General features: G+C 39.8%; 2 protein-coding genes and 1 long non-coding RNA gene across 3 annotated transcripts; 2 read left to right on the forward strand and 1 right to left on the reverse strand.

The window, feature by feature from the left end:
- The first annotated feature begins 5,983 nt into the window (after positions 1 to 5,983).
- On the forward strand, positions 5,984 to 70,683 carry xylt1 (xylosyltransferase I). The gene is made up of 11 exons (XM_081385245.1): positions 5,984 to 6,292; positions 37,860 to 38,382; positions 43,076 to 43,248; positions 46,072 to 46,274; positions 52,710 to 52,790; positions 52,909 to 53,125; positions 53,981 to 54,157; positions 56,461 to 56,726; positions 59,304 to 59,499; positions 62,285 to 62,618; positions 66,597 to 70,683. Exons 1-11 carry the CDS (start codon positions 6,026 to 6,028, stop codon positions 66,917 to 66,919), a joined length of 2,760 nt encoding a protein of 919 aa, XP_081241371.1. The 5' UTR covers positions 5,984 to 6,025; the 3' UTR covers positions 66,920 to 70,683.
- Positions 60,260 to 79,600, reverse strand: LOC308702429. The gene is made up of 4 exons (XR_014031599.1): positions 78,911 to 79,600; positions 73,774 to 73,845; positions 72,537 to 72,575; positions 60,260 to 61,435 (listed from the first exon to the last, which is right to left on the reverse strand). It is a non-coding gene; the product is annotated as an uncharacterized lncRNA (long non-coding RNA).
- Positions 79,601 to 100,289: 20,689 nt separating this feature from the next.
- Positions 100,290 to 105,983, forward strand: LOC308688667 (uncharacterized protein). Its single transcript, XM_081361884.1, has 6 exons — positions 100,290 to 100,798; positions 100,890 to 100,994; positions 101,162 to 101,230; positions 101,396 to 102,497; positions 103,379 to 104,571; positions 104,669 to 105,983. The coding sequence occupies exons 2-6, from the start codon at positions 100,976 to 100,978 to the stop codon at positions 105,706 to 105,708; spliced, it is 3,423 nt and encodes a 1,140-aa protein (XP_081218010.1). The 5' UTR covers positions 100,290 to 100,798; positions 100,890 to 100,975; the 3' UTR covers positions 105,709 to 105,983.
- The last annotated feature ends 8,991 nt before the right edge of the window (positions 105,984 to 114,974 follow it).

Genomic DNA, 114,974 nt, shown 5'->3' on the forward strand with positions numbered 1-114,974 from the left:
ACAACATTATCAAACAGCTAATAATGTGTTGCTAATGTTACACAAACCATGTTCCCGTTCTCCATCTCAGAGTCAATCAGTCTGCCTTCTAACAATCAGCATCCATAGAAACACTGAACAACTCAGAACTTCAGTGGAGAAAGGCATGTTCCTCATCATAACATCATAATACACATCATGTATATAATTCACCTGCTATATTGCTATATGTACACGATTTTTCATATCAGCAGAAACATATAGGGTAAAGTGGGGTTTTGCCCAAAATTACCACTAGATAATATCAAGATACATTTTCATTGTTGATATGGACTATACTGACAAGAGTGATGTAGAAGTATTTACTGTTAAGCTTACACTTACAACACTTACAATTTTCAACAGTAAGTGTTTTGCAGAACATCAGTTATATAGGCCTATGATATGAGAATAGTAGCGCTTGTAGTTAGGGTGTACATGTTATTTAAGGAAAATATAAAAAAAAAACAAAAAAAATTTTAGAATGACAATTTTTTTTCAAACAAAACACCCCCTAGCCACTTGGAGCGCTTCCCACTATCATCATTTTTTATTATTTTCCCCCACTCTACCCTACGCGATAACCTGTTAATGATATAAAGCCCGCCCGCACGTTGACGTGAATGGTTACAGGGTAGTTTGTGACGTAAGAAACACTGGCGACCGTCTTTTTTTCTCTGCAGTTTTAAGGACAAAACACTCAGCAATGGTGATGACTTATTAATTTACACATGGTTTGTCTTAAAACATATTAAAAACACCAGATAGACATGAACAACATTAAAAGCTTGATTTTCACCACAGGGGGACTTTAAGTATTTGTTATAAATAGTAAGTCAGCTTTTTTGCAAATGCTGTGGATACGTTCAAATGTACTTTCAGTATGATTGTTTTAAACACGTAAAACTGCGCTGCGTTACCATTTAATTCGACAAATAAAGTGACATGTATGATTAGTAATTTAGCGTTTAACGTTACATTATTTGCGGCTAATTCATTAGAATTAAATTAAATGATGTGATAAATATTTATTTCACTACCTCATCCATAAACATAATTTGTGAGTCGGATTGATTTCCATTGGCAGTGGGGGTGAAGACGACAACTCCCATCATTCCATAGTGTCATCAAGCTTGGCCTTTGTCATTATTTTGAATATGTGGCATCTAGCAGTGAAAATTACATACTGTGCCTTTAACTAAAAATTTTTGTTACTTGAAAAAAAAAAAAAAAAAAACCTTACACTTATTTTATTTCACCAGTACAGCTCACTCGTAGGTTAATTTGAAGTTGTGACAACTGCACTTTGATGTTCGACGTTGAGACTATTAAAACTGTTTTTTTTTAAATAAGCCAAAGCGATTGAGAAAAACTGTAATACAAAAGCATCTCTCCAGGTGCCAAAAGAATCACTACCTCATAACCCACAATGTCAGACTGAACGCAAACAAAAACAGAATGAACGAGTCGTCACAGGAAACGTGAGCAAGAGAGGAAACAATTTGTCAGGGAAAATTAACAATGATAAATTATTCAGCGAATCGATAAATGGGGACAAAAAAAGAGCCCTGTCTGTAAGCACAGGATCCGTATCAGCAGCCTGGATACTGACGGATGCGAGCGCTCTGACAGATGAGAGCCCGGCGGTGTCTGAGGTCAAGGTCAGTGGCGGGGTCCTGATGAGAAGCGCTCTATGACTTCAATCTCCCGCTTTCAATGAGCGATGCCATAAATCACGGCTTGCATTAGAGGAAAGTACGAAAACAACGGGCCGAACGGGCTGCAATAGGCCTTTTCCCACAAGACTCTTAATTTCCTCTCGCATCCACATAATACAGCAATTTAACTCCAGTCTTGAGTAAATGTCGTGCCTGGGAATGCTTGAGTGTTTCATGGTTGACTGTGATGAGTGTGTCACTGTTTCTTTCTCTCGGGACTGTGCAGAGGGTCAGAGGTTCAACCTGATAATGCGTCATTTGCCTCGGCTCGGCCTGATGTGGCTCAGCGGTGGATCTGATGTATGGAATTACAACTGTGAATGAGTCAGCTGAGGCTAAACCATAGTGGGAGGATTCAAAGATGCCATACTTGAAATGACGAAGAGTTAGAAACAAGAAAACAGTGAGAAAGAAGAACCAGTATAGTGCTCGCTTGGAGATTTCCATTATCTAGTTGCTCTTGAATCTTTTTGATAAGGATGGTGAAAATTAAATGATTTTGCATGCATACTGATGTCCTTTTCAGGGAGGGATTCACTGATCCATGTATTTATTCACAGCTGCGCTCTTATCGCCATGACCGATTCGAATGCTCTCCACGGTCTTAAGAGAGTGAATGAAGTGGAGGTCTGAGGATGTGAGCTAACTGTCTACGGACTGCAGCCCTCAAAATACAGAGAATTTAGGAGATGTTTCGGTAACCGCTGGTGAAACTGAAACAGATGTGCTTTACAACGCAACAGGCTCAGCGGATCAGCCTGTCAATACAAGGAGGACTTGTTTGTCACCATCGACAGAAAGGCGGACAAAGAGAAAGAGGCAGGATTCCTACACTGTAAAAAAGGTTCTTAGATCAAGTAAATATGGAAAAATAATCACACATACTTGATTATTGTATTTTTGTGTGTATACGTTCTAATAATGTATACTTTCAGGAACACAAGTACAGCATCTAAATGCTGCTTTTCTATTAAGATATACTCCAATTTTTTGCTCCAAGTCAAACCAAAATGAATAGCAGATGAGTTTAATTAATCTTTTATATATATATATATATATATATATACTACTGTACACTGAAAAGAACATTCAATCCCGGTAGGAATAATTCATATGGTGCATTGTTTAACAGTTTGCTGGTTTCATTTACTATGTTTTTGATCTTGCTGTCAAATTTTGTAACTTGTCTTGTGTCAAAATGAGTTTGTTATTCTACTCAAAATGATCAAGTAACTGGTATTCGTTTCATGTAGCCTGTATTAAATCTTGATGTCTGTGTGTCATTTCAAAGTATTTCAGTTTTGTCTTGTAACAAATATTCTTGTGGTGTTGTCAGTTCTCCATGATATTTAATGAAACATGCTTTTTTTTATAACAGTTTAAAGCCATGTAAATAAAGGGAATGTAAATAAATTTCCTTTTAAATTGATCCTTAATAAATCTTTTTAAATTGTTGGTAGAATTTAAGTCATGGCAACTTGATATTTTAAGTTTATTCAAGATATTTACTTAAATGTCTTTTTATTTACTTGAAATGAAAAAGTTAATGAAAAAAACCCTTTGCAAACTGTTGACATCATCACGTGCACCTTATTTTTGAAACATGGAGTGGAGAAAATTGGTGTTTTAAGGCCTGTGTGAGTGTCATTTTAAGGTATTTCATGCTTATATTTTTATCTTATATGATGAATATTCATATGTTTTTGTCAGTACAGTTAGATAGCTCAAAATTTCCTTGCCATGACGTGCATTTCCCATAGAAAAATTTACGATATGCATAGAACTTTAAGTTGATAAAACGTAGGAAATTTTAAAGATACAATACTGTTTAAAAGTTAGGACAAGTTTCTATTTCAAATAAATTATGTGCTTTTAAACTTTTTACTCATCAAATAATCCTGAAAAAAAGTATTATGGTTTCCCCAAAAATATTAAGCACCACAAATGTTTTCAACATTGATTATAATAAGAAATATGTTTCTTAAACATCAAATCAGCATATCAGAAGGATTTCAGAAGAATCAGGTGACACTGATCGAGTGTCTTTAAACTGAAATAATATTTCACAATATTACTGTTCTGACTGTAATTTTGATCAAATAAATGCAGCCTTGGTGAGCATAAGATACTTATTAATATATATTAAAAAAATAAAAATCTTATACCGACCCCAAACTTTTGAAAGGTACTGTACTTCATCTAAATAGCTAAATGTTACAATGATGGCAGATTTTAGCCATGTCAACTTAATGATATTTAATGAAAAAAAGCCATGCAAACTGTTACCATCTCATTCTGTACAGGCATGAACCCTGGAGCAGAGAAGATTGGTTTGGAGACCATGAGGAGTTCTTGCAGAGGAGGCATATGGAGAGAACGTCTGCCCAAGGGCAAGAGTTCCCTGGCATCTTACTCCTATTCCCCTTCTGCTAGATCTAACGACCCACTCGCACATATACTGACAGTGAATGTCGCCGTGCGTAGCCCCTCGTAACTGCACACCTCAGCATCTGCTGCCCGGGGGACTTTCTGCAGGTTCCACAGCCATTCTGCGAGGGGAATGAAGTGTGTCTGTGCCCTGTGCTTTCTTTCAAATTCATCAAAGCCTTGTGATCTCCATCTCAATGAGAGAGCTGTGAATTATAGAGCAGCCACATCGGGGTAGCTGATTCAACTTTAATGATGTCAAGAATGCTGTGAACAAACAGCAGTGCTCACGTTGCTCTGAAATGTCTAAGCAGAATCGCATTCTCAGATATCTCTCTCTCCCAAACTTCTAGAGGAAAGGAAGAGGGACACTGAGGGTATTCCCATGGAAACCGAGTCTCGTTGTCGTGCGAGCCAGTGCCGTGCTGTGCGGGATGAAAGATGGCCTCAGTCTTGATTAAAAAACTGTTGGTGATGCTTCACCTCACCTGGGTCCATTGTATTGGAAATCATCTTGATGGTTCTCCAGGGTTATCTCTCTTTTTCTAAATCTGACAGGTTAACACTATCAATTAGCAGCCATTGATCGGCTGAACAATAATAAAGGCTGGTTGAAAGATGATGTTGCCATTCACCTTCACCCATGAGGCTATTCTCGCTCATACAGCTGCACACACAACAATGTGAAATGACTGACCAAAAAGGGGAACCTAACAGTTTTGAAACTGATTTTTTTACACAGACACTTGCAGTATTTTGTGGTTTGGGTATTTTCATAGATATATTTCTATTTACATTTTAAGAAGTCTCGCAAAAGATTTATTCTTGAGACAGCAAGGTTTTTCTGATCCCTTCAAAAAACGTCACATGGGTCATTCCACAAATATCCCCTTGTGCTTTTTTAAGCAGTTTCCTTAACACATCTACAAAAATCCAGTAAATGTATTTTAATTTCTTCTTTCTTCATGAGGATGCCTGCCACTCATGTCTTTGCTATATTAACAATGTAGCAAATGAAACAAAAATGCAAATAGAAGCATTTTTATTTCCTCTATTTAGTTTTTTGTAGACATATTTTATTAAAAACACTTCAAGTGGCACAAATTTAAATATATGTAATGTGTCATGTCATAATAACCGTCCGGATATTTGTAGAAATATCCGCATTCAATTTTTTACATTTTTTTTTTTTCAACACAACATGACATCAATTATATGTAGTGAGAAGAACATTGCAGAACATTAAAAAATACTTAAACTGGAAAGAAAACAGTAAACATATACTGTACATGACAAACAGTTTCACAGCCTTTTGATATATTTGAAAAACACAAGTATTGTGGATAGGGTCTTGTTTTGTCTGGCATTTCCTGTGATTCACCTGGGTGAGAAGAAAAACATATATATATACATAAAGGAATAAATGTATAAATTCTCTTTTAAATAAACACTTTGTAGAGTCATGACCTTGCCTTGAGCACATGGATGGTAGCCTAATGAACTGCAAAACTGTCAACCCTCTTCCCGTCAAACCTGTTGCTTTTTTAAAAGCACAGATATATCCCAAAATAAATTCAAATGTTTAGATTAACTAACAAAACAATTTAGACATAGTTTCTCTGATAAAACGTTTATTGAAACTGATAAGAACATGGAATGGCCCCCGTGTAGTTTACATGTGTCACCGCGAGGGGACGTGTTTCAACCGCGCGCGCGCTCTCTCTCTCCTCCAGCGGAGCCCTTGCCAACCGCCCCCTCTCTCCCTTTCTCCCTCTCTCCCTCTCCACGCTCCTTTCGCGACGCTGAGCCACAAAGCGGACTGTCGGCGCACGGCAGTGGCACCTCGCCGCTTCAGGGTGAAGATGTTCGGCAGTCTGTGCGCCCGTAAGCTGGCTCGCCGATCGCGGTCCGCGTTAATAGCCGCGCTGACAGTGCTGCTGGTCCAAACGCTCATCGTGTGGAACTTCAGCAGTCTGGACACGGGAGAAGACCGAAAAGACAACGCCAGAGAGAAGAGGGACCGATTCGGCATCAACAAAGCCTACAGCGAGAACCCGAAGAGCGGCTTCCAGAGGAGGCATCACCAGCCGCCGCTTGGGAAAGCCTCCATTCGACAAAAACAGCAGCCGGTAAGGCGGAATTTCCCCGTTCACCGCGCACCATTCATTCCTCACGGTCCGCCGTCATAAAGGGCCCGTTCTCTGTTCGGAAATGATCCCCAGACCCAACGTTTCTGGGTGTTTATGTTTACACGAACGGTGGCTGGATGATTTGTTAGTGATGTGCTGAAATGTAGCCCTTTGTTGTCATGACTATATACACCGCAGCTGAGAATGTGACCGTCGCGCGCGGCGCGTAAGATGCAGTTGTGTTGGACACTTTAGCATCTCGTGTGACGGATCGCTGTCCGTTAAAACTCACATTAAGTTGTTGCTGTTGTAATTGTGTATGTGGGAGGAATAGGCAGATCAGCTCTCATGCGTTTCCTTCAGATCATCTTCATGTCATATTGTTGGTGATATGTGCTGGGAGTGATGACCTGTATGAAGATTTAAATGATTTATGATATAAATAATCCGGTTCCATCGGCTATGGATATAGTGCAAATAGCCTACTTCGATTTTGTTATTAAATGCCCTCTATTTCTTATCCCCATATCATTCACTCTTACAATAAAAACTATAGAAATGTTTTGTCAGGTAAATTAAAATGTGTTTCATGAGGTAACATAAATTAACTCTGTGATAACATAAATTATATAACCTGATTCAACATGTCTTAAAAATATGTAATTTTTTACCTTGAACCCCTTTGCGTTTAGGCTCATTTGGTTTTATTTACTAAATATTACTAATTAAAAATTATAATAATAATAATAAATACTATTATCTATTCTTAAATTGTAATATATATGTCTAATATATATATGTATATATTAAGCATCAACATTGTTGTCCTCACTGACACCTCAAAAAAAGATCACTTGCGGCAGTTTTAAAATCCACATATTTTACTATTGATTTTGTGGATTCGTAACATCCTCCACTCAGTTTGTGCCTTGAAATGTTGGCTGATCTGTCTGGACATGATGCTCCTGCTCTGAGTCGTTGCCTGCAGCTTTGCTGACAGACCCTCCATGCCTTGCGTTGAGGACAGTGACCCGACTACATTAGGGAACATCAGTGAGAGTATGGTCAGATCAGTTAAAAATAGCTCTTTAGTTCAAACCAGAAATGTTTTTCATTGCAAATTTGCACAGCACTTTAGAGCAAAACCGGACTATATGTATCCATCTCTATGACTGTCTTAAAACCTAGTTGGCTATATACCAGAAAGCATTTTTGGGAATTGATGCATGTTAAGTTCTACAAAATGCATGATGCACATGCCTAGGAATGCCTCCTAGGTAGGCAGCTTGCTCAGTTTTGAGACACAGCCAAGCCGGTGTATAAAACATTAAAGTGTTTGTAATGCATTCGCACAGAATACATTAAACGCCGCACCTCAGTAAAAGCGCTACACTCCCTCATCAGTCCGCATCATTTTTTACAATTAATTGATGCTAATTATCATGTAGCATCACATTAACATAATGCTCCCAGACATAGGTTTGCCTAATCTAATTAGAAATCTTTCTGTCATCAATAGCTGTGTTTGAACAGCTTTTTCCTCATTGAAGAAATATCATCCTAATTATGTTCATGTAAATCTGAATAATGTAAAAATGTGAAGGCTGGAACAGATTGTCACTGCGGGCTAACACTACCATCACCATTTGGCAACAATGTTTTAATTGCAGAGGTGTTCATTTAGCTTTCTAATCCAGGTGTAATGTAAACTACAGCGAGCCTGGAGCGACGTTCCATCTCATTTAGTCTCTCGCTAATATCCCCACAGACTTGTTGCTCTATCTGTGTCTAATGTGATAATTCTATTCTTCTGTGGTCGTATTTAATCCTGCAGTCTAAAGTGCACGTTATAATCCCTCCAGCACTAATCGACGGCACCTTCGGATGCCGAATTCTCAGCAGGACTTGCTTCTCAGACAGTTTTGCCTTCAAGATGTCGCAGTTTGGCAGGAGCGTTAATGTCCAGTAAATGTGTGCATGTCAGCAGAGTGGCTCGGTGCCATCCTGCCTCGGCGGTGTGAAGTGTGTCCGTCTTTCGGTGTCGTCTGCTCTGAAATGCTCCCTGTAGAGCCATCATCCTGCTTGGATCTGACTCTGCTGCATGAGGCGCCCTATACCACTCGATTCCTTCGTGCAATAATAATAGAGTGCGGCGTGACCCCAGCGGCGGTCACCTTTTCGCCCGTGCTCTTGTGTGCACGCTCAGCTCTTCCATATCTGTTCTGCTCTCGGATTTGTTTGTGGCCTCGGTGGGCTGTTTATTCTGGCAAACAGGATTGGCAGAGGATTAAAGTGGGAGCCGGTAACCGTGCGATTGTTTCGGCTGTTTATCTCGATCCTCGTCCTGAGACGGCATGGAATCAGCGAGGTGGGAAGTCTAGAGCGAGTGTTAGAAACCCGAGAGCGTTTCAGAAGATGCATCCGAACCCCCTGAAGGCTCTCAGTCCCACAGACAAGAAATAGATACCTATCAGTCTGCTTTTGTCCGATATTAATCTTCATCGTGAAGTCACATAATTATTGGATTTCCTCGTGGCTAATTTGTTGTTTCGAGTGATTTCAGGTAATCTGTCTGTTCTGGCTTTGCCGGTACATATGATTAGAGTTTAGTTTTCTATTCACATTAATTTGTATAGCTCTTTTCTCAATTCACGTTTCAAAGCAGCTTTACAGAAAATGCATGTGTCTACATTACAGTTTAGAGTGATCTGTTATCAGAGGTGATTGTGTCAAGTAATGTATTTCAGAAATGTATAATCATGCAGTTAGCTTAGCTAACAATGTATTCATTTCGACAATGTAGATATACAAGGCAGAAACAGTGAGCTCATTGAAGTAATGAGTAGTCTACATTAACAAATGATTAGGATATAGAAAATTTGCATTGTGCATGTTGAGTTTGCATCATCATGTAATGTGTTTGTGTCTGTCTAAAAAGCAGCATGAGTCTTTGTTGTCCGGGTGTTTCGGTGTACTAGTGCTACACTCTACCTGGCCTCTGTTGACTCAAAGAGAGCAGAATAGACAGGGGAGTGACTATCCCTTTTTGTTCTGCACTTTATGCCGACTGCTCTTTAATACCACAGTCACAACTCTGCCGGCACAAATTGTCTGCTCTTCAGCCTTTTTGATTAAAGAGGTGTGAGAACAGATGACCTCTCACCTTTTGTGGGTCACTGTGCTGCCTTCTTAAACATGACATTAACCCAATCCCACACACAATCTGCGCCCATCAAAAACGCTGCTGAATTGCAGAAAAAATGGGATCATCTCGCTTTCCTTTTTTTTTTTTGCAAGTTCTTATTTTGACTCCTTCGACTCTGATTAACATTTTTGACTGTTTAAATCTATCCTGCACAATTTCCACAGACTTTGTCTGGTCCTACATTGACCTCACCATTTGCATGTTATTTGGGTATTCAGCACTGGATTTCTTGTATGGTTTGTGCACTGTGTGTGAATTCCTTCCTGAAACCAAAACTGGAAGTTCCATTGCTTGTGGAAATGGGGATGTTGGCCGTGCACAATGGGAAGTTGATTAAACCTCAGATAAATGTGGGATTTTTTGTAAATGGCAAAATTGGCTCATTTGGTCCATTTTAGGTGCAACTTTTTGGGGATACTTTACATGTTTTTGTACTACCTAAGCAAAGGATTTCCAAGCCCAAATGGAACTTAAGATGTGGCTAGATTAAAATGAATTTAACTATTAGCCTAATTGATTTGCTAAACTAGATACTTTCATATCTAGATATTTTCAACCCTAGTCAGAGGGTTGGCTCAATGATAAATTGATTAATCTGTCTTGAGGAAACCTTATTATTGTATATGTATTTTTATATTTTAATTTGTAATCCATGTTTTATGTATATAGTTTATTCCTCTTTCTCTATTAAAAGAAAAAATTCTAGATAAATTAGTCAACCTCACTAACTGAAACATTTCTGAAGGCAGATTTAGTGCTGAGGAAAACATGCCCTGGTGATTAAGTTAATTCCACTGACGATTAAGTTAATTCCACGTGTGTTTGGCGTGTTTTGGGGCCTGTGTTAATGCAGCAATAAACGGTACTTCCTTCATTTGCTTTTAACATGCTCTCATTAGCCAGTTGCCGCTGCGCACCAGGTGAGCTGAACGCCACATTTGTCTTGTTACTGCATGTTCTGATTCTCCTCAGGTCAGCCGGTCCCACATGCTCAAACACTGCTTGGGTTCCTGATGTGAGGGGCGTCTGGTTTGATGGTGATCAATCTCATATGTCGTGCTCAGCATGTGTGCTGAATGTTAATGTGCTCGTCGCTCGCCACCTGAATTAGTGGTGGGATCCCAGAGGGAGGGGCTCTGGGGACCAAGCGTGAAATAATTGCCCACACAAACACACACACACACACACAAACACCTATGTGGCTCTTTCTCACTCACTGTAGCATTTTGAGGGATATTTCCTTTAGCAGGGATCCAGAGAGTGTTGACTAGGCAGACAAAGCTTTGGAATAATAAAACCTAGTCCTCATAGTCGTCCTCACTTGTACAAACAACATACCATACGTGTTAACCTGCTACCTTGAGTTAAATTGTAACTGTTAATTATTGAAAAGATTCATTGAATATTGGCCATTAGTTGATTTCACATGCACACGCTCAAATCAGGGGAATTTGGGAAATTAAAACAAACATGATGGATTAAAAATAGTCAGTGACAGAAATGTTACAACCACTGATCTATATAATGACATTACATATCATTCTATATAGATCAGTGGTTACAACTCAATCCATCAGAAAGACAGATAATGATTGTTTGTTACACAACCTCTGCTGCACAGTCCATTGTGTAACCACACAAAATAAACATTTACAAAAATTCTGCTTTTGTCCGGCCAACTGTGTCATTCCCAGTCACGCAACTAATTTTCTTAGCAGAAACTGTTGTAGATACATTGTCTTTCTCTCAGTCTTTTCCTGTTATTGAGTTGTTCCATCCTCTCCTCGCCGTGCAGTGCTGACTCACACTCCGTCAGTATGCCTGAGTGCTTACAGGCCATCTCTCTGTCTCTGTTGCCTCTCTCTCTCTCTCTCTCTCTCTCTCTCTCTCTCTCTCATACTCAACATTTGATCCAGGCTGGTCGTTGTTTTGCTTGATCATCAAAAGTTGCCCCAGGGTGCTCGTTTGCCCCAGCTTCAGTTGGACAGCTGCCCTGTTAGCATTTCCTCCTCTCCATTAGCTCTTAAACAGAGAGGGGAGTATATCTCAGACCTTGTAAAGATTGATGACGGCGAATCAGTAACATTGGGCCAGGTTGTTTTTGCATGGCTTTCAAAGGCCAGAGGCGAACTCAGATTTGTTTTCATGAGGTTACCTTCGTTCCAGAAGTGCAGAAAAGCCCAAACAGAGCACTTTCATCTCTTTCTGACTGTTACGTAATGAACCGAGCCAACACCTATTGATTTGTTTCTCTGTGTTAAGCTGATGGTTATCAGAAACAATTCCATGATGTGCTCTCTTAACGAGCGGGCTCGGTCCCATTGCCTCGCCAATGACTTCATCTACTAAAAAGAAAGCAAGCGCTCAAGCTGATTTTATAGTTTACACTGAGCGCCGTGATAAAGACTCACTTTTCCTGGCGCAGCCATCGTCGTGAAAATGCTTTCAAGTGGCTGAATGTCTATTGTGTTAGGGTAGAATATTTTGCTAGGAGTGCTTTATGTCCTTTGTAAACATGTCCATAAAAAGTGAGTTAATTGTTATGTAAGCTTGACAGCACAATGGTGGCCTGTCACAGATATTGGAAAAACAGCAAATTGGTGCACCGTAATGCTACCATTAACATAACTGTGGTCGGGCGCTATTCATACTTGGCTAAGTACGCTGCTACAGGCCCTTAATTCCATCTCACCCCTGTCATTGTTGGCACTTTGTTATCACTCTTTTGTGTGGAAATAAGAGGGGGCGGGGCCTAAGGACACTTGCGAGTAGTGGGCGGGGTTATGGAGTGTCGTTTGTGTGAGGTCTTTTATGAGACATGTGCGGTCTTGATTAGATGCATTATATGCAGAATATTTGGGATGAACCAATATTAGAATCCTTTCTGAAGCCAATAATTATTTTCATGCTATGGCCGATATTAAAATTCTGTACATTTTTGTCTAAATTAAAAATAAAACACTGAAAACTAAAATCAATCATGATATACTAATATTTAGGCATCACAACATTATAATGTACAGTATGAAATATGGGTATTCATTTGGAGATGTGCTAAAGATTACATTTAATAGTGTTAAGGAACGGTCACACTGCACTTTTCGTTCCATTGACTTCAATTCATACGCATGAATGAGACGGGAAGCGCAAGCACAAGCGGAAAAGTTATGCATTTCGCTGCGTTACTGACCTGCGAATTCATGTCACGTGAAGACGTGTGACCAATAGAAGATTTATTCTCCACAGCGTGACCTTTTAGCTGAAAACGCAAACTTTAAATCTGTATGTTTGCAGCATTGCTGTACAGTGGAGAAGATTGCATATTTTTAGATTTTAGATTTTTGGATTATGTTTAAAAAAAAGATGCCGTAGAGTGTGATGCCATTTTCTAACCGTTGCAGTGTCTGTAAAACATTTGATGTGCTCAAAAGACCATGGCTTTATTAAATTATTACTGTAAAATTGTTTTTTAAAGATTAACTTTAGATGATAGATTAGTATCATATGATCCAGGTGATCTGAATGTAAATGTAAGGGAAATGACCATGCACAAATATGCAACATCGACTGATACTAATACATTTTAAAAATCTATAATATTGGCCAATAACCAATATGGAACTGAGATATTGTGCATCATGAATACTGCTTAACTGCTTAAATACACCGACATACAAAAACATCAGTAAGCGCACTAATGCTGTACGTGTTAGAGTTTAATATGTTCGTGTTAAATTGACGATTGGAGAAGACTGGTTAAGCAGGAGTCGTCAGGGCGAGCGGTTGGCGCTGTAGATGAAAAGAGGGATTGTGTATTCATGTGAATACGTTCCCTGTGAGCAGTGGAAAGCGTTGGTCAGGGTGTGTAACTGTGAGTGTGAAGGTGTGTCAGTATGACTATGTAACCGTGTGTTGGTCACATGAATGAGGCTTGTGTTACAGCTCAGTCAGTGACTGCCGAAAGAAAACAAGCTCTGGCGTTCACTGGCTGCTTTACCTCCACCATCCAGACTCTTGTGTCTCTCTCTCTGTCTGTGTGCTTTATTGGCACAATAAATAATGGACTCTCTACTCACGCTCGCTTTCACATTTAGTCTCAGTTGCCACATTAACTTCCAGTGCATGTATTATTTTGCTTTATCAACAATTCATCTTTTGTATTATTCTTATTTTACTATATTCTAACATTTTACTGTTTTGTGTTAGTTTTATTGATTGATTGATTGATTGATTGAAAACAGCAATTTCCTCCATTTTTACATTAATGTAACACTCACTTAAAGTTAATTTAATAACATCTCAAATTGAATAAAAATTTTATACTGCCTAAATTTACATGTTGTGATTTTAGTTTATCATATATATATCAACTATATCACACACACACACACACACACACACACACACACACATATATATATATATATATATATATATATATATATATATATATATATATATATATAAAAATGTTTTAAGTATGCAAAATATTATAGAATTTTAATATTGGCCATTTATCAGGATCAGCTATACTTCTGACTTATTGGTATCGACCAAAATCTATGCATCCCTTCTTTGTCTTTCTGTCTTTTACAGTTCAATTCAGCTTCATTTTCAGTAACGTACGTATGATGTGGAGATCAAATTCAAATTTATCGTGGTCATGTTTTATTTGTCAATTTCTTTAAGAATGATTTTAGATTTATAACCAGTCAATATCACCGGTCACAATGTTTTGTAATGTGAGGAATTACTCTGAATATCTCTCTCTCTCTTTGTGTCTGTTTCTCTCTCATTGTCTCTCTCTCTCTCTCTTTCCCATTTCTCTCAGCCTGTCTCTATTTCCCCCACACTCCCTCCGTAACACTCCCACTCGTCCAACAATATTCACACACATGGCATTGAAACATATGACACACACACACTCAAATAGAGTAGATCTTCTTTAGCTAAACAGGTTGAAGGGACTCAGTACATAAGGTCTCTGAGTCTGTTATGTCTGTGATGTCTGTCCGTCTCTCTCTTTCCTGTCTACTCTCTGAGTTGGTCTCACAGTCTGTTTCTCTTCGCTGTGTATATTGTGTCCTCTGCATTCCTGCGCTGAATGTGGGCCAAACCAGCTCGTCCGTGTATCCGTCGGCATCAAGCAGCCACCATAATCCACCCAGCATCAGATAATCACGCTACTCTACAACATCCTCATTACACACGGTCTAATATCTAATATCAGCCACGGATTTTAGCAGATGCAATAACAAATACTTAAAATCCATAATCCCAAATGGAGAGACAAAAATCCCATTGGTAAGCATCTTAAACTAGTTTTTGTGTTTGTTTGTTTTTGTCTTATGCAGATAGCGAGAGGCATCCTGGGAATAAGGCCTGGTGTTGTTTTATGCTTGCGTGTGAAATTCAGGGAATTTAAATCACGATGTGAATTTTCAAGGCCCCGGTTGACTGTGGTTTCCAAGACCTCTCATATCTCATTTTGGTTTTGTAGATGCCATAGACGCCAAAGCTAATGATCCTCTAGTCATTTCTGTATTCAACAGAGAATCATTTGTTGGACGTCTGTGAATGTCAGTGATGATTTTATTGTGGTAAACGAGGAGAATATCACAAATAGCTTTGTCTACAAGACATTGGGTGCTCCCAAATCTCCACCTTTTTCAAGCCACAAATGCCATTTCACCCATTCCATTATACAATATGCGTCCCGCAACAGAGACCTAATTAAAGTGCGCTGGAAGGGCATAATTCTAGGCAATGCCTGCTGGGGCTTGTGAATCATGTCGGCTGCATGTGACCAAGACGCAGGCTCTTTCAAAGCCCCGATCATGTGACTCTTCTGCTCTCTTTTTTAGCGGCAAGCGAGAGAATGCGAGTATATCACACGCTGGTGTGAATTCCCACTGAGCCTCTGAATGCTAATAAACTCCCTCCGCCACCCACGGTTAGATCCCCCCGACTCATCCTGGCAGAACAGAGGGTCCTGTTCGCTCTCTTTTAGACGGTACCCCCTGTGAATCCCTCTGAACAGCTGGTCTGGACATCTCTGATCGTTGTTTGTGCAAGCAGCAGGGGTAAACGCAAAGTTCGCAATTGATTTCTGACAGGGAACTAGAGCCCCCCAAGCCCACTGTTGGAAGATGCGGTCGCAGGCTAACCAGAGAAGCGTCTTGAGCATCCAGGCTTAGTCTCTGGGAGTGATTAAGTGCAGGCTCCATGTTCAAAGAGAAAACTGCAATTTATGTGTATTTTCTCCTTTTAAAAAAATAAATAAAAAATCCCTTAATCCGGCATCTACTCAAATCCCTGGCGTAATCCTCAGCAATCCCAGAGGGTTTGACAATACTTTGTGTTGCTAGAGTATCTTTATTAAACTCATTGTTTGTCCAGACCACTGATACCACCGGACTGCTCGCAGTCCTTTTTCAGACTATCCTATGCATGTTGCAGACAAACCTGGAAAGCACTTTCTTAGCCTGGCAAGAAGTAATCTGATTGTATAAAATTTTATGAATGTATCTTTTACTAATCAAATAAATGCAACCTTGCTGTGTGTGCATAAGAAACTTCTTTCATAAACATAAAAATGTACTTAGCCCAAACTTTTTTTTAACCAATTTAGACAAAATAGAATAGAATATAACTTATCCTTTCTAAGTGGGCGGTTCTTAGTGGGTGGAAATGTAGACCAGACCTTTTGCCATTTAGTCAAAGGTCTGGCTGTGAGTAGTATAACGTGTTTGGTAGCCTGGTAAGGTGTCCGCCTCTTGGGAGACAGTTTTTTTTTTTTTTTTTTTAGTGTGATTCGGTGGACAGGTGAATCATCTGATTATGAATCACCCTACCACACGGTCTGTGCTTTTTCGCTTTAAGCTGGAGAGAAAGAATCACTTAATGCTAAATGTCTGGTGTACATGGACGGACCAGTCACTAAAGCACAGCTCTCAGTTCGACTTTTTCACTTTGGGGTGCCCTTTCAGAAACTCTAAAGAAGAGAAATGGGGTATCCATTTAAGGCCAAATCCACAACCTGAAAAGGTTGAATAGCCGAATGAAAAGAATACTAATGAAGTGAGGGAATTGGCTTATTCTGACTTTGCTTGTGTCCTCTTTCTCCATAGTTTAGAGCGGATGGATGATGCCTCTGAACTGAGAGGTGTCAGTTAATGGTCAATTACAATTTTAAGCTAGAGTTTTAGTGTTGTTCACCCATGTGTCGCTTGCTGTGAGTGGTTGCCAGGGCCTTTTTTTTAAGGACGTTTCTTTGTGGATGCTAGGTGGTTGCTTGCTAGCCAAAAGAGTCTTTTCTGAGATGTGGCTTAGGTCTCTCCATCAGTTTAAGTCTCTAGGACATTTTTTTCATAGTTTCATCGTCCATTAAACAAAAAGCATTAGGCTAGTCTAATTGCTAAATTACTTTTCATTTACAGTACATTTATTCATTTTGCAGGCACTTTTATTCAGCAACTTGCATTCAGTGTTATTTTAGTACAATTTATAGTTAAATTTATATATATATATATCTTTAATTTAATTTATTTTAATTTTGGTAATTTTAGTACTTCAACTTAATTTTATTTTCAGTTAATTATAAAGGCAAAATTTCTAATTTCAACATTTCTAACATTTTTCTTCAAGTTTTCATGTTATATTTATATTTTTTGTTTTATTTCAGCTTGACTTCGAAGAATGGAAAATATTTTTCATAGTTTTAGAGCTTTTATTTAACAATAGCGTTGAATTATGCATATAACCACTGTTTCCCGAAAGAGGGAAATGAGATATAACTAGGGATGGGCATTTTTCAAAAAATATTGTATTAGAATTAGATTGGGCTCATAAATTTGAATATTCGTTTACTTAAATGATGTTTAATGAGAGATTTATTTATTTATTTTTTAGTTTTTGTCATTTGAGTAAATTATTCAACGACTCACTCAAAGACTCACAATTACTTCATTACTGGATGAGTCAGCCTTTTTGAATGAATCTCTTGAATGAATGATTCAATGACAAATACATTAAAGGGGTGGTTCGGGATTTTTGACATCGGACCTCATTTTTAAGTCAGCCTGGTTGTTATTCATCAGTGGAGACATTTTTTAAAAAAAAATTATCCAGTCCTTATATTTGGATAGTTAGCCGATGCTAGGCTAGCGCGAGTCAAGGGTAGATGTTAGCCAGCCATTAAAAACCGTTTTACCCACTCCACAGTGCACCAAACGCAAATCAATTATAACACTAGACTATCGATGCAAATGTCCGTTGAGAGAATAATGTTAGAAATCAAACTTACCTTTCATCACATTGCATTAGTTATAATTTGTTCCCTGTAATCATAAGCCTTGTCTACAGCAGCAGCGGAGTGATATTGATTACCTAGGCAACCGAGTGAGCCGGTACACACATGTACTGCACACACTGTAGTGCGCTTCTTTTCTGTGTTTACTTTTTGCCGCATTACTAACTGGAGCAAAGTAAAATTCCGCAGCTGCTGAGAAACTAGTTCCTTTGGGATCATTGAGATGAAAGGTAAGTTTGATTTCTAACATTATTCTCTCAACGGACATATACATCGATAGTCTAGTGTTATAATTGATTTGCGTTTGGTGCACTGTGGAGTGGGTAAAACGTTTTTTAATGGCTGGCTAACATCTACCCTTGACTCGTGCTAGCCTAGCATCGGCTAACTATCCAAATATAAGGACTGGATCATTTTTTTTTTAAATGTCTCCACTGATGAATAACAACCAGGCTGACTTAAAAATGAGGTCCGATGTCAAAAATCCCGAACCACCCCTTTAAGTCACTTGTCGCCACCTACTGGTGTAACAATGTATTTGATACAATCTTTATTTGAAGCATCAAGTTACTTTTCAAAAAGTGATTTTGACATTTTGATTGCTACCATAGACATTATAGTGTTTATATCTGAAATATAAACTTTTATCACAGTATATGATTATATATTACATCCAATAATTTGAATATTTCTAAGACAGAAATAACTATACTTTGTGGTAAAAAACAAACAATTTGTGAAGCTGTTTCATACCTGTACACAACAACTGCTGTCTCTGGATCAGATTTGAATGTTCCAGTGTGGTTGTACTTGTCAAAGGTTTATTAGACGGCTGAATCATTGTCAATTAGGAATGAGATCGCATGGGTGTTTGAATCGAGATCGCGATCGTTAATCTTTTAACGATTGATTAAGTACCACCAAGAAACATCATGCACATGCTGATATGCATGTTATATACTACATGAGTGAGTGCAAGTGCCTCCCAGATGATTTTGAACTCGCTGAAAAGATCCAAATGAGACACACCACTGAGTAATGGTGACTGAAAGGCTGCCAAAGCACTGGCTCAAAGAGTCAAGCTTTGCGTCTGTAATCCACCCTTGAGCCAATAGGAGGGGGCAAATAAATGACCATAATTATCCTGAGAGCTGGTATTTGCATATCTTTGCGTCCTTTTTCTCTGACATTAGTTTTCAGTCGCTTTGCCATTTAAGTTTCTATTTAGGTTGATTTAGTGTAAGTGTTAGTTACAGCCTCCATGACATTAAGGCAGCGTTGCTCATAAAAGACGTCACCGAGTGTGTAAGTCTTGCTGCTAATCTACCTCAGCCCGCTGTTATTGCTCTTCAACACACAGGAAATGTGGAAGGATTGTGCTAGCCTGCCACTGTGCCCGCAGTCTGTGTCAGAACGGTCTGCGACGCATTTTAGGGCAGTTTATGGAGGTATTAAAACACTTCCCCTCCAAACACCATAGTTAGTGTAATTAAAGTCTATGGCTGCCTTAAAGTTCCCTAATCATTCTTTTCCCCCCTGGTTCTCATTCTCTTCTCTCTATCACACACACTCTAATTCTGTCTCTGCCTATATTGCTCATCCTATTTCTCTCTCTAATTTTGTAATGGGAAGGATTTAGTTGTCTGATGAATAGCACTGCGCTGGCTAACTGATTCCATAGGGTCTGAAGGGATGCTGATTCTGGCCAAGAGAAAAGGCCACAGCCCTAGAGATAATCTGATGACGGCGGTCACACACTCCTCCAGCTGCACCACTTAAAGTTTCTTACGCCTATCGCAGACCAGTTTTGCCCAAGAGAGGGAGTCTCTTTGTCTATTACAGGTCCTCTGTCCTGCCTGTTAATGCGCCAGTCAACCGCCCATAAATCGGAGCCTAACGTTTCTTGCTTCAAACGCACAATCGGCAACCAGATTTATTTTGGCCGGTCTCTATTCCGGACTTGCACACAAACTGCATTGCAATCATTTCCCAAAATGTCATTTATGTGGAAATATGACGTCTGTAAACAGGACGTTAACAGGGGAAGAGAGGGGTACACGTTAAAAATGGACGCAAAGGAGAAAACATAGACACACCAGCAGAACAAATACTCTCCCAGGCGCAGCAAGTTCATTGTTAGCGATGCTCAATATATTGGAAGAAAAATATAAATATTGAATTGGGGGTGGGGGTTTATATTAATGTATTTCTGAAGGGAAATGTCTGTCTTCAGAAAGTTTCCTCTTACCTCCATATAAAATAGTGTTTATAAGCGCAGCTGCTTTGTGTACAGCAGTACCGAAAGAAACCGCTGCTGTTCCAGAAGTGCCACCTACTGTCAGAAAGTGAAAATCTAAAGTCAGACAGTTCTGTATTTGCTTTAAATCTTGATATTATACAATCTAGCCTAATCTAGCCTATATATACAGTATATATATATATATATATATATATATATATATATATATATATATATATATATATATATAATCTTTTTTGTTTTTTGGCCAGATTTCCTGTTATAGAGCAAATAAAAAACAAATAATTTTGCTTAAAGGAACACTCCGACTTTTTGGGACTTTAGCTTATTCACAGTATCCCCCAGAGTTAGATAAGTCCATACATACCTTTTTCATTTCTGTGCGTTCTGTAAGTGTTATTTGACTCACCCACCACTAGCCTAGCTTAGCACAAAGACTGGATGTAAATGGATAATGGTAGCATACTAATCCTAATAAGTGACAAAATAATGCAAACATTTTCCTATTTACATGTTGTGATCTGTATAGTCACAGCGTGTACAAATAACAAGGCTATATGAGACAGAGACCATTTTTAAGCGTATAAATACTGGGAACTATATTCTCACTAGGCGTAGGAGCACAGCTACTTGGGCGGAGTGGCTACTTGGGCGGAGTGATTAGCGCTGCACACGAGACGCCCTGACTGTTGATGGTTCCGTAAACAAAACAAACGTGACAGACTAGCTAGTAGCGAACGCGACTCGTGATCATGGCTGACTTTGAGGAATTGTCAGAGGAATTTTACTGTGTATCAAACCAAGATCCAGAACCATATAGTTTTGAGCCAGAATACACAGACGAGGAGTTATAAACTTTGGAAGCTGTAAGACAAGATGCCGAACAGATTGATGTCGAAGGGAGAATCAGAACGAACACGGACTGGTGGTGTAACGTTAAATGTGGAACATGCCAACCTATGCCGACTGAAACCGAGTGCCTTTGTTGTAATGAATGGGACCGGGTATTGCCATCAATGTCAAGGCTTAATGAGTGATGACAATCAAAATATTTGCGTCACTACCACGGAAGATCAACTGGAAGAAACGCCCCATGCCGAGTGAACCTAATGGTCAGCTGTCCACCAAGTAAGTGATTTTGTTATAATGATCATTCATAGTACAGTGATAATATAACAATAAAGGGGATACACGGAGCCTCTATTCACGTAATAGTGTCACTACTAAGGCTACATTACATTAGCATGGCACTGATACAGTATGGCTAATGTCAGTCATCTCAAAACATAACGGAACACTTACCGCAGCAACAGGTGATTCAATTTGTCCTGTCTTTATTATCGATGGGATGGCTGTATCCTTTAGCACACGTTTCATGGTCCGTGTGGCAACTTGCATTTTTTCAAAATAGTCGTCTATAGGAAAATGTTCAGAGCAAACGAAATACTTATTGATGCTGTTTACATGTGTGTTTGGATCTATAGGCTACCCAGAACAAGTAGCCATCGATTCATCAGGTCAGCGTTTTTGGTTGGAATTCTATGAATCATCATAGTATTACCTGGTCTCCCCTGTTTATTGTCGCAGCTCTTTACAATACAGCAAACACCCATGATTGTAAACTATAAATTTACTATCTAGTAATTGCTGACTCTATTACTCCAACTCTGAGCGAACTCTCTGCTCCTCACCACAGGGCGTCTTGTGTGCTGCGCTAATCACTCCGCCCAAGTAGCTGTGCTCCTACGCCTAGTGAGAATATAGTTCCCAGTATTTATACGATTAAAAATGGTCTGTGTCTCATATAGCCTTGTTATTTGTACACGCTGTAACTATACAGATCACAACATGTAAATAGGAAAATGTTTGCATTATTTTGTCACTTATTGGGATTAGTATGCTACCATTATCCATTTACATCCAGTCTTTGTGCTAAGCTAGGCTAGCGGTGGGTGCGTCAAATAACACTTACAGAACGCACAGAAATGAAAAAGGTATGTATGGACTTATCTAACTCTGGGGGATACTGTGAATAAGCTAAAGTCCCAAAAAGTCGGAGTGTTCCTTTAAGAAAAAAATCAGCAACCTGTAAAAAAATAATCATGGATCTTGTCATTTTCATTAAAAAAAAGGTGATAATTAAAAATAGTGTGTATGTTTTAAGGAAATTGTGGTTTAGTGTTGTATAGAAAATACTGAGAACATTTCACTAATAAAACAAAGAGATACATTTTCCTATTTTTTAAGGAAACTTCAGCAGTTTTGAGTCTTGAATGGAGGAACCTATTACGCTGATAAAATGAAGGAAAGAAGGCTACATATTTATTTTAAGAGAATTAGTTCAATTATTATATTACGGACACCATTTGGCGGTGATTGTTAGTTCCCAGCATGCTTTGCATATGGCTGGAAATGAAGAGTAAATATTGAAATTCAGTTATTTTGTTATTTTATTTACATTTAATTTTATATATATATATATACATATATATATATATATATATATATATATATATATATATATATATATATATATAATATAACATAATATAATATAATATAATATATTATTTTACAAAATAGCATTTTGTCTAGAATATTATAGACATTTTATATTATTAAGAATAGTACAACTGAGCAAAATGCATTTGAACTGTAAAAAAATACAAATCTACAAATAATTTTATGAATAATTTTATAAATGTTAGGAAATCTGTTTATTTATGTCTATCTAGAATATTATAGACATTTTAAAATCAAATTTATTTTACAGCATATAAAATAGTCCTATACAACTAGTGAGGAAAATGCTTTTTGTAGTTACTTTTTATTTTCTCTTGAATTGTAAAATATATATAGAGAGAGCTATATAATATATAGAATATAATATATATATATTATTATTATTATTGTTACTATTTTTTTATTTTATTTTACAGTAAGAATGAAAATAAATAATTAAATCTACGTATATTTTGGTGAATAATTTTATATTTTTATTTCTAATTGTTCATGCCTCCTTTCTTGCAACAAATGCATGTTATATGCATGTTTCTTCCTTCTAGGGAGTTTTGCATTCAATGTGATTAAATAGTATTTTTCCCACCACTGTTCTGTATTATCATTTCTCTATTAGAAACAACATAATGGTACGGAACAATTACCATATTTATATGCCATCCAAGGTACTTCACTCATACCATGGTATTTCCATGGTACATGTCCACCTTGCGACAAATTTTTGTGACAAATCCCTTGTGCCAGGAGAAAAGTGCATTGTGGGATTGCATCTGTAGTCACAGTGTCAAACTCATCCATAAACCTCAGTGTTCTTTTTTATTTTCTCCCACAAGCACAGTGATGTACAATGCAACCACATTCAGTACTTAGCCCTGACCACAGCCACATACTGTAAAGGAAATCAATACTTCATAACAGCTCCCAGGCAGGCAGGGAATCCTACATCTGTGTCTACAAGTTGTAGGGAGAGACAGAACTTCAGATGTAACAGGATCAATGGTAGGAACCATCACACACAAACAAACACACACACACATAATGAAAAACCTCCTGATATGATGCTGACGTGACGCTGGCCTGTGTTAGGATGGAAGTAGACTGGCAGCATGTGGAAGAGCTGTCAAAAGAGCTCAGGAAAAGCCAGATTTTTAGGCCAAGGGGTTAGGCTCAGCCCCAATCTGAGAATCCATTTTCTGCTCAAATTCTTCAGTCATTCGTCACCTCTGCATTCAGAGCTCTCTCTCTCTCTCTCTCTCTCTCTCTCTCTCTCTCTCTCTCTCTCTCTCTCTCTCTCTCTCTCTCTCTCACTCTCTCACTCTCTCACTCTCTCACTCTCTCACTCTCTCACTCTCTCACTCACTCACTCTGAGAAATAAATGTGGCTTTCCCCCCTCATAGCCTGGCAGTCCCTCTGACTGTGTCATGTGAAGAGTTGTTCTAATCTCTTCTTCCAATTTTTGTGAGGCTTTTCCCTCCTTTTATTAGATTCTTTTCATGTTTTAATAGGCACATGAGTCTTTGAAGTGGGGTTCTCCACTCCATGTCCCATCATTGTTTCAAATTAAGGGCTTAAAGATAGCGCAGTTCCCTACAGTACATCTCAGCGTTTTTGCACAGCCTCTCCTCTCATTTTACTGCTCAGTCAAATTGAAGAGCTCTGTGTAAACAGTTCTTAAATAAAAATGTCTGAAGGGACTATGGATGAACTCATATTAATATTCTGGCGATAATTATTTTCATGTTATAAGTGATAACTGATAAAGGGCGATATTAAGATACTAAAATGAATTAACAAATAAAATTAATACATTTTATATTTTTAAAAAGTATAACATACATTGCCCTAAAAATATACTCTGAAAATCACTTAAGATTTTTTATAAAGTCTTGCTAGTTAAGATGCCAGGTGGGGATCAGGGCCGTGCACAGACCTTTTGAGGGGCATGTGCTGAAACTGAAAAAGGGCACCCCCCTCCCTTTTTTATATCAAGATTATTTAGTAAGCCTACATAAAAGGAAGAAATGGTCACATCTTCCTGACAAATTCAATAACACAAAATTATAGTCTCAAAAGCTTTAGATTTATTCACGATTAATAACAACCATAATTCAGCTTTGATCACAGAAATAAATTACATTTTAAAATATATTTAAATAGAGAACAGTTATTTTAAATTGTTAAAATATTTCACAATATTACTGTTTTTGCTGTATTTTGGATCAAATAAATGAAGCCTTGGAATTAATTAAATCATGAATTACATTCTGCATGATAAAATATAAAGATTTCAGTGATCTTCAGTTTTTAGTTACTACTACAACATTACTGTAGTAAAACTATGTTTACTACATTTTATACATGTGAGGACGAGCGGAGAGTATAGAATACTATAGATTAAAAAAAATAGCTAAGTTCCAGTACGAAACAGCGCGGGGGCGCACCTGTTATGATTTTCCGATGGTAAAAACAAATTATATGTTGTCGTATTACTTAGCAATATATAGTTTTTGACCAGCGAATGTGTGCAAATGTGCTTTTTTTTGTCCGTCATTAAAACGGCGCCGGCGACTGCCGGCATCACATTACATTTTCATCAACAGGTTACAAACTAGTTTGTTGTAGCTATATAGGCGGGGCGCTCAGTTTTTCCTGTTGTAAAATACATTTGGCCAAAATCGCATTTTATAAAAGATGAAATGCTAAGTGTAGGCTATGTATTGCCTATGAGATGGCAAATGCTAGCCTAGACCTCTCTCAGGCGACGTCCCACATGTCTCAGTCAGTGAGTCAGACATCAAATAAATAAAATATGAGCCTTTATAGACATAGTGTTTAGTAGTACTTATTCAAACAACAAGATATTTATTTACCCTTCGCAAAACTTCGTTTAGCTGCTGTCTTCTGTGCGGCTGCTGTGGAACTTCAGTTGATTCGGTGAATATAGAGGGGGCGGAGTTATCAGCTTACTGACAGCTTGAGGATCGAATAAGATTTACACAAGCTAATTTTAAGAACTTTCATTGCCTAGATATTTGTATAACAGACAGACGTAAAGGGTGACCAATAGCATTGAGCAAAAAAAAAAAAAAAAAAAAACACCACCAAAAAAAGGGCACTTCGGAGTGTATGGGCAAAAAGGGCATGTGCTCTGCACAGGTTGAGCCCTACCTGTGCACGTGCCTGGTGGGGATACTAGCTTGCAAAACATTTGCATATGCATATAACAGTGCATGGTTAAGCCGGTCTCAGGCCGAAGGTGTTAGAGATCAGGGTTAGCTGTACTTGTAGAGTGTTGGAAAGTTGGTTGTGCGTGGGCAAGTGGTGGGTAGGTTTATATCGGAGCCTGCAGCTACCTTCTACTATTATACATCTCTGACTGGGCAGAACAGATTGGCCTATGTAAAGAGTAGTGAAGTCAGAACGAACAAAACTTGGGTACCAGGTTGGGCCATGTTTTTGAAACGGTGCGTAAATTACAGGTCATACATTGGGTACTGTTCAATTAGATCACTTTTTGTTTGTATAAGTTGTTGTATCCACTTCAAATGAATGACACTCATTCGCAAAGAATGCACACTTTAGTGGACAATAATGCAGATGTGATTGTTTTTTTTTTTTTTAGAAATTAATTTTTCTTTTCAGCAAGGGTGCATTCAAAATTTACAGTAACAATGGTACAAAAGATTTATATAAACAATGCTGTTCTTTTAAACTTTCTATTCCTTACAATCCTGAAAAAAAATGATCACGGTTTCCACAAAAATTTTGAGCAGCACAACTGTTTTCAACATTGATAATAATAAAAAATGTTTTCTGAGCATCAAATATCATATTAGAATGATTTCTGAAGGATCATGTGGCATTGAAGACAGGAGTAACGATGCTGAAAATTCAGCTTTGCCATCACAGAAATTGTTTTTTTAAATATATTAAAATAGAAAATAGTTATTATAAACTGTAATAATATTGCACAGTCAGTTTTTTTTTATTTTATTTTTATTTTTTTATCAAACAAAAATAGTCTTAATGAGCATAAGAGACTTCTTTAACTTTTTTTTTTTTTTTAAATCAGGTAGGGGTCACAAGAACATATTCTTACTTACAAGGAGGCAGTTGGCTTCATGAGGGAATACTGAGAATTAAACTGCTGAGACCTGAAAGAGATAAATTAAGCAAATGCCAGGCTGAGCTTGGATTAAATGCAGATCTGGGACGTCAGATGTGGATAATATTGTTATTTGGTTTCCAATCTGAGGGGCACATTAATGCATGGACAACAGACATGGGTTATTATCAGAATTGGATATGAGATGTTGGAATTGCGCCGTGATGGATGGATGTAAATGAGATCTCTTAATGGAGATGGAGAGGAGAGGTGATCAGTACAGGGCTTTTTTTTTTTTTTTCAGATTTATTGTGCTCTGTAACCAAAAAAGAAAAATGTCTTTGTTTGAGACAAACAACAGACCTCAGAACTCTCAATCGGATTGAAAGGTGTGTGGAGAAATGATGTGTGAATATTCAAACAGCATGTTTTGTTTTGCAGTAGCAGCAGAGCAGAGAGAGCCGCAAAAGTACTGAGTCATGAACAGAAGGAAAGCGTTTTTTCGAGCGTCTGCTGGCATTGAATGCAGTTGCATTGTTCTGCTGTCCGTGAAAGGGCACCCCGATTCTGAACCGGACTGTTGCATCACTGTTCTTGCCATTGATTTTCTCGTACTGGCATCCGCCCTGCATTACACTCAGATAAATGATGAATCGCGTGTTCTGCCAATGTTGTTCTAAATTGGTTTCCTCCTCACATCTAGTCTATAATTGTCATTAAATATTTTTAGATATAGGCCTACAGTGACTTGTAGCAGAGAAATTTGGATGTACCTTCTGTTCCCTTTTGCATCACTGCAAAAGATTCTAATTATAATATGGCTTTCAGTTTGGTTATTTTTTACTGTTTGTTTGCTTGTTTTGTATCATTGCACGGTTTTATAAAGTAACTCTTAATGGGGGATAATTAGGAAATGGTTTGTTTGAATGAATTGTATAGAAACATACTTTTTATGTAATCAACACAATGACTGCAATTGTTGTGTAATTAGATTTTACAAGGTACTGTAGTTTCCCACATGCTGGCTTTCTACAGATTAGTTACTATTAAAGAAAATTGCTGTTACCAACTAATATATATATTATTCATTTGCTAACTATGTAAATTAATGAAGTCTGATTGTTGTTTTCAGACAAAAGTGCCCTTTCATTGTGGATCCGGGTGCTAATGCATTACCAAAAAGTCAAATTGAGACCTGCTGAGTTGTGCCGTTGGCCAGAGCCTTTGAAATCGGGATGGCAAGGATGGAGTGGTGTGCCAATTAACGGTCCAATGCTTCTCGGGTTTTCTATTACAGATGGTGTATTGATACTCTGTATGCTTGTGCACGACTGGACCGTACAGGCAGAGAAGCCATCCGTCAAGTCCCATGTGTGTATAACCTAATCGAGCCAAACTCTACATCTGCAGAGTTTAGGGGTGTTAGCATGGCACCGGCATGTGCTGTAAAAGCAAAGCAGGGGTAGACTGACTCAAGACGAGTTCTGCCGGTCCACTTTTGCGAGTCTGTTTGATTCTTATTCCTTCACATGGACCACAGATAGCAGCCTGGATGTTTTAGTTCTCTGTTGGTTGATGCCTCCCAAATAACAGGCCTGTAAAACCACCTTTTGCACTGACCTTGCTGCTGTCATTATGTCCAAATCTGGGTTGTTCCATTCATATAACTTAGTATTAGCAATCAGAGAAGAGATTAGCCCAAAATAAACCTCGTTTCAGTGTGCTGTTGGTGGTGCGTGTGGCTGAGAGAACCGAAGGAACCGAGCCAGGGTGGGGCTGTTCTCGGTCCTGGTTCGTGGAAAGGTATTTCTGAGCACGGTGGGTTTTAGCCTGTTTACACAAGCGGAATGAACGAGCAGTGGGTCTTCCTACACAGACCTGCTTTTTACATGTACGCCCCGCGGTCCTGTCGCCCACACAAAGCTGTAGTTCTCCCACGCTTCCTGGCTGAAAGGGGTGGTTATGTAAAGGCATTGGGGCCCAAGTTCCAGACCACTTCTTATGCGAGGAGGCCACATGTCGAGCAATCTGTCTCACAAGCAGCACCTTGAGCATTCATTAAGAAATCCTTAGCCGAGAGTGGCCGCATCCATTGTGGATTCTGTCTAATTGCTACGCTGCCTCATTTGTATGCCTCTTTAAACACTCTGCCTATAAGGCTTTACCCCCCTTATTAACGAAGGTTTCCTGTTGACCGAAAGGTGGTTGTTTGTTTTGATGCAACGGGTTTTAATTAAAGAACATGCGTGTAATGTGATGTTGTTCTTTGAAATGGATCAGGAGAAAAAAAATATTTGTAAACTTCTTAAAGGGATAGTTAACCCAAAAATGAAAATTAGACCATGATTTAATCACCCTGGAGTCATCCTAGGTGTATAGGACATTCTTCTTTCAGACGAATACAATCTGAATTTTAAAAAAAAAATGTCCTGGCTCTTCCAAGCTTTATAATGGCAGTGAATGGCCGTTTCTGTTTTAAAAGTCCATAAAAGTGCATCTATCCATCATAAAAGAGCTCCAAACGGCTCTGAGGGGTTAATAAAGGCCTTCAGAAGCGAAGCGATATGTTTGTGTAAGAAAAATATCCATATTTAAAACTTTATAAAGTAAAATAACTAGTTTCTGGCATAACGAACATACGGATTCCACTTAAGTCTAAAGCGCAACTTATGCAAATATTGCGACGTACTGCTGATATTTACGCTACGCCATGACCAGTGGCGGCTGCTGGTCTTTCAAAGAGGGGAAGCTCATTTTCGGCCTACATCATAAAAAAATATCCATTTATTTATAAGTAAATTCTGCCCTACGTTCATTTTCAAGAAAATGCTCTGTGACCCTGTCGTACAAACTAGGCTTCTTTTCCAGTGACTTGATCAGTGTCCTCTCAATGGCCAGCAGAGCTAGGCTGCTTAAACGGCCTTGGCCCATTGTGATACAGTGTAGGACTTGAGCCGCTTTAAACAGGAGAAGCTCCTTTCTACACCTGCAGATGTAGCTCCAATTGTTGCCACTAATGAGAACAGTTTATAAAGCTGAGTCATTAATGAATGAATGAACAAACGATCTAATAAAAAGATATTAAAACTCGACGGAGGAAATGTGGGAATTAGGTTAAACTGAAACAAGGAATGTAGTGTTTAATTGTGTGAAATGTATGATGAAAATTGGCTAGCAATTTCGCCAAGCAAATACCAAGAAATAGGTTGCAGCAGTTTGTCTTTTGACTACACTTGCAAAATCTGCGATGGGATTGAGCTTGAATAGCTTCAGCGTCAGCGACTTTTTATAGTACAAAATCGCTGTCAATCAAAATGAGATGCAGTCTTTCGACAGACCCTCCAATCATCACACAGAAGCCCGGAGTCCAGGCCAGCCCACTCCTCCATACGCCCCCAGAGACTCCTTTTTTCCTTTTTTAAAGACAAAAATAACAGTTTTGGGAAATATAAAATATTGTGAACTTTATCCTTAGGTTAGAAAATAAGAAGAGAAAAGCAGTTAAGAAGAATATTATTCTTAAGAATGTTTCATGTAACTGGCCCTAGGGTTGTGCGCCATTCAGAACTGAATTGAGAACGACTTAAATTCGAATTCAATTCCTAGTTATGTCACTGCCCTTATGTCACCTGTATAACTTTCTTTCTTTCAAAAGATATTTTGAAATATGTCTTATTGTTTTTTGTCCATACGTTGTCATCAGTGCGCTTCTTCAGAACATGTTCTTCTGTGTTACGCAAAAGAAAGAAAGAAAAGCATTCAGGTTTGCAATGACACGAGGGTGAGTAAATTATTTTTGAGTGAACCATCCCAACTTCCTGTGAGATGTGCCAGTTCCATTCAGTTCAAATGGAGCCATTTCTTTACTTTTGAATTTTGCCCAACCCTGATACAGAAAAACTGAATGTGAAAGACTGATGAGACGTGGTGCTGGCAACTGGAAACCTTCTTAAAATGGCCAGCTTTCACTAGTTGAGCTGCATGACTCTGTATCCCTCAGACTTGGGAAAGCATTTACTGAGACAGTGCCAGAAATCCCTACCATAATGGATTACTGTTGACCACTTGATACAAAAGCCTCGGCCTTAAACCTTAAAGCAGCAGGCTAAGCCTGGCTTAATGTTTGCTCATTTGCACTGGTGAGAGCTGTGGGCCCTGCACTTCAGCGGGAAGAGGATGATGCCAATCAGGCCTCATGCCAACAGGTGCTCAGCAAGCTTGGGGCTGTGTTCAATAGGAAAAACACCACAAAGCGCCTCAAGCAGAGGCTTTAGGATGAATCTCAGCACTTTTCACAGAGAATCCAAAACTGATGATTCTGAGCTTAGTCCAGCACAGCTTACCAGCTTAGTGCACAAATCACAGACCAGATAGAGGTTCAAATGAAATCGTCATGCTTGAGGCACTGTCATTAATGCTTGAACAATTAGAGCTTGTGCCCTTGTATTAGTTCTGTTAAGTCTGTTAGTATGTATCAAAGCTAAAAGCAGATGCAATGCGTTTGAATAAAGTTATTATGGTTTTATTAAAACCATAAACTAAACATATTAGGCTAATGTCTGTAATAAAGCACCACACATAATTTCTCTATCTCAAAATGAGCCATTTCTAGCGCTTTATCATAATAAACCATCAAATAAGGTTAATTTTTAGCAATTAGTGGAGTAAATACAGCATGCATAGTAAGAAGTAGGTCAGGGTGCTTTTCTGTGATTTTTCGTTATAGTTAGGTAGATTTGTGTTATGTCTGTGTACAAACCATCAGTCATGTTGTGGCAGGCCGTGATCAAGGACTGATGATGGCCTCTATCCTTACGTGCTGGAAAAGAAAGCTGTGTGCTTTCAAGTTCAGAAGCTTCATAAACATTGAAGTTGCCATGCAGAGGAGTCATCTTTTGAAGTCCCCGTGATCATGTTGCGTAGTGAGTTATCAAAGACCGTTTGAGCCGGTTACATTTCCCATCCATCATGAATGTTTGTCAGGATTCTAAATGGGTTTATCTCAGTTTTTTGGGTGTGCATAGTGGAAAGTAACTAAGTGATTCTAAATTACAGACTTTAATTTGTGGAAATGCGATGGAAACTGTCATGGAGTGTTCCAGGTCATATTGTGATCGTTTCATCGTGCACATTTTTCCAAATAGCAACGTTTTGTCCTTTAATTCAACTGTAATAACTTGCTCTTCCTTTGAAATATGGGTAATTGAATAATGTTAACAAATCGAGAAAAATATAGATGGGCACTATTTTAACAAACTCAGTTTGATCTGGCCTTAATCTAGTATGTTACGGCCTCTGTTCACGATTCAAACAATCACGATGAATTGTTGTTCTTGAAACTTTTTCCACACTGGATCTCACAGTGCTGTATAGATCAGTGAGTAAAGATAGTAGAGCAGATACATGGTCTGCTTGGTTTTGCTGTTTCACTCTAAAAAATGTCAGATTGTGGAAGTTAAAAATTTTTAAACATAGTTTTTTTTTTTTGCCTGCACATGTTTCTTTAAGTCTTAATTAACCATGAACCACAGATGAAGTTCTCTTCCTCTTATGGCCATTTCCCACCTTCGCTATCTTTTGCCTTGACTCTATCTTTTTCTCTTCTTCTAAACATTTTCTTTCTGTCTTGTCTGCTTGGTCTCCAAGATAAACAGTCTTCTCTAATGTAATATATCTTTGTACTGGTTTTGCAGCATCTCTTTGACTCATGTTGGCCTTGTAGAAGAAGGTGTTGTAGCACTGACAGTCCGCTGAGTGTCTCATGCAGACCTGCTCTTCTCCGCCTGGGGGGCTGAGCTGGGCTTATTTGTCATCTCTAGTGGAAGCGCTTTTCACTATTTTTCCCAGTAGCCCACTCAGAGCAAGAATGGCTACGGGAACAGCCCCTTCATTAGACTGAATCACACAGGACAGGAACACTGCTCAGAGCAAAACAGTGTGTGAGAGAAAGAAGGCAGAGCGATGTCTCTAGGTATTAGAATACTGTACTGTACTGGTTATGTTTTCGTATGTGTGGGTGCATGCATGTTTGGCTTGACAAACAATGAAAGACTTCCTCTGTGGTTTTTGCTGTTTGAAAGAAAGACCAGGTTATGCATCAAGTTGTTTCTCTCTGCCTGTCCTCTGTGTCTGCTTCATTGTTAGGAACAACTGTTCTGTTTGCAGAGGTGATGAAAGCCCACAGGCAATTCTCAGTCAATCTGCCTAATATTCGAATCAATTTTAATTCAGTTCGGTTTAGCTCGGCCTCCATCTCCAGGATGAAAGCACAAGGTGATGGCAGCAAGATATAAACACCCTGAGAGTACGGTAGACATTTTGGATGATGCCATTGACCAACATCTTGTGCTTAGCTTTCTTTGGAAATAGAATTATAGATTCTGTGGTAAATAGCTTGAATACTGTGCACAATATGCAGATTTGGGCAAAAAAAATAGCTCCTTGAATTGGAATCTGAATATGAAGTGGAATTTAAGGAAGCTAAATTTATTGAATTACATTTTTTAAAATCATAAATTATATTTAAAATTCAACAAGTAATGGCATTCTTGGAATAGAAGTGTTCTTCCAACCTGTTCTACTTTTTATTAAATATAAAGTATATATAAAATGAGTAAACATCAAGGCCTATACAACTTTTGGAAAAAAAATGTTAGATAAGTGTTCATTCGAGATATCATTCAAAGGTTTTCTTGACAAACCTTTCTTATCTTTCAAATGCATTAATTGTAGTTATATGATTTATTTTTATTTTTTTTTGTGAATTTTTATTCTTCCTCCTTAAATTCAAATTGCAATTCTGCATCCTATTTGCTACCTTAAATCAAATTAATTAAACATTTTGGAAGTTAAATGTTTTCCAAATCAGTTCTGAATGGCTCACTACCCTCATAATGACCTTCTGTATTTCATGTGCCAGATTTGAACCTCCATTTCCGTGTGACTAATTTCAGCCCTGATTTTTTTTTTTTCTTCTCTTTCTTGACTCATTATTTGATAATACTGCCAACAACAGATAACTCCTACTAGTCTTAAGTATATAATGTGCAGTATGCAGTACGCCAAACATAGCCCTAGTGTTCTTTTGTACTTGTCCACAGTTTGACCTTTACGAGCAGGTTGACTGTGGCTGTTTTTATTAAGATTCAGACACACACTCTGTGAATGAGGATTCGATGTGGATCGCTGCCATCGGTTCAGTTTGATTGAGTAGCTTGTAGACAGTCACCGTGATTGATGGAGCTGCTCACTGTGGTGTAGGAAAGGTCAGAGTTGGGTTTCAGCGCCCGTCCCGCGTGCTATAACTGGCTCGCAAGCTCACCTTCTGTGTCTAGTCTGCACATGTGACTGTCTCTCCCCCCCCACCCCACTCCCCCCTATCCTGCCTCCAGCAGCAGCTTTCTGTGACTCATCCTGCACTGACCCTGCGCAGCCACCCAGGAAGGGAGGTCAGGGAGAGGGCAGCCTCTAGGAAGGTGACCCCTACAGCCCTGGGGCACAGGGTGAGGCAAACTTTGCTGACCTTCTGCTGGGAGAAGCAAACTGTAAGGTGTTAGATATGGTCAGAAATAGCATGAGTAGTGATTGGAAGTGACTTTCGGATTTGCGGCCTGCGTTTCCCTATACAAAAGCCTTATCATCTAAGCAAGTTTACTGCATTAGCAAATTAGCAAATATAGGTGAGATGTTATGTAAGGTCAGAGGCTATGAGATTATTCATGAACAGTGATGCTTTAGTTCCTGGCCCATTGTCTTGAGTCATAGTCGCATACTCGCATAGTTTCATTGCATTTCATGTCTACGTCCACACATCCGTTCCCCTTGCATTTTTCCTCTTCTGTAAGCCTTAAGCTGAATCATGTAATGTTTCCTGATGTCCTTTTGCTTCAGCTTCACAGAGGACTGAAGTATTTATGACTCTCCTAATAGTTGACTAACAGTGTTTCCATTCAGTCCCATTGCTGTTAGTCCAACAAGCTCCTGCTGAGATGCGATTCACCCGTATGTATCTAGGCGACTCATCTCCTGCACTTGGGTGCTAGTGCTACTGCCACGTGACTTGTAGGAGTTATGGACGACCATTATGTGCATCTTTTTTATAATTGAATTTGAGTACATCTTTGATTATTAGTCAGGCCATACAGATTTGTTCAAAGCAGCTTTAAAGTGATAACAGGAAAATTATGCATTTCGGCTGTTGTTCAGTTCAGTGTTGAGTGGTGGTGCATGCTAAAAGAAGAGCATCAATATTATTGTTCATACTTGAGGTTAGAGCTGTGGTTCTCAATCTTTTTGACTCCAGGATGCCTCATTGTCCACAACAATATTCAAAGGCCCTATGGCTTTTCCAATTTATATTAAAAAAATGAATGCATTTATTGTTTAAATTCTACTGTATCTTAAATAAAAAGTGACAGGTTTAATGACCCTTGAAGTCATATTATTTTTTCTGTTTATTAGTGTGAAGCTGCTTTGAAACCATCTGTATTGTATAAAGCACTATGTAAATAAAGGTGACTTGAGATGTATCTCTCACAAACATGTCCAGGTCAAATATCTAGCCAGCAATTGTATAAATGTCATTGAAATTGTCATGATTGTCATGAAAATATTGTAAAGAGGTTATTATTTTTTCTTTATATCATTAATTCGTTCTTTAATATTCTTTAAGAAATTAAGTTCCGGATAGGATTCATGTGATTCACCCCATAGGACTCAAGAGATGGAGTCAGCCTGGATCAGTGCGTTTTTCATAAATAATATTTTATTATTCCCACCATATCCATGTGTTAGCTGCTGGCCTGTGAAGTCAGAAGACAATCAGGACAGATTAAGGGAGTGTTGTTTGGTTTAAAGTTTCATGTGTGCACTCTCCCTCAAACCTTATTCATTCATTTGAACCATTAAGGTGTACAGTTACATTATAACTATAGTTGTCAAACAGTCTCTGATGTGAGGCATTGAGAGAACAGGCATAGCAACATTCCATTCTTGCAGCGTTCCTCACTGCTATGCCAATGACTGCAGGGATGCCTTCTCTCTTATATTTAATGTAATTTATATCAGCATTCATACATATCCACAGTTACACCAGAAACTAAAACGAAATTGCTCTTATCGTCATCAATCCAGCTGTGTACACAAAATGTGCTCATCTGTGGCACAGTTACAGTAGACTGTACTTTTCGGTTTTCTTCTTAGATTTTTTTAATCGTGCGTCAGTTTTGACGATATAGCGAATCTCTTCCGGTTGACACATATCTACGGTATACACCGCCCAGTTCTAGTGTTTGTGTGTGTGTGTGGCCCGTGATGTTCTTCGCCATCAGAGAGGCAGAAAAAGAGCCAGATAAAAGTGTGCTTGATAAACGAGTGTTAGACTCACACCCTTCCTCTGATGGATGATGCAAGAGAGAGAGGGGAGCCTCCTCCCCTTGAGAGAGAATACAGAAGGTCTGCGACTGCCAAGGTGCTCAGCGGTGCAGAGCAGGGCTCCCAGAGCACCTTGGGAAATGACAGATTTTTGCAAGCGATCGATAGTCTTCTCTCCAGCAGCCTAACTTACCTCCTGTGGTTGCTCAGGCTATTAATCCGGGGCACTGTAATTTCCTCCTGAAAGCTCCTGAAAGAGGAGGAGGAGTAGCAGACAGGAGTGGAGTCGGCTCTAAACGGCAGCCTTTAGAGGGCCAAAGTGTGGGTGACGCGACAGGGATTTGTCTTCGAAAGTTTTCCCTCGCAAATAATACACTCTCCGAGTTCACCAACAAGCATTAATAAATGTTCTGTAGACAAATTGCACCATAACAGTAAGGAAATGAGAGTTGCAGCAGTGCCTAGTCTTACTTCCTGTCCACATCTCCACGTTTGTTTGTCTCCATTTCCTCCTATTAATGTTTTTTGCGGTCTACTGTTCCTGTATTCTTTAAGACCGGCGCTGTAATCGGTGAACAAAATGAGTCAAAGAGGAAAAGTAAGAGCAGTTGACAGGGACATAGGAACGGTTTGAGAAGTTGGGAGACGCGATGCGTGGGGAAGTTCGTGAGAGAATGTTATAAGTGGTTGTAATGTCGAAATGGTTGTTGTCACAAGTTATATAAGGCTGAGATATCCAAACACTCAATATGATGTTTTGACCGTTATGTAATTCCACCTTGGAGTTAAAAGAATTAGGCCTAATCACATGTTTGATCAGTTTAATGCATGCTTGCAGAGTAAAAATCAGAATTCTGACCAGAAACTTTTCAATGGTAGTGTATTGTGTTTATGTATAGGCGTTGTTGTGTGAACTTTAATATGAATTAATAATCAACATCTTTATTTTCAGTATAAGACTGAGTTGGTTAACTTGTATGTTCGAGCTGAAATGGGCAAATGGATTGCTAATATGATCACCAAATTATATAAAGAGATAAAGTGAGAAAGAAAATAGTGCATTTATTTGCAAAACACCATGTAGGTAGATAGATAGTCATCCTGTCATGTCAGAGATCATATCCTCTCCTAAAGCTTTCACAGCTACTGAGACGTCTCCTGCAATCAGATCAGCACTCAGGGCATAGCTGTAACCTCCTTCCTGTTGCACACACCGTTGGTGAAATATTTCATCAACAGTGACATTTGCAGGAAACTGCAAAATATCAAATATTACCCATTCGAAGTCATGCTCCCTTTGAATTACTGTGTGGTTAAAGGCAGATAAGGTTACATGCTCTTCTGAATATATTTACTGTTGCCAAATAACTCCTCATATACCCTTACACATGTAAATACACAGGCTTTTACAGCACACAAGGAAATAAATGCTTTCTGAAATGTAAAACTGAGTGGTGCTGTGGGCGGTTGCCAGGTCATTGGTATGCTGTTGCTAAGGTGCTCGAGAGGCTGTTAGCATGTTGATAAGAAGTTGCTAAGGTGTACTGTGTAGTTGATATGTGGTAGTGATCCTGTCTCTAGGTCTCCATGATATTTTGTGTGCCTGTTTTAATGTAACAGTTGTATTTTTATTTGCCCGTTATAGTGTTTAACCAAAAAAAACTAATTATATAGGCTACCTGATGACTTATGAAAGTAAATAAAGTATAAAACCTGTTGGTTTAATCTGGCATGACAATGATGTTCTGTTGGTAGCAGTAACTGATTTCAGCTGTTTTGTCTTCATTTTTCAGGAAGGCTACTACTCGCACCGGCCCAAGGAGAAAGTCCGCGTGGACAGCAACAACGAGAACTCCGTTCCCAAAGACTTTGAGAACATAGACAACAGTAATTTCGGGGCACGTTCGCAGACACAGAGACATGCGCCTGGCAAGCACAAACAAGGCCTTCTGGAGAAGGCGCATGCGCAGCAAAGCCTGAGCAAGAACTCCAATGAGGTCATTCAGTATGCACAGAACAAAGGGGGCTACAATCAGACGCGCACCGAGCTTCACCGGAGGGCCAATCCCACCCTTCGTCCTCAGCAAACCCAGCAGCACCGGCACCACCTCCAGCAGGCCAAGCGATCGGCCACACCCACTGCAGACCTCAAATACGACCAGCCGCCCAAATGCGAGATCAGCGGCAAAGAGGCAATCTCCGCCCTTTCTCGCGCCAAGACCAAGGAGTGCCGGCAGCAGATAGTGGAGGTTTACTGCCGCCACAAAGAACGCCAGCTGATGCCCGAGAAGGTCACCCGTTATTGCCCCTTAGAGGGTGAGTTGACTCTTTACACTTCATACTCCATGTTAAAGACCTCAAAAAATCTAAATAGGAATTTTGAGGCTTTTAATCCATGTTTATTAGGTTTTTTTTTTTTTTTTTTTTTTACCTTGTAACGTTTAATCAAAATGTCTTAACTCTTACGATAAAAATAACAGACTTCTCTCTGGTGACGAATGCCGGACTTTTCCAGTCCTTTAGTCCTTTCCGCCCACATCTCAAAATCCAATCAACAACAGATAGATGCAAGTTCCCGCCCTACTTTTTAAAATCCGTTACACTCTGTAGGTCTGTCGCTACTTCCATTTCATCGCGACTTTCAGATATATTTAAAAGTCTTTCTTTTCCAGGAAAATGGACCAAAATATTGATTACTCATTCTATACAACATCCTACACTACATACTGTAGTTTCAGATGCAACTGACCAGCAATAGCAAATGGTTCATTGCTGTGATGTTACTAAAGCCTTTTTTTAAGGGGATGAGCCATTTGATATTTACTGTCCAAACTTCCTGTTTAAAAAGGAAATACATCACCACAGGACAGACAACTGTGCGTATATACTCTTTAACTCAATGTCATGACGTTTTCTTTTGGGATGAGGACTAATTAAAATCATCAACCTGCACTCGCATGAAGTGAAACATTAGCTGGAGTTAATGGGAATTTAAGATAAATAATGCTCAAAATAATGATGGTTTTCCTGAATGAATTGCCATCCTGTCTTTGGAGGTTTATGGAAGTAGTGTATTAAGAGTCACAGGGCTGGTAACAGACATTCACGGCACTTGTAATTACAATCAGAGACAGGCTGGAAATGAGATTCTGGATTTCCGCACGAGGTTAGACGGATGTAATTGCTGCACGGTGTCTTTTTTCCCTCTCCATCTCCCATAGCTGACTACAGAAAACATATTCATGCAATTATGCAGTGCTCAGTCTTCTGCACACAAATCAGGGCTATGGATGCGTTCAAATAGAACAGTGACAGATCTTCTCAGGGCTCAGAGCCTCTGCCTAAAGAAACTTCCGGAAGCCAGAATGGGTTTTGACAGATATGACAGGGACATCACCACAGAGACATGAGAGTCTGGGACATGCGGAGGTTTTTAGGGGGTGTGGCAGGGCAGGAGCGTTTCTATTTCCAGCAAGTACAGTAGACCGACCAAGCCACACGGATGGTGTTTTAATGTATTTATAAACAGTAATTGCATTATGCGGTAAAAGACGAATGAGTGAGCGAACAAGTGAGTGGTTTGCCTCAGTTGTTGGCAATTAGCACAGAAGCAACTTAAGTTTGAAACTAACGGCAGGTTTTTAATAGATATCGTCAGATGAATGAGTTTCAAATGTGGTCCAGGCTGTCGGTCATGAGGGCCCACAAGGAATCTGTGCATTTTTAACATTTTCTCTTGTTAACTGTTGAGAGAAATCTGAAGAATAGATTTACTGAACTGAGAATACTACCAAAGTTTCTAAACTCAGTGGCCCTTTTTGGCTGCTTTTTACTTGAATGGAGAAATATAGAAATTTCCAAAGCTCTTTGTGAAGATTACTTTTCTAAAATCTGACAGTGGTATTATGAAATTAGTCTCTGTAGAAAACTATATGATTGTACAAAACTTAAGTAGCACATCCATTCTATTATTTTTTCTTTAGGGTCCCATCTACTCTTTATACTCTTTGTACTGTATATTTGTTCTGCTCCACTGTACTCTGAGATTTATATCCTTAGCTTATGCAAAAAAAAAAAAATCTTCTAAAAAAAGCACTACTGTTCAAAAGTTTAGGGTCAGTAAAACATTTTTTTATTTAAATGAATACATTTATTCAGCAAGGATGCATTGGACTGATCAAATTACATTAAAGACATTTATAACATTACAAAAGATTTCTATTTGTTAATGCTGTTCTTTTAAAATTTCTATTAATCAAAGAATTCTGTAAAAAAAGGTTCACTGTTTCCACAAATACATTAGGCAGCACTGTTTTTAAATTAAATTATAAGAAATGTTTCTTGAGCAGCAAATCAGCATATTAGAATTATTTATGAAGGATCATGACACTGAACACAAATAAAATACAAATTTTCAATATAGTAAATTAGAAAACATTTATTTTAAATTGTAGTAATTTTACAATATTAGCCTGCTGTTTTTACTGTATTTTGATCAAATAAATGCAAGCTTGAGAGACTTCTTTCAAAAAAGTAAAAACTCTGACCAAACCCAAACTTTTGGTATTGGTAAGTGTTTGGCTCTGTTAAATCTATTAACACTGTTTTTAACTTGCAACAAATTCTTGCATTCTGGGCCGTTATTGTGTCGTGCTCGTGATGGAGCGGTATCGGAAAGATCTTGGAGCGAGAAGCAACACAGATGCTCCGACTTTTAAAAATGCTCACCGCTTCAGGCGAAATCACACAACTCCACTTCTATTCCTAGACGTTCACATACTCTGATAGAAGGGCCAGTGTTTCTCTGAGAACAAGTAGGAAACGAAATTAAGCACAGGGACAGATAATGAACAGGCCAGTCCACACCCCATAAAGACAGAGGACACTGAGGAGTTAAGATGGTGTAATTGCCTTTAATAAAGGACATTCATGCCTTTCCCAGCCTCCACCCATCCAGGGTCAGCCAGGTCCTCCCTGAGGGCCAGGAGCGGTGCCTTCTCCTGCTCCCTCACAGGGTCTGGGAGCCCGGTGCCGTTTGGGACAGTAACGACAGGCTCAGATCTCAGATTATAGTCATTACCCCCTCATGGCCGATGTCTTCTGTCAGCATGGCCTTATGCCAAAACATAGTGCCTTCAGTGTAATTTCATATGAGCTTTTAAAATTAACCTCGTGGTAATGAGTAATTCAGCTTGCCCTTCTTTAGAAGTGGCAGGCTATACCATGACATGGAGAGAGAAGTCCGCCATGTATTTATTCTGTGTGCATTTTTAGAAAGCCACAAATGACCGAGGCTCAGCCCTTGTGGTCTGTGCCAAGCTATTTGTGAGCACTGAATATATGTCTGAAGGAAGGCGGGGATGGTGTCTTATATCTGCTATTGTGGAGATTGTATCAGTGAAACACTTATAGGCCAATAGGTGATCATGTGGTGGATTGCTGCGGTTCTGGAGTCCGGCGCTATAGCAGTGTTCTCGGATGGATTGAGGTGCCCTCAATTCGGTTTAAGTGTTACAGAGGCTCATCTGTTTCATCTGGGACCATTGAGGTGAAACTCTCATTGACTGCATCACACAGTCAGTTTTTGAGAGTGACATCTGTATACTAACAGGATTGTCTCCTGAATTGTCCTGTTCTTATATTAAACAAAGCCCCTTTTCTATTCCCACAATATTCATGAATAATAACTGTAACCATATTGGTGAAAGTAAATATCAAAGATGGTGACTTCCAGAATGAGTTGTCAGCTAAAATGTTTTTTTAGCTTTATTTTTGCTCCCTTTAACCTCTAAAATTTGTGATCACATTGAAATCAAATGACAATGTTGACAAAAACCAATGAAAACTACTGTTTATGACAGCCATGATTGTTCAAAGAAAAATGTACACTACCATCCGAACATTTGGGTCGGTAAGATTTTTTTTAAAGGTTCACTATGTAACACTTTGGCACTCTTGCAGTTAAAAAACAAAACTGCATGCATTCTGCAGAAGAACATTGTTTTGGGTGTGCTTTGGCTCTGCGTGGATGAATATGGTTATCCTACTGCTCATAAAAACATTAACTACTAGGCTTAAGAGAAATAACCAGTTTAGATGGAAAGGATCTTAAGCTGCAGACATTACTGTAGCTATAAACATTAATAGACACTGTAATTCATTGAAAATAAATTCCAGCAAAGCGCTACGACAACCATAGTGAAATGACCCTTCACAGTAGATTATGCTTTACAACGAACTCTGTTAGAGGGCTATATATGGCAGTTAATAGTTAACTCACCTGTTGAGTAATAAAAATGCCGTCTGCACATCGCCTTTACAACATTTCCAATCCCTCAGTTCTCGCCATTTCTGAAAATCCGAGCCAATGTTGATTCTTGTTTTATTACAAGCACTGTTGCGTTCTCTTTTTGCCAGCAGACTCTCCTCTGTTCAGTTTTTTTTTTAACTAGTGATTCCCAGAGGTTCGAGATTTAGCTGCTCCATGTCAACCTTTATTGCTCATTGTGACAACTAACCTATGTCACTCACACATGTGTCAAAGTAAAAAAGAGCAACTTTTCTCTATTTACAGAAATGACACGACACGCACGGGCAAGTGATGTGTGTACAGTATGCAAATTTAAAAGAAAAGCAATTATTTGAAATTTGTAACATTATGAATATCTTTACTGTCACTTTTGATGAATTTAATGTATCCTTGACAAATAAAAGTATTAATTTCTATAAAGAACATTAGTGTACATCAATAAAATTAATAAATTACAGTTTTTGCCAAACTAATCAGATTTTTATTAGTATTCGTGAATAGTTAGAAAACATCATGTCCTCATAAAAGTGAAAACGCCCCTGAAAATCAAATACCGGGTGCAATTATTGCCCTTAAATTAATTTCTGACAAATGACAGCCTAAATATGCGTTATGTCTAGACACGGCTAATTTAGTCTAGAGTCCGTTTTGGCTAATGTGTGTGTGTGTGTGTGTGTGTGTGTGTGTGTGCTTGCGCAGGCAAAGTGAATGTGAATGTGCAATGGGAGGAGGACTCGATGGAGACTGTGCCTGTGGTACCGGTGCGGATAGCCTTCATGTTGGTGGTCCATGGACGTGCCTCTCGCCAGGTGCAGCGTCTCTTCAAGGCCATATACCACACATCTCACTTCTACTACATTCATGTGGACCAGGTATGTCTTCAACACGCATCCAATTTTTATATTTATATAATGGTGAGAATATTCTGAAAAGATTGAACAGCATGTTCAGTGGAGTTGTAAAGGTGTTAACAAATATATATATATTTTTATATATATATAAAATGTATATATAATATATAAATAAACTATTTAAACTCCCTAATTAACTAGTTGGTTTTAGGGTGAATTGTTGATCGTCTCTGAGATTAATAGTGGGGGATAGGAAGAGAGGAGGATGCTGGGTAAACAGTGGGCTCCAAACCACTCCATTCATTCAGTACGCTGTTTCAAAAGTGTGATGGAGGATTATTAAAGAGCCATACTTCAGTGTCTTTCACACCATTTACTCTTTCAGCTTGGCAAGTGATAGAGTGTGAACATGAAAGGCTGTTTGTTCACACTCACACATAATGCTGCAACTCCCTCCCTTAATTACACATACAAAAATACACTTAATAAGCTACTTGAATTTATGGCAGGAATGCGTAGGGTGAGTACGCTGTCTTGTAATTTCGAAAGAGCAGGATAAAGAGCTGCTTTTCAATCAGTCCATCATCATGGAGACAAGCTTTATGGCTCCATAAAACGAGCAGAGGAAAAGAGGAGTTAAAGGTGGGGTGATGTAACATGGAAACCACAGGGAATCAAAGACTGTGATGTGTATATCTCAAGACCAACGCAGTGCGTCACACTCACAAGTTTGCCACAAGTACTATACTACAAAAAAATCACTTGTTTAGGATTGTTGTCTAGTAAAATATCTAAACATCCTTAAAACAAGATATGTGTACTTGAGAAGTAAAATTGTGTTAGATTAGATAAATACTTATTTTCAGCATAATCTTCACTAAAAGTTTAGGGATACACAATATTGGGTATATATTAGAGAATTTTTAAAAATGTATTATTCAATATTGGATACATCGATATTTAATTGTACATTAATTGTTTAGGTTTCCTTTGCTGTCATCTAACTCTTATTTAAGAGTAATATTTAAAAACACTAATAATTTAATAACACTGTTCAGTGTAATCTTTAGCAAATCTCAAAATGATTATTCATTTTTCATATTGTACATTTATATTCTTGTGATGCCTAAATTCACTTGTAGCATTTAAAATGGCTGATTTGAGTTTTTAGTGTTTTATTTTTAATTTACTTAGACATTTACATTTATGCATTTGGCAGATGCTTTTATCCAAAGCAACTTACATTGCAGGGCACACATTTTACATTCATACATTCTTATCAGTTCTTGCTTTCCCAGGGAAACAAACCCATGACCTTGGCATTGCAAGTGCCAATGCTCTACTGTTTGAACTACAGGAAAGCTTAGACAAAGTAGTATTGCATCAGTTATTGGCCATAAATGAAAATAATAGCTTGGCTATTGGACAGAATTTTAATATTGGTGCATCCCTGATAATTTTTCTTAATTTATGCTTGACTTTTTGTCAATAAGGTAAGAAAAGTACATTTAATTCAATTGAATTCTTTGAAAACAATATCTAATATATTGTGCAATTTTTGTTTCTCAAGAAAATGTATCTTTTTTTAGGATGTTTAGATATTAAAGAGGGACCTATTATGCAAATTTTACTTTTGCATGGTGTTTGGACATAAATGTGTGTTGGCAGTGTGTGTACACAACCACCCTATAGTGATAAAAGACACCCTACAGTGTCTCCCAACGACCTGTTTTCAGCCATGGGGCTGGTGTGACATCACAACAGCCACAGGCCCCGCCCACGAATGTTGACAGACACTGCGGTTTTAACGTGGACCCGCCCTGATCGAGTTCACAGCGAGTTGTGCACATCCGCCAATTCTGCACTGACGAGAATGTCTCCCAAGCGTTGAAGGTGTTGTGTGGCTGGATGTATTAATCCACATAGCTCTCTCTGTTTACTACCGAAATCTGAGCCAGCCGCTGAAGACGAGGTGGATTCATTTTGTTTTCGAAGAAAATGCTCCCTCAGCTCTACCGAAATTCGTTTATGTACTTGCGCACTTCTTATACTGCGTTTACTCTGCTCTTACTTTATTTTCTGGAGTAAAACTGATGCTTCATCTTTTGCGTGATGTACAATAAACTTTATTAAGCTCATCAATATATTTTTGGCCATCATTCGGACGGGGTCCGCCCGCTACAGCAGGCTTGTGTTAATAGTGGATACAAGCAATGGCAAATACGTTATAACCGTAATTAAACTATACCTGTTCCGTCTCCATACAGCATATATTCTCTGACTCTGTAGGCATTATTGTCCGACTCCGAGTCGAAATGAACACCGTTACTGAGAGTTTCTGTTTCGATAATATAATCATTCCATGAGTTGATATTGTTCTGACACTGAGCGCGAGCTCGTGAGGCTCCGCCCCCTGTGCCGTGCAGCAGCAGCTCATTTGCATTTAAAGGGCACACATTAAAACTGTGCGTTTTTCTGAGCCCCATAAAAGTGACAATTTAAACATGCTGTAAAAAATGTATTTATTATTTTGAGCTAAAACATCACATACACACTCAGACATCAGACACTTATTTTAATTCTTGTTAAGAGGGGCATAATAGGTCCCCTTTAACATGAACAGGACAAATATATTAAGAAAATGTGTAGGTGTACACAAGGTACATGAAACTCTGTGCCACCTGACTGTTTGAAAAGCCTTCATTCACTTTATTTAATCAGTTTTTCCCCACAAGGTCAGACTTTGTTTATCTCATGATAACTCTGGTCACGTTTGACTGACTGATCCCAGATAAAGTTCTCAGGCTCCAAATTACCCAGAGCCTGTCTTTTTTCACCCTGCAGCGATCTAACTACCTGCACAGGCAGATGGTGGCTCTGGCTCACCAGTATCCCAACGTCCGGGTCACATCGTGGCGCATGTCTACGATATGGGGCGGTGCCAGCCTGCTCACCATGTATCTGAAGAGCATGAAGGACCTGCTGGCCATGCGAGATTGGTCCTGGGATTTCTTCATCAACCTGAGCGCTGCTGATTACCCAATCAGGTGAGTAATCATTCTCTCTCATTACTCTACTTTTTACTGATTATTCTGTTGATATCACTTGCTTTGCTTGGTTTGTCATTGTTTTCTCTCAGGAACGATTCGAGTTTATTGGTTGCCACAGAACAATTGAATTAACACCTGACTAGCGTCTAGCTGTGGGCTGTTGGGAGATTAGTTCCAAGCAATGTCACAATTTAGTTTAGCAGGGGATTATGGGTAATTGAGATCACCATTAGCTGTTTGATCTGGTGTCAACAAGCTTGATGGTTCATAGAACTGTTCAGGGATTACATTGCAGCGTATTTTGGAGATTGTACTTTTTTATTCAGAATTAGCTCAATTTAATGACGGAGCCACAACACCAAAGCAAACCAAGGGACTTTAAGTCTACCCCAAATATTTCAGGAAGAGTAAAATAAAAGACTCCAGTATTTCAGGATCTCATCACATTACCTGTAACTCAATGTGGCATTTCTGTCTGTAAGCCGAACTGTGTCTGAAGATTTGAATTATCACCATGATAAATGACATTAGTGTGCATAACTCTTCAGTCCATAATGAGAGCAAGATGAGAGGTTGAGTAACCCAGCTACTCCCCCGGCTACAATCAATACTACAGCCATGTCATTTTCTGCAGCCCTCAGAAATCAGGGTGTTAGAGATCGATACGGCCGTGTGATGAATTCTGGCCTGTCCCGCATAGCCGTTCAAGGTTAATCCTGCCTCTCTATCACTCCGTCGCATGCCACACCTCCAGACCGGAGAGGGAAGTTAGCTGTGAGCCAAAGCCCCTTTAAAAAGCGGAACATCAAAGAAAAATAAAATGATTCTTTTCATCTCCAACGCTGAGTCGGGATCAGGTGCATGCTATAAGTAGCCTGTCAGTGTGTGTGTGTGTGTGTGTAGTTCAGTGATGTAGTTGCTATCATTTGTATTATACTGTGCAGAAACACCATTTCTCTAAAACATGAGGACAAATCGGTCCATTAAGGAGTCCGATCCGGCTCCTCCGGTTGTGGTGATGGAGAGTTATTTCTCAGTCCAATAACATAACAGAAACAGGGGTCAGCAGAGAGGAAGCTGTGAGGAAAATAACTTCAACAAAAGATAAGAAGTGCACTAAGAAGAGTCGCAATATATATATACAATGTATATATATACAACATTACAAAACTTTAATTTGAAGCAAGAAAGCATTTGAAAATCGAACAAAATGGCAAAGGTACAAGACTTTGTACTTAACTGCTTTAATGAGAGAAGGAACTGCAATCCCATCAAGCCTGGCAAATTACATAATAGAAATAAAAATGATGGTAAATATAAAACTATAGTTAGAAAACATCATGCCTTTTTTTTATTTACATTATTAGACATTATAATTTTATGATACCTAAAATAATTACTAAAAAAATTTAGTTTTTGGAGATTACATTGATTGATTTGAGTTTTTAGTGTTTTACTTTTTAGTATATTAGAAAAGATGAACAGAATTTTAGCATTCCTGCTGAATTCTTAGATTTCTGCTTAACTTTTTTTAATTATTTGAAAACAAGTCCTATTTTCTTACGCAATTTTTCCTCCCAAGTTGGCTTCATTGATCTTATTTTAAGGATGTTTAGATATTTATATCAAACTATATTTTGTTTATTGCAAAATATGAATATTATGCATACAAATATTTAGGTAGTTTAAGAGCATAGGGAAACTGACTCTACATCACTTGCAGCGTTTTATGGGAGAAGACGGGCACTAAATGTACGGGTGTGATTTACATGTCGCGATTCTATGATTGGTGAAGATTACTCTGTAGGTTTTCACCAGGAATTCTGCTGTTGAACACGATTATTTGAAAAAGAAGTTGAAATCATGCAATACCATCGATTAACAACCTCGAAGCTTACAGTAGGTCTGTCTTTAAAGGTTTATAATGAATTGGATTTTTACTTCTGGTACCCAACTGTTTCATCCTATTGCTGTTGGTTAAAGATCACCTCTGAGTGGACAGGACTGAGCACAGACTGACAGATCAAGAGGACGAAGCCTGTTTGGAGTCCATTAGACTTCATCTCAGTTTGGCCATAGAGACGTGAAGGGTTATCATCCAGACATTCAATGTTTTTTTTTTCTCATTCTTGCCACAATGGCTTTAACAGAGAAAGCGAGTGTGAGACAGGAAGTAAGGTGAGAGACAGAGACAAAGCCACAGACAATGTTCGAATACACGCTTGACTTCCAGTCTAGAGCCACAGTGTGTTTGCTGACACTGCAGACTTCGCTCGGCTTCATAGCGGCTGCTCCCATTACCGACTAATTGCGTATGACAACGCGTGTTAGAGGTCCTGGGGGGACATCTTCAGTGCTGGCCTTCCTAAAGACCTGTGCACAGCCCTTTCGCAGAACGTTTTGTCCACATGTCGTGACTGCTGTGCCGAGGGACATGTGGTACCTGTGTCTGGTGACTTAGCAACTTATTTTCCCCTCTAATTCCCTCCTGATGTCCATCCTTCTGCATGGATGCCTGTGAAAGGGGCTGACAAAAAGCTTTCTCCTCTATAGGCGAGGCTGGACGCCAGAGGCGGCGGGCTCTGTTACACCGAGCCTTTGTTGGGAGCGCTGGGCTCTTTTCTTCCATTTATCCGCACCATCTTGCTCTTTTCCTCCGGCCCTGTTTTTAAGTCAGCGCAGCTGTATTTATAGCCTTTTCATGAAGAGAGAAAAGGAGAAAACAATGAGTCTGGATTGTGTTGTTCTCCTCTTCCCATGTAGTGACATGGGCTCCATGATGCCCTCTTCTGGAACGGAGCAGCTCTGCAGACTGTTCGGAATGGATAACTAGCTTACTAAATACTATACAATATATACTGGATTTAAATAAAAAGTTAAACATTTGGTATTATTCCATTATAAATGCTTCAAAGTGTAGGATTCTTCTTTTTTTATCCAGTTTTATTTAAAAATGATTAACATTTTTCAGTTCAATTAAATAATTAGACAAGAAAAAGCTAAACTAAAAATATTGATATTGATATTACCTCTGGTTCATTCATCACACTAGAAATGAAATGCTGAGCATCACATTGTGGTATCCCATGCATATATACTGCAGCAATAGTAAGATTAGTATGATAGTATGCTATAGGGCTGGGTGATATGGCCAAAAAATCATGTCTCGGTGTGTACATATATATATATATATATATATATATATATATATATATATATATATATATATATATATATATTCTACTTTTTCTATTTAGATGAAAATTAAGTATTTATTTAAAAAAAAAATATTTCACATCTTGCCCAATACAAACAATGTTTATCACATTACATTCTAGCATTGTAACAATAACATTACAGTCTAAAAACAAAAATAAAGCTTTTTAAAGCAGAAGTTAAATTAGCTAAAAAATGAAAATAAATAAAAACAAAAGCATAGACTAATTATATTAGGTCTACATTATAGTCACTTTACAGGTACTGCTGTCATAAAAATAGACTTCACATTTAATGTCCAACAACAAATATTTTAGCAAAATGTAAATTTTAGTCAGAATTCTTGCACTCATATTCTATTGCGCTCTGTCTGTTTGGCGCGCATGTGCACAGCGGGGCTTGTTCACTGAAGTCTGTGAAGTTTAGCAGAGACTCACTGACAGCAAAATTAACATTTTTGCTTGTCTTTCTAACAATTACAAATGGAGAATATACCTGTGAAATGGAAGTTCTGCACTGTGGAAAACACATCTCAAACGCATTAAACAGAACAAGTATCTGTCAGAGCACCTGACAGGGTAAGCCGCGTTAACCATATCTGTTATTTTGAAGCTCTAAATATAAAGCATGTCTCATGTTTAGGACTAATTGTTTTTATGCACTTTCTCTGCAGCAGCTCACTCAGTGTCCTCTATTTTTCAAATGCGCCGTAATATCAAACTACTGTATATCCATATAAACGGTATTGCCTCATTCTATATCATTTATAAAAATATATCGATATATGGTACAAATTCAATATACTTCCCAGCCCTAGTATGCTTTTTTGAATATAGCCTTCAGTCCCAGCCTGCATGTCTCTGACAATGTTCAGAATGGAATACTACTGCTTACTCCATACTGCACCATATATACTGTGTACAGGCTACTATATCAAAAAATAGTATACTTTATGCAATAAACTATCAAACTGTACAGTGCAACATTGTTGCCACATGAACTCATTATGTTGCATGTTTAATTCAGAATTCAGTTGTTGAAAATGAATGAAGTGAAATGATGTGTAGCAAAGTATGGTGTCCCATACTCGGAATTTATGCTCTGCGTTTCACCCATCCAAGTGCACACTCACAGCAAGTGAGTAGTGAACACACACACACCCGGAGCAGTGGGCAGCCATTTTATGCTGTGGCGCCCGGAGAGCGATTGGGGGTTAGATGCCTTGCTCAAGGGCACCTCAGTTGTGGGAATGAGTGGAAGAGAGCGCTGTTCATTCACCCCCTCATCCTACATTTCAAGCCGGTGCTGAGAATGAACTCTTTAACCATTTGGCCACAACTGAACATGTAAATACAAATGTTAAAGGGGTCATCGGATGCAAAATTCACTTATATATGGTGTTTTAATATGATGTCATATTGCTCATGCTCCGCCCACGACCACTGACGGACTGTCCCGTATTAGCATATTTAGTCCCACGTAGTAGCACTTACGTGTCTCCATGGAAGAGAGGGGTGGGGTGAGCAGTTGCTCATTATCATTTAAAGAGACATGCACCAAAACGGGTCGCTGTAAACAGAGCTGTTTTTGACCAGGTAAAAAGGGTGTTGTTTTACCATTGAGGAATTTTAACCAAAGTATGTTACAAACTTTACACAAAGACCCTAAAGAATCATACTAACTTGTGGAAAATGGGCATCCATGCGATTCTTATGTGATTCTTATCTTATGTGATTGGTCATATTATATTATTATGCATATGCAGCATGCAAATTCAAATTGTTCTAAGCTACATTGGTGCCACATGGCATCTGCTTTGTGCAAAAATATCCTTATTTTTGGTAGTCTGATTTGAAAAAGGATTCAAAAAAGATATTTCAGTTCATTCATCGCTATTAAGATTTAGTTGGGCTCCTCATGGTCTGATCTGGTTGCATACTGCACAGTTGTAGAAGGTCATCGGAGTATTCCATGCCTACAGAAAATTTGCATACCGTGAAGAGACCTCAAAAATAAAGCGTAAACATCCTCTCCGTCTCTCTCTTTCTCCTGCTCTCTCCCACTTGAACTGATGCTCATTATTATTGCACCGTTTTGAAGGTACTGCAGTCAGATTTCAAATCGGTTACAGAATACAGCACTCTAATAACCTGAGTGACTGTCAGCTGTAAATGCAATAAACACTGGAGCAAGGTTTCGTTTCAAATGCCACCCTTTTTCAAACAGTCAAGCAACAGGAAAGACAATGCAGGTCAGGGTGCATTTGTGCATGTTCATCTTTTTACCAGATAAACATTTAATGTGGTCCTATAAACGAACGGTGGATGATATATCGCCTTAAGCTATTGAAATGAAACTTGTGAGATAAAGTCGTATATGATTGACGTGTGCAGCTGTAGGCATGTTGACGACATCATGCAAGTGATGATAGAATGGCAGAGTGTTTACTGAGCTAAAATTCACTTGCAGACATCAACAAATTCACCTCAGCTATTTATTACTGTTTGGTTGTGAAGAAATGTTTGTTACCTTTTTTTGAACAATGCTCTTCACCTATTTTCGCAATTAATTCAGATCCATCCACTTAAAGTAACTTTTCGATCATTTCAACCTGAGGTCTGCTGTCTGTTTTTAGTATTTCTAAGCTTTTTAAGAAATGAATCATAAGATTTATAAGAATTTTAAAACAAGATGTAATGGTTTGGCACCTTTAACATTTTCATATTTGCATGCTGATATAGGATTGTTGATTCTTGTTCACAGCCGAGGATAGTAACCAAAAAGTTGCTGGTTTGATCCCCAAAAATGAGAGCCAAGAGCCGCTGTTCCTTCGAGCAAGGCATTTTACATATACCACTGTCCCTAGTATTGTAGCAATAAATAAAGTTTTCATTATTCTTTTTATCTTCAGTGTGAAGTCATTTCCCCTCTACCAGAAGCCTGCAGTGAAAAAACAAACAAGAGAGAGCGGTGTGTATGGGGAAAAATGACTACAAACGTTCAGGCAATGCATTGTGACAGGCAGTGAAACGGGGCAGCTGGCATTTGGGGCTGAAACTGGCTCTGTATGTGAGCTTGGACTCGCCCAGAATCCCTCATGCTCCACGCTCATTTACACTGTGGCTCATTAGCCTGATTAGCAGACTCTCTGTTACTTTTTCTCTCTTTCACTAGTTTTCGGTTTTCCCTTCCAACACTATTTCGATCTCTCCTCAGGACCAACGATCAGCTGGTGGCCTTCCTGTCTAAATACAGAGATATGAATTTCATCAAGTCTCACGGGAGAGATAACGCTCGGTGAGTGCTGATGTGTGATACTGCTGATGGCTTACGGTGCCCGAGGCTCAGAAGGGTGCCCTTTATAACCGATAAAAATAAATATTTAATTTGCATTGTTGATAATCATCGCCAACAGATTCATCAGAAAACAAGGTTTGGACCGGCTTTTCTTCGAGTGTGACACCCATATGTGGCGGCTTGGAGACAGGAAAATTCCAGAAGGCATATCCGTGGATGGAGGCTCTGACTGGTTTCTGCTCAACCGAATGTTCGTGGAGTACGTCATCAACTCTCAAGACGACCTCGTGACCAACATGAAGCGTTTCTACGCATACACGCTACTACCTGCGGAGGTGAGATACCAAATTACGCTCCAAAATCATGTTAAAGAAGTAAAAACTATTGTTTTTCCAAAAAAAAAAAAAAAAAAAAAAAAAAACTTTCTTAAAACAGCGTCAATTTACTTGAATAACGATAATATATATTGGATTGTTTATTCTTGTTGTTTCTTGTTTTAAACATAAATCGAAATAAATGTATGGGTTAGGTTTAATATTGCTATATATTCATGATATAATACTATATATTCTCTGAAAACAAGTCTTATCTTTATTGTAAATTAAATGTATTTGTTTTAAGGCTGTTTAGATATTTTTAATAAAAAAATAGACTAATAATGATCAAGAAAATGACTTTTGCATTGCACAATATTACAAAGATTCTTCTACATTAATTCACTAGATTGGCATTCCATTAATTTTTCTCACTTATTCGCCAAAGTTGAAGTTTACGATGATAAACTGTGTAAATTTCCATAAAGCGAGAATGAATTTGCATAGTTTTATTTGCTCATTTGCATTGTGTATTTGCTCATTTAAAATGACTGTCAGTGTGTTAGTTTTAATGAAGGGCTTTTTGCTGTGCCATGGTGAAATTGGATTCTTCACTCTGTCTAGGTCTAGTTATTCACCACTGAGATATTGGATATTGTGGCTTGAGAAGGCAATTGGCCCTTTTTTACTGATGTAGACATTTAACACACTAGACCTCCTGACAGGGCTATTCTGTTAGACATCCATCTTCATTTTATCAGATGTCATTATTCTGTTTCAACCTCTTAGTCATCTGTTTTCTTCTCTTTCTCTTCACCTCTTACCATCCCTTCCTATTTATCATCCTCCTCCCCTATTCCCATTCTGTCTTCGCAGTCGTTCTTCCACACAGTCCTGGAGAACAGTCCGCACTGCGAGAGCATGGTGGACAACAACCTTCGCATCACTAACTGGAATCGAAAGCTGGGCTGCAAGTGTCAATACAAGCACATCGTTGACTGGTGCGGCTGCTCGCCGAACGACTTCAAGCCCTCCGACCTGCCCCGTTTCCAGGTGAGCACCTTGTATCCTTCCCACGATACTCTCAGTCCTCTCGTTGTCCAACTGTATCAGTGCAGCTGGCGCTAACAGGAACAGTTCAATGAACCTGATCATTAGTTAAACTCTTTTAAAGCCTTTTCAGTGACAGCGCTGACCTCACGCCTGAAGGAGACCTACGCCGCGTCCTATTTAGTCTGAATAAGCACAATAGGCCTTTAATTTACCTTAAACAAACACCTAATAGTGTGAGACAAGCTCTCCAGTCAGGAGCGATTTCAATTGTGATTAGAAATCCAATGAGACTCAACTAAAGGAAAGCCTTGCTAACTCGTGCCTACACAGGGGATCTGTAATTAACTCTGCCCGGCAGAAAAGGACGAGGAGGGATCAATTGCAAGGCGGTCTCTCATCAAAAGGATTCTGGTAGTGAGTCTAGTATGTGGAATGAGGCCGTGGAGCTTGACCGCAGCAGCCAATTCCCTTCTCTCCCCCCTACCTTTGGTCTGGAAGTCTCTCATTAGCCTCCAGTACAGAGTCAATCCTAACATAGTCATGCCCGACCTTGGTGACTCGCTCTCCCTACTGTAACTGGAGCTACAGGCCCAGTTGAAATGAGTTTTAAACATGTCATTCCCAGCCTGGTGATTTTCACATAGCTGGCTGTGCTTTATTTTTTCCATTCTGCTGCAATAGAATTGCAACTGTGCATTTTCTCCCCTTTTTAGTTTTCTCTCTCTTGCATGTTATGGTTTCACATTAAACGATGCAGCGGTCTATTCGGCAGGCCGTTTCCTCATAAACTCCCTACTGTGCACTCGTGTGCCAAACCATGACATCATCACCATGTGCCTCACCAGGCAGCTTTTGCCACTTTTGCGCACTTTTTTTTTTTTTTTTTTTTCAAAACAGCCCAGCTGAAGAAGCCACATTTTTTTTGGGAAAGTCAACATCCATAATGGTGAATCTTGATGTTCATATGTTCTAATTTAAGTACCATTTTATTTGAACATTATTTTGGTTTTATTTATAAATAGTGTTTCCTGTTGTGAATGAGGGCTGAAAACCCAGCACCATCAGCGCAGTATTTCGAGCGTTGCTAAATGTTTGCAGCCACAACTCCTCTATATAATGGAGTCTTTCACAGAGTGTGCGGTTAACTCATTCAGGCCTGTGCTGGGGGAAGGGCCTGTGAGCGTTTAGCGGGTCATTATTACTGAAGGCATACCCATAGTGAGTGTTGAGTAATTATCCTGTGACAATACCCCCTTTCTCACAGACAGCTCTGAAGAAAAAGGACAATGGGAGAAGAAGGGAGGCTTGAAATGTGTCATGACAGTTCAGTTTTTTATCCAAGCAATTTCTCACCCCTCACCCTCAAAAGGCCCAAACCATATGAAAGAGCTTCCCAAACTTGCCTCTTCAAATCACTTTTATTAAATTTCCTCACATTTTTGCCTTCTTTAACTGTTTAAAAAGAACAAAATTACTGAATACTATTTAACGGGATAGTTCACCCCAAAATGAAAATTCATCAAAAAAAGTCTTTCTTTTGTGGAACACAGAAGTAACGATCACTACAATGCAATTTAAAAAAAAAAGTTGCGATGAATGAATTGTTTATGCATCATTCTTTTGAATCGGCTCTTTCCAATAAATCAGTTGGTATACAATTACCAGTCTGAATGATTAGTTCGCGACTCATACTGATCCGATACTTGTGAATTTTTCCTTTAGTTTTGCATGGATTAAAGAAAGTCATACAGGTTTGAAACAACATGGAAATGAGTAAATGATGACAGAATCTTACATTTTGGGGAATTTTCATTCCTTTCGAGGTTTGTGTTTTGATTTTTCCATCTTCTACAGGTAGGTTGGTCTCTTGAAAGATGTCTGACAGGGGTCTGCTGTCACCTGAAAGCTATTTCAAGCATGAAGATTTTTGATCTCTTTGGTTCTTCTCAGATGTTGTCCCTCTTCTTATCTGTCTAAGTTACACATGTTAGTCTGCGGGGAGCCAAGTTGGAGATGAATAATAAGCAACACCACCGTCTCATACCAGACACATGCCACTTTGATTTTTATTTTTGGTGTCAATTATCTCTGGAGAATTTGTCTCTGATTCTTTTAGCTTTTTCCCCCTTCTAGCACATCATACTGAATGGTGTGCCACACTTTTCATTTTTCAGTCTCTTCGCTCCATCACTAACTCTCTTTCTCTTCCTGTTTCTAAAGTCTCAGCAGGCTGTCTTGTCTATCAGCGTCTCTTTGTCTTCTCACTCACGCTCTCTTTCTCTCTCTGTCTTTGTCTCCATCAGCAAACCACCAGGCCCACATTCTTTGCAAGGAAGTTTGAAGCCAGTGTAAATCAAGAGATAGTAAACCAGCTGGATGTCTTCCTGTTCGGAAGTGTGCCGCAAGGCATGCCGGGTCTCAAGGCCTACTGGGAGAATGTTTTTGATGAAGAGGATGGTATTCACAGCCTGTCCGACGCACATCTCACTTACTATCACGCTTTCGCCCGATTGGGTCTGGCACGAACTGGCAACTCGTTACAGGGCGACACCAATGACAACAGCTGCAGGTCAGTACTCAGTACATTGTTTTTTGTTTGTTTGTTTTTTAACTGTAGCACAAAATTAGTTAACTAAATTGTCTGGATTCTCTGTAAAAAATAACAACAGAGCTATAATCTGAATGTACTGTTTTTAGAAGATTTAACCACATTAAAGTTGTTTTAACCTTTTTTTTTTTTTTAAGCTTGAAAATTTCGGGATGCCATTGACTTTTGTTGTATGGCAACGAGCAGCACGTTTTCGTAAATCAGTGGGTTTGCTTCTGAACCCACATTTTACTTTGGAAATCATGAGTTGACCAAACACATCCAAAATTGGTTATCAAACAATAATGAATGTTGATGATTTTGTGCCTGGCAACCAATAATTCATTGCACAAATTATAGTCGACATAAACCGTTTATCCTCATTTCAAGTGAACCTGTTTTTAATGTGGTTTGGGTTGTAATTTATTTTACCTTCAGTAGTTTATTCATGGTTTTCAAAGATTTCAAGAGGCTCATTTGGCTGGCCTGACAGCACCAAATTTACACCAAAATTAGAGTTTCATTAGATGCACAGCCTAAAAAAAAAAAAAGAGTCAATTCAAGATTTTTTTAAATTGTAGTCATTTAAAATTATATCGATAATATTAATACTGCAAAATACCAGTGGAGGATTCCAAATACCATGTGCACAGCCTACATTTGATTTATATTTAAATAAATATATTTAATTTTCAATAAATGAACTGTTTTGATACATTTTGACTATGAATTTAGTGTTCATTTTATTTGAACAGAAAATGCATTAGTTGATCTTCATTGATTTTATTTATTACTGTTTTACTGCATTAAAAGCCACTAAAATTTCCATTCATAATTCCACAGTTTATGGATTGTGAAATATTTCAGACATTAGCTTAGATTTTTGGTTTAAATCGAGTAATGATTTCTTTCCCCTTTTGTGACTGCGACCGTAGATTAACCTTTCTAGGTGGCGTCCCACCAATCTGCTCTAAATAACTTAGACTTATAACTTGGTTATATATAATAACATGGTATATGTTGCTAATGATGACATCATTTTCAAGTGAATTGTTCTGAACATTTGTGTGTCTGTGTTTTTGTTGGTGTACGTTTTTCATTGTAATTATGTTTTGTTTGAAACCGAATGTATATTGGCATTTTGGATATTCTGAAAGCTGAATAAGTGCACACTCATTTGTGCTGTCTGCCGAGGGAAGCGCAGAATGTTTGATCTCACTTGCAGCAGATCTGAAGTTCCTCAGCTGTCCAAACATCTGTCATTACTGAGATAGAGAAGAGAGAGAGTCGAGAGAGGATAAGGGGCCGTGTTTGTCAGCCTGGCTGCTGTGTTTATGTGTTTATCAGTGCAGTAATGCCTGGCGTCGCTGCTGGTGCATTCTGACAAGAGAGCCACAGTATTTGGACCCTGCAGAGGGACTCATCAGGCACAAGGAGGAGGTTGTTGCTGGTCGTGGGGGTTGGGGTGGTGGCGTTTAGGATCCGTGAGTGAGGGAGAGCTCTGTTTTTTTGCAGCCCTCTGTGACATCAGCGTTGAGAGGCTGAGGTGGGCCGCTTGAATAGCTGCTCTGTTAGTCCCTGCGTGCTGCCCACCTCCTGCGGTGACAGCGGACGGAGGAGGAGGGGGAGGGCAGCCGCACCGGTGTAAATATTTGCTGTTCTGCTTGTCAGGCAAGCGATGCTGGGATGGAGCACCTCCAGCCTGTGCTGGAATACTGATGAGAGCACGGCGACGGAGCTCAGGGTGGAGATCACTGCGAGAGCAGCCATCCGCTCCGCGTGAACGCCTGCGTCTCTATCAGCTCCTGCTGCTCCTCCTTCTGTCTGTCTGTCTCAGTGTCTCTCAGCCCAGCACTTCACTCGCCTCTCTACAACCCAAATAAACTTTGCTCAGAATACAACATTATTGGTTCTGTTGCTCAGAAGTTTTCTCAGGGTTTTAAAAGGCTTTAGGTGTTAACGAAGCCCTAAGAAACTTGAATTTAAATCAAAGACAATTACTAGTCAAATTATTGGTCTTAATAAAGTCCTGTATTGCAAAAAGAACGGCATTTATTTGAAATAGAAATCTTTTGTAACATTGTAAAAGTCTTTACTGTCACTTTTGATCAGCGTATTGTGTCCTTGCTGAATAAAATAATTTCTTTCATTAAAAAAACATCAGCATATGGCTAGAATTTGCTTTCTGTTGGTTTGGAGTGGCTAGTTCCTTCTCAGCTAACATTATAAATCTCTTTGCTGTTACTTTTGATCAATTTAATGCATTCTTGCTGTCAAAAATATTTTTTTATGGTACATTAATTTATGTGGGAATATATAATGTGGAACATTCTTCATGTTAAGCCACCAAAACAAATACATTAGGGACAAAAATATATATTTTCAAATAATTATTATGTAAAATAGTCAAAATATCATGATCAGTAATAAATATTATTGAAAAAATCCCCAATGAAGATGCCTTGGCAGGTGTGGCAAAAAGTCCATTTTGAACCCTACATGTAAGGATTGCGAATTATTATTATTATTATTTCATAATGACATCTTTTCTGCCTGTAGGTATTATGCCATGGGACATCCTGTGTCTGTCCACATCTACTTCCTGTCTGATGAGTTCCAGGGATACCTGGTCAGGCATCACGCCACCAACCTGGCAACAAGCAAACTGGAAACCCTGGAGACCTGGCTCATGCCCAAACAGTTCTTCAAGTTCACCAATCCACCCAATACCTTCAACCGACTGCAGTTTGCAGAGGTTAGTAAACTCACAGCCTTACACAATACACACACACACTGGAGATGAAGCATTTTTGTATACTATAATAGCTAACGGCTGTTGGGTAGCACGTTTATGTGTCCTCTGTTGGTCATTTTTATTTATGAACTAACTGTCGTCATGCTGTTGTTCATGAATAAAAGTTTTAAGACAATGCTTATTTCGTTCTGGCTCACTGCAGTAAAAATGTCCTGGCAGTCTATAGGTGCAGAACCCCCACACTACCCTCAGAATGTATGCATTGCTAAGAATATTGACCTCCGAATATTATTGGCAATCTTACACTGCTGCACATTGCGCTTGACATACTCCGTTAAACAACCAATAATTCAGACGTTTTTCATTGATTTAGCTGTCAGGCAGCGCCATACCTGTCATCTTGCCCTTTGGCGTAATCAGTGATTTGTCTGCCACGAGTATGGGGATAAAATAATGACTTCACGCTGAACTGCCCTCAGTTTATCTGTTGGAAGCCAAGGGTACATGTTCAGCCCCAGACACTAGAGTTAGATGCATATAGATGACTTAAAACAGGATATGAAGATCTATTACTAGCTGATATGGTTTTTTAAATATACGGTTGAAATGAAAAAATCATACTCTTCCTTTCGCTGATGAAACTGGCATAAATGATTTAAATCAAAGGTGTACATTCAATTTACTATATGTTAAATTCAAATATATTTAAGTTATAATATTGTGAATAATAATCAATATAAGAAATATTATTTGTTTTGTTATGCATGCAATTTCTCAGATATGTTTTTATTTATTTTAAAGACACGAGTTATGGCTGTTATTCCAGACAAATTAATGACATTTTAAAATATATTGGATTAGACAACTGTTATTTTAAGTTGGAATATTATTTCACAATATTAATGTTTTTACAGTATGTTTGATCAAATAAATGCAGCCTTGATGAGCATAAGAGACTTCTTTCAAAAACAATAAAATAAATCTTTTCAACCCCAAAATATATATCATATGTATTATATATACACATTTATGGCTAGAAACTTTCTAAATTAATCTGTGTAGCCAAAAGATACTGTTGGAGTCTGCCTGGACATCACTTCCTAAAAACATTATTGTACCCATCATCCATCCTTTGGGGGGACACCCATAGACAAGACAGCAGAGCTGTAAAGTGCTTAAACCAAGTCCAGCTGGGTCTCAGGCGTCTTCCAAACAGAATGATCAAATTGATTTGCCATGTTTTACTGAGGTACGGGCACGGCCGGGGAGGGATATGGGGCTGGTCAACCGTAAAGAGACTCCTGCTGTCGGTCACGTCCTCGGTAGTGATGTAGTTTCTGAGAGTGGCTGGAGGCAGCTAGCGTTTAATGGCTTTAAGCCACCACCTCCCCCCCATCCCACAAGTCAAATTACCTCACAGTGGGAGAAACATTAAACTGGGCACTGCTGATCGTTTGATGCAATTATGCTCATCTCAGCTGGTACTGGCGGTCCCAATTGGTGCCATCTGTTTACTTACGATGGGATCTTGTGCAATTCATTTGGCTGTATATCCGTCTGTGCGCCTCTCTTAGGGAGCCACTGGTACCGTGCTCAGGCATCCCGTTACTCTGGTTTCTTAGGGGACTGAATTTCAAGGAAACAGAAAGTTTGTTCAGTTTCCATACCAATGAAGGCCTGTGCAGTGTCTGGAGGGGGTGAACTGACACATCTCTGCATCAAGAGCGACACACACTGTCTCAGAGCCCCGGGACTCTGTTCTCACCCTCTCTCACTTGCCTTCTTTCTCATTCTCTTACTCATTCGTCTTCTCTTTTAGTGTGTCTGCCTCTCCAACTTTGCTCTAGATCGGTGATTCCCAACCAGGGGTATATGGACCCCAAGGGGTAGTATGCTGGCAGGTTCCAGGGGGTCCTTGGAAAGATTTAGCTTAAACCTATGAATACATGTTGAAAACAGTTTTAAACCATAACATTTTATGATAAATATAATAAAACAATATAATAAATAATATACAATAATATCAAATCAATTGTAATTTATATAAGAATATAATATATTTTTTCAATTAAAGATGATTTTTCAGTTCCTTATTAAACAAAACAAAACTTTTTAAATTAAATGTATAATTTGTTTAGCAAACGCATAAAAGTAAGTGACTTTTAAAGACATGTTTTATGTTACAAAAGATTTCTCTTTTAAATAAATGCTGTTCTTTTGAACTTTTCTTGGATAAACTCTTTTCGACATTGAGAATAAGAAATGTTTCTTGAGCAGCAAATCAGCATATTGATTTCTGAAGGACATCAGAAGACTGGAGTAATGATGCTGAAAATTCAGCTTTGCATCACAGGAATAAATTACACTTTAAATATATATAAACAACAGTTATTTTAAATCAATAATACTTCACACTATTTTTACTGTATTTTTGATCAAAATAATGCAGCCTTGGTGAGCATAAGAGACTTCTTCCAAAAATATAAAAAATAATAATAATCTTGCTGACCCCAAACATTTAAACAGTAGTGTATGGGATTATATATATATATACTTGATCACCCACCGTATAAATTGTTTGATTAATTATTTAAAAGTGACTTTATTAGCATTCATTTTGATGAGATTTTTTGAGAGAATGGGAACACATATATGGCTTGTGTCAGTAAAGGGGTACTTGAGTCTAACTGATGGGCCTGTTGGGGTATGTTAGGCTACTTCTCTTGACTTTCTTATCAGTCTAAATGTCATATATCTGTTCTTTGTCTTTTCTCTCATACATCAGATTGGAACAGACTGGGATGCTAAGGAAAGGATATTTCGGAACTTTGGGAAATTGATGGGACCCATGGACGAGCCTGTGGGAATGCAGAAATGGGGGAAAGGGTCAAATGTGACTGTGACTGTGGTGTGGATTGACCCCACCAATGTCATCGCTGCCACCTACGATATCCTGATCGACGCCAGTGCTGAATTCACACACTACAGGCCTCCGCTGAACCTGCCCCTGCGGCCCGGCATGTGGACCGTACGTGTGCTGCATCACTGGAGTCCCGTGGCAGAGACACGCTTTCTCATCACTCCCCTTACCCACCACAAACACCTGCCTATACGCCAAGGTGAGAGTTACACTGTATACATTGATTCACAAAGTAAGAGCTTTTCTTTTGTTAGGTAGAAGATATTTCGGAATTATAAACCGTACAGCATTTGATGGAATTTATATAGCTGAATTGAAAGCATGGTGATAAACAACATTTAACATTTTACAAAAAAAAGAAGACAACCTTTTTTTAACCATTTGAAACCATTTGAACCACTTCAAAAATTAAAACAACAATTGAAAATATTACCTTGGAAACTTAATTTGAACTAAAATGAAGCTAAATAAAATAAAAAATAAAATGAACTAATAAAAATTGAAAAAGAACATTACAAAAATGCTGAAACTTAAACTGAAACTCCATTTACACTTGACCACATAAATGTCTCCCCAAAACAATTATACACCTGATCTTCAATTCCTGTGCTATATGCAAATTCAATGGAGTTCACTTCAGTGAAGGCAACAGATATGCACTGGATTTTGTTTATCATCAGCTAATTTCAAAGATTTCAGTAAGAGAAAAAAAGCAGCATCAACACTGGTAAGATAATTTGGTGTCACTTTCAGTTTCATTGGCAGCAGTTTGCACGTCGGCTTGTGAAGAGATACTCAGCTACTCCTCTGCGGCTGGCCATACCTGTGGCAATGTGTGTTGCAGTAGTGTTGTCATATCTGGCTACTTGGAGCCGGTATACCACGCTCTCACACCTTTTTTTTTTCCTTTTTGCATTTTAGGAGAAGTAAAATTTACATATGTGGCTTCAAGAATCAGATGCATCTGTAATTGTTCAGTTTCATACCACCTCCAGAAGTGGTTTGAGTGATCGGATTTAAATAAGTCTCGAAAGCATTTCAGAGGGCATTTACACTTGGTCTTTTCATGATCCGATAGCAATCCGATCAGAGAAAATGCATAAAGTGACCAGGTGTAATCAGCCCCTAAGCTAATGTGGATGTTAAAATACTTTCTCCTTTTTTTTTTCTCCTGACAACTCAAAGCTGAAAAAATGTGAAGTACTTAACATTTTCCAATGTGCAAACCATATCACTTGAGAAAATGCAGTTCAAAATACTCTACATTTGAAGCTTTGATTTATGCGTTCTCGCAAGCTCGTATATATTTAAAACAGAATGAAAAAAACGCTCCTTTCTCCAGATGTAATGACTAATCCTCTGGCGTTTTGCATGCTCTTTTTGAAGACCATAGTCTGACACTATGGTACACTGTATATTAAACTGCCTCAACCTTTCAGGTCATCCCACCCCCTGCTTTCAAAGGCACTTTCTATCCTTCACATCTAGCTATGTGCCTGGGCTGCTTGGTTGCCTATAAATAGTCCCAGCTCACAGTCACGAATGAGTAATACACCACACCGGGTCACCTTTCATTGGAATAAACTCAAAAAGATTACTGTGCAGGGGCCACGATTGGTATCTCTAGCCCATTAGGGGACATTTTGAAATACTAAGCATGGTGTGCGGTCATCAGCAGATCTGTCCTCAAAACGCTCCTAATGAGGGAGAGGTTGTGATTGCGGCTCGACGTGCGCGTGTCGTGGGAATGGGCGGGTTATAAACGCACATGATTTACCAGACTGTCCTATGATTAATGTCTACGGCAGGCACAGAGTCTTTTCGCTTGCCGTGCTTCTGCACCCTCAGCTAATAAAAGTTTATGGAGTGTGTTTATGCGGCCAAGTTTGGTCGGCACGTTGTAAGCAACGACGCTTGCCTGTCCACACACTTCCTGGCGAGCGTGAAATGGAATGTTATAGAAGGGAGGAGAGGGACTGGGAAGGGAGAGGTGGGCGAACCTGGAGAGAGGGGTCAGGAAGAGACACAGAGGGCGATCTGTGAAGGGCGGCTGGAGAGAGAAGTGTGAGGAGCCTGAGGAATTTGCAGCTTTACCTCCAGGGCCGATGTGTCCTTCCTCACAGCTAAATGAGCCGTAGCTGATATACCGCAAGCTTGTGGTCTAGTTTATATGTGAAGATGTATAGTATTTAATATTTAAATAAAAATGATAGATTTTTGTATGCAATTTTGATAGAGATTTTGTAAAATCCCAGCTGTGTTACAGTGTTATTTCATCCCTCAAAAAGAGACTGAATATATTAAAACTGAAACTGCTCTTTTATACTAAGCCATAGATGTTAAGTTACAACATAAGGCATCGTGTGTCTGGAGAGTCCTTAAGTTATCTTTTTCATCTTTCTTAGAAATAGTCTGCAAAATTCAATTTTGATGAATTTAATGAATCTTCTCTGAACATTTAAAATTTAAGTGAACTTAAAACAATCCTCACATAAACCCATAATTCATGTCATATTTACCTGTGCTCTGTGAAATATTCATAAATTGAATAAAGTTATCAAACAGTACACTGCATACATTATAAATTAAATATGGATTTATCCTTATTAAAGCTACAAAAGTTCTTTATTCAAGAGCAGTGAGTGATTTTCTCTGTTACCTTTGTTCTTCGATTAACTTTAATAATGAAGAGGATTAGGCCTCATTTACACTGCAGGTCTTGATGCCCAATTCTGATTTGTTACCTTTATCCGATTTCTTTGACCGTCCGTTTACACGTTCTTTCAACTCTGACCCATATCCGATTCATGTGTTTACACTTGCCATACTATCTGAAACATTGCGCATGCTTAAAGGGTTAAATTCTCTTGCACAGATGGGCGGACGCGAAATATGCTTGATGTTCTGCGATATATGCGAAGTTCGCCAAACATCACCATGATTTTGAGGCGAAGGAGGACGAAAAGTGACATCATTGCACATATGCTTCAGTTATTGTGTGTGAGAGAGATCTCAAGACTGGTGGGAGCATATTGTGTTTAAATATTGGCTTTAAGGAGGAGCAGTGGGTCTGAAATTTAGTTGTGTACGACAATGTTATGTCAACGTTTTTTCACATTCCTCTCCTACGACGACACAACGTTTCGTCAGGCCGTCCGTCCCTTTGCAGATGCACGTCGGGGGTTGCTCTCATCATTAAACCGCGGAGACGTTGCCTAACGCCTCAGAAAATCCGATCTGCCTGTTTACATGACAGTCGCATTGGCACATATCCGATTTATTTCCACTTATGAATGAGGCCTGAAACAGATCTCGAAATATCCAAATGCATGCGTTTTTTTCCTGTTTACACTGTCATAGAACACAACCGATCTGTGTCACATGAGCAAAAAATCGGAATTGGGTCACATTTCACTGACAGTGTAAACGAGGCCTTAGTGGCTACTGTCACTTTAAGACCTGGCGCTGCAGCACAAGTCGCAGATTTGACATGCGTCCCATTTTCTCACAACTCTTTACGTTTATTTATTTAACTAATTTAAGACTGCTCTTATGAGGATACTCGACAAAACCGACAGACAGCGCATTCTCTTTTGTTTTGTCGCGCTTGAATGGTTTAAAAGCCTTTGCATGAATAAGAGCATGATCATATAATGTAATGCAAGCCAAAGGATGACAGGCAAAATGGATGCTGCTTTAATCGCGTTAAACATTTTTAACACGTTAAACTTGAAAAAATGAATCCCATGCGTTAACGTTGACTGCACTAAAATAATTCTAAAATAACACTGGTTTTATTAGTATTTAGTAGATTTTTACCCTCACAAAAACAAGCTCGTCCACACATGACAGATAATTCTAAGCACAAACAAAACAAAGCTAATGTGGATGTTAAAATACTTTCTCCTATCCAAGTTAACAAACATCAACTTTAAAGTTCATTGCTCCCATGATAAACAGCATTGTTTATTCCTGAACACTCTCATAGCTAAAGAAAATGTTCTTGAGTCATCACCTTTTTTCCCCAAAAAAAGTGAAATCAGGAAGACTGTACTTTATTTTTAATGTCTAAAAATGTAAAAGGTTCCAGCAAATTCAGTCATAATCCCAGTTTTGCTTCGCTTGCATTAAGTGCTTGTGTGACTCATGGAAAAAAACTTTTTCTTCTCTCTCACAGAGGATGCTTTAAAAACGCACAACGGGCCGGCCAAGAACAGCTATATGGAGCAGAGTTTCCACGGCCTGAACCCCATCCTCAACATCCCGGTCCACTTGGGTCAGGTAGAGGCAGCCGAGCACAACGCAGAGCTTACGGGCTCTGAGCTGGAGCACTGGGTGGACAGTCTGCTGGGCGACGTGTGGTCAGCTGTGGACGTGTGTTCAACAGGCCCCAGTGGCTGTCCAGTCATGCAGACTTGCAGGGAAACGGTGTGGAGCTCTCTCAGCCCGGACCCAAAGTCCCAGCTGGGCCCACCTAAAACCAATGGACGAATCAGGTAGCAGCATTCACTGCCCTGAAGACTCGCCTTCTTTCATTTCTTAGGCCATTTTGTTTCTATTATTTATTTTCCAGCATCGCTTGTGTGAATATGAGCAGAACGGACCTCTCTCAAACGCAAGACGCGGCCCAAGAAAGTGTACGCTGGGAAGTTTTTAAAGATTATTTTAAAAATGTGCACCCTCTGGCTATCTCAAACTCTGAGTGCTCTAGTGATGTGAGTGCTGTCAGGCTTCTCTATATTTTATTTATTTTAATTACTGTGATTGAATCTTTGTCAACTGGACACAGCAGGTGATGCCTGTGTGTAGGCGTTACGGCTGAATGCTGGGATTGGGATATTAAGCGCAGAAAGGACCTAAGACCAAAAGGGATGTTTGTATAGTAAGCCTCTATATTTCAAATCAAACAAACTTGCACTTACCGTGAATGATGGAATGTGTTTTTCATCCTATACCTTATTAAAACCAGTTTTTCAGGTCATGTATAATTGTTTAGCACAACATTGCTGGTTTCTTTTCGTTTTCAGAAAAATACGTCCCTTTTTATAAGCTTTTCACTGGATCAAATGCAGTGAAACAGGCATTTAAAGCCTTCAAACTCCCTTAATAAGGTCTCCTATTTAGTTTTAATAAGTTATTGGTTGAAAAACATCTGTTGAGAACAAAAATTGAGCTTTTGACAAGAAGAGGTGATCCAGTGCCGTGCTAGATGCCAAACTCCACAGAATCCTATTGCCTTTGAAGGCGGAGAGGTAGCAGATTGTAATGCCTGTTCAAAAGTGTATTGCATTTTCCTCTTCCGTATAATCAAAATGGTCTTTTTTTTTTGTTATACTGGTAGCCCAAAGTGGTAGCTACAAATATGAAATAGTACAAATAATTGGTGGTTGCATGTTTGCTAGGCTAGCAGGCTAATCAGTCAGAAGTATGCTAGAAGGCTTCTAGGCCAGAGATATGCAGAGCTAGCATGCTGGAGAGTTTGCAAGCTAACTAATTTGAGCATTTGCAGCTTTGGTTATATAATGTGTTACGCAATATACTCTACCATTCAAAAGTTTGGGGTTGATTTAGTGTTACTTTTTTTATGTTTTCGAAAGAAGTCTCTTTTGCAACAACAACAAAAAACACAAAGGAAATATTGTGAAATATTATTATTCCTGTGATGTCAAAGCTGGATTTTCACTCCAGTGTTCAGTGTCACATGATCCTTCAGAAATCATTCTAATATGATGATTTTCTGTTCAAGACACATTTCTGATATTTTTGTGGAAAACTTGAATCGAAAGATCAAAAGAACAGCATTTATTTGTAAATGAAATCTTTACAAGCATTAGAATTGTCTTTACTCTCACTTTTAATCAATTTAATGTGTCTTTGCTGAATAAAAGTATTAATTTATTTCGAAAACAAAATAATTACCCCAAACTTATCAACGGTAGTGTAAATGAAAAGACATTAGTTGCCGTCTAGCCAACAGAACATACATCATGAAGCAATTGTGTTTCTGTCTGTATACTAATATTTCTAATCAGGCATCAAATAGAGTACTCACTGAAGGTTCTTTCAGTTGGTCGAATCACTTTGGGATAGGATTCTGCGGAGCGGTAGAAACTTGCATGATACCGGGCCACAATTTTTGAAGTGAGAGAGTCTAGAGTAGCTTGCGAAGCGTCTGAAGCGTCGTTCTGTCTGTATGCTGTTTCCCCTTCAGGCTCTTGAAACTTGAAATGGAAGGTGCCAGCTGTGCTGGCTCACCACGAAAAAATATGTAATTTCTTCATCTTTTTATTGTTTTATAATTGTTTTTTTCCTTTCCCCTGAACAAAGGTACTGGTTAGCTGAGGGTTGTAAGTTGGCTATTTATTCATGTTTATATAAATGAAATAGATATTTTTTTAGTCAATGACTAATGTCTATATGCTGTTTTTGCAGCTCATTCAATACCTTTTGTAAACAAGCTGCCTTTATTTACAAAGGCTATCATCCCAACCACATTACAACTATAAACACAAGATGCGGTACTAGTACGGGCGTTGGTAAAGACCTTTCCGCCCCTCCACCTGAGGTCCATCTGTTCATCTGTGTCATAAACTTTGAGCAGGAAACTAACTGGATTGACCTCAAGAACTGAGATTCCAGTCATTCTGCTTCTCATTTTCTTTATTCTAGTATTCTAGTCTTTTTATATGAGCCAGTGTTTGGTATTTTGCCATATATTGCTCAAACGAACAAAAACGGACGTCGGTTGGACTGGCTGGTATAGCATCAGAGCAGTTTCGACAAAGTTCCTGGGCTCAGTAGCTTGGAGGATGCCTCAACCGCTTTCTTCTGCACGTACGCCATTTGGATGTCACATTTTCCAGATCGGGCCGTCCGGATTACTCGCATCCATAATAATGATAGGGTGGCCTCTCAGATCTGACTGAGATGTATTTTTAGTGAGGAAGATTGCAAGCTTGCTGGACTCTACAGTTTGCATTGGACCAACATTTTCTCAGTTTTTACAAACCTTTTATGTTTCTACATTGCAAATGTGCGACTCCATATTTAAACTGGGCTATTGTGGCTTGTTGCGCTCTCTCATTTGAGGAACGCGTCTCCTCTGGGACTCTGGGACCCTGGCCTAGCCATCACTTTGTATGCAATCTGATTGTTATCTGGTCCTCAGAGAGGTGGCGTCCCGCCCAGGCTGCGCAAACAGTGAAATGTCATTGCTGTCATGTGATCCAAAGGTGGATGCGACCTTAAATTTTCAATAAAGCACTCTTGTCATTCATATGTTCCCAGCGGGGTGCGAAATTGGAATGCATTGTTATTTAAATTTTTTAATAGAGCGTCTAATGCTTGTCTAAGTGGTGTTACATCCGTACTGTACGTGTGAAAGTGCAAATAATTTGATATACTTAAAAGAGAAATTAAATGAAATGATCTATTCACATACATCTCATTGACTTCTGACTTAGAATCTTGGCTTGTTGATACGTGAGGATTCAGCCACTGGATAGTTGAATATTAATGTTAAGAACCATTTAAAGGTGAAGTGTTTTATTTTATTCCAATTTTAAAATACTTTCTACTATTCCAGTTTAGTGTGCAAATGCTTCCCAATGAGTGCAAACACGGGCTTTTCTAGAACTGCTCTGGGCTGCGTTTCCCAAAAGCATCGTAAGCCGAAGTTGATCGTAGAGACCATTGATGAATTTAGACTTACGATACCTTTGGGAAACGCAGCCCTGTTTGTTTGAGCAGTTCAACATGTCTGCTTCTGGCTCAAGCAGTAGTGAGAGTTTGGGGCTGGGCTACTTGTTTCAGAACATTGCGAGATGGGACATGGCCTTAGACAATAGGTTGTGTTCGACTTTAACCGTCAAACGAGAGTTGCCGCTTGCAGTGGAGGAGTTAAAAACGGAGGCATGCCGTCAGATTACATAATTTTTTTTTTGCTGTTATAAAAATGAGCATAAGTGTAACCGAAGGTGTCAGAATAAACATGAAACGCGTCATCGGAGAAGCTGCGCAGATTAAGCCAGCCGATTGCTCTCGAATCGCTCTTACACTGATCGGTCAGCACCGCATGAAGTCAAACACGCAAAAGCAGCTGTTTGTTGCTACATAAATTAGACACTTCACCTTTTAAAGGCCAAAAAATGTAATCCTGTCATGATTTACTCACCCTCATGTCATACTATGGAGCATTTTCTCCATGCAACGGAAGTCAATGGGGTTAGAAACAACATTGGACCCCATTGACTTCCATTGTACGGACAAAAAAAAAGGCAAAATATCTGTAAATAATGACAGAAGTTTCATTTTTATCCCGTTAATATCACTGTAATGGATGGATCTAACCTCACAAATACAGCAACATACCTCTTTCTTTCACATTACTTACAATTTGAAATGTACATTCTAACATTCACATTAAAATGATATTTATTACTACATCACTCAGACATCTCTTCTGTACTATATCTATTTTGGTAGGAATGACAATGTAAAGTATTTTATATTGGAACGATGTTCATAAAGTATTGTAAATAACGTTGTTTTAAAAAGAAGCGTCAAAGTGGGTCGGGTGTTGGTGTGTTGAGTGGCGCTGCAGACCATCAAAACGTTCATGTGAAAGGGTTTGTGAAGGGCTGTACTAGTCTGAGTGTGTGGTTCGGCTCTTAATGAACATTTTTGCCTTTCAGAGAATCTCATGCCAGATTGCCGTTCTCCGTGCTGGAATGTTTTGTTGAGCAACTGTTGCACAATTTATTTAAACTCTTCAGTCGGAGGGGACCTCTGTGCCTTAGCTGTTGTTCCCAACCTTTGTTTCTGTAAGCATTGAACATGTCGTCTCTGTATCTTTCATTTCTCCACAAAACCAAAAAACTGCTGTTGTAAATGCCTTCTGTATCAGTGTTCTTTCGGTTTTGCTGTTCTTTTCTTCATTCTGAATTTTCGAATAAAAAAAAAAAACCCTCCTCTGTCATCTTATTTCTCCTCATCAGATGTGATGCTTGAATATCACACCAATAACACACAGCAGGAGAACCATCTGTGTGAGGCTCCTACTTCTAAAGACAGTCACATTAGCAGTAGATAAAGCAGCTGACATGCCGAGCGCTGCTCTTTTACGCCGTTACAAGACACGAGGGTGGAGATGAGAATCTGGTGCGCTCTCGCTCTCTCTGTCCCTAAAGATGTGTGTGGTCCCCCGGGGCTGATTTCAGGACTCCCTGCATCCCTCTATCCAGGATCAAAGAGCCACTTTTAGCGCATCGATCTTGTGCTACTTCCACCGACTTACTGAATAGGAAAAGGAGGTCTAATTAGCGACTACATACGGCACACACCTGTCTCACCTGCAGCGTGGAAACACAGCTGCCCCTTTTTAGTCTGTCGGTCACTGATTTGACAGTGTAGACTGATGTAATCCTGCAGGGCTAAATAGATACTGATATTAGCACTTAATTGTTGCTACCCCCACCCTACATCTGCATCCTGCCAGTCGCGCTTTAGGACTCGCAAAAGCTTTCTTAAACAATCGTGTCATTTTTAATGTAAGGGATGATGTACAATCAGCTGATATTATCATAAATGAACTGCTAACAGGGTTATCAGGACCTTGGCAAGAAGCGCAAAGTTATCATCCTCAAGTGGTTTATTTTGCAATATTTGCCAGGATGTACATTATCCCCCCCTTATTACATGACTACTTGTGAAATAAAAGAAAACATACTGTTTGTTTATAACAACACTTAATATTATTAACATCATTAGTTATTAATATTTATTTAAATCAATGCTTTTAATTAGCATGGATGCATAAAATTGATCAAAAGTGACATTAAAGATTTATAATGTTACGAAAGATTTCTATTTCAAATAAATGTTCTTTTGTCATTTCTATTCATAAAAGTATATCAGCACTGCTGTTTTCAACATTGATAATAACAATGTTTCTTTAGCATCAAATCATCATATTAGACTGATTTCTGAAGGATCATGTGACACTGAAGACTGGAGTAATGATCCTGAAAATTCAGCTTTGATCACAGGAATAAATTACATTTTACATTGAATATTTGAAATTTTAATAATATGTTTAATATTTATTTTTTAATCTTACCTGTAGATTATCTTCTGCTTCCACAAAGAAATACTGCAACTGCGATATTAATTGAAAAATGTATTAATAATATTAAATATTGATATTATAAATAATAATAATTATATATACATATAAATTATAGCTACATATAGTTAATATTATATATAATTAATATAATATATAATCATAATAATATATATAATTATATAATATATTAATTATATGGCTTCCTGAACTATTGAACATGTAAGAAATATAGAGCTGTAACTGTTCAATAGTTCAGCAAGTACACTTGGGCTACATTAAACTCACTAAATTGATTTTTCTCAGAAAGCAAACAAGCATCTATATAACTTCCTAGGATCCGAGATGATGTTATCCTCTCTTGTACACAGTGGAGGCAGAGGACACGGGCACTTAGCACATCAGATTGTCAGCGTGTCCCTCACAAGCCCCCTTTCCAAGCCCTTCTCTCTCGCTGCGCTGATGTGTGCTAAGCTGGACGTGTCTCTAGACACCCTGTCGTAGCGTGTGCCGCCGTGGTCCCAGGCTTCCATTAGGTCTTGGTCATCTGAGTGCAGCACCAACACGGCACACTAATGCACGGCCTCTCAGGGCTCCGCTTCTACAGAGAGCCCATTGCTTTCAGCCTGAAACAAGGGAGCAGACACCACTTTACACTGCACATGTCCCTGTGTGCAAGGACCACTTGCTAAATTTACTTGACCTGATACACAAAGCTAATGGATTGTTTTTAGGAGCATCTGGAGCAGCTCTTGTTTGTGAAGCCTGGAAGGGTCTTAATCATCTCTTATAGTAATAGTAGCTTCTCTGTCGCACAGTTTCAAATTTGGCAGAAGATGTTTTAATAAAGACGACTTTATTACACAGATGCTCTGGAGCTTTGAAGTGCTGACATCTCTGATCACCTTGTAGTCTGTTGACTTTGAAGTGAAGTTCAGAGGCTCTACCACAGCCAAATCCACAATCAAGGTGCTTCTAAATGAGAGACTGTTTAGTTTGTTTTAGTTTGAATCTCTTTCAGGACAAGTTTGAGCGTGTTTGGTGTCTGTACCCAAATGGAGTCTAAAAGTTTTTGCAGCTCAGGAGGCCTAGTTAGTAAAATAAAATATGAACACTTGCTTTCTAGGGGAAGTAGGGTTTCTGCCTGTGACCTAACGTTTGTCCCTACATAATGCACAATGACATGGGAGTCCTAACAAGGTGTACACATGCCCAGAGGGAGGTCACTCACTCGTGCCGGCTGATATCCTTCCTTTCGTCCTTTCGTGGCTGGTGATGTTGGGTGACGATTGCGTCAACTCTACTTCAGTGGTGTATTTGTAGTGGAGGGGAAAACAGACAAAGACGTTCATTCACATTAGCAAGGGGTTTGCACATTGAGGCCCATATGAAACAAATAAAAATTATTGTGAAATACATTAATGCATTGAAATGAATATTTTCCAGATAATAATTTAATAATTTGTACAGTAAGAATATAAAACTTCATTACAGTATAATGCTTAAATACCATCTAAAAGCCAATTATTTAATTTTAGGAGAAGAAAAATGTTTTCACGTCGGATCCATGGACAATTGAAGAGGGGAAAAAAGATTTTGCTGTAAAAAGCACAATACAGATGATTTGCAATGCTTTATACACATTCCATATTTTCCTGATTATATTTTAATAATTTGTTTTGGCTTTAAAATATAAAATCCAATTGTTTCATTTTAGAGAAAATATTTTGTATTTATAATATCATACTTTGACATCCCAGAATCCATGGGATTGAACCACGTATGGTCTTAAAAATGAAGACTCCAAAAGAAAAGTTTGTTTTAGAGTAAATACTTTTAGAGTTAAAGGCATGCAAACTTTGGAAAAAGAATGTGTATGGCAGGTATATTAAATGCAATTGCATTGATAGAAAAAAAAAACAAGATACATTTATAGTTTCAACATTATTTGTGGTCCAGATATTCCTCCTTAAAAGTAAAAAGTATCAGCTGTATGCAAAGTGACCCACATTTGTTTTTTGACGACTAAAAATGTGTGCAATTGATAAATTTACTCATGAAGCCACATTAGGATCTCCATTTCCCTGGGATTGAAGAAATGTTTGTTAAGAACCCGAATCTATATAAGGATATTAGGCCGGGTATCTTTAAAGGGGTCATATAATGGTACATGCACTTTTACAAGTTGATTGTACTGAAATGTGTGTTGGCAGTGCTTGTACACAACCATCATAAAATGATAAAAATCCATCCAGTGTTTTTTTTTTAATCTTCTTATATGTTTCCCCCCGTCTCAAATCAAGCCCCTCCCACAATGGTTGATTGACAGCAGCGTTTCAACACAGACCCGCCCTCGTGAGCGAGCTGTCAATCATAGTCTGCGCGGACCGGCGCGGTCATTGTTGATACGCTGGAGCACTGAGTAGAATGGCGTCTAAGCGATTGTGGTGTTCTTGGGTGTAATAACGAACACAGCAGTCATTTTGATGTTCCTAAATCCGAACCGCTGAAGACGCAGTGGCTGAGTTTTGTTTTCGAAGGGAATATTCCCCACGATCAACGTCAATGCTTTCATGTTTGCGCAAATCATTTCACACACCAGACTGCTTTACAAACGAGGGTCAGTATAAAGCTGTTTATTTGCTAAGAAGCTGCTCCTGAAAAAAGGATCGGTACCAACTACTCGTGTTCCTGCTGTACCTCCAGAAGAACTGAAGTGAGTGTAACGTTTTCTTAACCTTTATATTAATATTTATATTAATCTTTGCAAATCGCTTTCACGATGAATGCGGCTATTTTTATGCTCAGGGTACATTGGCATGTTATCTATGTATGACATTCTCAATATAATTCAAATCCCATGTTTATAATAAACAACGCGTTATGGTTATTGTGTTATTGTGTTACAAACGGTGTACGCACAGAACAGAGGGGCGGGGTGAGCAAAGCTCATTATCATTTAAAGACACATGCACTCAAACGGCGTGCTGAAAACAGAGCTGTTTTTGACCAGGTAAAATGAGTGTTTTCTTACAATACTAATGAGAATTTTTAATTAAAGTATATTACAAACTTTTAATTTAGACCCTAAAGAATCATATTAGCTTGTGCAAAAATGACATTATATGACCCCTTTAATACTTCTTGAGTTACAGGTATTCAAACTTGAGGCAAAAAAACACAAGTGCTTTTCCCCATTTTGAAGTATCAAGTTTGGCATATAATGCAATAAAGATTGCTAAAGGAAACCGATTTAACCAACCGATATCTGTGTAAAAACAAAAAAATGGTGCTGCCATCTTTCTAAAGTCATTTTTTCCCCCTGTAATTTGGCTCCAAATCTCAGGTGAAAATTGTCATTTTGATCCTCCCTCTACAAAACAGTGAATTACTCAGTAAATCTGATGACATTTAATATTTTTGCTTTCTTCTTCATTTATGTATTTCTTTCACCAGAAAAAAAAAAGATCAAAATCAAAAATTTTAGCCAATAATAAACCAATTAATTTTATCACACATTTTCTCACAGAAGATAAATAGGTCTTTATGCATACAAATATTTATCCGCCTTTATATTTTAGGTACGAGCAAGGATATTCATATCCCTTTCGTATTTGTGAGTCGTTTGAAAATCTCTGATTTAAGTGGCCAACAAAAAAGCCACAGGTTATAGTTCATTGTTCAATACCTGATCATGTGACTAACCTACCATCCTAACAAAGTGCACAGACACTGAGAGAGCTGGAAGATAAATTGGGCTCACTTCATTCAGGGACCAACAGGAAAGCAGGGCAACCCCATAATCCCCTTCTCTGAGCCAACACTTAAGGGAAGCACAATGAGGCTCTTTCCACCTCAACCAAAAAACCAAGTGCATTGAGACTGCATCCACCACGATGGAGATGGAGTACTCCGTGTTCAGCGTCTCCATCGCCTGCTCCTTTTTCAGGGTTTGAATGAAAGTCGCAGCTCTAGGATGCGTTTCCACAATCCCTAACAATATCATCACAGAGCCAACAGTCGGTGGATCTCAGCTCTGGCTGCGTGCTCTGTGGAAGTGTGCGAATAGAGAGATAAAGGACGGAGTAGAGATAGAGGCCGAGCGAACTCCCTGCAGAGCCTTAGAACAACAGTGTCTTCGTGACAAACAATACAAATAAGGTTGACCAGCCATGCACAAACTCAAATCCCCCAACAGAACTCCGCCTGTCAGAGCCCAGCTTTCACTTGGCACACAAATAAAGCCCGAGATGAGAGAGGTGGGGGCAATGGAGAGCCCTGCTTATTTAACAATTTATCAACAGAGCAAATGTGGCATCACACGGCAGCATCAATTAGAGAGATATCAGGGCACACATTGGCGCGCTGGCATATTAAATAGGTATTAACCGCAATGCCTCGCTCTGCCAGCCCTGAGAAGCAACATTGAGATTCCCTGTTTATCTCATGGCACCTAAAGACAAGCGTTAAGGCGGCAAACCATGCCGATAGATTCTAGAAACAACAACAAAAGCAGCTTGTTCTGTAAGTCTCTGCATTTTATCACACAGTGGCACTAGTTTAAAAATGACAGTGGTAGGTGACTGATTGCCAAAGCCGAACTACTACTTTCAAAGTGAAAGTACGGAAATGCTCATTACTGTAGGAAAACAGGAAAAGCTCTGCTGTTTCTCACTCGAGGCCTGGCAGCACATCCCCATGGAGTCACAAAGCCTGCAGCCAGATGTCTCGGTATGGCATAATGGCTGTATAATGCATTTTCCACATATATATTTTAATGTATGTCTTTGTTAAATGGGAAGTGTTCCACTTTATGTTGTGAGATGTAATTGTGTCTGGACCTGTGATGGAGAGAGGCCACTAAGATCATCTAACCAATGAGAGGCCGCAAAGGGATGTTTGCAAGAAAACTTAAATTATCACACTAAGTAATAATCCCTGTGTTAATGGGAAGACTAATTAAAAGTCAGCCACTTAGATATCTCTGCTTTAAGTCACGTAGTTGAAATGGCCTGAGAACATGACCATGTTTACCGAGCTTGACTGATGAAAATAAGACGATGATTAAAAAGAACAGCTGAGCATAAGTTCACAATTAAAATATATAGTTTACTAAAGTTACTGCTTTTAGTTATTATTTTGAAATAAATGTAAAAATGCATGAGATTTATACTTGGTTTTAATAGAACAATTACATAGTGTAAAAACACAAAATATAATTGTGCAGTGGTGCTCAAAAAGTTTACATACACCTTGCAGAATCTGCAAAATGTTTTAACATTTTAACAAAATTCATGTTATCTTTTATTTAGTACTGTCCTAAGATATTTTACATAAAAGATGTTTACATATAGTCCAGAAGACAAAAAATATAGCTGAATTTATAAAAATTATCCCGTTCAAAAGTTTTAGATTCTTAATCCTGTGTCGTTACCTGGATGATCCTAGGATGTTTTTGTTTTGTGATGGTTGATTTTACTGTATATTTGATCAAATAAATGCAGCCTTGGACTTCTTTAAAACAAACTAGTTAAATTAATATAAAAAACTAATTTAAAAAATCTTACCAACCCCACAGTTTTGAATTATAATATTTGATATGTTTAATAATATATTATTTTCAAAATATTATATTTTAGGCTGTGTGTGTCATACAAATGTCTGGATGCGAAGCACATATCACCCACTGCCTGAGTTTCCCTCTCTCACCTGTAGTGTGATATCTCTTGTCAAAACCAGTGAGCAGTGGCCTTTTTATAACAAACACCAGTGGCTGGGAGGCCAAATGTGAGCAGTACCTCAGCCTCCAGCAACCTGGACTGTAATGACACTTGATTTGCACTGACCTGCTGCAGTGTTTATCTGGTAAGCACAGATCCATCAGTTGGGTCAGTATGAAGCATTCATAAGTTACAGCCCTTAATTCAGCGGCTGAAGGATTTACTGGACAACAGCTGATTTATTGATTCAGGCTGATGCAAGTTTTGGTCTGCGGCTTGAAAGACATCATAGTCCACGGTTTATTATGTTGCAAGCTTCAGCTGATTGACAGAAAATGCCCTTGAAGTTGTGCACGCTGTCACGATTATTTCAAACCCGCCTTTGAACTCATAAAGCCGCTATATGGTCTCTCACTCTCACAGCGTGGAGTCGAGCCTCTTAAAATGGCAGGAGATGAATGAGGGGTGGGATTGGTCCCTTGCTCCTTCCATTATGTTGCTGGATTTATTAGCTTTTATCTATGTGCTTGTAATTAACCCTCCTTGTAGAAGTCTGCAGCCCCGGTACTATATAACTAGTGCTGGCAAATGTTCCAATTCCTCTCAGTCAACCCTGTGTGCCCACAGTCATTATTCAGAGGGACTCACAGAATTAGTCTGGTGTCCCTGGGGCTCGTACAGAACCTGGATCCACTCCATCATCAGCCTCTGAGACTGAAGGTACGTCATGACCACTTTCAGACATCTGCCGTCTCCAGAGCGACTCCAAGCAGAGATGCAGGCAAAGACCGAGGCGCTAAAATCAGTATTGATAGAAGTCTTATTGATAGCCTTTGGAGCCTGTATCCTGACCAACTAAACAGGGAACACAGTGGTTAGAAGGTTCAACATGAGACTATTTTGTCTCCTGTTTTTAATTGGGCTCAACTGATCTCATGAGGAAAACATTCAAGGACAAAAAAGCAAAAACAAAGACCGTGAAATGGCTTAGGTTCATTTTAGAAGACATCAGAAATATAATGTGACTTAAATTAGCATGGTTAAATCATGCAGTGAACATCTCCAACCCTGTCAAATAAAGTGTATAAAATAGGTTTGTACATTGTAAAAATCTGCAGTTTAATATACTATACTCTCTTAAAAATATTATTTATGATGTTGATGGTTCCATGAAGAACCTTTAACATCCATGGAACCTTTCCATTCTACAAAAGATTCTTTATAGTGGAAAATGGTTCTTTAGATTATTAAAATGTTCTTCACTCGTTCACAGTAAGAAAAATGGTTATTTTAAGAACTGTTCACTGAAAGGTTCTTCTGGGAACCAAAAATGGTTCTTCTATGGCATCACTGTGAAAACCCCTTTTAGGGCCTTTATTTTTAAAGTGTCGGACGGACTGACAGATATATAGATAGACAGACAGACAGATAGATAGACAGATAGATAGATAGATAGATAGACAGATAGATAGATAGATAGATAGATAGATAGATAGATAGATAGATAGATAGATAGATAGATAGATAGATAGATAGATAGATAGATAGATAGATAGATAGATAGATAGATAGATAGATAGATAGATAGATAGATAGATAGATAGATAGATAGATAGATAGATAGATAGATAGATAGATAGATAGATAGATAGATAGATAGATAGATAGATAGATAGATAGGGTTTTTACTATGAGGTTTCACTGGAACAATAACAATGAACAATAGCCTATACTTCTACAGCATATGTTAATCCTAATTAATGTTAATCTCAACAATTACTACATTTTTTTAATTAAAAGTTGTATCTATTAAGATTATAATGCACAGTGAACTAACATGAACATGAACATTTGTATAACATTAACATAAGTTTATAAATGCTGTAAAATGCATTGCCCATTGTTAGTTTATGTTAGCTAATGCACCTTATTGTAAAGTGTTACTACCTATGTTTTTGTGGAAACTGATACATTTTGTTTTTCAGGATTCTTTGATTTAAAAAAAATAATAATAATCAGAAGAACAGCATTTATTTAAAACTGTTCTATGTTTTTTTTATGTTTACATTTAATCAATGTAATGCATCCTTGCTGAATAAAACTTTTTTTTTTTTAAACAAGAAAAAAACATATTGCCCCAAACCTTTGAACAGTAGTATATATGCCATTATGCAATATTCTGCATTCTGTACATGCACTCATGGATGTCTGACAATTTTGTTGCTTTTTGGAGTTTTCAGATTTAAAAACGTCTATAGATATAGAGGCTACACCGTTGCTTTCACGGAACAGATAAGAATTATGCATATTTAATAAAAAGTATCGTCAGATGAAATCCTGCAGGTGTCAGTGCTTTCTTCGACTTGAACTTCCTTTAGTAGCCTATCTATAGTTTGATCAAGGCGGCCAAAATCAGAATTTAAAATGGACTGAATAAAGCTCTCTACGAACTTGACATGTGATGCCGCGCTGACTGACATGTAACGTTATACTATGCACATGAATCATTGTCACTGACACATACACCCTCTGATCAATATTTTAAGTTACTGCATAATACATTTTTAACAGGCAGAATAAACTTTTTTTTAAAACATTTTTAAATAGTCAAGAGTCTCACTTTTAGCTATGTCTTTGAAATATTATAGTATATTGAAGGGCAAAAACATGAACTTTATTGGCTCTATTGTACTCTATTGGCTTTACATCATCAAGTCAGCTGTTACTTTAGCGCAAGGCCCTGTGTTGTGACAATACTGCCAGTAGCATAGCATTAGCTCCTTGGCCTGAGCAAACTCGATGGCCCTGTCCCAAATGGCGCACTTCATGAGGACTTTCGGTCTCGTGGACTTGAATTGCGCGTGCTCGCTGAGTCTACGAGTCCGTAGGCCGTCCCATTCAGCATTTTAACGCTATGAAGTGTGCTCAGCAGCGCCCCCTTTGTACCCTTGAAGCGGATAGATGCAGGCTCCACACACTTTAACTACCCAGGAACCCTTGCGAAAGGCCAATCAGACAACGGATGGGAGGAGATTTCACTCAAGAAAATATTACAGTTTCTACCTAGATGTACATTTTGCCAGTTGTAACCTACAGTTTATACAAACATTATGGTCATCGACCAGTGGTTGATGTCTCAAACATAATAATAGCGCGTTGAATAATACGATCGCATTATGATTCATAAAATAAATCGAACCGAATGTCAGGGCTTTACTGAGTCATATATTTACACAGTATGAATATTGAAACCTGAAACTCATGCACATTTTCATTATGTGTTAAAATTGTAATCTTAGTTCAAATGGAACATTATGTATTATTATGTACAACTGTATACATCATTTAAATAAGCATGATGTATTGTCTAATGCCCATCTAGATGGCATGCATAATATCAAAATATAGAACTGTAAAATTAGGCTGTGTAGTTGACATGGAGATAAGACGTTGGAGCGCAAAAATGTGACTTCTCCTGTCCAACAACAACCAGACCGTTATTTCCGGCGTGACGATCGAGTCTGTCCCAAAATACCTCTCAATGCGCCCTCGTGGACTCGCGCCACGGGCCCTATAGGTCTGCACTACATGACGTCACCAAAGGGTGGATTCTGAGGAAGTCCACAAGTCCAGAGTGTGCCATTTGGGACAGGGCCGATCACGTCGAGCTAGGCGGGCGTGGTTTCAACAACCAGCACCTCAGCTCCACCCGCGTCCCGCCTCTTTGCCCATTTTCTGTTATCCGGGAGTGACTCGCTGCTAATTATTTCATTAAAAGTGGTGCAGTAAACACCTGAAGCACCTGAATAATGTTGACTCTTGGTGGCACATGGAGGGTGGGTAGCCTATGTTGTGGCACCTCAGTGAAGGGCAGGTGTGACCGTCTTTTAAATTAATCAAGTATTAATCATTAAAAGAAAGGACAAGACATCAATTCACAGGGCCCCAGGGAACGATTCCAGGCTTTTCTTTCAAATCCACAAGTTCACCTTTATTCTATAAGCGGGAATATGCATATTGAACAGTCTGCAATCTTGGCGGTCCATCAGAAAATGTAATAGGCTCCTCAGAGAAAAGACAGTCACCTTGACAGTTGCTATTATTCAAATGTAAACAATAATGAGAAAAAGATAGCTCGGGACACCTTTCCCCATTCTTAAACTCGTCCTTGATGGTTAATAATGTTACAATTCAGGCAGCTGAATATACAGTGCTTTTCAATTGCTGTGCAATAGATCCTCAGTGCAGCCAGTTTTCCAACCACACCGCATGCGCTACACGGATATGTGACACTCCACTTCTCCAAACCAGACAGCAGGATCAAGCAGCGCAGGCTAACCACAGATCCCATTGACTCAGCAGTCTAACACACACAAAAAAACACATCGACTCCCTTAATAAGAACAAGGGCAGTCTGTCCCGCGCGGCACACACAGTGAGTTTGGAAGGGAGCATGTTGGGACACGGCTGGTGTGGTTAGAGAGGGACGTCAGCGGGCTCGGATCCAGCAGAAATAGCACTGTACTGCAACCTGGACCTCCATCATCACTGGGCAGATGGAGAACCATTAAAGCCATGATCAATACACAACACAGACTGCAGGAGCTGAGCCCATGCCTGGAATCTATCACGGCCTTTGCTTGCCTATAGTCCCATAGTGCCAGACAGCAGGAGCCCTGAGACATTTAGGATCAGCTTCCATCTGTCTCTGCTTGTAGACATTGCGTGTCAGACGGCAAAACTGTTCCAGGAATAGCACTTCTACAAAATTAATCATTGTGAATATGCTTAAAGAGATTTCATATTTATGTTCTGCTGGCTTTCTGGCCTGCTTTACACCTCATGTGTATAAGCAGCAGTAGCAGCGAAGCAGTAGCGCAATGCATCAGCAAACTAAAACAGATTTAGTACATAAATACATTTTATTTTTTATTTTATTTTTCCCTTTTAATAATAATTTTATTTACTCTTGATTTCATTATTTAATTCAATAATGATTTATCTAATTTAATTATGGTTTTAATTTAAGTTTTTAATTTAATTTAAGTTTTTAATTTAATTAAGTTTTTCTATGTATTATAGCACATACTAATATAATATTTACTCCCTTGCGGCCCTCTAGGGGCCCCAGACCCCAATTTGAAAACCCCCACTCTAGAAATAACTGGGCTTCATCTCATGTTTCAAAAATTGTCATCAAAAGTAGGCACTAAATATTTTTTAAAGTTGAAAAAAAAAAAAAAAAAAAAAAATATATATATATATATATATATATATATATATATATATATATATAATATACAGTATAAATATATATATATATATATTTTTTTTTTTCTAAAAGGGTGTATTAATCTTACTATGACTACATTATATTGGTATTACTTTAAAATAAATACAGAGAGGGAACTGTGCTACAAAAGGCATAGTATAATCCAGTTATTTCAGACTTCTGTCTATAAGGAAAATGCTTGTCTAGCATTACCAGGATCCACTGTGACACCTGCCCTGCAGAGTACTGAAGAAAAAAAAAGCAGATTTGCACATGCATGCACGAGCACACACACAGCACATCACTGCCGCAATCTGCTACAAGTCACCTGTTATGGCAGCGTAATTACCTGCTGCTGTGCCAGGGCCTCATATGAGCCTCCCCTCAGTGTCGTTATGAGACAGGTGGCTGAGATAACCATGACTCTGACTGACTCAATCTCAGACCTGCATTAAATGTGGGAACAGCAGTCCAGGGACACCACCGCATCAGCATAACAACAGGAAAAGGAGCCCTGCTGCTGTTTGGGATCTCACTGTTGGAGTCAGAGGGCCTCTACTTAAAAAATAGCATGTATTTTCTTTCTATGATTGAGGACAAATCACTCAAATATTGACCAGGAGGGCGGCCACATAATGGATAACTTATTGCTGACCCCAGTATGACCTGCACGATGAGTGATATAGCATGGCTGTTAAAGTGCTTTACTTCAAATATGATTTCTTTTGATAGATGGGACAATAATGATAAGAAATTGAAAACCGTTAAAGCCAGGGCCAGTACTGTAGAATGGACAGATGTAATACATATATATATTTCATTCAAAAGTTTGAGGTCAGATTTTTTTTAAAGAAATTATTATTTTTATTCAATAATGATGCCTTCAATTGGTTCAGCTTTGTCATCACAGGAATAAATTACATTTTAAAATATATTAAAATAGAAAACAGTTGTTTTAAATTGTAATATAATTTTACAATATTGTTGTTTTACTGTATTTTTAATCAAATAAATCCAGCCTTCTTTCAGAAATATTTTTTTTTTAAATATATACTAACCCCAACATTTGCATTCATATATGTGTTTTGCTTATACTGTGTCATTCTCTCTGTATTTCTAAAGACATTCATAACAGCAATAAAAAATGACTTCATCTATATAGCTTACCTTAATTTGATTTTCTTTTGAAATGAGCATGGAAATGAAATTTAATTAAATTATCCAACAATCCTAAATTAACTTAACATCTGCCCTCCTTCTACAGCGTGATCAGATATAGGATCCCCTCTGAGGCCTCAGTGTACCCACCCAGCTGTTTGAAGAGTGCGCCCCATTGTTTGCTTATATGTTGTTTTTTCATCAGTTTAAATGAAATTCAATAATGAAGTCAAATATGTGAGGATGCTCATCCAAGCATAAAAGCACTTCAACATGTTTGTTGAGGGAGGCCTATATTTGCCTCAAATATACACACACACTACAATCATTGGCTACAGCTGCAAACTCAAGCTGTAGAATAGATGCAAATGGGCTGGAAGGGAGTGTGTCTGGGCGCTGCACGTCTGGCTATGCCTTTAGCAGCTGCTCTTATATCTTCTCATGTGAAACAGTTCCACGACAATAGTCTCACTTTCCCAACTCAAGCTAATGATAAACACGCTGGCATCTGGGAGGTTTGATAGCAATTCCCAGCAGTGTCATCTGCAGAGATGTAGAGATGTAGAGATGCCAGGGGCGGCATTGAGGGAGAGAGCAGCACAGAGATAACAGAACCAGCTGCTGAAGCATAGATCCTACTTTGGGCTCATCTCTCTCCCAGAAAAGCCAGATCTGCACAGTCAAGCAGGCTCGTGGACTCAGTGTGCTGCAGAGAGATGTTAAAAGAACAGTACCTGGTCAATACAGCATGCAGTGAAGACATTGGGACCTTAGCAAAGCAATGTTTCTTGGCAAGAGTTCTAAAAGTACAGAGAATTTTAAAAAGTCACCCATAATTGCTCTACAGAGACATTATTGACTTTTATTGTGCAGATTCATCAGACAAATGGCACCACTGTCTCCAAAATTCTGCAACTTCCAGCGTGAAGGCAACCATACTCCCACGGTAAAGGCAACTGCCAAGCACCCGCCATACATTCTACAGCATGCTTTTCACTGGGAGATGCAAGTGGACCTGGGAAGTAGGCTTGTTTTCCCACAAGACATTGCAGCGACCTCACTCCATCCGGATCTGGTCCTGATTTCCAGGAGCATCAAGACCATCTTAATAGCTGAACTTACGGTGCCATGGGAGGACAGGCTAGCTATCTCGCATCAAAACAAGAAGGCTGAGGCTCTTACCAAAGGATGGCACGCAACTATGTTTCCCAACGAAGTCGGCTGTCGTGGTTTCCCCACAACATCTTTGCGCTATTTCCTACAGAAGGTTGGCCTGGATCCAAAACATCTGAAGAAAGCCACCAGGGAGATAGCTTTGGCAGCCGAGACTAGCTCAAGATGGTTGTGGCTGAAGAGAGCCCACAGTTGGAACCCCTCTGCAGGCAAAGGCTAAATACTCTTTGCTGCCCCACTCAGATGAAGCGTACAGGGCAAGGGGCGAAACGCTAGTGAACCTGAGACACCTGCTGATGATGCAGAGGGGTCCTCAACAATGTGGATGCTCCGCCCACATTCTCACCATGGAATACCATCACATAGACACCATATCCAAGTAGCTCTTGCAATTCCTGCTTGTAGCAAAGCATCTTGATGTTTATTTCACCTTTGCATGTTACTAAAACATTCATTTAAACATTTTTAAAACTTTCTGGCGTTACACAGCAAAAGATAAACTGAATGTCTGTAATAGATTTAAGTTACTTACTAGATGATATGTTTGTGCCATGCTAATATTGGGTTCAAATCATGTCAGAAAGACTGTACCTATGACATGAACGCACACTGAAGCAACCAACATGTTGTAATTACAAGCGGGTAACTTTCTTTGAGCCTCGAGTTTATGAGTTGGGGGCACATCCGCGAGAAAACATGGCGGACAAATCTGTATTGACGTAAATTTGTTGAAATTAATGTTGAATGAATCATTATTTTTTTGCGTTTACAATAAAACTCACTAAGTTGCATGTACAAAATATGATAGTATTGTATACTTGCGATAAAATATATAACAATTCAGTTTAAAGCACCTTCATAAATTAAAAACACTCCTGATGAGCGTTCTTTATTTTTCATTTTGCGGAGGTAATTTTGTTAAAAAAATTACAACATCACCATCTTGCTCTAAGTGATTTGAACATACCTGACATCATTATGACTGAACAAGAACGTCCTAGGAGCAACTGAACTCACCAAAAGTTCTGTTCTGGTTCATGAAACTCTTTGATAAGCAGAGCAACTACCCCTAGTGGTCAAGAGCATATTGATTGTGTTGAAGCTTAATTTAGCTGTGTTGTCAACTTTAACTTGCTTTTTACATTTTGTTGTTTTGTGAATCTAGCCTATGGGTCACCGTAGAGGCATGCTATTAGTGACTATAATACTCAACAAAATACAACAACAGCAATATTAAAAGATGGACCTGAGTCGTATTTAGACTTGAATGTGGGCTCTTTAGACTTTGGCTAGTAAGTAATCCTCCAGAACACCCTATCATTTGCAAAGCCACTTCTAAAAACTGCTCAAAACACCCTAGATTTGTAGTTGTAACATTTGACAAAGCAAGAACCAATCACATTTTTCTGAAAATAAGAACAAAAACCTAGTAGCTTAGCGTAAACCATATAAATCATCCCTGGCTGATCTTTCAGTGTGCCTTTGGTTGATCCTGTTGGAGAGATCCATCTCTCTCCTGTTTGCCTGCTGCCAAGGAGATGTGTGAATGAACAGGGGAAAATTACACTCTCTGAGACCCTGCTAATGAAGTCATCTCCCTCGGCCCAGCCAGCCAGTCAACTTTTTAATTAGTAACTAATCAAGTCAATACAGAACTCACCAATGAGAGGCGGGCTGGCCTACACACACAAACCTGCCTTAGTCCCTGCGTCCTTCTTTCCCATGCAGCGATAATATTTACAGACTCCTCTCCTTTGGCAGCGTGGGTTTAGATTACGTTAATTACTTGGGCCTTAGACAGCATTAGTGAAACGTGATCTCCAGTGTATCAGCTGTACAGAACTGTTGGCTTGTAAATAGAAAACCATAGGACGCTAAAAGGGCTTAGAGCCGCTCTACTGTCTGAACGCAGGGGCACCGATAGGGGAAGTGAAGTCAGAGCAGCTGCCTGAGAGAGTAAACACAAATACAGATACAGCCCCCAGGAGATACATCTGATACTGCGTGAACACAATCATCCCTTCAATCATACAACTTTCACTCATGCAAGCAGGAATATGGCTATTCTGGAGGGGACCTTTAAATAAGAAACAGAATTGTGTGGTGATCAAGTAAGGAGGAAATACATTACTAAATACAAGGGAAACATTAGACTTAAAGTGCCCCTATTATGCTATTTTAAAGTTTCCTAATGTTGTTTTGGAGTCTCCTACAACAGGTTTACATGCATCAAACAAAGGTAAAAAAAAGCTGTTTAATTTCCTCATAATATACATTTGCACATCACCACATTTTCAATCATTCTCAAACGACTCGTCAGATGAATCAATCTCTCTAAATCCCTCCTTTCAGCGATATACTCTGCTCTGATTGGCCAGACAGCTCAGTCTGTTGTGATTGGTCTACTGTGTGTAGCATGTGTGTCGAAAACAAAACCGCCCATTGCCATAACAACGTCAGCTCTGCTTATCCTGAGGCTTCCTACACCGTAAACTAAACACAGTAACGAACAATGACGTTGATTTTACCATATCAATCTGAGTGCAAGTCTGAAAATGAAACACTGGAAGAACTAGATATTGAACCTGAACCTCCATCGCAAGGACGACTCGAGCAGGACGTTTCTCAGTGAAACACTACTCAGTTTGAGGTACATTATATGAGATGTTGCAACTGTAATTCCTCACCATCAGCATTAACAAGTGCATGTCCATCAACAAACCGACTATTTTACTTGTAATAATTTATTTACAGAGTTTTTTGTAATATATTGCGGTGAACACGTGGAAACTGTATCAATAATAGTGCATGTATGCAATGTATATTAGCAGAGCTCTAGCGTGAATAACTGATGTGAATGACTGATGTAACATAAACGTTGGTAAAACAAATCTTGCTCCATGCTTAATCTTTCCTCAAAGTAGTGAGAATGACAGATTATCTGCATTAATAGACAGTTATAAGTAATAGTGGCCCACAAACTGATTAGTATTAGTATTTCTGTAAGACAGTAATAACGTGAGTTAGCCAGTTAGCAGGAGACCTACACAATATAAAACTCAAAACTAAGTATTTTTAACACCATCTTACAAGAGCAAGCGGTTTGCGAATCCTGCATTGAACTCCGAGATTTGAGAAGCAGTCGTCAGTGAAATAAAGGGAACACAGCAAAAGTTTAGGATTATACTGCTGTGTCATCGTGGTAAAGATGACTTTTAACCACTGATTCTTCACATGCTCGTCCTTGGGCAGTGAAAAAAAAACTGGCTTTACCTTCACATTATAGAGCACAGCGCCGTCTTCTCGACATGCTATCCAGTATCCACAGGAATCAGCTGCTGGTTTGAGGTTCAAGTTTTCCCAGGTGTCTGCGCGCACAATAAGTGGGCGGGCAATATGCTAATGTTTCGTCTTGACGTCACAACGAAACGGCTAATGGATCGTTTGGAAAACAATTCATTTCATTGACTCAAGAGTAGACTCTTACTTTTGAAAGACAATAACTTTATATATGGTGCACTTTCAGATTTAAAACTTTGCAGGATGTTTTCATTCACTTTTCACCCAGCTATGTTACACACTACATGAAAGGTAATTTTCAAAAATCTATATAGGGGCCCTTTAACCATCGGATAGTAGCATTCCTATTTTCTTCTTGCTTCCTCTTAATGATTCTGGTTCTTTATTGGTTCTTATCTTGAATGGTCCTATAATGGTTCTAGTGCTTATTGCAAAAAAATGGAAAATGGCGAAATCATTCAGTCATTTAAATGGTGCTGTGGCCTACCGTCGTTCGTTGGTGAAATCCTTCAGGGTGCCTTATATGGCGAGCCGGAAGGTCCAAAAATAAGACTAATGACTTGTCAAAGTCACTTTACTATAGCCACTAGCTACTGATTCCCCACTGATAGGCCGGCGGTGGATCTACTCACTCTCACGCAGCGAGCGACTCACTCATGTATTGACCTATTATAATAAAATCTCTACCCTTTTATACTGTGATGGTGCAATAAACATTCAGTAAAGTTTTACATTTTTGAGTTGTAAATGTCATTTATTCAGAACCAATATTCCCATCAGTGTTCTGTAAGCTAGCCTAGCCTACTTAAATCAGCATATTTGTATGCCCTCTTAAATGGATTCTCAATGCAATAATTTTTTTTAGGCCCCCTAACCTTAGGCTGTCATCTTTCATGTCAAATTCTTACATTTTATCAATACATTCAATAAGAATAAGTCACTATAGGGCTTTTTTACAAATCAAATTGGACTCAGTAGCTAGTGGCTATAGTAAAGTGACTTCCCAGGACAAGTCATCAGTCCTATTTTTGGACCTTCTGGCCCGCCATACGTTCACATTCACCGTTGTTCGCAGTGTTACCAACTTAGCAATTTTGTTGCTAGATTTAGCAACTTTTCAGACTACCCTAGCAACTTTTTATTTAAAAAGCACCTAGCAACAAATTTAGCAATTTTTTTTATTTATTTGGCAACTTTTAGCAACTTTTGGAAAGTGATTCTAATCCAAACAACACACGTACAAGCTAGCTAAATAGACAGAGCGGTTCATTCATAATTCCTGTGCGGAAATCGCTGTGAAAACCGGAAAACAAAAGACAACGAGCGCAGGGGGCGGGGCTGGTCTATAGACCCTTTTACAGTTGGTAAACACGGTGACGTATTTGTGTGGGCGGAGCTTAGCTGGAGGCAGAAAGATCCCTCTGGCCGCTTCACTAACGCTAGTTTGCCAGTTTTGTTAGCTTGTTTTTTAACAATGACTGGAGAAAATCCGATTTTGTCTTAATGTGCAAGGTCACTCACTGTCCAGGACGCCGATTGTTATTTGCAAAAGTTAATTTTAACGGACGGAACCAGATGACCATACACGCTCAGTCAATGGACGAACTGACAGGATTAACGTTAACGCTCCCTCCGGTTGAGTGGCCTGACTTCTACACCGACCCGATAGAGAAACCGAGGGTAAAGAGAAACTGAGGACATAGAAATATATTTAGATGCTTTAATATAACTATGTGCTGAATGGTCATGTAAAGACTTGTGTGGTTCAATCCGCAGTTCTGCCTAGCCAGCGCCAAGACGACAATGTAAAGAGTGACACTACGGTGCAATTTTAATGATATGAATATTTTCTAGAAATAAAAATTCCAGATACAGCATACTCATTTTCATTGATTCTTGCACCCAAGAACACAACAAGATGACATTTAAAAATAAAAAGAATAATTTAAGCTCTTTATTATGTCGCCGAATCTGTGCTGGTTTGTATTGGCCGCCTCCAGTTTTCCGTTTGTTTTGCCTCCAGCTAGCGCCGTGACGTAACTGTGACGTCGGCGCAAAAGGGGTCTATATACATGGATTTCTCGGTGACGTCATCACTGCTTGCGCACGCATCCAGGAGGCAGAAAGACCCGCGGTCTTCGTACCGGAGTAAAGGGTTTAGGCTAGTAGCATAGTGGTGGTGTTGTCTCTAAGTCAAAATACCAAGGAGTTGTTGCGTAATTTATTTACATGCAGGCCTATCTGTTGTGTTTTATCTGCTCATTTAAATTATACGTGTTGCAAGTAATTCCAAATGTAGGCAAATGGAAGAGTGGGACAGAAGGAGGAAGTTGTATGTTATATTCTTTCTATTCATAATTTGACGAGCTGCACATGACCACATAGCACGTAGTTGTATGCATCAAGGGATTTGTACGCTTTAATCATTTCTCTTGTATACACACTTGCTTGAATAAGATAATTATGGCTATATATAAGGCCATACAATTGCTGGCCACTTCTTGTCATCCACAATCCAAAGATCGTCATGTATTGCGTAGGGATCCGGCAAGATCTCACCATTGCTGAGAGTAAGTTTTATTTATTCTTTTTGCGGCGTAGTTTTTCACCTATATTTAACAGCGCTTCGTCAGAAGTACAAATACAACAGCCGTTTTTTAAATCCTATCCAATGGTTAAAAGGAAAGGAGTAAACACGGTCACTAGTAGGTTGTGACGGCTGTCAATCAAAATGTGGAGCGGTGTATTCGTTCCATGTGTTTCCTGATAATTTGGTAAATTTAAATTTAACAGAATTTATCAACTTGTTGCCTACTGTGGTTGTTTTAAATCACATCCTTTCTAAAAAATGTAATATATTCTTAATATATAAGACTAATGATCTAATTTCATGTTTTATATTTTGTTCATTGTTTATTTTGTTGGGTTTTAGTTGGAGTTGGTCAGAACTGTTAAAAAAAATATATATATTATATATATATATATATATATATATATATATATATATATATATATATATATATATATATATATATATATATGCGCATGATGCCTGCTGCCTTTGGACTTAGTGATGTTGAATTTAAATGACATGTAAAATAAAGACATGTTATGTTACATAGTGATGTAATGGTGTTTTCTGGAAGGAAAGGAACTAAAGAACAAAGATTTTTTTTATCAGCTGAAAGGCAGAGTACAAATGTTTTTAGTAAACTAGATAAACATTATATAACAGTTTCAGGTTATGGTTTGGTGTTGGTGTCCCACATTGTCCCACACAAACTTATAATCGTCCCACATTTGGTTTGTTTGATGGTGGTCACCCTAATTACATTACTAACTTAGTCTAACATGATAATTCATACATACATCACAGTATGTCCGGATTTTGATTCGTAAACAGTTGGACGTTTTACATAATGTTATATTAATATGAAACACAAACAAACAGATCCAACTCTGAAATTGCAGTTTATTATTGAGTGAACAAGAAATTACAAACAATGCGAAATCTACGTTAATTACAATGTTCTTTTACAGAACTCGGCGTAACAGATAGCGGTTTTCTGCCTCCTGGATGCGCGCGCATCCGGTATTGTTTGTATACAAGAAACCGTACTCGGTTACTAACGTAACCTCGGTTCTCTCTAGAAGAGGGAACGAGTACTGCGTTTTATCAAAACGCTACGGGAAAAGTCTCTTTTCACGAAACACTGAAGCAAAAAATTATCCTTTAATTTTCATATATGTAAAACGCGTTGCGGCAGCAGCAGTCAGCTATGGCGAGACGGCTTGCTCGCTCATTGGCTGCTCTGCGGCAACTGCTTAAGCCTATCGAGCGAGGCCTGAGATGACGTCAGGCCAATGAGGGCGCTTCGCGCCCTCCTCGCCACTTCCCGCCGAAACGGGCGTGGCTTACCTCTATAAAAGGAGCTCGAGAAGGCTGATTCACTTGATTTTGATCGCCGAAGCGAACCAGAGTGAACCGTACGCACGGCAGAGAACGCAGTACTCGTTCCCTCTTCTAGAGAGAACCGAGGTTACGTTAGTAACCGAGTACGTTCTCTTACGAGAGTTCTCTCGTACTGCGTTTTATCAAAACGCTACGGGAACCCCTTGCAAAACGCCGTGCGTGCTGGGATAAAAACACTGATCACCGGAAGCTATTTCAGGCACACAGTGCATAATCACCAGATTGACTCACACAGAGTCAGGGAATAAGGGTGGGAGCCTTAATTCCCTATACTGTAGCGTCGTAGAATAGACATGTCCACAGACGCAAGTATAACATCACATAGACAGGGTAGGGAACCTGAACTAATGTGGGAAATGTGGGTCTTACACAGTTCTGCCCAAGATAGTCGGTAGCGCATTGCGCATGGGTTTCAGTGGTCTGACTAGACGGCTGAACAGATTACACCGACAAAAGCTTAGCCTGTAAGGCGGGAACCTCTAGGTTATAAAACCTGATAAATGTAGACGGAGAGGCCCAGCCTGCCGCCGTACATATATCCTGTAGGGAAATCCCGCTGGACCAAGCCCACGAAGAAGCAACGCTTCTCGTAGAGTGCGCTCTAACTCCCTACGGGCATGGAATGCCCTTGGCAGTATAAGCCAGCGCTATGGCGTCAACTATCCATCTGGATAGACTTTGTTTCGAAACAGCCATTCCTTTGGAACGTCCACTGAACGAGACAAAGAGCTGCTCTGTCTGTCTGAAGACAGCAGAGCGGGACATATAAGCTCTTAAAACCCTAACAGGGCAAAGAAAACTCGAGTCCCCTTCCTCACTCGATGCCGGCAGGGCAGCCAGGGAAATAACCTGAGCCCGAAAAGGCGTGTTGAGGGCTTTCGGCACATAGCCGTGCTTAGGTTTGAGTATGACTTTAGAGTCATTAGGACCAAACTCCAAGCACACCGGGCTCACAGAGAGCGCGTGCGGATCGCCTATGCGCTTCACTGAAGCGAGAGCCATCAAAAACACTGTTTTGAAAGACAAATGTTTGAGGCTAATAGACTGGATAGGCTCGAAAGGGGCACCTTTCATGGCCGCCAGGACCGTAGAAAGGTCCCACATAGGGACTGAAGGAGGTCTGGGTGGATTCAGTCTCCTAGCTCCCCTGAGGAAGCGGATGACTAAATCATTCCTTCCCAGTGACTGACCCAGCGTTGAACCGGAGAACGCTGAAATAGCCACCACATACACTTTGAGCGTGGAAGGGGATCTGCCCTTATCCAACAGCTCTTGTAGGAAGGAGAGAACCTCCGTTACCTCACATTCGAGGGGTGAAAGGCTCCGAGCTGTACACCAGCCGGAGAAAACCGACCACTTTGAAGCATAGAGTCGCCTGGTCGACGGCGCTCTAGCCTCCGTGATGGTATTCATGACTCCCTCTGCGAGACCAACGGGTATCCGTTGAGCGCCCACACATGAAGGGACCATAGTTCCAGGTGTGGGTGCCAGATCGAGCCCCTGGCCTGCGAGAGGAGATCTCTCCTCAACGGCACTGGCCATGGAGCGATGTCTGCTAACTGCATCAGAACTGGGAACCATGCCTGGTTCTTCCAGAACGGTGCTACAAGCAGCACTGGGCATTTCGTTTTCCTGACCTGTTCCAACACCTGAGGCAGGAGGAAGATGGGGGGAAAAGCGTATAGCAGGCAGCGCGGCCACTTTTGGGACAGCGCGCTGTCAGTCTTTGAAAAGAATGCGGGGCAGTGAGCGTTTTCGCGGGACGCGAATAGGTCCACCTCCGCTTTGCCGAATCTCTCCCACAACAGCCGGACTGTTTGTGGGTGTAGAGACCATTCGCCCGTAGGAACGTTGTTCCTGGACAGTCTGTCCGGGCCCACATTCAGCAGCCCGGGCACATGTACTGCTCTCAGCGAGCGCAGGTTGTGCTGAGCCCATAGCAGGAGGCGTTTCGCCAGCCTGTACAGGGGTATGGAATTCAGACCGCCCTGGCGATTTATGTAGGACACCACTGCCATGTTGTCCGAACGGACTATGACGTGTTGGTCCTTGATGTGGGGACAAAAACGCGTCAGCGCGTTGTGCACTGCCAGCATTTCTAGGCAGTTTATGTGTTGGAGCTTTTCCCGTTCCGACCATAGGCCGAAGGACGGTCTGCCCTCGAGCAGCGCTCCCCATCCCGAGGTGGATGCGTCCGTAGACACCATCCTCACCCTCGAGGAAGTCCCCAGGCTTACACCTGATTGGTACCAGTCGTTCGCCATCCAAGGCACCAGGGCTGTGACACAGTCCTGATCGACCTTGAGGCGTAAATGACCGGACACCCACGCTCTGCGCGGAACCCGCGCTTTCAACCAGAACTGCAGCGGGCGCATGCGGAGCAAGCCCAGCCGGAGAACTGACGATGCTGAGGCCATGAGACCCAGCATCCTTTGAAATTTTCTGAGCGGGGTGAAAGCGCCGCGGCGGAAAGACATCGCCGCGCGCTGAATGTTCAGCACGCGCTGTGGCGACAGCCGCGCTGTCGTAGACTGATTCCAGAACTATACCCAGAAACGGAATCGTTTGGCTGGGGTTCAGTGAACTCTTCGCCCAAATGACCGTGATTACCAAGATTCTCGAGGTGATCGAGTAAAATGGCTCTGTGCTCTATGAGCTGAGATCGTGATTGGGCTAGGATCAACCAGTCGTCCAAATAGTTCAGCACTCGCATGCCTCTGAGTCTGAGAGGAGCGAGCGCTGCGTCCATGCATTTCGTAAATGTACGAGGTGCCAGGGACAAGCCGAAAGGCAGGACTGTATACTGGTATGTCTGACCCTCGAAGGCGAATCTCAAGAATCGCCTGTGATGTGACGCTATCTGTATTTGAAAATACGCGTCCTTCAGATCTATCGACATGAACCAGTCTTCTCGGCGAACATGCGCGAGAATTTTGCTGGTTGCGAGCATTTTGAAACGGCGTTTCACTAATACTCTGTTCAGTCGTCTGAGATCCAGAATGGGTCTGATACCGCCGTCCTTTTTGGGGACTAGAAAGTATCTGCTGTATATCCCCTGTTCGCTTTGAACTCGGGGAACAAGCTCTATCGCCCCTTTGCTTATCAGTTTTGATATTTCGGCGGCGAAGTAGGTGTGCTACATTCAGCGGAACCGAAGTTTCGACGCGCGCTGTGAAGCGCGGAGGGCGTCGACAAAACTGTAGCGAGAAGCCTCTCTTTATAATGCCTAAGACCCAGTCCGAAACCCCTGGAAGCGCTGCCCATGCATCTGCATGGTTGGCTAAGGGCCGGATACAGAGCGCGCTCTGTTCGCCGTGCGACAGAGGTGCTATGGGGCTCACAAACATAGGCGTTATGCCTGCGGCATTTGAGGCGGGGGGCGCGCTTAATACAGCGGGCGGAGCGCTCGCCCTTGACCTTACAACAGTGTTTGGCTGAGTGAGGGGGGGCTGCGCGAGTCCCATGGGACTCATGTGTGCGAGTAGATGTGGGCTGTGAGCGGGCACATTTACTGCTTGGGGCGCGCTGCTTGTGTAAGCAGCGCGCGCGCTCACAGGTCTCGTTTTTACAGAGAGCCTGTGATCTGATAGACATAGTGTTCGTGGGCACTGAGTAGTGGGCACTTTTACTATGTGGGGAGCGCAATCAACCTGAGTCGATTTTATTTGCGCGAGCCCTAAGTGCAGGGCTGTGCTTGTGTGTAGGGATGGGCACTGAGAAGTGGGCATCGACACTACATTTATAGCACCATCGGCCGTGGCCGGGACACCAGAAGTACCGTGAGTAAGTGTGGGCGCGGGAGAGCGGGCACAGTTACTGCAATGAGTGCACTGTCTGTCTGAGCAGAGTGAATGCACACAGGTTTTGTCTTTACAGAAACCACAAGGCATGCAGAACATAGTGTTTGTGGGCACTAGGCAGTGGGCACGTTCACTATGTTGTGTGCGTGATCGACCCGAGTCGAATATATGAGCGCGGGCCCTGTGTGAAGGGCTGTGCTAGTGTGTAGGGATGGGCACTAGCAGTGGGCATCTTCTCTACACATATAGCATCATCGGCCGTGCTCGTGGGCAGCAAAAACACGTCTGTAGTTGCCTCTCGGGGAACAAACAGAGTGATTTGCATTCGGCGGCATAAATATTTTCTGCCGGCCGGCCTGGGATTCGAACCTCCGATCCCCCGCGCGCAAGTCTAAGAATCTACCACTGGACCACAGTGAAGATACATTGACAAAGTCAGCGCGAGTATTATCCGCACTGGCGTTTGCTTGTCAGGCATGTACCACGTGCTTGTGGGCAGCAAAAAAACACGTCTGCAGTTGCCACTCGGGGAACAAACAGAGTGATTTGCATTCGGCGGCATAAATATTTTCTGCCGGCCGGCCTGGGGTTTGAACCTCCGATCGCCCGCGCGCAAGTCTAAGAATCTACCACTGGACCACAGTGAAGATACATAGACAAAGTCAGCGCGAGTATTATCCACACTGGCGTTTGCTTGCAGGCATATATACCACGTGCTCGTGGCCAGCAAAAAACACGTCTGCAGTTGCCTCTCGGGGAACAAACAGAGTGATTTGCATTCGGCGGCATAAATATTTTCTGCCGGCCAGCCTGGGGTTCGAACCTCCGATCGGCCGCGCGCAAGTCTAAGAATCTACCACTGGACCACAGTGAAGATACATAGACAAAGTCAGCGCGAGTATTATCCACACTGGCGTTTGCTTGCAGGCCTGTACCACGTGCTCGTGGGCAGCAAAAAACACGTCTGCAGTTGCCTCTCGGGGAACAGACAGAGTGATTTGCATTTTCAGAACGCCTGCAAAATGCCAGAATGTGAGAAGAGTGGAAATCGCCCAGATTCAGCGGGGCTGAAAACACTCCATTCTCTTTCGCCAGTGACGCGCGGGAACCGTAGAAACGGTGTTCGGTTGCAGGCAAGCGGGTACTACGCGCTCGCTGGCTGCAAAATGCATCTCTGCAGTCGCCTTCAGGGGACTTACAGAGCAAAGCATTGGCGGCATAAATATATATGCCGCCAGACCGGGATCCGAACCCCGGTCTCCCCGCGGCGGACCCGAGAATTGTTTAGCTAAACGGCCCTAAACCGTTTCCCATGCATTCTCAATGGTAGTGCTAAACCACTACGGATGTAATATATTTTTGTCCACTACGACTTTTGGCGCTGTTCCGAGTTTTTACAGACGCGCGATGTTTTGAAAACTTTTATTCTAGACACACTTCTGTGGAGACATCGACTCACTATCATCATTCTTGACAAACTTCTGTGGAGACATCGACTCACCATCATTCAGACTTCTTTTTCATTTATCAAAGGTAAGATACGTTGTTTGAGAATAATTTAAAACTAAAGTTTTAATGTACAGTCATATAACGTTAACTGTTACTGTAGCTAGCATCGGTTGCTTGGTAAAGAGATGACGTGTTATGAAATGAAGTGCCGAATAATTAACGTTAATTAACATGATCGTTTTAATTATTCATGTGTATAGTTTTCCTGTCATGACGTTAAATAATCTTGTCAGTCCTTTTCTGACAATGTTGTGTTGATGGGTTACCTCAGCAACGCTCGTTTTATATGGTGTTGAATACGAGCTAAATAATGAATGGACATGATAGTTTTTTAGATTTATGTGAATGGTTTTCATATTGTGATGTCAAATAAGCTATATATAGCATTTAAATGTGTTGATAATTCGCCTACAGATAGGCCTACTGTCTGTCTGACTACTAACCAAAATCTTGACTACCAAGTTATTACCATCTCAGACTGAACCATTAATACTTTTTTGAATGTCATTAAGAACATTAAAATATATTTTTTTAATGTATGAAAAGGTATTGTCTTCTTGACCTTTTGAACTACAGCATGTGACTGAAGTTCAGAGATCAAAGATTGAACAAGCCCTTGTGTGATCCATTTCTCAATATTTGTAATTTTAAATGATCCACAGTTGAGCCCACATAGATTTCTGTTGTGCTCACTGTGTTAAGAGTTTTGCAAAAGTGACCTAAGTATTGAGAAATGTGTAAATTAAACCTAAAATTATATTATTCTTTCAAGGTAGATCAAGATGCAGAAGAAAATGATGTTCTTCCCAGGGAGAATATGTGTTGTGTTCCGCAAGGGACCTCTCGGATTTCTCCTCCAGGAGCCGTCTAAAGAAGCTAGGCGGATTAAGGACGAACCCACTCAGCAGGACAAGTCTGTGGCCATGAGGGAGGACCTTGTGCGGCAGAATGCTCTGATTGTGGTCCGTCAGAGAGGAGGGGATGCCTCAGACAGGACGGAGGTGCTGGGAGACTACATCCTGCAGTTTGGCAAATATAAAGGGAAGTCTTTCAGGTGGCTTTTAGAGAATGATGTAGGGTACACTATGTATCTCATCAAGAACCTCCAGAAGGAGGAGGCATCAGGCATCTGCATGTCTGAGGGGCATGGCAAGGACAGCCTACAGTCATTTATAAATTATGCTCTTAGTTTTGGAGAGATCCAGTCTCTTCTTGCCTATGAGGCCAGTGGAGTGGGTGTTGCGGCAGCCTCGTCGGAAGATGACCAGCTGGTTGGCTTTGGTTCCCGGGCCAAGAGCACCTGGAAGGAGATATGGGATGGCAGAGCTGATGGCTATGCAGACTTCATCTTGGGGAAGAGCTGTGTCCCAGGGACACGCATGTGCAAGTTGCAGCAGTACCTGAGGAAGAGGCAGGAATCTGCCACTGATTCGACATCTGCTGAGCATGCCTCAAGGGCCCCAGCTAAACCCCTGGGTAGGTTATCTTATTAACATTTTTGTTCAAATTTTTTTATATGAAAATTACTATTCATGTATGACCAGAAATAGACTTTAAAATATTTCTTGTATACATCCAAAATTAAAAATATAAATGTACATGTGAAAAATGCTTCTAATTCATCCTAAATTTGGAAAACAAATTATTGTCTGTGCCACAGTGATGGATGACGATGAAGAGCTGGAGAGGGCGATGTTAGGCATCTCACCTTCTAAGCTACAAGTGCAGAGCTGTAAGTACACTGTTATTACACTGACCAAATGTCAGAATTGATGATGACCTATGGTCTATTTTGTATCTGCTGTCTTCCACTTTTATTTCTCTGTGTTTATGTGTAACCAGTTGCTGTGCCAGCAGCAGTAGCAGCAGCTGTCATACCCAGAGTGTCACCAGGAGCAAAGAAAGGTGTTTACATAAAAGGTTTCAGGGCTGGAGTACGATTCTTTTACATGATGAAATGCCCTCCAAAACTGAATCTTCACTTAACTTGTTATATTGTTTGTGTTCTGGCCATGTTCCGGCCATGTTCCTTTAACAATATGGTTCGTTATACTAACTGTCCTAAGGACTATGAATTGATCCTACCACGATGAACTGATTCCAACCGCAAGGAGGGTAAATATGCACTTTTTGCTTTCCATTCATGATGTATTAAAAACAAATTAAGTAGCGTTGGGTACTAACACTTGAATGCATGCTTGTTCATTGAGTTCTTACTAACACCAACACCAACAGCATATATTGTGAATTCTAAAATGACTGATGATTTTTCTCTGTTATAGTTTTATCTGAGGCACTGTCCAAACCAAATCCTGATACAACTTCTGAACTGCAAGCATCACCAGTTGATGGTAAAAACAATGTAATCAAGTTAATGTAGTCAAATGTTTAGTTAATTTTGGTTACATAAAAATAATAATTGGTATATTTACGTTAATGTAGCTCCAGCCTCTCCAGGCCTGAAGAGGAAAACCCCTGTGCCCCTTCCAGCAGAGCTGACATTCCTTGTAAAGGAGACAACAGCAGAGATGCCTAAGTCAACTCTAGGTATGTTTCCATTTTAGTGTAGGACTGATACTCAATTACACATCTGCTTAATGCATAGCAGATCTAACGCTGTATCATTTTCACAAACACAACCAAAATTTGTTCATCACATCATGATGCTAATAGCCTGTACAAATGCAAAACATAAAGTCTGCACTTCTTTTTAGGACCCCGCACAAGTGCTGCTGGCACCTCTGCACGCAAAGCGCTTGTCTTTAAGGATAGTGGCGAAGATGGTAAGAATGAACAGCATGTAGTTAACCCTTGCATTTTGTGAACTCCTGACACTAAGATGTTTAACTCTGCTTTAATCATTTTGTTTTTCACACTATGCAATCTATAATAATAATGAGTTGCATTACATTCTTTTTGCCCTATCCATTTTTCTTTTTAAATCCTAGTTCCCTCAGCTCAGCCACCCATTCCTGTTCCTGTTCCTGTTCTCTTGCCTGGGCATGACCACGACATGAGTAACTGGAGCTGTTCTCAACACCAGAAGCTGTGGATGAGGATAGAGCTTCAGGATCTCGGGCTGTGGCCTGGGTCTCGCTCAGTGCGTAACCCAGGGAACACAATTTCACTGTGGCGTCTTCCTCCACAACCTGAGCTTGTCGATACGGTGGCTGCGCTCCCATCTCCCAACTTCTTCCAGCTCCACCCATTTTTCATCTGGAAGCCCGAGAGTCACATCATGGTCAGGTTGAGGAACAATTACCTCCTTCCATGTCTGCATGGATGTCCTCATCCACAGGTGGTCTCTGCAGGTGTGGGCAGGCCCCGAGTGATTGTTGGCACCAGTGGCCAGTATTACATCTTGTCCTCACGTCTCTGCTGCAAGGCCTGTCGGAGGAACTGGTTTGCTGACAATCCACGATGGCTTGAGAAGCTGCCTAAGCGGTTTACCAACCTTCTGCCCGCATTCCTGACCTACAAGAAGGCCATCTGCAAGACTGTGATGGATGAGCTGAGGCGCACTGGCAAGTCACCAACCGATATGGCAAACCAGGTGAATGAGCTCATGCACCTCAAGTATGAGCGAGCTCACCTGGCATACCTGCATGCCATAGAAAGCGTCAGGGATGCTGAGGCCGGCATGCATGGACAGAGGACCATTGGGCAGTTTCTGAGGAAGGAGAACACGCCACGTGCTTTCGGGCATTATGACGACCAAGATGGGTGGTATGGAGTCTCCGTGTCCAGCTTCTACCTGACCGACTGCCTACTAGATGAGTTCAGACGTCAACAGCCAGCCATGACCAAACTACTCCAGGGCACTTTTGGGCAGGTCCTCAGGTCAGACCACACCAGGAAAGTTGCAAGAAAAGTAACGCTGGCATCTGGTGTCATGTCCAGTTATGCCATCATGAATGAGAACTGGCTGATTGTTTCCTGGGTGATGGTTCAGTCTGAAACTGAGAGGTCCTTGGAGCCGATGTACCAGGGAATGGCCAAGAGGTACAGCGATGCTGGAGTGGAAAAGGCAGGCTTCCACTGGATGGACAGGTGAGAACTGCCATCTTTTCTCTTACCACTAACATTCAAACAGCCAATGTCATGTCTAATAACTAGTGCTGTCAATCGATAAAAACAAAAAAATGTTTTGTAATTAATTGTGATTAATATAATTGCGATTAATAAAAACTAATATTTATATTGTAATAATTGTACATATACTCCCCAAATAAACGTAGAAACAACATAGAGACAGTTGTTTATATTTTAAATATTTGTTTATTGGCATCTTTTTATGAAAGATGGCACCAATACCGCTACTGGTGTCTTGATGAAATTGATAATTTTTTCCAAATTTTAGCCATTAATTATATGCATTCAGCATTACAGTATAATTGAAAGCGATAATTTTAAAATATTTTTAAGGCTTTAAATAATATAACAACTTTTAATTTAAGTGAACTTAAAACAATCTTCACATAAACCCATTATATTAAATACCACATTTACCTGTGCCTTCAATACACCTTCAATATAATTTTTTTTTTTCTATTGGCCCAGTCAGACCAGTTCAGATTTTTACTTGTCCTGTCAAAATGCACAAAAAGTTATTGTTTTCATAGTTTTTGACTCATCTAACCTTTCAAACAGTGCTTTAAGATTTTTAGGTAGGTATATCAAGTAGGATATATACAGAAATTGAATAAAGTTATCAAAAACTTCACAGCCTTCACTGCATAAATTATAAATTAAATATACATTAATCCTTCTTAAAGCTACAAACATTATTCAGTCAAGAGCAGTGAGTTTTTGATTTGTTCTTAGATTAACATTAATGACAAACATCATTTTTTTTTTTTTTTTGACAGTAACAAATTCTGTTTCTTTTTAAAAAATCTAAATTGATCTACATCTTTGTGCATTGCATTTAGGGATTGCTGTGCTCCATTCAAGATCCCAGACTGCATCCCTGGTGAACATCTACACTGGGATGCCTGGAAGACTACCCCTTCCATTGTTGCTGGGGCCACCTCTGGACCGCTGGAGAACAGCTGTGCCTCACGGGCACATTTCAATCACAACATTGTGGTGAAGCTGGACTTGTTCCACTGCCTGAGGCGTTTTTCACGGGAGTGCACCTCTGAGCATCACCCTCTGTTCAGCACATTCTGCCAGCTCCTCTCCGCAGCCTTCTCTGTGGTGGATCAGGAGGATCTAAAGAGGCTCCAGGATGCCTATAGGTTCTGTGGTATCCATCCAGCCAATCCCACCAAACAGCACATACGGGAGCACTGCAGGACCAAAATACCACAACCCACAGAGCTGCTGGACAGAGTGGAGAAAGTCCTGAAGCATCTGCACCAGGCCATGGACCCCAACAGTGTCCCTCTCTTCAAGCCATCCATGCTGAAAACTTGGCGCATACAGAGAGTTCACATTCTCCGCGGTTGCCTTAGTGACCCTGAACTCTCTGAGGGCATAATGTACCGGTATGGTGGAACTCTTCAGCTAAACCACATACCCGGTGAAGGCGCCAAAGTCCCCATCTGGATCCCAGTCAGAGGTACGTCACAGCAGGAGGGGTACCACTTCCACCAGGCCCAGTGGATCACTGGGACTCATGTCTCCACTGAATTGTTCCAGGCCCAGGGCATGACAGGGGTGGCACGGTGGAACTACCAACGGCTGGTGGACCTTAAGCAGCCAGGTGTCATCCTCCCTGATGTGTTTGACCCAGCTCTAATAGTGGAGTTAAATTCTGCCTCCAAGAGAGTGACTGGGCAGGAGAAGTACCAAGCACTTCATCTCTCTGACAGAGACACCGGAGAGAGGTTTGGCCTAGAGTACACAGAGCCAGGCTGCCGTCCAGTTCCTCTGGATTGGGACAAACACCGAACCCAAAAGAGAGACGAACCAGCTGCTCTTGTGCCTCTGCCTCCTGTGCAGACACGTGGTCCTGCCCAAGCCCAGACTCCAGATGCTGCACCCTCCTCCTGCTGGATACCGATTTCTGGCACGGCGTCCCCTAGACCGGCACCATCCATCGGTCATTCGCTCTCTGCTGGTACACTGCTAAAGCAGGAGATGCTATCAGAAGACGACCAGGCACCTCCAGTGGCGATGGGTAAGTTGACATAATCTTTTTAGACATACATTTGTGCATTGTTTTAATGTAACATCATGATCATCTGATGAACTGTCATTGCTTTATTGTGTTCCAGAAATCTCACATGCCATGCCCCTCCCGCTGAGGTCCTCGCCGAGGAGCGCTCGCACAGGACCCATAAAGACGGGCGGACGGGTTTTTGTGTTGGACCACACACGCTGGACGCCAACCATGAAAGAAGCTATCGACAGCTTGCTGCAGAAGTACCATGGGGAAAAGGACATTCTGAAGCTTGTGGATCGAGACTATGCTGAAATGGTCCATCAGTCTGCCACAGATCCCAATAGCTTAATGCACCCCACAACCAAGCTGCACATATCCCGCTATGTGAAGCACCTGGCAAAACTCCTCAACACCAGCTCTTCTTTGAACACAAGCCAGGAAAAACTTCTGGAGACTCAGCAGCTGTGGCACTCATTAACAAAGGGGAGTGAGACTGCTAGTGTTCCTGTGGTCACCATGGAGCCGGCTATTGTGAACCCACCTGCACCTGCCCTGTCCACACCTCTGATACAAGACTCCATTGAGAAGATTGTGGAGAGCATCTTGGAGAGGCAGCAGCAACAGCATCAGCCAGAGCAGAAGAAAAGGCAGACAAAGACGTGTCTTGCTTGTGGACAGCCCAAGTCTCGATATGAGACTGATGGATCCTCCATCCACTTTTTCCACCAACAAGGGCCTGTGCGCTACTTCTATTGTTCAAAGAAGGTGCATCAAAGTTATGCTGCTGAGGGACTCTCTAACCCCAAAATGCCTTTTGGAGAATTTGCACAAACAGAATTCTTCCAGAGGGAGCTGGAGGCCACCAAAAAACGGGTGGAGGAGAAGACGGAGAAAAAGAGGAAAAGGCCAGACTCCCAGCAAACAGGCCGCCGGTGCAGATTCTGCCACATGGACCTGAAACAGGGGCCAAACAGCCCACACATCCATACAGGCTTCCCTGGAGTGGCAGGGAAATACATCTACTGCCCATCTAAAGTGTACTCTCTATACAGAGATAAGGGCATGGCCAAGGAGATGACCTGGAATGAATTTCAGCAGTCTCCTTACTATGAGACAGAGAGGCAGAGATGGGTGGATGAAAGGAAGAAATAATTCACATGTTTATACTTATAAATAATTTATTGTAGATATGTATATGTTCTGTAGGTTTATAGGTTTTATAGGCTTCTGTATAGATGCAAATATATTCTGAATAGATGTAAATATGAAAATGTACCTATGTAAATAGTTAGTTTGGGTTTTGGTTTTTTAGTTTTTAGTTTTGGGTTATTTTGTTATTTTTAGTTTCTGTTCATTTTGATTGAAATATCTAATCTCATGCTTTTTCCCTTCTTACATGTAAATAAACATATTGATGATTATTTTCTACACTGTGTTCTGTCTTCTATCAGTGAATCAAAGTATATTCAGTTCATTTGAGCAGTATATTTTCTATACTTTCTACTTCTCGCATTTGATAATGCCTCAGTTAAGATTTTAAACCTGTATTTTGGGGAATGTTTAAAATAAGTAATTCAATGTAAAAGCTTTAATCCTATTGGCTGTTTTCTGTCACAAGTTTTTCGGGACGAGCCTCCGCACAAGTTGCAATCCTATTGGCTGTTTTCTGTCACAGGTATTCGTATTAAAAAAAAAATGTAAATGCACAAGCTGCAATCCTATTGGCTGTTTTTCTGTCACAAGTATTTCGGGAAGAGCCTCCGCACAAGTTGCAATCCTATTGGCTGGTTTTCTGTCACAGGTATTCGCGACGGGCTCCGCGAGGAGAACCTATAATTCCACCACTGAGCCACAGGGGGATACAGGCTTTGAAAGCGGCGTCAACAAGCAATAATATTTCCAGTCGCCGAACAGGGAACTGAGAAATGTGAGAGAAAAGAGGTCAGACCGACCAACGGTGGGACTAAGAACACTCTTTTCTCCTTCGCCGGTGAATGACGCGTGCAGAGGCAGGGTAGCTTTTCTTGTAACGTAAAGAAAAACTAATCCCGCCGTCCGCTTCCAGGAAGGGCAGCCTCGGAAAGGATGCCTGGCGAGTCCTCAGAGTCACCGTAGGCAATTGGCTCGGAGCGAGCGCGAGCGCTGCATGAGAAGGCGTCTTGAAAAAGACGCAGCTCTTTTAGGGGTGAGTGTTGCAGCGAACACACACACACACACACAGAAAACAGAGCAATATAGCAATAAAGGATATAGGCGTCGGAAAGCGCAGCAGGTACGGCTGTAGAAGGCGGCGTTGGCCAGCGGCTTCGAGGGCTCGTCCCGCTGAAGTGCTTGCTTCGAACGACGCTTGCTTCCGTGATCCAGCGATGCGTGCGCTTCGCTGAAGAGATTAAAATCAAGTGAATCAGCCTTCTCGAGCTCCTTTTATAGAGGTAAGCCACGCCCGTTTCGGCGGGAAGTGGCGAGGAGGGCGCGAAGCGCCCTCATTGGCCTGACGTCATCTCAGGCCTCGCTCGATAGGCTTAAGCAGTTGCCGCAGAGCAGCCAATGAGCGAGCAAGCCGTCTCGCCATAGCTGACTGCTGCTGCCGCAACGCGTTTTACATATATGAAAATTAAAGGATAATTTTTTGCTTCAGTGTTTCGTGAAAAGAGACTTTTCCCGTAGCGTTTTGATAAAACGCAGTACGAGAGAACTCTCGTAAGAGAACCGTGTATAGCCAGGCAGAGAGGCTGCGGGCGGCAGCAGCAGCAGTAGCATGCATTTTGCATTTTTGGCAAAATAATTTAAACACATTTCATGTTTCACTGGTTGATAAGAAAATAGCCTACATTAAATGTAGTTGTAAAGTGTTTAACTGTACAATATCAATGTTGTATTTAAAAATGAAAAAATCTGATCATGAAAAAGTGTTGTTTGTATTACCCTACTTTTACAAATACTGTATGCATGTAGGCCTATGTATACATTGTATATAATATATATATATATATATATATATATATATATATGCCTATTTATATATATTTTTTTATTATTATTTTTATTTTTTACAAACAAATCTAAATTAGCATTTCAAATAATAAACGTGTGACATAATGGCGTAGTGTTGCGTTGCGATTACGTAATGACGTCATAGCGCAATGACGTCACTGCGTCATTTAGCAACTTTTAGCAACAAATTGATCTTGCTTTAGCAACTTCTCCTGAAAATTAGTTGGCAACACTGGTGTGGTTGTTCGTCAAATTTTCGTTGGTGAAATCCTTTGCGGTCACATTTACCGTTGTTCAGAAAAAAAATTTGTAGGTGAAAACCTTTAGGGTGCGGTTACATTTAACGTTGTACAGCGAATTTTCTGTGAATTAATTGAGATCTGTGCTTCATACATCGTGACACTATTGACAACAGACTGGATCTTTTTGCAGAGTCTAGATGAAATTTCACTCAAAAAGATCTGGTTCATGCGCCATGGCACATCGAAATAAATGCTTTCAAAAATAGATTAAATGGATGTTGTGAATTAAATTTTGGGGTGGCCAATCAGATATCAGAGGTGTCCAGTGCTGGACACCCCCCTCTGGCTCTACCACTTTTGGAGCAGTATATTTGTTCAGTATAGAAAGTTACACACACAACTATTAGATCCATTCCACCTTCAGCCATACATTATGCCAAAGCAGTGCAGGATGCAGTTTCCTATCGACACAGCATTTAATAAGTATTTAAACAGATACCTAGGTTCACCTGATTAACATTTTAATCAATATTTATTTATTCATCAGAATCTAAGAGCAGCAGATGGTTTGATAACGAAAGCATTTGATCAACACTTTCAAGACTCACTTTGGCCCATTCCGACATTACAAAGCTAATTCTGTTATCAGCCAGACCAATCTTAATTGGAGTTTTAAGCCTTTCAAACATGGCTAGAGAGCACTGATACACGAGCTGGCCTTGTGTCACACTGCTGTTAATATTAGGAAAGCCGCTACTGCCCCCAAGCTCTCAGCTGTAGAACTGCATCCTTTGGATAAGCTTCATGAAACGTGCCTCACAGCGTGGATCAAACCAAAGGGTCTGTGTTTGGCTATTTAGTATGTTCCAGCTATTTCTTGCTGGTGGATGTCATAGCGAAACACTATTTTTCCATTGATGGGCGCTGAAAAAATAGATAACTGATTTACGCAAATATTTAATTGAACTATATTAGCTTGCTAATACACCAGATTTATTTTGTAGGGTTTCTAAAGGAATAGTTCACTTAAAAATAACATTCTGTCATCATTTGCTCACTTTCATGTCATTACAAATCTATATGATGTAGCCTATTATCCTCTTGAGAAAAAACAAAAGAAGGTATTGTAAAAAAAAAAATTCATAGAATGAAAGTCCAATCCTGTTTGTCTAATGTTCTTCAAAATGTTTTCTTTTGTGTCCTGCAAAATAAAGAAAGTCATACAGGTTTGAAACCACACGAGAGTGAGTAAATGATGACAGAGTTTTGATTTTATAGTGAACTATCCCTTTAAAAGTAATTCAGCCATGTTTTTTTTTTTTTTTTTTTTTTCTTCAGTGGATGATGTTTAATTTAGGGAGAGTATGATCAGTGTCTAAGAGATGAAGGGAGAGTTTTGTAATGCTGGGACCTGCTCATAAAACAGCATCCTCTTGTTCTCAGTGCCTTGAAGCCTATTTTTCACAACTATGGACCACAAATGCCTTCTTCAAGACAAAAATCCATTTGAAACAAACTGTCAAAGTCTTTGAGTGTTCGATGGCGAGAGGTTGTTTACTCACATGCCTCTCTCAGAAAAACAACTCCTTACCAGCATTTTCTGAAGTCCACAGAGAACACTCTGTTCAGCTCTCGCAGTCTGCCCACGTCCTGAACATCACCTTGGGTCCAGACGGGCCCTCTGCCTCTGTAAACAGCTCTCCTCATAGCTCAGCACAGCTATAGTGCTCATTCATTCTTACCTCCAGCATCCTGCAAAATGTCACCTTATCTGGATTCATTCATAAATGATGATGATTAGCTCCTGGTTTGGTTTCAACCTCTCTGAGCTGAACAGGAGGGTCGGCTGCCCTTCCACTGCCATTGTGCTAATTGACTCATCAGCTCCGTGCTTGGCCCGGCCAAACCGGCCATTTCAGCTAATGCAGACAATATGGTTCTCTGACAGGCAGGAGGGCCGGCCTTCTGTCCTCTGCTTGGTCTCTACAGGACGCCTGCTCTCTCATCACGCTCTGAGAGATATACTGCTATGCTAAATGGGATAAAGAGAAAACAGCGATTGACTGATTTATGACTGACCTTTACAGGATTAGTTCACCCGCGAATGAAAATTCATGATTTATAAACTCATATGATTTTATTTTTTTCTTCTTCTGTGGAAATACGGAATTATGTTCTTGCCCATTTTTCCCATAAGCTTCAAAATGGACATAAGATCAGAGTAAAATTATCTTAAAAGTAGTCTTAAGAAATCATGCTTTATGTGATGAACAGACCAAAAATTAAGTCTTTATTCACTGATAATGTATGAATACTTAAGATTGCAACCAGATCTGTACTTGCAAGCAGAGCCTGAGAACCAGTTTTGTGCACAAATCATTTAGACTGGTTTTGTAAAACAATTTATTGATGATTGAATTAGACTTTGCTACTTATTTGGTTAACGTGTCAAGGAGATCTAGCGCAGATGTTTTACATAAAGCGTTAACACTTTACAATAAGGTTCATTAGTTAACATTAGTTGTTAACATGATCTAAGAATGAACAATACTTCTTCAGCATTTATTAATCTTAGTTAATATTAATTTCAACATTTACTAATACGTTATTAAAATCAAAGATTTTATTTGTTAACATTATGTAATACGCTGTGAACTAACATGAACAAACAATGAACAGCTGTGGATTTTTATTAACTAACATTAACAAAGATTAATAAATGCAATGTATTGCTCATTGTTAGATCATGTTATTTAATACATTAACTAATGTTAACTAATGAACCTTATTGTAAAGTGTTACCCATAAAGCTATTGTATGACTTCAGAGGACTTGGAATACAGGTCGTATGAACCACATTCTCATACTCTCATTGTGCCTTTCTTTGATTTTGGAGCTTGACAGCTCCAGTCTCCATTCACTTCCATATATTGGAAAATAATGCACCTTTTGGTTCCAGAATGAAAGTCATAAGGGTTTGGAACAACAAAAATTAATTTTCTAAATGCATGCTATTCATCTTATTGTGAATGTTTCATCCATGCTTGTTTAATTTTTGGAGGATGTAAAATTCAATCAAAATGTCTTTCCATGGAACGACAGACTTCTCATAAACAGTTTGTTTCACATAAACCCCGTCACTTCTTTACAATTGACTGAGAGATCACAATTTCTCCCTCCGATCAACAACACATAGAATCAAACCACACCCTAAAAATAAAAAAACCAGTCTGTCGCTACTTTAGTGTCATTGTGACATTGCGAAAATCTGAAAAGCAACTATTAGGAAGTCTGAGATGGAGTGAGCGCTATAGCGGAGCCATCTATTTACAGTGCCTGTTTGTGCTCACGCCCCAGGCTGCCCACCACTTTCTGTTTCTTCCTCTCTGTTGCATCGTTTTAATTACTAGTTGTGCTGTCACTGTCAGCAGGCTCTGTCTGTCTGCTATCTCCTTTGCCTGAGTTTTCCTTGAAAGTACACTGCACTGAGTGCAATTAACTCCTATAATTTCCGTTCTGTGGCATGAAAGTAACAAATGTGCTTTCTGCAGTAAGACACAGCAAACACACCTTAACAGTATAAAATGCATAAGATTACACGTTACTAATAGACAGTCATTTGAACGGAATCTCCTACTCTGCAAATTAAGTTTTTACCATCTATTCAACAGCCACCCACCCTGTGACATTTGACCAGTGATTATAGACTGAAAACTTCAGAAGGCGCATAATGAGGCACTATTAATAGAATTATAATGATTATAATAATTTTGTCTTAAAAGATTATTGTTCCATACCATATATTACAATAACCTTTTATGCATTTATGTTAAATATATTTATGTATTCATTTTTTTTTTTTTTAGAAAAGGGAATTCAATCATTTATTGATCATTATAATTATTTAATTTATATAATGTAATCTGAATTTTATTGAATTAAAATTCAATCAAATTGTGATTAATAAATAAATAACTGAATAACTTTATAGTCCACATACATTGGCACTCTTGAAGTGAATCGGCCATTCATTGGTGATTTGTTTAACTTTTTCTCATGTGAAAGAGCCTAAAGAAAGATGCATGTTCAAGCAAACTGACTGACATGTTTTTGTTTACTTACAAAACTACTATGAATTTCTTTAAAGGATACTATGAAGGACAAGCAACTAACTTCCTTAAAACATATTAAGGCTTCATTCTCTACGTTAATAGAATGAGCAAACTTTTAAATTCATGTAAATATTTGCTCATGCAACAGACTCTGGTTCAGAAGTGAACTACCTAAGCTATGCTTTTTTAAAACATTACGTCTAATGTATGCACTGAGGGTATGAATCAAGGAAATGTCACTTTAATCAGAGCATTCTGTTTGATTAATGATGTAATTACGGGTGTTAAATAGTGACTGAAGTGTTTTGGGCAGGCTGCTCACTTCATGCATCAGCAGGACATTGTGAAACACCATTAAGGCATTACAGAGGAGCCCAGTCAAAAGAACAACCATATAGGCTGCTGCTCATTACACCAGTGGCATCTGTGAGATTCAACGCACTACCCCATCAGCCCACAGAGAAGGTCCCGTCACACAGAAGCACACGCCCAAATGGGCCTGAACACCCAACATCTACAGTCATCAAATAAGCCCTTAGCCAGCAGGGGCAATGGCCTGGACCTGATTACTGTCTTCACATCTGATATTACAGCTTCCATACTTGAAGGAAAAGTTATTATAGATGCCCAGGAGGAAGAAATGGAGGCTGCATTTAATACAAACTGGCTGTTTTGTTGCATTATAAGTCAGCAGCTTTGAAACGGTACATTTTCAGCCATGCAGAGTTGAAAGTTCTTCATTTGGTTTCAAAACTTTTTCCTCAAAATATTCGGTTTGCAAGAAGAAATGTAGACGTAGATGCTGACCTGTTTTCCCAGTAAATCATAAATACCTCAATTTGATTTACAAGTTAAGCCCACTCCAAATCTCAGAAATAAATTCAGTCAGTATTAATTTTATACTCGGATTGTCAGAAAATAAGCACCTGCTTCCAACACAGCTCCCGCCGGAGCAGAACAGTTTTCACAGCAAAGGCAGGTGAGGCTGAAAGGTATAGAAAAAGACCGAAACAGACACGTCTCCTCTTTTGACTCAACTCCAGTAAGCTGGTTGTCATGGCAGGAAGGAGACAGAACAGGCAATGCTCACAGATGTGCTTAGTGACGGGTACTCACGTCTAGAATAGTATTTCACGAGTTCACACTTACAAATAAGTCAGATAGAATAAATGCGTATTTGGCGTGCTGTCCGAGGAGAGGGCTCCGGGCTCGGTATTCGGCCCGAACCCAGAGTACTCCCCCCGTATTCCTGGCTGTGAAAGAACAAGCCAAGAGTGAGGAGTCGGGGTGGTGGAGGGTTGCTGAAAACTGTCAAGGAAGTTAGATGAGTTGACAGAGTGAATATATATGCTTCCTCTCATGCTGATAGGGTAGACATGGTAATTGTTTGATGAGTTGATTGATTACTTGATTATTTGAACGTGCTCCTCCCGAACTTTGTTAATAAAACATCATTTCTATTAATGTTAGTAAGCTAAAATTGTATTTTCTTAAATAGCTATTTTTTTCCAGACAACAAATAAACCTAATGCTGATTACATCAGTGCGTAACTATTTATTTGACACTATTTTTTGACAGCATGCTAGTAGTCTGACCAAGGCTTTGACCAACTACAGTTCTTTAGAACTTTATCAAGACAATCTGGATTCATGGATATAAGAATGAGTGGCAAATGCTTCTTACTGCAAGACTCCAAATAAATGTAATGGTCTGTCATAAAATGAGGATTACCTACCTTTTTCTGCATCTCCTTATTCTAAACTGAACTCAAATGGCACTGAGAATTGGGTAAGAGACAAACAGAAATTACTTGTGGAAATTGAGAGATGAAACCATGCTGATGACCTGGGTCTGTGGTGGAGCAGTGAGTTTGACTTGTAATTAAACTTGAGGTTCTGTGGGGTGCGGACTGGATCGACTCCATCCCTAGAGCTTCCGAACAAACCTTTGGGGTGCGGACTGGTGGGGAAGTGAACCAGAGATTACCCCATGAGGAAACCAGGGCTATTGGAGATGTCCAATAGATTTCCTTAGGCGCGCCAAAAGAACACAACAGACACGGTGTAATCACCATGGGAAAATCTCAGAGTGAAAAATATGACACACCGGTGTTTCGCCAGATGAGAAGTTTATCTACCGGTATGTATCTTTATACTCTAATTCCTTTTTTAACAGTTTTAATTTTCTTTACTTTTATTTTGTGCTTGTTAATTCCTTTCTGTGTAAAGCACTTTGAATTACCTCAGTGTATTAAATGTGCTATACAAAGTTGCCTTGCGACATGACAATGGAGTCCCATGCATCAAGCAACAAAGCAGCAGAGCGCCTCCTGCTGGTAGATCTGAGCAGATGTAGAAGACCATGCTCGCTGCAAAACCAATGGGTCTGAGAAAGATGCTGAATATCATTCAAGCAAAAAGCAGTGGTGAGCTTTTCTGAAGTTAATTTATGAGGTTAAATTTTTTTCCAATAAAACCATGAAAATATATTTCAAGCTTCTAATGTAAAGTCAGAAAGTCAAGAGTGACATAAGCTTGATTAAAGTTCTAGAAATGTTTTTTGTATCTTCCAACACAATTACTCTGAAAAACTGGACTTCACTAAGCTTTGAAAAACTATTATTTAATACCTTCAAATCATAACATCATAAACCCACACCTATTTGCCATTTAGAGACCTTTAAAATCCAAACAGCCTGACTCTGAAGCAAGTGCCAATTGTTTCACATGCTCAGAGTACATGAGGACTTTTTCCTATCTCGTACAGGCACACAGTTGAACATCTCTCTCCAGACCACAGTCTAGTCAAGATGAGACATGAATACGCCAAGGAATGTGCATTTCAGTGTGAACCCCATTAACACACACTCATTTCATTCCTCTTCCAGTTGCTAGTCATGAAATATTGCCACTTAAGTTAAACAGAGCCAGTGATAAGTCACTGCATCTTCTCTGTTAAAAGGTCAGTTTCACATAAATCTGCTGGTCCCAGAAAAACGGACATTAAACACTCAAACTTAAAATTGCAGCAGGGAAGTTTTAAAGCTTTTGAACTGTAAACTGAGTAAAT

Source organism: Scardinius erythrophthalmus (assembly GCF_964197995.2).
Source record: "Scardinius erythrophthalmus genome assembly, chromosome: 1".
NCBI classification, from domain to species: Eukaryota; Metazoa; Chordata; class Actinopteri; order Cypriniformes; family Leuciscidae; genus Scardinius; species Scardinius erythrophthalmus.

Coding starts and splice junctions, on each gene's coding strand:
- xylt1 (XM_081385245.1), top strand. CDS start 6,026: ATGTTCGGCAGTCTGTGCGCCCGTAAGCTGGCTCGCCGATCGCGGTCC. Junction 38,383..43,075: donor CCGTTATTGCCCCTTAGAGG/GTGAGTTGACTC, acceptor GTGCTTGCGCAG/GCAAAGTGAATGTGAATGTG. Junction 56,727..59,303: donor ACCAATGACAACAGCTGCAG/GTCAGTACTCAG, acceptor TTCTGCCTGTAG/GTATTATGCCATGGGACATC.
- LOC308688667 (XM_081361884.1), top strand. Junction 102,498..103,378: donor GGCTTCCACTGGATGGACAG/GTGAGAACTGCC, acceptor CATTGCATTTAG/GGATTGCTGTGCTCCATTCA. Junction 104,572..104,668: donor GGCACCTCCAGTGGCGATGG/GTAAGTTGACAT, acceptor ATTGTGTTCCAG/AAATCTCACATGCCATGCCC.